We start from the raw sequence: 144,179 nt of genomic DNA on the forward strand, positions 1-144,179 counted from the left end.
GAATTAACATAATGCCAGTGCCTTTGGATTCCAAGTTCTGCTTCCCATATTACAGGATAATAGGATTCCATAAAATTCCTGCAAAACATATAATGCTCAGGTATCAAAAGTACGAGTGCATTACATGTATACAGTAAAAGTATGTGGGGTGTAAATGGAGGAATACTGTACTTAAATGAGGCATTAAGGAAAAACAAAGTTGTATTTTCAACAAAATACTTCATATCCAAAACAAAGATTCATTAAAAAAAAAACAGAAAGAAGGAAATGTCGAGTTTTGTACCTCCATAATTCCAGCTCTGTAATCTTGAAAAAGAACAGACACACTCTCCTAAAAGGTTAACCAAAAGATATGAGGCTGATTTTTGACTGGCAGTAACACTGAAGCAGCTCTGAGAGGAAAACACATTAAAAAAAAGGAATGTAAGTCCAGAAGATAACACAGAAATGATCGACACCCTCACATTAGCGCTTACACAAGGTTAATGTTGGGAATTTGGGGGGAGTTATAGGAATTTATGATTCAAAATGCTGCAGGACATATTAAAAGCATTTTCCAAAGCCTATAAAAATAGACATTTTTGGATATGCACTGTGATGCGCTGACATTTCTAAAAATGGTGGAAATGGCTTCCAAGACATGGCAATCTCAATATCTATTTTTGCAGCCGTTCACTGTCTTTCCTGCAGCTATGTGAGAATAAACAGTGGCGGTGTGCAGGCTAGGTGATATATTCACACTGACTACTTTGTCCCCGTCTTCTTCTAATGGATTTTTCTCTCCCTAATTCATCATCTGCAGTGCATCTAAAGGTTAAAACCATCACTTTGAAGTCAAGTAATCACGAGGCACAAGACCGTGTCAAGAATGTGCAGAAAAAAAAGAGTGATAACCAAAAACTGAGGAATCTGACCTACTTTTCTCTCACCTGTTCCATCAGCATTGAACTGCTTCTTTTTCTTTGCTTCTATTAACCACAAGATGGCAGAATGGGTTAACCTTAGAGGTGCTTCAGTCTGCAAAAAATCAAGTCTGCTGTTCATGTCCACAGAGCTGACACAGGCATATTTAGAGCATGCACCATTATACTGCATTCTCATTAAACCGGCATTCTCAGTTTTTTATTGGCACAGTATCAGAACAGTGAAAGTAGTATCAAATGCACATTTACACGCTAGCATTTATTGGGTGTTTGTGTGTTTGAGTGTGATCAGCTGGTGAATATCAACTTCAATATTTCCATTCCTGAAACAAATATGCGGCTAATTAGCTTCTTAATGTTGTAGATTGTACACCAGCCTTGCCTGCCAGTGAGATTGTGTGCAGACAGTGTTGTTTGTCAGAGCTTTGACACCAAATATTGGTGTGAGTGAACCAAAAAACTACAAGCTGCAGATTAAAAAGCTAAAGTCTGATAATTCTCCTTGGGTTCATCTCAGTTCATATTGCATGAATTCATTTTATGGGGCTTTAAAAGGCTAACTGACACTCAGTCATCATATGCTTTTATCTTTGACATGCTGCTGATTAGGTGCCATTAATCTACAAGTATTCTGCCAAAAATTAAATCCCCAATAATGTGTCTGATGCTTGAGGCAGGTTTGTAACAGTGCTTTCTTTTTCTCTAGATAATTCCACCTAAATTCTTGAGTTCCTGGCAGTCTTGGGCTTGTCATCAAAATGCATTTTTTCCAGTTGTCTTATTAAGTGCTATGTTCTCCATTTCAGATACAATTTCTTCCCCTTCAGTTTTTTGTGGTCTATTTTTTCTTGGCGTTATCAGAGAATTATTAAGACCAAATGCTGATCCTAAAGAAAAATCTGTTTCCTGCATCACCTCGTTGTGTGGTGGTTAATTCTGGTTCTTAAACTAGCCTCCTGGATTTTTAAAATTTATACATAAACAACAGGTGACTTCCTGTACATTGCATGTCTGCGTACACCAGACTGTGACAGATGGGGTAATGAGCAAGCGACCAGATGCAGTGCTCTACTCTGACAGAGGAAGTGACACTTCTAAATATGAGCTGTTTTCGCACAATAACCACATGCACTTAGTGTGCATGTATCAGTGACATGAAGTGAGATCTCAGGACAGGAATCAGTGGCGGAAATGCATTAGGCCTCTTCAAGCTTTACCGGATCTGCCGGTAGATCAGTATCAAGCTGATATCAAATAAATACAGAGCAAGTATTGCCAAAGCCAATAGCCTATGTAGGGGAGAACAGTGAGTCATGGTAAGATAAATCACTATTAATTTGAACAATTTTGAACACAAAGATAAATCACTTTCGTTTTTACTTGCCACAGTTATTAGCTAATGCAACAAATCACGCCTTTCCATCAAATATCGATACTATCGATCTATCAGCCCACCCGTAGTGCTCACAGCTAGATCAGATCACTTTAAAACGGATGTTCCCTCTTATCAAAGAGAGTCATAGAGTGTAAAAAACATATCTAAAACTACCAGTTTAGAGCCATCTGGAACCATATTTATTACAGCCTATTATATATATATTTTGATGATATGGCGTATTTTTACATTATATTATAAAACATCACAGCTATTTTAATGTGATGCAAACAACTATGGACCAGATTTTCAGAAAAGGCAAACTAGTGCGCTCAGGTGTGGTTGGTTTTATGCGATAAATACAAAAGTCGCAGCCAGTTTTTCCCAGTATCCAGTGCAAAAAATAAGGTATGCTCTTTCACTGCGAAATTAACATTAAATTGGCGTGTCGCAAACGACAGTAACTCAGTTTGCATACTCCTCCCAGAAATACATATACGACAGGGTGAGTCGCAAGGGTTTCCGAGTTCCCACCTCTTACACGTAATGCCCCCTCTCTGTTTATGCAGCCTCTTACCAGTAGAGGGCGCCAGAGGTGATGAGCCTTGGTGGGTACCTCTCCTCTCTACAGAAATTCCCCGCTCTGGTTGAAATGACATCACCGTCTCCTCCCACCAACCAGACTCCGGAGCCGCTGCATACACAGATCGTTTATTCACAAAAAGATGGTTCACTCGATCTTTGACAGGTTTTGACCTGTGGGACGCTTTTAAGCCGAAACATGTTCCGGTCATTGAAATAAAATGAATGAAAAGTATTTCATACATGTGACCCAGTTATTAGTCTTTCATCCCAGAGCGAGCCTACTTTCTGGGAAGCTCCAATTGACATTGTTTTTACCCCACGGGTTAAAGTTCACACCATTCAATAGAAACTTTGAAAATTTAGACAATTAAGCAATTTCGACTCAAAATGTAAACCGTTCTCTTCTTCAAATGTAAAGATATGTCTTCCAATCTTTCAGAAATCCTCATTTTATACAATAGTAACCAAATATTTTTGGCGTTTGAGCTTTTGGAAAAACCAAGAAATTAATAAAGAAAGTAATAAGCTCATCATTTCGGTTTAAAGGTAACTGTTGTGTACCTGATACTCCCTTTATTTTCCTCCATGTACACTGTAGTGGGAAGTGCATAGTATGCTGATTGCCCTAGCTTGTGAAGCACTGTGAGTGACATCATCTCCAGAAAAACAGCCTTTTAATGGGATTACTGATTAGATGACTTGCATTAGCTTTTCATAAATATGATGAATCTAGTGGTAATCAAACACAGCGAATATAACTGCATAGAAACAAACCAAAAGCAGACAACCACTTTGTTGCTTAATTTCATACTTTAATGACATAAACTATTGGCATATAATTTTACATTGCACTAATTATTAACCACACCTGAGATTTGTAAACTAGTGGCACAGGTATGTAGGATGGCAAAGCTGGGGTAGTGGTTGGTGATGTTCAGAAGTGGTCCAGTGGACCGGGATAAAATGCAGTACATACATTTACAGGTCTTAGGAGATCAGATGTGTGTTGACTTTGGTGCGCTATTAACTTTTCTTCCAGTGATTTACTTTCTTTGTTTTTCTGTTTAGAGTGTAACATGCTGACATTGGTTGAAGTATCAAAGGTAGAATGTTGACTTAATAAAATTAAGCCTACCTGCTAAGTATTAATTACTAATTAATTATGAAGGAAGTAGTAATGTGCGAATATTTTCACTGTTTATATGCTGGGTGCTGCTCTTTCCATCTAATTCTAAGAGTTCACTTTTCCAATGCAGTTTCAGGAAACTTGGTCAGAGTGGACCCTCCTTCTTTTATCCCACCCATCTTTGCTCTGGAGAAGCTCACCGCTCGATCCGCCCCTAAATGGTCGAAACTGCCCTCCACGTCGTGCCTTGCCATCTCATTGGTCTAGACAGACGTCAATCAGTGGATTATCCTTGTCGGGGTAGGTTGATTACGGTCTGCGGCGCTGAGCTGAGCGGTGCTGGGAGAAAACAGTGCATTTAAAACCGCCCAGGGAAGACACCGCATTTACGAGCGGAGTTTTGTTTTTTTGCTGCCTCCCTCCTCCTCGGCCCCGTTTCAGTCTGTCCGGTCCAGAATGAGTCGTTCGAGAGGAATGCAGCACCGGCTTACCTGAGCAAGTGGACACCTTTTCTTTGAAATCCATTTCCAGACACTTATTCAGCTCTGTCTCCCCCCCCCCCCCCTTTTGAAATTTAACTTTAATTGGATGTCTTGTTGTGTTACTGCTGCTGCCTTGTGTGTCTGCCTGAGTGTTTTCCTTTGCAAAGAAAAACGAGGTTATGTAGGTAGGGATTTCTCTCGGATCCATCTCCGCCCTGTTGTTTTCATGTTGTAATTGGATTTTCTATCATTTACAACAGCAAAAGCAGCACCAGAACAACAGGTTTTCTCCCTCCATCATCATCATCTCGTTCCTCTTTCCTCCTGCTGTCCCAATCGTTTATTCTTTTGCCGGGTGGTGGTGGTGCAGAAGATGGGATTACCTGCCCTGGAATTCAGCGACTGCTACCTGGACAGTCCACAGTTCAGGGAGAGACTCAAGTCTCACGAACTAGAGCTGGACAAAACCAACAAGTTCATCAAAGAGCTGATTAAAGACAGCAAGGCTCTGATCCAGGCTTTGAAAAGTAAGTGGAGGTTGGAAGGGGCGTGAGTGTGTGAGACTGATAAAATGTGTGCGAGGAGGTTGCAGTTGACAGTTATATGTGATGTCCCTAATTATTGAAATAAAGGGGAAAACAGCCAAATCGGGTTCATGTGGGCTTGATAGAATCACAAGGATTGAGAGGTGAGAAGCCCCCAGGTGTGAAAGTCTCAGTTTCATTGGATTCATGTGAAAGGCTTACACTCTGCTTTGTGTGTGTGTGTGTGTGTGTGTGTGTTTCTGATAAGGCATGCTGAGAGGCTAGGCGGGTGAATTTGACTGATCACAGTGCATAGTGTCCTCTCATGTTGTCAGCACATTTGTTCCCATTAGCTACATTGTGAGGTGTTTACAGTGAGCGAGGAGGTGTGCACTGTTTCATCTACATTGATATCTGCTACTGTTCATCTGATGGGATTTGAGGCTGTGATATGCTACAAACGTTGGCCTTTAATCTAAAAACAAAAGCCTTTATTTTACATTAAAATTTTTATTGTAGAAAGGCATAAAAATCAGAGTGGGATTGAACGGAATATGACTTTTAGGTGTGGTGGTAAAATATTTCTGTTTCTCTATAGGTCAAACTTAGATCAGCATTACAGGCCAAGTGTGTTTATGCATGCACGGAAATGGGCTCAGTGGTTCTCACACATATTTACAAGAGAAATGATGAGGAATAAGCAAACATTAATGCATGACGTGAACGAAAAAGAAGGTTGGAAAATGCATGCTAGTGTATACATTTAATGGCAAGGTTTATCTAATGTGTATTCTTCAAAAGCAAGAAGATATGAATTTGAATAATAGCAAATGTCCAACATTCAAATGTTAATCTTATCATCCTAATCAGGGCAGCTCCTATCACATAACACTGGGTGAACCATGACTACTAACCTTAAACAAAACATTAATGTGTAACTTTTATGCATAACTTTACTTCAGTGAACCACGGTTCAGCTAAGGCTAAGCATAATCCCACCTCCCTAGTAAAAGATTAAACTAATAGTTTTTTCCATGCAAAAATATGAAATCCAAGGCTTTCACTTTTGGTAGGGAGTCACGAGCACCTCAGAGGCTGTGACAGCACTTCCTGCTTCGGTAGTGTAAAGTTCATTCTTGTGCCTACACAGTTTTCATCAGCATGTGCAAAGATAAACAAGTGCCATTAAAGACTTGCTGTGTCTTTAATAGTCCTGTCAGTACTATTCAAGTCTAACTTTTTATTGCGCCTTTTAAGTCTGCATTGATGTAAAGTTCATGACGGGCAGGGCTCAAAATGACGTGCAGTAAGGAGGGAAGATTTGGTGGTCAGTATTACTGTGGTATGTTCTAGAGGCTGGTCCAAATGTCTGCACTGACCAGCATGAAATCTTATTCTGGCATAAACTTTAACAAATGAACACATTCAGAATTTGTGATGTCATGGTTCAACTATACTAAAATTCACAGTTAGCAGCTGTTTTTACTCAGTGTAGTTTGCTTGCATACAGTCTTGAGCCACCCCAGATTTCTTTATATCTTCCTAAGAAAATGGGAAATGGGTGCAGAGATTTCATTGAAACATGTGCAAAGATACATGGAAATCCAGTGTCCAAGGCAAAAACAGAGTTTTTACAATTGTAATGAGCATGACGGTCGATGTCAGGTAAGATCAACTTTAATTCTTTAACACAGCCGGAACTCTCTTAGGTAACATTTCATGTTACCTCAGTCATCTTCATGAATAGTTCTCCAAGCATCTTGAAGGACATTCAAAGCTCGTCTGTGGACGTTGGCTGAATTTTGCTCTCTTCACTGTTGAGATGATCCCACACTGAGGTGAGGGCTCTGGGGAAACCAATCTATGATTGATAGGAAAATAAATCAAAGACCACTGGTTCATAAGACACGATTTTCAGATGCTGCTCATCTGCTATAGATGTGTATATATTTAGACCTGCCGCTTCTTCTTTTGTCCTCCGCTTGTTTCCTCAATTCTTTTTAAGGACACATTAAACAACGTGCTGTGTTATGCCAGTTTCCCAGTAGCTCTTTGGGAATCCCCTTGTTGGTGCAAAAGCACTGTTTAATGCATGTTCTCTGTAATGGACATTTGTTTTTAGTCTATATCTTTTGACTTATTTCAGGTACCCTATTACGTCCTGATGTACTACGTAGAGGACCTCCTGGGCTTTCCAGTGATATCTCCTGTATTTGGGTTACCTCTTTTAGATCCAAAGAAAAAAACGTTTAATGGGAAGATTCTTTTTTCCTCGGTTCTCAGGAGGATACAGTGCTAAAATTCTTCTGTAATACTACTACTACTACTAATGATGATAATAATAATAATAAAGATAATAATTTATCAACAAAATCATGTTCAAAGTGATCGTGGGCGATCGTGGCTCAAAGAGTTGGCAGTTCGTCTTGTAACCAGAAGGTTGCCAGTTCGAGCCCCGGCTCGGACAGTCTCTGTCGTTGTGTCCTTGGGCAAGACACTTCACCTGCTGCCTACTGGTGATGGCCAGAGGGGCCGATGGCGCGATTATGGCAGCCTCGCTTCTGTCAGTCTGCCCCAGGGCAGCTGTGGCTACAACTGTAGCTTGCCTCCACCAGTGTGTGAATGGGAGAGTGAATGAATAGTGGAATTGTACAGCGCTTTGAGGGCCCCGAAAAGCGCTATATAAAATGCAATCCATTATTAATAAAGTGCTTTGAAATAAGTCACATTGCTTTTGTGTGAAAACGGCGTTAGAGCAAAGTAAGATCAAGACCTTGAAGCATTACAGAGAAAAGCCAGTGTTCTCTGCTGCTGTTATGCATGACAACAATGTGGAGACAGCCAGGACTGTTTGAGGTGTGGGGAAAGAAAAGAAAGAAAAGTAATGAGCAACAACAAACAATAAACACAGAGTAGCTTGGTTACCTGGAGCCAGAGATCCCTGCAGATAGATGGAAGGAAAGGGACAGCGGGAAGGAAAAAGCATGAACTACAAGAGAGAGAAGTAGAGCAGGGCGATATGGCCAAAAATATTTATCACGATATATATTTGAAAATTTGCGATAACGATATAACCGACGATATAATTGATGCGAGACAAAATACAACTCCACAACATTACTAGCGCAAAAAGACAACCTTCCATTTATTTTCACTTAAACAAGAAGCTGGTTTTTATGTACATTAAAGCTTTATAAAAATGTAACAGTGCAAATGCAAATTCCTTGCTGAAAGTTTAACCAAAAGGCATTTCCAGTAGAAATGGGCTGACATATCCTGAGCATAACCATGTATAATATCCACTGAAGTTAAAAAGAGGTGCTTTGCAACATTAAACTGCAGTGTGCAGTACGCATTTTTCGGACCATAAGGTGCACGGGATTATAAGGCACATTAAGCGAAACAAAGCAGTCAGATAAATCAAACTTTATTAAACTCATTCTTCTTGCTTCCTCCACTTCTGTACCATTGATTCATTAATGTTGAATTCTCTGGCAGCTGCTCTATTCCCATGTTGTTGCAGTATTAATGACTAACCTTGTATTGTGGATGGATTATCTCAGTTGTTCTCCTGACTGAAGTTTGGTCCGTTTACAGCATCCTGCCATGCGATTGCATTTGTCTCTAACCATGAAGAACCTTCACGTTAACTTTTATAAGTGGAAAAGTGTTAGTGTTCGTCCTCCAGCTTCACTGTTTATGTTATGTTAACATAGCTGTGTCGCTAGCGATCACGTAGCACTTCATTATATACCAGCTAGCCCAACTTCAGTAACCCTACAAACGTCACTGCTGTTTAGTTTCCTGTCTTCATTTATGTTGGAAGTGATAGCAGAGCTGTACGTTTGATTTTTTTCAGAAATCTCTCAGTCAGAACATATCATGCTTAGGTAACTAGCGAAACTAGCGAGCTAACTTCCACTAACTTCCTGCTAACTTCTAACTCCGTTAAATGTAATAACTTTTGTTTTCATGGATGCCTGGAAGTTAAACTTTATAGTTACACCTGGTTAAGCAGCAATGCTGATCGTTTTATTAAAGATGAAAGAATTTAGACAGTTTTTAACTCTAAGTGATGCTGCAGTGTTGTTTGACCTGAAGAATACAGAGAGTTTAGGACCCAGATTACTCCCAGATTTAAGAGCATCTTAGTCTGACAAATATGACAATAACAACGGCCACTTGCATGTTCTGCAAAAAAATGTGCTTTGTTGTGTATCTGACGGACAAACACCAAACCAGTTCCACATCACTGAAGTTGCACCATTTTTACAAACCAATTCTGGTTCATCTGTTTCACTCAACAATCGGCCATGTGCGTATGAAAACAAAGGCACTGCGCATGTGCGTTTTATTCCCATTTTATCGCGATATTTCATTTTCCTATCGTTGCCTAACATTATACCGGTATTACCGTGAACGGTATAATATGGCCCAGCCCTAGAGAGAAGACACAAAAAAACCTGCTTGATGGCGCGAGATGGGTGAGTTCAAAAGCGTCCAGTAAATCAAAAGCTTTTGGGGGTATGTTTTTGAAATTTTCATGGATATTTAGCTCCCAATCAAGTTTAGCCTATCACATCTACAAATGGCAATAAGAATTAGTTCTCAAAAGTTTCTCCGTTTCTGTTTTGTCTAATGAACTGATAAAAGTCGTCGTTTGGAGGTCAAACCTTTACCAATGTTGCTGCTGCAGCGGTATAATGACAAAGTTAACTGTAATTTCATTTGAATTTGATTGTGTGATGGGAAATTAAACTGTTGAGCATTAACAATTTTCATAATACAGGCAGTATTTGACCATTATTCTGGTTTCTAGAAATGATAGAATGTCATGCAAGAATGAATGAAACTATGACTGGCACTCCAGAACTGGATAATACCACAGAGATGAGTTAAGTACTTTGAAAGTGACTCCAAAATTTGGTTTAACCATATGTGAAATCATCTCTTTGGCTAAAGCTTAGTAGATTATTGTATTCAACAACATATTCAGTGGTGTGCCGATGCTAAGATGACCAGTAGTAATGTGTTTAACAAAATCTGTTATGATGGTACTGGAAAAAGTCTTCCAAATTCCTCTGGGGAATGAACCCCAGTTATTGAATTACGAGTTAAGAGGAACTCAGGCATGCTATGGCTGCTTTTGTGCATGACCAAATTGGAAGTTGTGTCACTTGGAGACTGAAACAGAGCTCTGTTTCCTCCTGGGAGATGTTGCTGAAGAACTGTTGATGCAGCAGGAAGATGGCATGTTTGTCCAACGTGTCTTCCATGGGGAAGATCCTCATTGCTCATTAAAGAGAGGGCCAGAGTGCACAAACAGTATATCCATTGCCCGTTTGTTGTCGTGAGCCGAGTTGAACCAGTCTCTGAAGTTGGTCATTGATAAATTGTCAAAAATTCTTGGCTACAACTTAACACCACAAAAGACATCATGATGGACCTTCTTGCTCTGTTAGGTAAATTGTTTGGATTACTTGGCCTCGCTGTTGCAGTACAGAGTGATCCTTGCAGTCAGCAAACCACAAACAGGGATGAAGCTTGAACATGCTTGTTCAAAGTAGTTTATTATTTACACTGTTCAGATAGGACAGAACCTGCAAAGGGCAGATGTTCCACTCTGCTAAATATACCTTTTTTAACAGCAAACTAGCCCAATTCTCTTTCACGACAAAGCGCTGGTCAGCTGATGTGTGGCTACGAAGACAATTCTGCTTTTGTCCAATGTGGGATCCAGAAATCAGACGGCGTGACCTGATTCACTAAGGCCGGGATGAGAGAGGGAGATGTTGTTGCGTGTTCTGTGCCATTGTAGCAGGGTGCTGGCAAATAAAGAGCAAGTCAGCAAATTTTTTGAGTTGATCTTTGTATACCTGCGCTGTGCTGCGTCATGTGCTTTTGAATCCATTGCAACAGGTCTGTAATATCTAACAGCATGTCAGAGTCCTCTTTGCAGTTACATAAGTAACTGTCTGCGCACACGCACCTCCACCTCCTCGGCTTTTCTGTAAACAGTGAGGGGGATGTGTGACTGTCCCGGGAAGCCCCTAAGGTTTAGCTGGTTACAGTTTGCTGCTGTTTGCCTGGGGTAGCCTGACAGCTTTCACTTGTGTTTTTATTATGACAGTTTTAACCTTGGGCTTACTGTAAAATATGCCTGTTCCTGTCACTTTTTTATTTTCAGTTGAGTAGAGTTCGTCATGTGATGAGACTGGTGAGTTAAACATGTGGGTCCTCTGACCCACATGTTTAACTCACCAGTCTATGTAATGTTTTTGTCAAGGTTCTGTTTCTTTTAACTTTGACAGCAGTTACAGTGAAGCAAAACTGTTTTGCCTGCTATATCCTGAAATCCCCTTTCTGCACAGTCCATTTGTACGCCACCATGCCCACGATATCCACCATGTCAAAAGGTCAATCTGACTCGCACGTTGTGAGGCCTGTAGAAAGGACTTTCTGACTTCTTGCAAACTAAAAGTGTGCTTATGACCATATCTCACTTTTGGCCAGACACAATGTTGGTGATGCTATTTTGGGTGACCAAACAGAAACTGTGGCGGTTTTATATACCTTCCTCTGCTCCAGATATACTCATGTTTAGACTTTATACCTTCTTTTCCAGCAGCATTCATATTGGAAGCCTTGTCAAGCATTTCCTGTAAGAACTGGCTTAATTCCCCCAAACATATAAACGTAGTGGGGGGATTTTACTGTATTTTCTTTTTTGCCCTAGTCAATAAACTTCCACATTAATAAAGTAGAGGTAGAGCAGAACAAAACAGCAAAGCTTAACACTGGACTGGAATGACAATGTCTTTATTTTTTCTGCATTTATTTTTTTATTATTCTTCCCAAATTGTTTTTCATTTTTACAGTCTCCAGATTTGATATGTAATTGCTCATCACATAGTCATCATATTATTTACCAAAAAACGAATGTTGCTTGCAGAGGTGCCATCGCCACTGTTGCAAATTAACAGCAGCTTCATCCTGTTTGAGGGTAACAGACTGGCTTGTGTAGCAATTACAGATGTAGACACATTCAGACCAAAGCCTGTACACATGCAAACGCACACAAACTGTGTTTTAGTATAGACTCTGACAGCCACAAACCCTCACTTGAATAAGTAGTTTTGAAGCGTGCACAAACGTGGGACGTGAGATGAACATGCGCATGAGCAGATGCCCATGTGTGCGCACACGCAGATGTTGATGCGATTGCGTGTGTTAGCCAGATGTCATTTTAGGGTCGACCTAGCTTGTTATTACTGAGGCTGTAGAAATGTTTGGCTCTCTGCTCCACCTCTAACATGACACGGCTCAATCAGCCAAGAAAATCGTAATTACCAGCTAAGCGTTCACTGGAGCTCCAAAGGAAACGAGGCAGCATGCTCAGACGCTTGCATGACAGCAACATGTGATTTTTGCAATGTTTTCAGCTAAAAGTGTGTCTCAAGATTCAGAGTTGTGACTTCTATTATCTGTTGTGATACTTGATCATTTTTTGTTTCACATCTTAAATGTGTAAATATAACTCAGTGATTTAGTTCTGGTATTAACACTATTGATTGAAAACATACTATGCAAGTGTTTTGATTTGTAATAGCCTTATCTTGGTTCTTGTGATAAGCTAAAAGGCCTAGTTGTTTTTGGAACCTGTCTAAGACACATAATGAGAAAACTGCTGTAATTATTGTAACCAGTTAAAGACAAAGGACCTGTATTGAACCTAACATGACCACCCCAACAATTCACCATTGCTTTTACCCAATACTGTTTCACAGTTATAACTGCTGTTTATGTTTCAGTTATTTAAACAATGCTTCAGCCTGTAATTATATTCCAGTTTGGAGTCTCGGAGCTCAATTGTGACAATTTTTAAACAATCTGGCCATAGTCTTTGTAGATTAGCCACTAATGTGTGTTTTGGTTTGATTTATTTATTTTTTTTGGCCCAAGCCCCACAGGTTGTTTTTCTTTCCAGGTACTATCCCAACTTTCTCTCTGTGTTAGACCTCAGTCACATAATCCTGGGGATCAGTCAACGACTCCCTGTCCACCAATGGTCACAAGTGAAATGTGTCGAGTGAGTGAGGGCTCTCGCTGGGTGAACCTGGGTGTAAGGGTGCTACACCAAAAACCTCCTGATGATTGATTTTGTTGGTAGCAGATTGTTTTAGTGGATGTCACAGATTCATCAGCAAACAATTTACTTGCCAAGCAGTACTGAAACTTGGAAAAAGTGTGCTGCTAGCCAGAAATGGAGAGTGTGTCTTCAAAATCTAACTTCTACCTTATTACAGCCACTAACACACTTGAAAAGATGAGGCTTTTACTTTGGAAGAAAATAGTCTCGGTTTCTGGTTTTCACACTTCCTACATCCACTCTACAAGCACTTGGTGACTGCTTGTAGATGAATTGCATGAATTTGTATTGTGCCCAATGCAAACTACAGGCGATCACAGCAGTCTGCTAGTGACATCACCATATACCTCTTTTTGTGAACACTTTTCTCTACAGACCAGTGATCACCAGGAGGTCAACGACTGGTCTCTAGACCTGTGTGACTGAGGCCTTCACTTGGATATGTTCTAGCCTCCCCTTGAACCCTATACTGGTTCCAGTGGTAAATGGACTGAGTCTTATATAGTACTTTTTTACTTGAGCACTCAAAACGTTTTATACAACATGCCTTATTCACCCATTCACACATCAGAGAGTTACTTGTGGTATCTTGCCGAAGGATGAAGCATGAAGAATGGAGCAGCCAATCAGCCACTGAACCACCAACCTTGCATTCAGTAGATGACCTACTCTACCTACTGATCGATAGCCATCCTGTAAGGCCACACATTATGTATGTGGTTACTGTATATAATAAGACAAATTATAACACCCACAGTTTTTTGTGAATTGAGTAGAAAGCAGCTTGCTGATGTATTATAACAGCAAGCCCCCCAACAAAAAGCTCAACGCTCTTAGAATATTTTCTGGTGACTACTCAGTGTGTATATAACTGTTTTAGTCTGATGGTTTATGAATATGATATGTTAAAATCAGACTGTCGTGCAGGCGTGGATGTGCAGAAAAGGACAGCATGACATCCATACAGATAATGTTCCTTAACCATGCATGCCAGGTTGCACATGTTGAGAATATGGACATAGTGCATTCTTTAAGTATGAGGTCTGTGTGTAATATACATGTTGTTTAGTTGGATTTACACTTTTGATGAGATGTTGCTACCAGACGGATGATAAAGATGCCAGGAGGACAAACTGTGCTCCTTTACAACCCAGAAACGAGGGACAAAGAAGTGAATCGTGTTTGATTTTCATGTGATTTTCAATCACTAAGTAACTGAGAATTTTAAAATTTTGTTGGAGTGTAAGGAAAGTTCAGGCATCTGCATAAGTTGGTGTAGCTATGGCTTTACAAGGACCCCTGTCTCTGTTGTAGTTTGGACACAAATGGCTGAATAGTAAAATTTTTGATGACCACAGTATTTTAACTGTGATTGTTATAATGTGCAGACCAGGTTTAGCCAGTAAAACAATGCCAGAGCTGGGTCTGTAGAAGAAATAGTTGATGGCTAAATTTTATTAAAGTAAATTTACTCCCTAAGAATTACAGCTACACGGACATGTTGTAGTAAACCTGTAATGCTTCCTGGCTGCAAAAATATAGTGTGTGCATATATTAAAGGCTAACTAAAATCACAAGCATATTGTTCAGGCATGTGTGCTTAGCTGCATGCTGTCTGTTACTGGTTTAAAAACAGGCTTTCCACCCATTAGGGCCATCTTGATAATGGCTTTCTTTTCAAGCATTTACTCTGACTTCAAATTGACCTTTAACTGTCATTGGCAACCTCACAAATAGGCTGCTGGCTAAGTGAATGTGTAAATGTCCCAGAGGAGAAGAAGAAGAAGAAGAAGAAGAAGCAGGAGTTCCCTGAAGCTCTGAGACCGCCTGTTAATGGCGGGAATATTATGCTTCTACTCCATGTGGCTGTTCTGTATAAAAAGCCTTTTAGCCAGCAGTCTGTGTAGTGACAGAGCCAATTCAGCTCCCACTGTGATGCTGTTGCATTTGGTGCCACACCCCTCTGGTTCTTTAACACCGGCACGCTATGTAAAATCACACACTTTGGTGCCATCGCGCTGGCTTGGTGTGTTTAAGTGTAAACATGCAATTGCGCTGTAAAGCTAGCTGTTCTTAAAGGTAAAATCTGTGAGTGGAAAAGGCTTCATTCTTCTTCTCACATTACCTTCTTTCTTTTTTCCGTAGCCACCCACTGTGTTCTTGGTTAGTAACAACAGGGGTAATGGCGGTTATTCAGTAGTTCAGCTGTCAACTATTCTGATGGATGAGGGTTATACGCACACACAAGTGCACACCACACCATAACTAATTCTCAATTATGGCACGACTGAACCTTTCTTTCTTTCTTCTTCTTTTTAACATCCAGAGCAAAAGAAGAGTTTGTGCTGGGAGGCAAATGAAAGAACCAGTACGTAAGGAGGAAAGGAGGTGGGGGGTGCGGTTGTGTTTCACACTGTTTAAAAGCTAACATGACCTTTTTTTTTTTTTCTTTCAAAAGTGTCTATAGAGGAGCCTCTGGCTTGGTGAAACAAAAGAGTAGAAAAAGAAATGTGTGAAAAAGAGTAAAAAATGGAGACAGAAAAGAGAGGCGTTTCACTCCTCTGCATATGTCGCATAAGAACAAAGATGATACAGTTACGTGTGCATGCATGCAGTTATATTCTAACTGTGCACCCTGTACATCGTGTGTGTTTCCTATTAGAGGCACATTTCTGCTTGCAGAAGATTTGTATGCATACAGTAAACGTGTGTGTGTGTGTGTGTGTGTGTTTCCACCGTAGCACAGCACAGTGGGGGCTGGGGGTCTTCCTCTATCTGTGACGTAGCATGGATGAAAAGGAAATTAGGGCACGACACAGCCCTGCTATTTTGCTATTGTTGTCTTGCATTGACGCTGGATGGAGACAGTCTGAGACACACACATGCATACACATTTGTACACACAAGAAGAAATTTAAAGGTTGTGTAAATTAAAAAAAATGTCTAGTGGGTATGATGTATGTAAGGCAAAAAGGATTTCATAATCTCTATCTTTTTGTCAGACCAGCGGTCATTGCTTCATAATTGTGAAGCAATAATTGTGGTCAGTAATTTGTGATGGATATGTTTTAATGCGCACGAAAAGATATCCATCTCACATTGTGTATTTATTGCACATTAGCATTGAACTAGCATAATGATGATTAGCATAATCATGATGAAGGAACTGACCTCCCAGTCCATTTTTTCCTTCAGTGGGCTGGTTTCAGTCATTATGCAAATGTACTGTTTATAAGATTTGGGGAAACCTGCAGTAGGGCTGGGCGATATGACCCAAAATTCATATCTCGATATTTTTTAGCTGGATGGCGATATAAGATATATCTCGATATATTTTTTTAAAGCCATAAAGTAAGAACAAGAAGAGAGTTCTTAGTCAAAGCTGTGTCCCAGATGTCACACAGGCACTTTTATTAACATAGAGCAGATGTACATAAAATTTACTCAAAAATAAATTATGAGCATTTATTAAATAATAATGCTCCATAAATAAAAGAAAACAATGTTGTTTTTGTGCATAACAAAAAGCTCACAATTGTGCAGTCAAAATGTAAACTAAAAGACGCTGAGCATAGTAACAAAGACAGATTTCACAGCTGCTCTGTTCCCTACTTGTACTGCGTGACTGACAGCCTGGAGTTTGAAATCCGCTTCGCAACCACGTCTCTTAACAGGTGCCATTTATGGTCCTTATACACAGTAGGGTAATATTACGTTGAAGCACAGTACGTATCACTCCGCGAGGCTCAGCCGTAATGCTCCGACAATCCATCAAGCGGTGCAGCTCCGTAGCTTACCAAAGTCGTACTAAAACATTTTTTGACAGATTGCTGAGCGCCGTGTTCCACATAAAATCGGTTCGCGGCCATCAAGCACAACCAGAATTCATACATAAGGCGCGCTGTCAACTTTTGAGAAAATGAAAGGATTTTAGTCCGTGCAGCCCCTCTGGGCTGCATGGCGTTAGCGTGGTTAGCTCGTTAGCGTGGTTAGCTAGCTAACACGTTGACGCCGTCCAGCCCCACGCACGGGGCGATGCGCAGTAACTCGTTAACGGAGATTTGCCGTGTCCATCTTGTCGCTTCCTGCAGGTGAAGCGATGGGGGAGGAGGGGGAGTTGTGTTCAGTGAAAGAGAGGCGAGGCCGAGTAACGTTGCGTAGAGACGGAAGTGGACGAAAGAGAGGCAAACTTGCGGCTCCACAAGTATAATTATAACGTAACATAGACTATATCGATATAAAGGATATTGTCAGATCTTATATCTCGTATAAAAATATATCGATATTTTTTAAAAACTCGATATATCGCCCAGCTCTAACCTGCAGTCAGCTGAGACTGAAGAAGTCACTTGGATGAGTGACGAAACGTTTCTCCCACTGAAAACGCTACAACCAGATGAACAGAATCAACTTTTGGAGAAGCATTCATGTTGCAGTATAATAAATATCCTCATTAAAAATCTAGTAGGGTCGTATCAGGTCATTTAAATGTAAAATGGTAAATGGCCTATATTTGTATAGTGCTTTACTAGTCCCTAAGGACCCCAAAGCGCTTTACACATCCAGTTATCCACCCATTCACACACAGGTGATGGCAGCTACATTGTAGCCACAGCCACCCTGGGGCGCACTGACAGAGGCGAGGCTGCCAAACACTGGCGCCACCGGGCCCTCTGACCACCACCAGTAGGCAACGGGTGAAGTGTCTTGCCCAAGGACACAACGACTGAGACTGTCCAAACCGGGGCTCGAACCGGCAACCTTCTGATTAGAAGGCGAACTCCCAACTCTTGAGCAACGATCGCCCCGCAATCGTGACAAAGACAAGCGATTTGAAGCAGAAATGGCTTGTTTATCTATATCAGTTTTAAATTGGCGTTACTACTGCTGCCCTGTCATCTGATTAATTGAAACTTTGACGTGGAGTATTTGGATTCAGAATCAATTAGAATCCGAATACTTGTCCAGTATTCAAGCTGGACGAAGGCTTGTAAATATTTTAGCTTATGGTTATTCAGTTACATTGCTTGGCAGCAATACAGTAACTCAACCCCTCGATGTAGTGAGTACTTGTGTGTTGTGATAATTCTGACTTTTTGTTTTTGGTTCATCTTCCACGTCCAGTATAGGCTCAATAGATGCATACAGATCAGGATGACATATTTCCTTTTGTCTCTGTGGTTGCGTCTACTCGCAAATTCACACATTTGACCATATATTAATGTAGAGGCAGTCTTCACGAGGTGTGAAGCATGCATAAAAATAAAAATGCCGTTTCTCTTTTTCGTTATCTGTTCCTTGCCCTGTTAAACCTAAAATGATTCAGTAAGAATTTATAGTCACAATGTAGAGATACAAAGAGAAGTCACTCAAGGAACTGAAAAAGGAACTGCAAAGCAACAAGTTCGTTTGTTGCTCTCATGCCATGGTTAGAAATGCACAAAACCCATCATGAATTAATTATAGTTGATCGTTCATGAAACTGTAAAGAGGAAGTGGGATTTGCACATAAATGTAAATTTAAAAAAAGCTTACAACTCTTGCACTCCTCACAACCCATACATCATTCTCTGACACGTACAGTGAGTTAATTGCAGAACCGATGCATGTGGTGAGTGTTTGCATATGCATGAAGTCATGTGTGTCAATGATAGAGGCTCCCTATCTGCTTAGCCACAAAGTTGCTGTTTTGTTTACGGGAACTACTGAAATAATTTAAAGGCATCTTGCACTACTTTAACCTAAATAAACCTAACCATTGCTGCGAAATACTGTATAAGTTCTTCTTTTTTTCTCCCTTTTTGCAACATACTTTGACTGAAATACACTTAAAACCAAGTTGTACAACCTATTGTTACTCTGCTAAATTAGTTGGTTACACTGTTTGTAATCCCCTGAAGCTCATCTTCTCTTCTTTCCAAAACCTTTTGAATTTTCTTTCTTGCACAAACAGTAAAGGTGTTCTGGTCATTTAAAAAGGGCTTGTATGAGGGGTTTTAATCACGGTGGTGGGACGGTGATGATTTAGGTTTGTTTTACAGCCACAGGACCTGGACCCTGACAATGAGTCAACCATGAACTCCTGTGTATATAAGACTGTCAGATAGCTAAAGCGTTGCCAAAACTGGACAATGATCCCAACAAAACAGCTGACAAAGAAAAGAATCAAGGTGATACATTGTCCCAAAGTCCAAATCTCAACCAGATTGAGAATATTTATTTATGCATCTCAAACTTTAAGTGATGTTTCAAAAAAAGAGTGAGACTCAACCTTTTGAGAGACTCGTGAAAGTCATAAACAGTAGCTGCTGCTGGTGTTTTATAAGCTGCTGAATCATGTGGTATGCTTTCATGGTGTACACGAAAGTACATGGTGGGTTACTGTCATGTTTTTGTTTTTACATGACATATTATCATTATGTATGTAGTATTCAGTAATTCTTGCTTTCATAAACAAAATACTTACTTGGGAAAGCAAAACTGATATTTTTTCTTTGCTATTTAAGTTTTAATATTAAAGTGCAGGAAAATATGGGGGAATAAAATGTGTAGAGCACTTACAACTTTTTGCTGACTCCTGACTATACTTTGGATCTTTACAGCTGCATGGAGGAAATGCCATTTTAACAAGTGAAAGCGATATGTTCATTAACCTTAGGACTCGTTTCTCTGTGTAAAGCAAATGAATCCAGCTGCCATTAGTGGAAAACTCACTTGCAATCCAATAAAAACCAACTTGATTAAAGAACGTTTTTGAATTTGGCTTCAGTTTCTTCATGCTTCTGCAGGTGTAGTAGCAGTCTGCCTTTTTCTCCCTTAAAGGCAGTAAGCTATCTATCAACTTTAAGAAAAATGCTGCTTAAAGGGTAAACGTGATGTGTACATTTAACCGGCTCTACATTCACGTTTTCACATTGGTGTACTCTAAAGATCATAAAACACCCGGAATCGAGCAGGAAGTGAGAAGGGAAGCTGAACTCTCAGGAATGCTCTTTTACTTTCTGTACTCGGATAACTGATTGCTGCTGTTCGGTCATAAAAGAGACAGCTGCATTTTTCACAGCTGTTTAAAAATTTACTTTTACTGCAAGAGGTTACGGGAGCAAATTGTTTAATTGCAACTATCGAAGGTGATGTTGGTGAATGGCTGTACCTGACAACCCACCTTTCTGAGTGATGTTGCACATTTAGCGAAAGGATTCATGTTGAACCAGGATTTTTATAGTCAATTTACACCCTGCAAAACTGTTAACATACCACTGGCTACAAGTCTGAAGACTTTACTGAGAATTTTAATAAAGAAACACGTTAGAAATGTCATCCGTGCGAGTGTGCTGGGTCTGGCTCTCCATAAAGTGTCACGTGTGAAGGTTAGGTTGGAAAATGTGCTTCAGTGCAGTAATTCCCAGATACTTAAGTTATGGAGTAATAGTAATGGGTATCTGCGACCCTAAAGGAATGTAACATGGTGGAATTTAGTGAGATTTATTTACCCCCAGCAAACCTCTTTAAAGTCAATTTGCAGTTTAAGGTTTTTATTTCTTAGCCTGGAGCGCTGAACCGTCATATCCAAATTCACCATGTCTGTGATAATGTCCTTTAAACTCAGCCTGCGGTGGAGAAAAGGTGTTGCTCACAGTTGATACACCTTTCAAAGAGGAACCTCAGGCCTCTGTAGCCGATGCCCAGACTTGCATATTCAGCAGGATGGTGTTTTTTTTTTTTAACCTTCTGACATATTAAGATCTGTCTGGGAACACTTGCAGAAGCAAGAAGACAGATGTGGCTTAAATGAGATAAATGCACAAATGCATCAACACACACGCCTTCTCTTGCTGACACATGTTGTTAATAAAACCGTCTATTTTGCCTTCACATCAAAGCCCTTGAAATGAGTCAGAACAAAAGGAGAGAGGAGCCTTTGTTGCATGTCACAGCTGGAGTGTGGTTGGACTCTGTCCTCTCTTTCCAGGGAACTGTGAGTCCGGAGGTTGTGAGGTTAAAGCAGGTGGTTGCCGTGTCCAGAAGTGCAGATGCTGCCTTTCATACAGGAGAGAACGCTTCCTCTTTCTCGTGTGTAATGTGGAGTCTTTTTCAGGTTAATCGAGTTTCGGTTGAAAGCCTTTTTGCAGGGAGTTTGGTATCCAGCTGCCGCCGTAATTTGAGATCAGTGGTTGTATTTTAATAGTTGCTAAAGTATTACTTACTGAACGAGGTGTAAATCCGACTGACTTTTTCATTTCGTGGCCACATCTTACTAAAACTGAGAAGTGAATCTTTTCCACAAAAATGGTTTTAATATATCACAATGCAACACAGCCTCAGAAAGCATTGTTCACCAATATGTGTCTCCTCCTCTCTGTTATTCCTGTCATTCCAGTATGAATGTGGCAAGCTGGGGCATGTGTCTGAAGCTGTAAAAAGACATCTCTACTGCAGATACTCTAAGTGATCTACAAGATGACAGAAAGCCTTGAGGGGGGCATGCCAAGATAAGATAACTGTTGAATTAGTGAAGATTGTCTTTCCAAAACTCTTTGAGGGGAGACCCTAAAACTTGTGGGATTTCTCCTCCTGAGCTCTTATTGTTTTAACCTAAATTCTATCTGTTTCACATTTCACTAGGTTTTATGCTTATGATGTATGACTGCACTTCTCCGAAAGGCTGATATTTCATTTTGGCCTATTTTTATGGAATGGCGAATTCAGAATTCAAACTCTTCAACTTTGTATCCTCAGTGACTTCCTTACTAGCGCTGAAATCACACCCTTCCTTCCCCTTGTGGCTTCTTTTACCAGAGTGAGATTTATCAGCTCTCTCTGGTCACACATTTTTGGTTTTGATAAAGAATTTAAATGTAGTGTTAAAACAGGCCGCGAGTAACTTGTGTCATGTCAACATCCAGCTTGCCACCTTTAAAAATGCTCTTAATTTCAGCTTAATCTGCTAAGAGAAGAAATGATTAATGAAAAATGAATCTAATGTTTAAGGAAGAGCGTCCAAAACAATGATTTCTTCTTTCTGCTTCCAAATCTTCTTTCTCCTGCGTTACATTTTTTTTTTTTAAGGTGAAAGTTTTTGATCATTGTATTGTAAATATATTAATCCCATCCTTCGTCATCCTCTTCTTTTTCTCATCCTCATGTCCTTCCTCATTTCCTTTCATCAGCCTGACATGGAAATGACTATTCGCCTTCTTCCTTCCTCCATCGTCTCTTACTCTGTTTCCCTCTGTGTAGTTACCCTGTTTTGTGTTGAGACATTGTGAAATGGCGTGGCGGATGAGTGAAGGAGTGTGTTTTAAATGAGGTGCAGGAGCCTTTAAGTGTCTCCATCACTCCCATTGTTTCATTTTGTACCACAACAGCAATGTCTGCTTTCTTGGCCCGGCTTTATGGTGCCATTTTTGCCAGAACCTGTGTTATTTTTATAAAAACTAGACATGAGCAAACCCCCACTGTGCTGAAGTAATCACACTGGGCATCAGTCCGATGCAAACACGGGAGACTTCTGTAATGCCATGACTACTGGCAGTCTTAAAAAACACATACTAGAATCTATAGTAGTAAAAATACATGAAAATACAGTATATAAGACAAAAACAGAGTTTGTATAGTTCTAACCTGCTTGAAAGTCAATATTTGATATGTCTACCTTTATTCTTAAACACAGCCCAACTCTCTTAGATAAGCTTTGTTGTAATTTCTTTAAGCAGCTTTCAGGAATGGTTTTCCAGGCTGCTTGAAAGACATTTAAAGCTCTTCTCTGGATATTGGCTGCCATGTTTTTTCTGTTATTTGTCAAGATGATCCCACACTGCTTTAATACTGTTGATGTGCAAGTTTTCAGCTAATAGCTCTTTGGAGATCACCTCACTGGTGCATATGTCTGTGTTCTGGCTCTCAGTCATCCAAGTTATGATATTAGTCAAAAGAGCTCAAAAAAGAAAGCAGCTTGAGTTGTTCAAGTTGGTGGAAAACAAGAAAAGTCGGTCACCTTCTTTTTCAAGCCCTTAAGACTTGTTGGTACAAAAATCCTATTTTTATGTCTGTCAAACTATGTTTACTTTGAGATTTTTCATAGATGCAGCTAAAGAAACGGAAACAATGATGCGTTTTTTCTATTTTTTTGGAGAGACTGCTATTAAGAAAGTGGAACTCATACTTTGAGTTAGGTGCCTTTTTGATGCTTGAATAGGTCAGTGTTAAGTGGCTTAAACTCAGAAAATCAGTCAAAAAAAAACAACAACTTTAAAAGGTCTCCAGAAAGCCTGAAGAACTATTGCTTAAGAATACTTAAAAGATCACAAGCCAGTTTGGCTCATTGGAAGAAAAAGTGAAGAAAACTGGGTTGGCTCAAGAATTTTGCACATTACTGTGTGTATGAAACTGTGACTGGAACATCAAATGTCTAATCACACGTATCCAGACATTTGTTTTTAAAGTAATGCTCACAGATACAGGCCACATGTGTTAGTGAGCCAACAGATTAGGTTGGACTTTTGGGGTTAGCGTCTTTGCCAGTGTTGCACTTAGTAGGTGGGAATTGAACCAGCAACCCTGTGATTAGTGGACTGTACTTTTTGGTTTTCCAACCCACCAGATTTAGCTTGAGATGAATGCAAAACAGTCCTAAAAAGGAACAGATGCGCTGAATTATTGAACACAATGCAGTGACCCGAGCTGAGGTGTGGCCTTTCTGTAACTATTGCTGTGCTGTCTTGTGAGAGTCAGCAGGCGCAGATATGAAAGCAGAAGGAAAAGGGAGATGATCAAATAAAGATTTATAGAAGTTTTGCTATATTTTATTTATGGTGAAAGAGATGGTTTGCATGTTTAGAGTCAGCATAGTTGTCCCACTGTATGATCAGAAGGAATCAGGAGAACAGCCAGACTTGATGCAAGCGTATGCAAAGTCAGTGGAAGAAGCCAAAGTTTCAGGTTTCAAGGCTGTCAGATAGACCCATCGTAGTGCAAACCAAGATACAGATGTGTTGTGTTTTTAAAAAGCCTTTTGTGTACCACATCATTGCCTAATGTTCTGTGAAACAAAAGAGTGTTTGTTTTGCATTGAAAGATGTTTTTATGACTCAGAAGAGGCCACCTGTAGTGATGAGCTTTTTTTTTTTTTTTATGTCATTTTTTTGTATTATTGTCTTGTTCCTTTGCATGTTAATCACATTCGTCTCACCCACCCTTGTAGGTTTTTCCAGTAAATCTGATACATGGTGTCTTCCTAGCACATGACGCCAGCTGACTAACAGGAAAGGATAGTGGGTTAGGTTGATGTAAAAGAAGAAGAAAAAGAATTCCATAGTCTTTGTGTGGTTGTTATTAATTAAGATGAAATGATGAAATACAGGTCAACAGAATATACTCCAAGACATGCATCCTGCACTTGTTTAGAGCGTCGTTTGTGGGTGGAAGGAAGTGTGCTACGCCTCAACTTCCAGCGCCTTTTCCCCCCCATCCAGTTAAGGCAATTTATGCATGTAATGCAACAAACCTAATATATTATCTCGCTCACTCACTTTACCTCTTAATGGTGTTTAGTATGCAGAACACCGAAGGCACACATTTTAATTTCACTTTGACTGTGTGTGTATGAGTCTACGAGACAGGAGCGCGTGCAGGGGTGGGCTGAGACTTCCCAGAGCCAACCCAAGCAAACCACAGTCCCCTGGCATGGTGAGCGAGGGTGTGCGTGTGTGCGTGCATGTCCATTAAACCGAGTGTGTGTCTGCATTCAGCTCCAGTCTGTTTTGTCCTCCAGAAATAACCTCCCACTAAGAATATTTAATCCCCAGGTTACCGCTCTTCTCCATCTCGCTCTTTATCTCACCCTCACACATTTGATATACATATTTTACACACTCGTCCACACACGTGCAAGGCTAAGTGGGCTGGGGGTCTCCTGGTGTACAGCCGGCCAAAACTCTTTGGCTTAGTGGGGGTAATCTGGTTGGTGAGTATTGCTTTACTCTGTCTGGGTGTAAAGTGGTATTGGCTTGATTTAATGTCTGGCTCTCGCTCTAGAGGAGAGTGAGATTACACTGTTTGATATTTAAATATTTTATAATATATTTATTTAAATCTTTTTTTTAAGGATTTTTTTAGAGCACTTTTGGTCTTTAACAGATTTTGTGGGGCTGATGGGACTGAGGGTCAGGATGTCAAGACTAATGCTCAAAAACTGAAGGGTTAGGGTGATGTAGGTGGAAGAGGATTGAGTATGGCAGGCTGGGATTAATGCCCATCTCAGCAGGAAATTGTAGTAAACACAGCTTTTTGGGTAGTTTGGTTGATGATGATGGCAGAAGGGTGTGGGGGAAGGGGTTGATTAAGCTGGTCGACCAACTGTATATTTCAGTATGATGGTTGACTCATGAATTTTGACTTAATGCAATGCAACATCCATTCAAGGCCGCACTTCAGGCGAATGACTCATTGGGGTTCAATATGATCTTTGCACTATTAGCTCTACTTAACCTGAAATGGAAAGCTGAAAGGCAGCTATATATATAGATATATCTCAAATAAGCATTTTAGTCTACCATATTTAATGTGCTTGTGTGCATTTTTCTAACCGCTACATCAACTGATTATTGCAATACCAAAGAATACCAGTTGTATTTAATTAGGGTTTATTTATATGCTGTCATATATAATCATTTATATCTTTAATTATGGCTGTGTGAGTGCCATTTAAAGCTCGATTTGAAAGTCTTACTCTTATTAGGTGATATGCATGCAGCAAATGGGACAGAAATTGTACTTTTTTTGCTTTTTTTGTAAATAATAGACCTTAAATTATGAGTTTCATTGATTCCCATTGTCATCTAGATATGTTAAATACCTCTGAGCATTTAGAAATATATTCTAGGAAGCAGTACATAAGCATGGGTCTTCAGCACTGTACCAACACTTATGAGTTCTGAAAGCATCTGTGCATCTTATTCCATTGGTCAAAAATTAGTGCATAACGAAAAGTTTTACTTTTTTGATATTATTATTGTTCTCTTTGACGTGCACGATCTCAGAGAATATGTCAGTTTTATATAATTTTACTGGTCTGAGAGAAAAAGTTAATATTTACCCTTACACAGATGTTATAATTTTAACAGAATGAAAATATTTTGGCGTACAAATTTAATTGCAATAGAAATATTATCGTGTCACTATCTGTGTTGACACAAAAAGCCATATGGGCTTGCCTGTCTTTCATTGTTGTGACAGAGGAGTTGCCTAATCCAATTAGACATTTATTTTGGAAGTTTGCACTGGCAAAATTCTTCTCTCTTCTAAATTTAGACCCTTGTATAACAAGACACAGTCTTTCCAAATGCGATTTGTTCTGTTGTGGCTTCATTTGAAGAGGAAAATGAGGGCAAATGCCAACTAATCTCTGACCAAAACTAAACAAATGGAATCCTGGGGGGGATACATTCTCTAAACTATAAAACAGTAAAAGGAAAAACCTTTTAAATGATGCAGCAGTTTAATATTTTTGCTTTGCTTCATGCATCTGGCAATAAATTAATCAATAAGTGAATAAATCAAGATTCAAAGCAGAGCTCTAACATTGAGAGGCATTCTGTGAAAATCAAACGCTGACCACAGGAATGCTGCGGAGGATCATATGGTGATAAAAGCAAATTTTCTGGCCCAGAACTGAAACACAAAAACCACAATAATGTAAGGCTCATTTGTCTCTCTGTGTGCTGTTGGTTACACAGAGTCCGTTTCCCATCTACTGTCAACAGACCATCACATGTAGAATTCTTTGTGTGATCAGCTAATCGGAGGTTTTCCAGTTTCTTTCAGTGGCTGTTGATCAGACTGTTAACCCTAAACTAAGCGAACAACTTGTTAAGATGCTAAATTAAGTGGAAATCGCCTCTCGGTTTGTCTGTAAACCATTCCCGCATCTTATTTGTTCTTTGTTCGCTATCATTTTCCACACTGACGCTGAAGTCTTAAGCTGGGATTTTGGCCTCCATTTAAAAATACTCTAAATTCTGTCTCTCCTCAATTAGTTTTGGTCCATTCGTTGTGGTTTCATTAAAATGTGCTTTCACCACTACATGCACCATTTATACACAGTTTAGTGAAGTTTATGTCCGTAATTAATGTTGTGGGTAGGACTAAGGCAATCTCTGTCTCTCATATTTATTGAGGTTTTGCAGACCTGTGATTGCTAACATCTGATGTTAACTTGTTGGCCATTTTGGGCAGGTGGCAATATAGGATCAAGTGAAAAAGCCAACCACGCAGGCTTGGAGACCGGTCCGTGACTATCTGACAACCATCAGTTGTGAGGGGAAAAATGAGTATTCCCCAGCTGGCTGCAAGTGGCTGCTGGAGGTTGATAGCAGAAAATGATAACTAAACCCCCCCCCAATCACACAGGCCCAGAGACTGACCAGTGAGCCCCTGGCAACCACCTGTTGCTAGGGAAAAGTATGTGATCCCCAAGCAGTTGGTAAAAAACCTTCAAGTTTCAGCTTCCTGGGAAATGACAGATAACCTGACAGTTTGTTATGTCTCCCCCCCATGCTTTACATGTGTCAGTTATAATCTGTCACCTTATAAAGATGAAGCGGACATTTGCGGGCCATGAACCTGCCACAGCGGCCTCAGAGGAAGAGCTTAAGCAGACAAGCCACTCAGCTGCACATCCCCCAGGCTGCTGTGATCCATTCTGACAGAGACAAAGCGAGAGAACCAGGGTGAAGAGGGCGAGAGAGAGGCAGTGATGGCTATGCTAACAAAAGAGTTGGAGGGCACAACATGTACTCCGTCTTTATTTCTGGTATTTGTGTAATAGGCGCTGAAGAGAAAAGCAGGCTATGCCTGTGCGTGCAGTTGGTAATAAAGAATATGTGGATGCCTTCGGGGCTGCTTTTTAGTCTTCTACTCAAAGAGTGATTTTTGAGGAAGGAAGTTGAGCTTGCATGTTTTCTGAAATACGTCAGATATACTGTTTAACTATAGCTCATCGGCAGTGTTTCCATTTCTGTATTTCTGTGTGACTTGTTTACTTTTGCAGTTTTTCCGGTTATTTCTTCCATTATTTTTATATTTTAAAGTTTACACACTTTTGCTTGATGACAGCTTAGATGGATGGATGGATGGATGGATGGATGGAGTGATCAATGAAGGGTCTAAAGTTAGCTGATTAGAGATGGCTGTTGGACGTACTATTGAGGGATTGTTTTTCCTCAGACCAAACATGGTGGATTAAACAATTTTTGAAAGCTGCAACACCTTTTTTTTTTCTTTTTTTTTTAAACGTGAGAACTGCATGCGAGCATATTAGGTTACTGGCATTTTGTGTTAAGTGTTATTTTTTTGTTGTTGTGAAGGGATCCTATTCATTGACATACCGAGTGACATTTTTTTGTGCTGTTACATAAACACTCCAATTGTTGACCTTTTCCGACCCTTAACCTATTTAATATCAATCATCATATGGATGGATTTGCTCTGTGCCTTTCTTAACCTCACAGCTTCTTGCCCAGGGCTGCAGCAGGTGTCAGGGACAGCTTGTCCGCACATGCCTGGATACACACAGCAGCATATACTCACACACACACTGAGACACACACCTCATTAACTGTCATCGCCTTGTAGCATTGGTGATGCAATATTCAGAACATTTACAAATTTGCAAGTGACTCTCTGAAAGTGCTCTTCATGATGACGCATGCTACGCGGTAAGAAATGAGAGCTTAAGGGCTTGAATATAACACTAAAATCTTGGTGATTTAATAGGATTGGCCTGATGACCTAGTAAGATCTTGACAGGAACAGACCGAATGGGAGAGCGACAGATTAATGAGAAAAGCAGAGAAGAGAGGGAAGGGAGATGACAACTTCGAGGTGCTTGGTCCGCGTGGGGTTTGGCTTTCTATAGGTCGAGGTTTTAGTGCTGGAGATGGTGGGGGTTGGTTGGGGGGTTGGGTATTGATGGGACAGACATTGAGGCCCATTCATAGAGCCAAAAGAATATTAATTTAAATGCATATTTCTCTGACTCTAGGGAGAGAGAAAGAGGGAATACAGATAAGCGAGAGAGAGAGAGAAGTTTATAAAAATGTTGCTCATATTTAAAGGTTGTGGGAAAGATCAAGGTGCAATTTCTTTTTTTTATTACTGTTTGCAGATTCTTTTTGAAGCTAGATTTCTTTGACTATCCTCTGATCCCTTGAAAATGTTCTGCTGTCAAAACACATAAAAGGCATTGAGGTATTGAAGGGGGTGCTGTATCCAATGCCATCCAATGAGATGAGTTTTGTGCTCAGAGGACAACTAGTTTAGGCCAAGTTAAAGTTCGCCCTGTGTGGCAGCCTTTCAATCAGTGTGTTTAGTGCTTCATAAAAATAAGATGACTTCTTGCTGTGGGTGTTCAATTTTGGCATAATCAGTTATTTTTGGCGAATACTGAGATCTTTGTTATTTAACTTTACGAACGTCAGAATTAAGTGAAATGTTTGGTTTCCTTAGACTTTAAAAATGTTTAAAGTGATAAATTAATGAAAGCATAGTTGGTTAAGTATGCAAGGTTATCGGGTCAGAATTATAGTTTGTCATGCATAACATTAAAATCAGCAGCATGATATTGTGTTGGTCCATCCAAAAGAGCTTTTGCGTGCAGGGCTGTAGCGAACACTGAGATCTGATGATGACTTGTGGAGCCAGCATCAGTATCTTGGGCTCCTTATCACGTTGCTCGTGCAGGATCTGAGCGCTTTAAGGAATGATGGGAAACAATTTCCTTCTTGGGGATGTTTTTGCCACTGAATGATGCTGCCATGGGGGCATGTGACCATGTTTAGATGGATGATTTCAAAATAACGTTCACTAAAATGCCAGGATGGAAACTTTTCCAACAAAACTTTGCAGTGTAAGAACATTGATTCAGTTTTTCTGGCTGGAAAACTGTCTGGATCGAGAACCTACTTCCTCTTCCTGTTCCTGTGTGGCCTTTCTTGTTCCTGACTTCCCAGACCTATGACAAAGAAAGTAGGCAAAGTGCGGGTTGAAATCTCACAGCCTGGAAAATCGTTTTGTTAAACACAGACAAAATATTCAGGGCTATATTTAGGTTTATTTTACTTAGCAGTGTTGTGTGGAACATGACTAAATCAGGAATCATAGTAATTTTCTAGAACCTAAGCTTCAGATATCATTTTTTTCTGGACAGTCACAAATGGCCAAGAAGCAGTTTATTTATAGGCTTAAGTACTTAAAAAAACAGTGAGAGGCAATAAGTTTATGAAAAATGACAGTTTATCTCAGTTGACCTTAGGGCTGCTCAATTAATCGAATTTTAATCACGATTACGATCTGGGCTTTCAACGATCATTAAAAATGACTGAGCCGATTATTAGCCCCTCCCTCATTTATCCGCGACACCTTAAAGGCCAGTCCGTGAAAATATTGTCGGGCATAAACCGGTCCGTGGCGCAAAAAAGGTTGGAGACCGCTGATTAAGAGGACCCGAGGGAAGCTCGGAAAGCTAAGCAGAAGTTATTTGGAGAGGAGAGAGTGACTGCTGTTGGTTGAAAAGAGAGGTTAAAAAAAAAAAAACTTCAGTGGTGTTGCACACTATTTTATATTATTTTTTAAAGTCATTGAAGCCGGTCAGAGCAGCACACTCCGTTTTGTGTAACTATTTTTAAATCCCTGTAGAACCTGAACCGTGTAAGCTAGCGCAATAATTTTTTTTGCATATGAAACCGGAGGAGTTGTACTTACATCTGATGCCATCAGCTTGCCCTCGGTCACGGTTTCCTTCCACATAAAGCTTTGCAAAAACTGCATAGAAAGCGCTTGCAGGAACAAAAACATAATATTCCAGAAACACGCTTTGCCGATCCGATCAGCTGTTCGTAACACTTCCCACAGTGAATCAGACGTCAGCACGAACTATCACATGTCGGCCATTTCCTCCCCGAAACCGGAAGTGACGTCATTTTCGCGGAAATGTAGTTTTTTACTTGTAGGCCTTAAAAGCCTATACTGGTCATGTTTGACTTTTCTGAATAGTTTCTGGGATGCTTAGAACTCGAATTGCACTGCTGGAAATCGTTTATTTTGATGCACCTTCTGTTTTCTTTGCAAATTTGCATCATAGGATTGTTTTTTCGTTTTTCCTGCAGTGTATATAAAAATTGGTGTATCTCCAAAATAAAACTATGAAGACACTAAAAATAAATTTCCTGTTGTTGTAAACTATTTTTTGCAACTTTTTTGTATTTAAAGTTTTGAGGGATAAACCTCTTAAATTTCTCCAAGTAGAAATATATGTAAAAAAACAAAACCGATTTTCAATTTTTTTTATAGTTTATTGCAACTTTTTTGCAATTTATGTAGTTACTATGGACATAATGCATACATATTATTAAAATATGGGCTATAACAGTTGTATAGCAACTTGAAATGCTCCCACAAATGGCATTACAACATGTAAAAAAATAATATTAGCTCTGGCGGACTTGGTTCTATGGTAGGTCTTAAAGGGTTAAATAAATATCGTCAAATAATCGAGATCTCAATTTCAGTGAAAATAATCGTGATTATCATTTTTGCCATAATCGAGCAGCCCTAGTTGACCTTACCTACTAATTGTATTTCTGGCTTTTTCCTGCATCCTGTTTACATCGTCATCCTCTCTGTGGTCGAATGCTCAGTTAGAAAGTAGTCGTAGTTTAGATCAGTCATTGCTCTGTTAACTAATGAAGTAATAATCAAAAATATAATAAATACACAAAAAGACGAAGAAACTTGACTTCCAATTGGTATTTTTTGTTATGATCGTAAGCAATAAAGTTTCTCTTGATCGAGTAATTGGCTATTTAAATGATCATTTTTTTTAGATGTCAGAGGTCCGTAGCATTGTGGTTAACACATTTGGCTTGTACACCAAAGGAGAAATGACCTCCTCAGGGGGTTGTAAGCTAGTGTACTAGTGCTGGTTCCAGCCTTGGGTAAATGGGGCCGTTGTGTCAGGAAGGTATCCATGCCAGATCAAATATGCAGTCCATCTGTTTTGGCAACCCTTTAGAGAAAAAAAAGGAACAGATAAAAGGATCTTTCTAAGTCTATTTTCCACAGCTTTGTGGGGTCTTATGATCTTTCTTACTAAGCAGTACTTATTCAAAGCTGCAAACTTACGTTTTTATGACTGCCAGCCATTCATCCATTCAACTGCTTATCCAATTTAGTGTCTGGACTGTAACCTATCCCAAGTTTGATAGAGTGCGAGACCACAGTCAGGTCACCAGTGTATCACAGGGCACAGAGAAGCAGACGACGCATGCTTGCATTCACACTTGCAGTCAATTTGGAATCAGCAGTTAACCTAACATGCAGATCTTTGGACTGTGGTAGGAACTGGATTCAAACCCAGGACCTTCAGTGAGGTGACAATGCTACCCACTGAACCATTGAGCTGCTGACCACATTTCGCATTCCAAATTCTTAGTTCACTGCCAGTTTTCACTGCATTACAGGGTATATATATATTGGAGGTAATAAAAAATAGACCAGGACTTGTCATTGTTTTATGCACTACTCTGTCAAACACAGCTTTCTTTTTTTTGTTTTTTTCCTTTGATTTTGCTTCATTTGTGAGTTTCATGCTTTTGTTTGTTTTTTTTGTTCCTCTCTTTATTCTTTCCTTCATCTGTCTCATAAGAGTTGATTGAATGAGGTCAGAGGATTTCACCCAGGCCCACTGGAGACAGCTGATTTATTTCCTGGTTGATGTCACACAGAGTCTTTGCTTAGAGCTGCTGTCCAGTGTTGTCCTCTGTTGTCTTGGACAGAAAACACTGGCAGCTTTACGAACACCTCCAATCCAGTCAGCACTGGCACTCTTGCTCGATATTGGCTGCCAATTCAAAGACAAGTATTTAGCTGTTAGTGAGTTTGGCTTCCCTTCCATACAAGGCAAGTTGCCATGCTGTATGGCATGTAAAGGAGAACTATTTAATGTCTTTAAAACTGGTATGGCAGATGTACTAGTTATAATAGCCTAAATTCTCCTCATCTAAACTTTGTTAAAACTCCATTACACTGTATGGCAGTAATGTCCTCTGACTAGATCCTCTTTTTTAAGCATATTTGAGACGATTAAAGTGTAGCTTTTGATCTAATACTAGCATAAACTGAAGGTTCAGGTCCTGTGTTAGTTAGTGTAGATGAACACTGAACATCCCATGATACATAATATATTTCGGAAAATAATTAGTAAGTGCTGGAAGGAATTATGAAGATTGTGTGAAGATAATTGGTATCTTTACACAATGGGCAATATGCAGACATTTTTCTGGCTTTTGGATGATACTAAAAAAACCTTTCCATTTATGTTTGCACGAAATCATAAAATACACAGTGGTTTAGATTGTCTTAGATCCAAGCTAGATAAGGTTTACATTAAGCAGTACTGCATAAGTAGGACTTACATAACCAGTCAAACATTAGACAATGAATATACCTCTCAGTGCTAATAGGTTAAAAAACCAGCAGTAAACAGTAATAACTTCAGTATAACTGAATTAACAAGGTGACAGTTCAGCTCTCAGGGAGAGTTGTAGGCATTGTTTTGCAGCATGTTTGTGTTTCTATCTGGAACAGAGGTCAAGTTTGTGTCGGGCGTAGTGGAGGAAGTGGACGAAGGCTATTTGGAGACTGGCACTAATCTGGTTAGTGTGGTTTCCACCCTCTCTCCTCTTTCGTATCACCGCTGCTGCCTTACTGGTCTGATCTGTAATGCGTCCAACAGGCATTCAAACTGTAGGCTGCCACTTGGATGTTGTTTAACTCAAGGGAAAAGCACTTTCAAGATGTGTTTCCTATTGTTTTGTAGTAACTGGTTGTTTTGTAGCCACAAGTTGGGACCCAGGGCAGTTGAATTGTCTTGCTTCATCACAGAGAACACTGCCTTGTGAAACTGGACGTTTTTTGAGAGAAACTTGTGTAAAAATGTGTGAAAGATGTCCTCACCATTGTTGCATAATGTGATTTATTCACAAATTCTTCAAATAATAATGAAGTGTAATTATTCTTTTCCCACTGTTTGTGTTGGAACAGTATTTAGGGTGTTTGTTACCAGCAATGACCTCTAATGGGTCAAGTCTCTCCGGCAGCTCAGCAAAACTGTACACAACAGAAGGAAAACTACTCCATCATCCTTGTTTTCTTCTGTTTCTTACCTTCTGTACGATGAGCTGCTTTCCTCTGCTCTGTCACTCTGTGTCTGTATCTATCATCGCCTGCACTCCCTGTGAGCTCTGTGCAAAGGGAAAGTCATATATTCTCTTACGTTTCCTGTTATGAAGAGTGCGCTTGGGCTTTAAGTAAGTCATGGTTGTCATATGAAGGGCTGCCGTTACTGGAGATGTCTTCAGTTTGCAACTGAGTCAAACTCCAGAACCCTAGTGACCTGAAATAAATATTATTTTGTTCCTTTTTTTAAATTAATGTCATAAAATTGTTGTATTATTATACAAAATGTCTAAATATTCTGTTTAAAGTCATAAAATCTCTCAAACGGTGCATCTGAAAATTTTCAAAGACCAAAATTTGAGCACAAGTTCAAAATTATGATGAGTACTCAATTATTTATCACAGGAAACAGGTGACCTGAGGCTGTCTTCAGACTAAAACCACTTTTTTAATGCTTGTTGCAGATGGTTTCAACATTGTGAACAGGGCTCCAGGGCAAATGATCCTGGGGACACTCGGATACTTGTGGTGTCTGTGTTCTCCACATTTCACAAGAATGTTATAAAACTGGCTGAAATCTTGGTGTTTTCCTTTAAATTACGAGGTAAGTTTTAGCCAGAGCAGGGCATTTCTGGCCCCCAGTCCTCCGCTCGGATTCCAGCTTAGATTGTCCCACATTCCTGCTGCGGATTTTTCCAGCGGCAGTCGGCGGTCTGCAGGATGATTTCACCCCGCAGATGCTCTTTTTAAAAAAGGAGAGAGGAAAACCTCCCCGGTTGTCTCTGTTCGCTGTGTCAGCAGCAGGTGTGGCAGTGCCAAAATGAGAGTTTGAAAGGGAACTACAGACAGTGTGTGAGGCAGGAAGGGGACAGAGTGGGATTGAGTGTAAAACTAAGAGAAGCTGATGGGGACTAAAAACAACAAAACAGTGAAATGTAAAAGCTAACGATGGAAAGGCATAGAGAAAAAAGTGTCAAAGAGAAAGCTGAACTGTAAGGGAGACACAAACGATGACACAAACTAAACTTTCTGCTTGTCGTCGTGGTCTGGCTTCTTTGTGCCAGTTGCTAGGATACGATAGCTATGTGGCCTGGGACAAGAGGAGGGAGAGTGTGAAAGCCTCGGTGATGTACAGTGTTTCTCTCTTGTCCAAAGCTGCACAGATAATTCATGACTGTTTGATTTACTATGAAAATAGAAATGGTGTTTGTCCCTGTCTGTCTGTTTGTTAGCAAGACTATGGACTGACTGTGGCCCAGCTGACCCAGTCTCTCACACACATGGATACGATGCTGTATTCTAAAGAGTCATTTGTGGCAAATTTGCCCGTTTGCGAACCCAGTCTGTTTCGACACTAAATAGAGAAGGGTTCTCACCCGCTGCAAAAGTGCTCGACGTGCATGACATAATTGCATCAGTCGGATCCTGATTGGCTTGACCAGCAGGCTGGAATAGGGAAGAGAGTAACAGTTCATCGGAGAAATTCACAAAAATTTGGTGGACAGATGGAGCATGAGCATTGAAATCTGGTGTGGGAAAGATTACTGTCTTTAAATGTGAGAAATGTCAAATCAAGTTTGGTGGCAGATTTATACTAAAAAAAAAAACTTAAAGAAGTCCATTTGCTTTGCTTTTCAAGCTCCTTAGATGACCATGACCTGGATGACTGAAAACCTACTCAGACAAATTTAATTTAAATGTTGTTATTTAATTATGGAATTAAGTGGGATTTATTAATCCCACTTAATTCTACTTTGATACTAGATCCCTAGTATCTAGAATTTAGGGATCTAGGTACTTTGATATACCCAGATCCCTAAATTCTGTTTATTCCACTTCCTCCCTGAGTCCTTAAACTGGCAAGAAATAGTTCACATTTCCTTCTCTTACAGCTGTTTCTCAGCTTAGTTCCCTCCTTCGTTCACTAAACCTTTGACTTTCTTCCTCTTGTGCCTATGTGTTTCCCCTGAACCTTCCTGCCCCCACTCCAACATACAACTCTCAGTTCATTCTGGCTGGGACTTTGTCATTGTTAGGGTCTTTTTTGTTCCCAGGCTTTATTTAGCCATTGTTCATCACTTTGTTGGGCTCTGACCACCATTGAGACAGTTTCTGATGAGCCAAGTACTATTGCAGTGTAACTAAAGGCCACCATAAACTTAGTGTAGACTTTATAATCTCTGTAAAATTCAGAGGATTTTTAAAAAAGTGTTTTTTTTTTTTTTTTTCCTGTTTTTCTTTCTCTTGTTCCATCTTTAAATACTTTCCATGAGATTCTTCTTTGGGATGGGCAGTTTGACACTCATTAAACAGGAATGAAGATGTTGTTGGGTGTGTACTGTGTGTGTGTGTGTGTGTGTGTGTGTGTGTGTGTGTGTGTGTGTGTGTGTGTGTGTTTTTCAATTTGAAATATGGGGAAAAATAAAAGCTAATTACAATGAACTCCTACAGTGCACACATAACACGTGTACACTCAGTCACTGCACTGACACATTCAGATGTGATGAAAGCCATCTGCTGAGACAGACAAAGTGAGTGTTTCCAGTGTGTGTGTGTGTGTGTGTGTGTGCGCGTGTGTGTGTGTGTGACAATGATGGGTCTGCTTTGTTAACCCCACTGCTGTGTCATGTGTTGGCCTGTCTTTGCTTTTATAAATGCTTCCAAATGCAGGCCAATGACAGCTCATGTAGTTTGTGCATGTTTGTGTGTGTCTGTGTGTGCACTGTCAACTCTCACATTCAAGGGGACTGAAGGGTGTTTATGTATCATGGATTTTCTGTTGACACATGCAAAATTTCACAACATTATTGTAATAACTACAAAAAAACAAAAACAAATACACAAACAATTACCCTGATCTGCTCATGTAAACAAAATGCATTTGTCACCAAAACTATAACCATGCTAGATTTTTACAATTTATGATTTTGGAGGTTTTAATAATTAAAGTTGATGAAAAATATAAATCATACCTTTTTGTATAGTCTGAAAGACAAATGTTTTTTAGAGCAAATGTAATTCATTGTTATTAAATGCAGAAAAATATTCTAGCCAGTGTTCATTTTTAGTATTGTAGCTTCGAAATGACCTTTCCCGTCTTCATTGCTCTCTTTGGTTAAACACGTGTTTAAAATAAAATTGACAGTGAATGGCTGCTGTTGGTGGCAGTTGGAGGGGGTGTGTGTGACTGACGCACTGGACCTCATGCCTGTGTGTCAGCCTGTAGTTAAACCACCAGCAGGAATATTTATACAAGTGGCAGCAATTAGTGTATGATTGAGAAATATGCAGAAAGTGTGTGTGTGTGTGTGTGTGTGCGTGTGTGTGTGTGTGTGTGTGTGTGTGTGTGTGTGTGTGTGTGTGTGTGTGTGTGTGTGTGTGTGTGTGTGAACGTGCACCTGTGGGCGTCTGTATTTGGTAGCTGAGGTTTTGATTTGCCCTGGAACTCACATCTGTAGTCCCCATGCTATAGAAGGTGAAGCAATGGGGCCAGTACATTACTGAAGCCGCATTCTTCCTCTGACAGATCCCAATAAAGTGCAAAGAATTATTCTATGTAATTTCAAAAGTTACAAGAAATATTTAAAGGTGAATAGATCTTTAAAAAATAAGCAATCATGTGAAAAAGAAAGCTTTGATAGGTCTCCATGGAGTCCTGTGATTAAAGTAAGTACATCCCATGATTCTTGCTTGCTGAACCACCTTTAGCAGCAATAACTTGAAGCAATAGTCTCTGTTTGACTTTATCAATCTCTCACGTCATGGTGGATGAATTTTGGCCCACTCTTCTTTACAATGGTGCTTTAGTTCATTGAGGTTTGGGGGTATTTGTTTAGGCGCAGCCCTCTTAAGGTTGACCACAGCATTTAAATTACTTGAGGTCTGGACTTTGACTGGCCCATTGCAGCAATTTGATTCTTTTCTTTATCAGCCTGTTGAAAGCTGATAAAGTTTGTATTGTTCTCCTGCTGTGTGACACATTTTTGGGCCGAGCTTTAGCTGTTGGACAGATGGCCTTATATTTAACTCTAGAATATTTTGGTATACAGATGAGTTCATGGTGGACTCAATGGCTTCAAGATGCCCGGGTCAGTTTCAGTCTGAGTCAAGTGATTACCAACCAGAGGACTTGAAGTTCTACAACAACAGGATAAAGGTGGTTAAGGGGTGCATGAAAGTCGGTATGAGGTGTTTGTGATGATGTGGTGTATTTGATTTGAACTAAACTGTATATTATGGCCAAAAATCTCCTCTTTGGTCTTGGTCTGTCTTCCAGAAGTCTTGCCGTTTGTCTGTCATTAACTTTAACATGCTACATGCTAATTGAGGCCTCTAGAGTCTGAGATGCAATCTCTTTTTTGTAAACTCTTTGAGCATTGCATGGTCTTACCTTGGAGCCATCCATGAAATTTTGTACAGATGTTCAGATATTCCCCCTTCAGTTTTTGGCAGCTATTGGATGGATACTAGCAATACAGCTTTTTCACGGCAGATACCGTTACAAATTATAAGAGGGGCAAATGTGTCTGTTAGAGCAGATTGTTAGACTACTTTTGACTGTAAGCATCTTAGTCATAACCTTAGCTCAGCCCAGCCATTATATGGCATTTTTCAGCCACTTTAGTGTTAATAAGAGGCCATACATTCGTATTACCAATAAACTGGTCCATGTTACACAACTTCAGGAGAAAGAATATCAACCAGACCAAGAACTGGGTGACCCCTAACAAATATTGTAAAGGTTGGTAAGGTAATTCAGTCTTAGCCTGATGAGGTGTAATAAAGTTCTTGATCTCCTGAACCATCATCAGTTTTAAAATGTACTTGTAATCATTTTTGTTTATGACAGCTAATCCACTAACCTTAGCTGTACTTTGTATTTACTTACATTTTGCATGCTGGCATTAACATTTACCTGAAGGATGACATCAAGGACCACCAGTCTGGCTCCAGACTTTTAGTTGTATTGCTGTATACAACATTCTAATAAAGGAAATGTAACCTATATGTGCATGTGTGCTTGCGTCCATGTAGACTGCATAAGTAGGCTATGCGTGTGTCTCCTGCATCTGTGAGGATGTTAGCATAAAGAGTCCAAGCTACAGCCCGGGGGTTGTTTCATGCATCTTGGCAGCAGCTTGTCGTGATGACATACTTGCTGTAAAGACAGCCAGGCTGGACTTTGGAGGGAATGATATAAAATATAACTCTAAACTGTTTTTCTCTCTTTCTCTTCATTTCTCTGCCAATCTCTGACTCTTTTTTTCGATCTCTAAGGTGACGTTATTGTCGTCGCATCCAACTCAAACGTTCTCCCATGCCATAACAAAGCTCTAAGCTCTACATTTTTTGTTCTTACACTCACATAGCGTTTTTTCACACAAAACAAATTACTATCACTTGTGCTGCAATATTTTAATCACTGAAGAGGCTGAATTTGATTCCACCTTAATTTAACCTCTGAACATCAACCGTTTCCGCACAGTCCTCAGGGAATGCATGGCAAGATATTATATGGTATGGACTTAATATTAGCAGACAGCGGTGAGCGTTTTTTCCTGTGGCCCCCCGCTGTGATGGTGGGTTGTATTACAAGCAGATGACGGATATGAAATGTGGATGCGTAACAGGATCTACACTCATGGCCAGATTTGACCTTAATCACCCATATATGCTTCAAAATGATAGTGATGAGCTGTGTTGTGCGACAATGAACGCCCTACCCAGTTAGCTTCCAATAAAGCTGGCTGAGCTGAGTGGACAGACACAACGTGACCTATGAACCTTGCTTCCCCCCCCAACCTGCACTCACCATGGTAACGCCTGAAAAACAGCCATCTCCACTTCCTTGCCTTTTTATGCTCTCACACTTTCCCTGCTTCTGTGGCCTGTTGTTGCTGTGAAACTAGTGCTTCCTCTCCACTACGCATCAGTTTGACCTTGTGTGCTGCGTCCAACAGGAAAGCCTGCCCATATACAGACGTTCCTGCTCAGCTTGATGATGTTTACTCATTGCAGGCGTCTTTTCCTTTTCATTTTTGGTTCTTGTGACATGTCTGCTTTACTAATGAGCTTTAAGGCACTGATAATGCATTTGTTGCTTTAGATCTGATTAAAGTGTCACTCAACATGACTATCACTAATAAAAGAACAAAGGCAAATTAGGAAAAATAGAGTCCCCTATACAATAGTATGCATCCTTCAGTACATGCAGTAAGACATGGCAGTATAGAGGTATAATAATTATAAGATTAATACAGTTTTGTTTTTTGACTGTTGGCATAGTTTTGTTTCTAATTGATAGATGTATTTTAAGGTGTAATTCAATAAGGAGTCAATGGGTAACAATTATATTAACTTACAAGCTAAGCAACACTGGAGAGGACTTTACATTGACTTCTATTCATTTCCTAGATGTGCTTTAGCACTAACCCTAATGACTACTTGCCAAATGACAACTGACCTAAATGTAGCCAAAACCCAATGTTAAATCTTGTCTTCAGTATAATGATTCATGTATGAGAAACTCTCTATTTGTTCACTAAAGGGGAAGCAAGGCCCAAGAGTGTGCCTTTTCAAACACATTTTTGTTTTGTTTTTTAATCTGTGATTTAGCTAAAAAATATGCACTTATATGTATTTGAAAACAGTTTTGGCATTTACTATCTAGTAGCCAGCTTAGCTTATTCTCTGGATATGAAAATGGAAGGGCACAAGTGTATGATAATGTTGGTTTCTACTGTCATTTTAATGGTATTCCCCTACAGAAGCTCAGAGATATACAGATATGCAGAGGAAGATTTAAATCTCTGAAAACTTGAGACTTTGCCGAGTGTTTTTATCACCAAGTCTTTGCTTCCAGTTTTGTTGACTTCTCTTCCTATATCAGATAGGTGTCGCCACTGAGACAGTATCCCTACATCCTATCTTTCAGGGGAATACTGCAACTGCTTCCTGCAGTTTAATGGTGAGCAATACGAATATAAGTGACTGCATCATGATGTTGTGGTTGTGCCTGGTACTCAATGTGAAATAAATTGCCAAAGTCTCATTGATGCAAGTCTAAAGACTGGTTAGTGGTCAGAAACAAACATTCTCCATTTCTGGGTTAGTTAGTGAATGTTTGTAGACAAATTGGGATCTTCCAAAATTGAAAACTATAGGTGACTGCAGAAAACTGCTAGTGACAAAAGCAATCACAAGGAGGTTTTTGGTGCAGAACCTTCTTTGCACCAATTACAAAGCCAACTAGTTGAGGCATGGACACTTTTCACCTAGTTAGAGGGGGAAAAGCAGGGCGTTGCTAACTAGTCCCTAAGACTGTGTTACTACGGCCTTTACTGTGTCAGTGTTTAAACAGAGAAAATTTGCATTAAATGGTTAGAGAATTTAATTTGACCTCCGTATCAGGCTGTGAACAGTTAATTTTCAAGTTCCTGACAAATTCCCGTCAAACAGTTGGCAGTCGGCCATTATGAAAAATGCTTTATTCATATGCACTTTTTAAAAATAGGGTTTTGAAGTTACATGTATAAATAAATTAACATAAAATAATGATGGTCCTTATTTCGTACAATATTAACCTTGATGCAACATATACACTGCCAGTAACATCATAAAAATATGTGTCCCAATGTAAACTCCCATACAGTGCCTCGTACACTACGTAGTGATTTTTACATTCCTTCCACTATAATTGAGTCCATCAGTTCCTCTCCTTGCTTGGCTGCTGGGTCATGTAAAGAATTAGATGAGGAGACTGAAATCTGTCTTTGTCTCCCAGATGAATTGTGTGTGTGTGTGTGTGTGTGTGTGTGTGTGTGTGTGTGTGTGTGTGTGTGTGTGTGTGTGTGTGTGTGTGTGTGTCCTACTTGATGAATAAAGTTTCTATTCACATGCTCATGGAACAAAGCTTCTGTAGAGTTCAAGCTACTGTTGGATATCCTGTTGACATCACACAGGCCCATTCTTTTGACTGTGTATGTGTGTGTTTGTGACACACATAGCGGCCGTTGTAGAGCTGCTGCATGGTTGTGGTTAATTACAGATTCCTTTTGTGTAGCTTACAGTGCTCTGTGTGTGTGTTTCTCTGTGTTTTTTGAGTAAGATGCAACATTTCAGCAGTATCCAAGTCACTGTCATACAAATACCTTTGTTAAAATGCAGCACTGAGAGGATTTTTCTACTTTTGCAGTGAGATTTTCCACTGTGACTCAGAGTACTGTCTTTAAAAGTGATTTTATCCAATTTTGACAAAATATTTATCACGATATATATTTGAAAATTTTCTATAACGATATAACTGACGATATAATTGACGAAAGACAAAATACTTTACAACTCCACAACTTTATTAGTGCAAAAAACCCCCCATCAATGTATTTTTACTTAAACAAGCAGCTGTTTCTTATGTGCATTTAAGCTATATAAAAATTGAACAGTGCAAATGCAAATTCCTTGCTGACAGTTTAACCAAAAGGCATTTCCAGTGGAAATTGAAAAAGAGGTTATACGCACATAATACACAGTACGTAATACACAGTACGTAATACTCAGCGAGGCTCCTGACTACGGTAGCCGTAATGCTCCGACAATCCATCGAGTGGTGCGGCTTCGTAGCTCAGCAAAGTCGTACTAAAACATTTTTTGACAGATTTTTGAGCGCTGTGTACCACATAAAATTAGTTCGGTAAGAACTGTAATAACGACGGCCCGCTTGCATGCTCTACCAAAAAAATGTGCTGTGGTGTGTCTGACGGACGAAAGCCAAACCAGTTCCACACCACTGAAGTTGCACCATTTTTACAAACCAATTCTGGTTCATCTGTTTCGTTCAATGCTCCGCCTTCGCCCTTCTCATTCTCCGTTGCCGCCATGCTTTTTTCGCCATGTACGTATGAAAACAAAGGCACTGGCGCATGCGCGTTTTATCCATATTCTATCGCGATATTTCATTTTCTTACCATTACCTAGCATTATACCGGTATTACCGTGAATGGTATGATATGGTCCAGCCGTACTTGCATATGTTCAAAAAGCCGCCTTCCCACATTTTCTTTTTACATTTGTTCATGAGTGCTCTGATTAGTGCCTGAAAGAAAAAGCTAAGTGTGTCTTAGCTTACCCCTAATTATAGAGTGGCAGTCATTCAGGAGGGGTTCAGAGTACTCCTCCAAACAAAGTTAGTTGAAGTGCTTCTGATGAGATTGCGTCTTAGGCGAGGAAGTTCAGGCATGTCCCAGCTGAGAGGAGCCCTTGGGCTACTAAATATCTGGGTTGCTTTGGCAGCACCATAATATTCCTGCAGAAGAGCTCGATTGATGGATGGGTGGAGTTTGGAGGCCATGTCTTCATCATCATGTTCATCAAACTGTTCTTGTGGAGTTCTCTTGCAGCAGGGCGTTTGTCCTATCGGTGCATGTTTGTGTGTTTCCGTTTGTGTTTCTCTTTTTCGTTGGTGTCTTAAGCTCAGAATTAAAGGAGCGAAGCATGGCAGGAATTTTGTCCTGTGAGTGTGAGAGAAAAGACGGAGAGGCAAGTGTCAACAGGGTCATCTATTTTTAGTTGTCCTTGTCTTTTGCTGTCCTTCCTGCCTGGGCACAGACATACAGGCGCGCACATACAAATACACACATACTGACGACAGGGCATCAACACATCCAACTGTGTGTTTTTATTTTAGCTTCTAATCTGATTCAGCATATTTAAAATGGTTTACATATTTTCTCGTAGAATTTTAAGATTTTTATCACATTGACAGCTGACCTATGCACTAATAACGACAATGGGACAGTGCTGTAGTGGCAAACATGCAGTTCAGTTCTGTTTGGTGGTTAAAAGCAACAAGCAGCCCAAAATTTTGAAGCACATAGTCTGCTATCGTGTTAATAGTTTTTGTATAACTTTAGTAATGTAAACCATCTACTTTTCCCTTTCCTTTTTAGTACCTAGCCAGAAATTGGACTCATGTGTACAAATGACTGACCAGTGTTATAGCTCAGCCTGTCAGCCAGTTACAACCTTTCTTTTAACCTGGAGCTTGAACATGTGTCTTACCGCATTAAATTGGATGCCATAAATGGCAAGCATCACTTCTTGCTACATCTGTAAGTAGACTTTCCCTTTTCCTAAAGCTTTCTGGACAATGTACTTGTTGTGGTGTGATTCATTTTTTTTGTTTTATAGTGATTCCTTTGTGTTGGCAGGATTTTACAGAATCTCATCAGCCAACAATGTGGTTTTGATTTGAAAACATGGTTCATATAAGCCGAGAGACCCGCATGGGGCTGACACGTGTATGTGCGCGTGCATAAATGTGTGAATATATATGTGGATTTATGTGTGTCCTGTTGTGTCATTGCTGCCAAAAATGCTGACTATCCACTGGTCCACTCCTGATGCGTATCTGTATTTATGAGCCAGAGTAAAAAGTTACCTTATCACGCTGTTTGCCAAAGTGTAGAGTGAGACTCTCCAAGGGAAAGTAGGTTAAACAGAATTTCGCACTTTGATTTTTATTTTTCCGTCACATTTTTAAGTGATTCAAGGGGGAAACAAACCTTAAACTTTCATGCAAAAGTGCTATGATGGTGTGTCTGAAAAATAATGCAATTATATCAAATTATTTTTGTCCTGTCTTAATGATGATACTTTGCTACAAATAACAAAAACAGTGTCCGTTTCAATTTTCTCTTAGAAAACCTGAAAGATCTTATCTAGGAGATAAGATTTCTCGAAGGAATTCTTCTTAAGGCTAGTAATATTACTTTTTTAAAATTTTTATTTCAATAGGACAATAACGGCTGGGAGAAAGACCGGGGAAGACATGCAGTGAATGGCCTTGGGGCCAGATTTGAACTCAGGCCTCTGCAATAGCCTTGCAGCATATGAGTTGTCTACTTTATCTAGTGTGCTACACACTGGTGTTTATAATGTATTTGTCGACGTGCTTGGGGTTTCCATGACATGAAAATGAGATTTCTAGGAGGAATAAAACTTCATGTTGTGTTCAAACCTTTAGTTCTTTTTATGTTCTGTTTATGGGCTTCCAGTTCTTCCCTGGATGGAAAGTGCTGATTTTTCTGCTGACATACTTATCAAGTGATATACTTTTTTCATGGGGTCAGGAAGGTTTGGATAGTTTTTTTTTTTTCCCTTTAAGAAAATTAAAAATCACCATTTAAGAACTGCCTTTTGTATTTATTCAGTTTATCTTGCTCCAGGTTGTCTAATGTTAGAATTTGTTCAATGCTCTGAAACATGTAAGTGTTTAAATATGCAAAATCAGAAAGGGGCACTGAGTGTGTGTGTGTTTAGTTTGTGGTTAGTTGTGATTTGTGTGCAGGAGAGCACACAGAGTGGCTGAAGCCGGAGAGGAGAAATCATCGATGGGCACGTTTCACTCACGGGGTGCTGAGAAGAACTGTCAGTGGGAATAAAGGAGGGGGAAAAAAGAAACTGTCAAAAAGGAGACCTAAGGGAGGTGGAGGCCAAAAATAAGAGAGAGGAGACGTAAGAATGAGAGAGTGTAGAGAGAGATATGGTTTTATACAGCTCAGTAGATGTGATGTCACTATTGCCAGGGCTGGATGTGATTCCCGCTGAGGCCACCCGTGCTGAAAATAAATCACCCATGCTACTACACAAAACAAATAAGTAAGTTTACTGAAATGTGTGATAGAAAGCAGGCGCCTCGGTTACCTAAGATCTGGCTCATAGATACCTGAGATCACTCAGTGCAGCCTCATTTGCCAATATGTAATGGCAGTGATTATAAAGCCTGAAAACAGCATGTTTAATCATTGAAACCTAAAAACACCCTGAAACGTTTGAGAGCTGAGACCTGCTGGCTTTCAAAACGACTGAAGAAAAGGTTATATTACTTTATGTATGCTACTTATATTAGTTAGTTATTTATGCTGTAAATTCACTGGCAATATGACATTATAGACGACATTTGGTTTTCATTGCCATTTTCTATTGGAAAAACATATTTGCTTCGCTATATACATGTTTACCTTTAAACATTGTTATATATTTAATTTTATTAAAATATGTCACATGATTTCTGTTATGTAATTGCAGCAAAATATTGAGAATTGGGGAAATACTGTGAAAGTACAGTGGGTTGTTTTGTTTTTTGGACACTGACTGGCACCGTAAAACCGCAGTTTATCCTTCAAGTTTGGAGTGTGGTCTCATTTTGGTCATACTTTAGTTATTTTGATGACACAGGGCCACTGTGACTCACTGCTCACGGACATCCTAAATGTTTTTTTGAGTCAGTCCGGAGAGAGAAAGTGGTCTGTGTGCGTTTCTCTCTGCCAGCGTGCACGTTTTTCTGGCAGCACATTTAAGCGGAGCTGCTGGGCCTGCGTTTCATTTCTGTGACTGGCAAACTGCACTGATCTACACAGAGGAGCAGTGGTATTTACTTGAACATGGCCAATTACTCTCTGTCTTTCTTCTGTCTGCGCTTGCTGTCCTTTCCCTGACTCCCATGCGCATTTTCATGAAACTCTTGATCTCTCCTCTTGCGTTTTTTTTTAATTTTCCTTCCTTGCCTGGATTTAATTATACTTTCTATCTTTATTTTACAAAATGCCACAAATACATATTTGCTTGTGTAGCTTTTGTATAAATTTTGTCCTCCTCCCTATCGTCGTGGGTTTCCCTGCTGAAGCTGACCGCGTCATGCATAAGTTTCTTTTCTTTTTTTGAATGTTAAAGTAAAAGAACACTTTATTCAGTATAAAATGATAATTATTTTAATCCATTCCTTCGGGGTCGGTGTCAGAATGGCGAGCAAGCCATTGTTGCAGGGTGCTGTTCCACAGCATGCGATTTACAAGAAAGTTATGTGAAGTCTGTTTCTTTTTTGTGTCTTCCTCTTCATCCTTCCACTATTTCATCGTGATCCTTTGAATGTTGCTGACCTAAGCCAGTCAAGCAACAGGAAATGTTGTAGTGGAGGTGACCCTGCGTTGAGTTTAAATGCAAGGGAAGCCAAGCTCGCCGTGAGTGTCTGTCTCCTAGGAGCTCTTAGCGCCTCATGTATTATTTGAAAGGCATCCAGCTGTCTAAGGCTTTTCAGTTCCTCGCCTGGCTAATGTGACTTAAGTCGAACGGAACTTTTTTTTTTTGCACTTTTCAGCACGAACACACACAAATATATGAGCTGTCAACCTCCATCACTGATGCCACAGGGGACCCACTCGTGTTGTCCGCCTTTCCACTCACTTTCAGTACCTGCATTAAAAGTATAATCAGGACAAAACAGCTATTCTCGTCCATAATCTTATCACATTATTTAGAACTAGGTTTTCTAGAGTTCAGATTAAGATTTTTCGGTACAGCTTGTTATTACATTATTACAAACTCACTTAAAGTGAGGTGGACCACCATAAAATACGACCTTAACGTTCTTATTTTTTCTGTTCTCTCAGGTCTGTCGACAGCGAAGAGGAAGTTTGCTGACTCTCTCAATGACTTTAAATTCCAGTGCATTGGAGATGCTGAGACGGATGATGAGATGTGCATAGGTGAGTGTGCGGATGTGAAATCCAATACATTCGGTGCACCAGAAGAGGAAAGCCTCTAAATAGACATCAAATGATGTTGTATCATGTCTCGTCACTAAAATAGAATAGCCAAATCAGCGTTGACTTCAAGGTCAGCTTGATTTTCATTTTAGTGCTGCTGGACAGGAAACTGATGAGTCTCAGATTAGGTATCTGCCCTGAATGTGCTATTTTTGTTAAAATATCAAAGCTTATTCTGTACTTAATAAAACTACTGGCACATTTTGAAAACGGGTGTAATTTTGATCCATCTGACTTGTGGCTTAAAATAGTTCAAAAATTGAAATGATTATCAGCAGCTGATGGACAGTCTAATAGTAACACTGTAAAACAAGGAAAAAACTGGACATTGGCTCAGATTTTGCAGCCCTTTCGGTATAATTTCATTATTTTTGATAGCTACAGTTAGTCTTCATAAATGTTGTAGTTATTTCATGAAATAAAATGTCATTACACAAAAGTTTGTGATATTGGTGTGTAAAATATGAGTTCCCAGAACTCATCCGGCTGTTTCTGCTCAAACAGCCTGCTGTGTGAGAGTCTGTGCAGTCACCACACCCTCTCTGTGTCAGTCTGCAGCTCTTTGCTGCCCTGATTCTGACCTACAACCCTGCTGTTGTTTCACTATCGCTGGCTATCTTTCCTGAACAGCTTGGTGCTCAGCTGGATTGCAGCACTGTTGCTGTTAGGCTATTCATGGCGAGACTCATGTCAAAACCCATCTTCATCTCTCTGATGCTATAATAAGTCCTCTTAGAACAATGTGGGAAAAAAACAATAGGTACTGATTTACGTCAATGTGTCAACATGAAAGAGTTTAGATTAATCGTCAAGTTTTGATTGCATAATAAGAGCCGTATTACAATTTTATACTATTTTTAAGACATCAGGATTTATTTGTAGAAAGAACTTTGTCTGCATTGTCTCAATAAGTCGGACACATTTGTTTGCGAGTATTATACGCCACCAGGGCTTTCATCTGTCATGGATTTTGGTTATAATTGTTATGGACTGAATTTGTAGCCCAGGGTGGATGGTGTTAGATTCTGTGGTCTCTCTCTGGATGTCATCTCTCCTTTCTGCAGATGATGTGGTTATGTTGGCTTCACTGAATGATGACCTCCAGCTTGTGGTTGGGAGGTTTGCAGCCAAATCTGAAGCAGCAGGGATGGGAATTAGCACCTCAAAGTCTTGAGTTGCTGCTCTAAGTGTGGGAGTTAAAGAATTTTAGGGTCTTGTTCACAAGTGAGGGGAGAAGGAAGGGGGAGATGGACACACATATTGTCAGCAGTAATCTGGATGTCGTACCTTCCTGTTGTGGAGAGAGAGATGAGCATGAAAGCAAAGCCGCCAGTTTACCAGTTGATCTACATTCCTACCTTCACCTTTGGCTGTGAGTTGTGGGTGTCAGATCACAGGTGGCAGAAATGAGCTTCCTCTGTAGGATGTCTGAGCACTCCTAGATAGAGTGAGGAGCCCAGCCATTTGGGAGGAATTTAGAGTAGAGCTGCTACTCCTCCACATCAAAAGGTGCCAGTTGAGGTGGTTTGGGCATCTGATTGGGATGCTTCCGAGGTGCTGTGTTTTGGGCTTGTCCCTGTAGCTGGAGACCTCAGAGCTGACCCAGGACACATTGGAGAGATTACATTTCCCGGCTGGCTTGGGAGTGCTTTGATGTCCCCTTGGAACAGTTAAAGTAGGTGACAGGGGAGGGAGGGCTGTGGTCTGGTTATCTGTACTTGGACTAATAATGGATGAAAGAAGCCATGTGTAGGGTGTAGTGTCAGCTGACAGTACAGATTGCACCCTGATTAATTTCTGTGTTCTGGTGATGCTAGAGTTGGTGCTAAAACACAAAATGGAAAAGGCCCTCTGTATGGTTTGTCCATTCTGGGCTTCTATAGAAGCACCTGGACGTGTACCTGCAGGCTCTGTAGATAAAGAGCTTATTCTGAGGCAATGAAAAATTGTCTCCTACACTAAAAATTCAATTCTACGCTAATTAAAACACAACTACAATTATATCACATTTCTGCCATTAGATTCCACTCAAACCTGGACGTTTAAGGCCTGCACCTACTTTTTAATAGCCAAATACAAAACCTATAATTTACAGAAACATGAAGTTTGATGTTAATGAGGATAAAATGGATAACTGTGGAATGGATTATCACAGTGCGCATACAATTTCTGCATGCCTGTGCATAAGGAACACATGTTCGGAACACATGTTCTGTAGGCACACTCTTCAATTACTTGAGGTGCGCTCAGTGTGCCTGAAGAACAAGTCTGTGTGTTCGTGTGTGTGAAGTGTTGGACAGGGTCAGAGGCAATTGAAGTGGAAACTCTGACCTGAACAATGTAGCTGTGGCTCGTTTGCCAGTGAATGGGGTAACCTTGCACCGATCCATGCTGACTGTGAAAGCACCATAGAAACAAACCCTTTAAGTTGCGGTTTCATTTCCAGTTAATTACTCTGCTATGTCATGAGTTTAGAAACATTTCGAAACCTCTAAATAAGTGGTACTGAAGCAGAAACAAAGCACCTTTAACCTCTTTACTCCCCGATAGCTGTATTCTGTTCGATGCTTTTCCCTTGCATCTTTTTTTGTCTCGCTCTTTATCAGCATTAAAAATAGCAGTGCTTTGCCTTTCTGCCTCATTTTTATTTTCAATGATCTCTTTTGTCTCTTTCTCGTTCACCCCATCTACCAACATGACTGTCCCTAGCCAAGTCACTTCAGGAGTTTGCAGCAGTTTTACAGAACCTGGAGGATGAACGGACACGAATGGTGAGTGACCTATCTAGCTATATTGTCTATATTATAGGTTATTCTTAATGAGAGTGAACGTTTGGTCTTTTATAACCACGGAAACATTAGTCCTCTCCAGAAAATGACTGGCGGCTGTGATAGAAACGGCTGGTACAAATGATACAAATATTAAAATACCTGGTGTATACTGGCGTGTCTGTAACATGGATTTTTATGGTGTGTATATCTGCCTTGTAGATCGAGAATGCCAATGATGTGTTAATTTTGCCGCTGGAGCGGTTCAGGAAAGAGCAAATCAGTGCAGCCAAGGTAAGAAGGGTGACAGTACACACAGAAATGACTTTTAACTGTACATGAGCTGTGGGTTTGTATTGATACATGTATGCTAGCATGAAGAATAAATCAATAATGGCCTTTAGTGCTCCTGGAGCTATTAAAGGATCTGTGTCAGACAGCACCTACTCAAAACATACAGATCAGAAAAACATTCAGATTTTTCTCTCTTTTTTTTGTTCTCGTTTTTATTGTTTTTTGTGCCTTTTGCTAGTTGCCAGGGACACATGCATACAGTTTCACATTAACTCGTGAATGCAATGCCTTCGATTTTGAAACTTTGCTTTACCACAATACATGCCCATTGTCTGGCCTGTTTAGCTGTTGGTAAACCGCAATATGTAATCACGGTTAGAAAATTTAAATGATTAGAGGAGGTGGATTTTGTTTATACATTGAAAAGAGGTCATTTAAGCCCATTGATAGGTGGTAGCCTGGCAGCATGATAATATCATAGTATATCATGCATAATTAAGTATATGCGGATATGAATAAGACATTATTGTTGTAAAATTAAAGCAATAGCACATTTTCATATAAGGTGCTGTACGTGCATAAAGTCTAAAAACGGGTCATTTGAGCAGTGTGATGGTGTCACAATATATCATTCAAAATGCAGCTTTTCTCACAAAATAAACACAATACAAATCCTTTACAGGTGAGTAAATACTAAAAACGTGATATTTTAGCCCATTGCTAGGCAGTTGCTTGGTAAGATCATGGCATTATAGCTGATCTAGGGTAAGAACCTTCAGCGGCCCAAGACTTTGGACTACATGTGTGTCTGATGCTCTAGGAATAATTTGCAGAAACTGTTAGAGTAGATGTATGTACAAGATTTTTAATCCAGAGAAACACTCCAGTTTACTCACCTGGTTAGCATTACTGCATAATATCTGACTTTAATACAATAATATACTATAATTATACTATATTTACCAGAGAGTGTCTCGATGCATTTTTAAAAAAATTGGCTATATAGTTTGTAGAGTTGTAGAGAGATGGTTCAGAATACAGGACAGCCTTTAAGAATTTCCAAATACACCAATGATAGAATAGAAGAAATATAAAGTACAATGCTTAAAGATTTTATTTTGATGATAAAATTTCGTGTTTGGAACTCAAACACATGAGTTTAGTTACAGTTGTTGTTACCGCTGCACAGTGACATGGAACTAATAGGTGCTTTTCATGTATGCTTGGAATAAAAGGCAGCACACTTCACACGAGGCTCAGGGTCTCCCTCTCCTTACGTGATGGGTGTATGTTAAGGTCTGAACCATTACTAAATGACCTGGATAAGAGATTAGAGGAAGACATAAATGCTGCCATAAATCACTGATTCCCTCTTACATGCAGGCTGGGCTCCCTCTAGCAGGTCTGTGTGTGATTTATTTATCTATTTTTTTAAAAGTGTGCTTAAATCTCTTCATTTGCTTCTTATTCTATAGAAGTAAAACATAAGTATACAAAGTTTTTTGATGTTATGATTGTGTTAATTTTTATTTTTTCACACTCCAGAAAAATAGAAATCCTTTAAAAAGATAAAGGATGAACACTGAACTGTACATTTTTAAATAACGCCGGCCCCTGTGCGGTAAATATACCACGCCCCAGCGTCTTTAATCTCCTTATATAGGGTCATGGTGTGCTTGCTCCATGCTGTCATTAGCCATAGGGCGGCAGGGGGTTCCCCTGATGCATTCAGTGTTTTATCAGTACATGATCTATTAAAACATGCCCATGTTGCAGGTCACTGTCTGATTTTGACATTATGGTCAGATTAAAGTGTGAAGCATAATCACTTCAGTTAAGTCACCGCGAGTGATGCACTAATCCTAGTTTAGCCCCAAAAGAACCGATAATATCTTGGCCTGGCACAGTTTCACCTTGTCCCAAAGCTACAGAGCTGGCAGCCGTCTTGCACGGGACCAGTTTGACCAAAATAGCAGCGAATGGCTAACAGATAAAAGATAAATATGTTTAAAATGTGTGTGTGTGGGGGGGGATTACACATCACAGTTTATTTAAGGAAAACTCAAGGTTCAGATTCTAATCTTATTCACAGAGGAATTCACACCAATCAGATTACTGCAGCCAGTAGGAAACATTAGACAAGAAGTCTTTACATAGAGCTTAAGTGTAAGACTAAATTAAAAAAAAAATGCTGTTTGCAATTCAAGGTCTTTTTGTATAAAAATACTTCACTCATGCAACAATGACGGATTTCTGTTAAAACGCACTGAGAACATCATCATTTCCAGAAATCCTTTTAGTTGTTGAGAATACGTTGTCAGGAATCACTTTGCTCTTGTGTTTGTTGTCAGTTATCCACTTTAAAGTCATTCCAAGTTGCTGCGAGTGACAGCAAGTGCTGCTTTTGTTAAAAAGGTGTGTTTTAATAATGCACGTCTTGTAAACAAAGGATTGTTGGTGCATTTGTTGGCTTTAGATTTGACTGGGACTTCTATGTAACTGTTGCAAAAGAACCTGATTTGATCTGTGATGAGTCAGTCTGGTGGGGTATGGTCTTGCATCAAAACATTTTCAATTACCTTATATTTCTGGGAAAAATTAAATAAATAAAAAAGGAAGACATTTTATCATACTGTGAAGACACTGCCACCTGCTGGCTGAGGGTGGAAGTAACCTAAAGTAAATGAAGTTTAACACCTTTAACTTTTTAACCCAAGCGTTAGGGAAAATAGAAACAAGTCATTTTAATGTTATAAAACCTTTCCTGATGATTTGTCTCACGCAAATGAATTCCTTTCACAAAGGAAGCCTGTCTTTTTTTTTTTTAGTTTCAAATTTTTCAAAAGGCTGTAATGAAATCTCTAATAATGAACACATGGGAGAGGGCTGCCACGACACTCGTTTCAGACATGATTTCCGCAGAGAATATGACAAATCAGAGAGGCAGACTTTAAACAGAGGCCTTGTTGTTTAGAGGGGCGTTCATCATTTCTGATGCTTTCCGCAGCTGCTGTCTGTTCCTCCTCTGGCCAAGAGCACTCAGCTTCTTGTTGCTGAAACCAGCTCGGCAGTGAGCAGAGATCATCTTACAGTACACATCGTATTATTTTAGTGCCAGTTCCAGCGTTGTTAAAGAAATGGTTAAAAGGAATAATAAAGGCAAAATGAAATCAGCAAATGCACATGCGGCTCACTGATGTTCAGAAATTTCTCTTTGACTTTTGAAATAAGTCCAAGTTATTTTTTGTTTAATGACCAAACAATTGAATATATATTGTTTTGTCTTGTATATATATCATTTAGAACAGAAGTGTCAAGTATTCACATTCAGTAAGCACTTCTCTCATACCCCAGTTTGTTGCTTCAAAAGTAAATAAGATTAACAGGCTGGTTTCTCTTTATGCGTCTTACTGTACTGCTATCTCTATCTTCCTGTTGAAGTGACACGTTTTTAAGTTTAATGATCCTAATCTGACTGGTAATTCCAACATTGCCTGTGTAACAGTTTCTTTCTGTTGCTTTCATTCCATAAACACACACCCTGAGCTCTCTGTCCCAGGCTCATCATCTATCAAAACATGTCTGTCTCTCATGTCGCTGATCTCATTTCTGATGAAACAGTCTGTTGTTTAATAACCAGCTGTGCTCCCTGGAGGAAAATATTCATTGCTTTACTCCCTAAAAAAAGGGAATTTGTTATTAGAAAGCTAAAAGAAATCTGCATTATATGAAGTTTTGCTGTGCTCCCTGTTCTCAAATCCTGACTGCAGATAACTGCTAAAATATACTACAGTACATGTGTTGGTTTATTAAAACTGGAGGAAAAACTCCCCGGTACAAGTGTTGAGACAGTTTCGTTAAACTCAGTCAAAAGATTTGTATTTTATTTTTAATTTTTCCCCCCTGTGACAGGACGCCAAGAAAAAATATGACAAAGAGACGGAGAAGTATTGTGCAGTACTGGAAAAGCACCTTAGCCTCTCAGCAAAGAAGAAAGAGGCACATCTACTTGAGGTAAGATGCCGTGTCTGAGTTTAGACCTTGCTGGTTTCTCTGAGCGAGCAGGTTTTACGTGTAACCCTTGATTATCGGTGTGTCAGTTTCCTTAATTTCCTTCTCTGTTGTAGGCGGACAACCAGGTAGATAACGTGAGGCAGCATTTCTACGAGGTTTCTTTGGAATACGTCTTCAAGGTGCAGGAAGTCCAAGAGAGGAAGATGTTTGACTTTGTGGAGCCTGTAAGATGCTACTAAAAAAAGTTCTTCTTCTTCTTTAAAGATGTTGCACACAAACTTTCTTTTTGTAGCAGTGATTTGTGTTATAGTCACACTTTAAGATAACCAAGCACATTAGCTACTCAGTGCTAACTTTTGTTGAGGTATTCCCTGTTTTCCCTTACTTCTTCTAAATTGTCAACCTCTTGCTCAGTCTTCCTGTTATGTTTTCTTTCCTCCACTCAGACACGTGCATTCATTTTTTCTGATGTACATTTTCCCCTATCCCCGTGTTGTTCATCTTTTTTAAATCTTTACCTTCATTCTGTTTTTTTTTCTTCTTCCTGTAGCTGTTGGCATTTCTTCAAGGCCTTTTCACCTACTATCACCATGGCTACGAGTTGGCAAAGGACTTTAATCACTTCAAGACCGACCTCACCATCAGCATACAGAATGTAAGATCAAGTACACACACCACACACACATACAGTAGTGTATCAATGGGGCATTATATCATTTTTTGAAGACTTTCTCTAGTCTTAACCATATTTACTACTTGTCTAACCATAATCTTAACCATGACCCAAATTGACCTTAAAATCACCTGATGAGTACTTCCTGTTATTTCTTCTATAAGGAAAACATGTCTCCACAGTGCAAACAGCAGATACTGTAACTAACCTGTTTGTTGCCACTTGGTTTTCCAAAGAAAATTGTTTCTATGTTAATGACCCCACAGCTAATTTAATTTATTACAACAGAAAGCACTTTTTTGATGAGTTAATGGCTTTATGTAGTATATAAAAGTATTTATTTAGCATTATATGGTCCAGTTAGAATAAACCTGATGAATAATGCAGGATCGCCCTTACTTGTGATGTGTGTTTTTAACCCAAAGATTCTCAACTTGCAGCTTTAAAATAGGCCTTCAAAACTTGTTCATTCTGCAACATATAAGGCTTGTTATGTACTTTCCCATCTACAAGTTGAATTTCTGAGGAAAAATCTGCACTCCTGTGTGCTTTTGTTGGCAGACGAGGAACCGTTTTGAGAGCACGCGGTCGGAGGTTGAGAGTTTGATGAGGAAGATGAAGGAGAATCCACATGAACACAAGAGTGTCAGCCAGCACACGATGGAGGGCTACCTGTATGTGCAGGAAAAGCGTAAGTAAGCCACATACAACAGTGAACGAGTGTGTGTGTGTGTGTGTAACGAGGTATAGTGTGTGGATGTTAGTGGCATCTTGTTTGGCTCACACGGTGTCAGAGCAGCAGAACAAACAAGCCATAATGAACCAATGGTTGACAAACTCAAGTCTGATCTGTTGGAGACGTGACAGCAGCTCTGTCCACGTGCGGTAGCCATGGTAACACTAAAGCACTAAAAGAGGTCTGACCAGGACTCGTCCTTTTCTTTTTCTTTTTTTTTTGGTTCTTGTTGTTTTGACCCTGTCTCCAATTCACCCATTTTCTTTTTTTCTCTTCTCCTTTCTTGTGTTTTTGTTTTTTTACCACTCTTCATCTCTATGTTTTCTATCTATCTTTAGGCTCATTTGTATCTACTTGGGTGAAGTACTACTGTACATACTACCGTGAGTCCAAGAAAGTCACCATGGTCCTGTTTGACCCTAAGTCTGGAGGTAAAACGGTGAGTAGCCTGTGCTGTTAAAATATACAGATAAAATCACAAGTTCACTAACAAAATCCAGGTTTGGACTTGTATGGGAGAAAAAAAAAGTACACATTCAGGTTCACTTCACAAGCGCCCTCATATACAGGCGCTCATGCAGGCATTCATGCAAATGTGCTTCGTCCCAGTGTGGATAAGCACAACTTGGTGTGTGTTTTTATTTAGTTATTTTTTTATTATTCCCCATGCCCGTACCACTGTTTTCAGCAATCAGCTCAAAAAGCTGTGCGTTTTCATTCGGTCGCACAGTCACAGAGCGAGATACTGGTTTTACGAGCAAGTGCTAACGACTTCTTCCACGTCACCCTTAATAGGTGAGAGTGCAGTGTGGGTGAATAATGTTCTGAGTAAGCAGCAGTAAGCAGAAAATGTTGTCTCCAGCTGTTTTCTCAGAGACCTATCTCTGATCGCCCTCCACCTACAAACCGATTAAGCCAGAGCTGATATGAGTCCGAAGTGCAGCTCAGTTCTGAGAAAGTTGCCACAGTTTCATTTTGAGTAACTGAAGGAAACTTGGAAACATTAAAAGTCACAGAAAACCCTTTGGCTTTAACACAAAGCTCTGAAATCCAAAATAGCAAATAAATAGTAGGTGGACTGCACTGAAAGAAAAAAAAAAGCACTCACTAATGACATCAAACCTGGCCCATCTGCGCTTTGCTTTAGAGTATGGCAATAAAACCTGTACTTTGAATTGGTATGACACCAGAGTGTGTAGCCATCTGTAGATTGTGAGTTATCACACTCATCTACCCATCCATTTTCTTCCCCGTCTGTGGCCATTTTAGAATCATCAATAAAACTAAGTACTAGTTACTACTACTACTACTAAGTTAGGCTGTGGGAAGAAGCAGGAGCATCTGGAGAGAACCAGCATAGGCACACAAAGAATCCATGAAGGCCCCAGCAGGCTTGCAGATTCAAAACCAGTATACCAGTATACCTAACCCTAACAATTGTTACTACCTTTGAAAAGAAGTGATGTCACCATAGCATAAATTGTATAATATTGTTGCTACAGGTAGCAACATTGTCTGTCTGTGTTTTCTTTACTTATAAGAAAACCAAGCTTTTGAAAAGCTAACAAGCTGAGTGTCTCATGGATAATGTGTGAAATGGAAATAATATTGCTGTAATCCTTTATATTGGTTATAAAACTGCCAGATGGCACTCCCCGCACATCAGTTTATAGTGTCTATTTCTTCATATTGTTCTTTTTAAAGCACATATGATTCATTGCTCAGTTCAAACAGCAAGTCTTACTTCTAAAATGGAAGTCAAGGCAAATTTAAAATGCTAAATCTTCAGTTTTACTCCAACGTAAGATATATTTCAACCAGTGATTCATTTCTAATAATAATAACTATATGCTACATACTGGGGTTTTTTTTTTGTTTGTTTGTTTGTTTTTCTGCCCTTGCCTCTGTATAATACGCCTTATCGGACAAGCCTTGGAGCACAGAATAAACTGCTATTTAGGTCTTCTGTTTGCGACGGGCAGCCAATTAGAAAAAAGTCGGCTTAAAGAGAGGAGGAAGGGAGCTAAATGTGCTCCTTTCAGACAGGATATATTGACGACCTGCACCAAGACTCCATATGGGAAAAGTACAGAATATTTTAATCAGTGAATCTTGCAGAGCTAGTCTTAGTATGGAGCTGAAAATTACCGTCCTGGCTATTAAATTCCACTCAAACAGTATGGTTGCATTATGATGTCTTAAATGCTCTTCATGTGTTATTGATGTACTACATTGCTTCTTGCTTTTGCTGTGTCAGGGAGAGGAAGAGAGCTTTATTCTCAAGTCGTGCACCAGAAGGAAGACGGACTCGATAGAAAAGCGGTTCTGTTTCGATGTGGAGGCTGTGGACAGGTTAGTGAATATTCACCCAGCTTTCTTTTCACCGGGTTTTACTTTATGTGTCATCGATATGAAAGATTTGGTTAAATGTGGTTCAGTCCCAGCTCATAATCTCAGGATTAGCATGGGCTTTTTTTCCTTTTTTTTCTCCCTTTTTTTTTTTAAAGCAGGATGTAATTACAGCGAACCAACACATGAGGGCACTGCACAGTTGGTGTGAGCTTGAAGATTGAGGCTCTTTTTCCTGTCTGACTCAGCCCTCTGTGGCATTTCCCTTCTTAAACCGCCTCCACTGTTCCTGTCCACTCACACACAACTTCAGCTATCCTCTATCACACCCTGCCTATCTGTTAACCATCCATCTTTAGGCTTAACTCAGGTCCTTTAGGAACACAAAGCAGTCTCACTCTTAAGCGGGACAGATTGCTGTGGTACAGTAACTCATGCTCCGTGAAGCAGGTTTATTTTAGAGAGCCAGCTCTAAAACATAAATCTTCAAATTGATCAAAACAGTCTGATCACTGCATACACAGACTCGTTCCTGCAGGATCCTGATGGGGGGGAAATGTAGCAAATTATCAAGAGCAATAGAGACGGCATAAATCATTTGTTTGGCATTATAGACAAGTTTTTTTTTTTTTTTAACAGAGCTTTTAACACAAGGAGGGGGCGTTTATAACACAAAGGGAAGAGTGGCTACACTGACAGAGTTACAGACTGCGTCAGTGCTTATTCATTCTTCTTCCGTCACAGTGACTCGGAATAAGAGGAGGGAACGGTGATCATCTCTGTGATGAGTTTCCCATGCAAACACAGAATTTAAAGCAGCACAAAATAAAAACAAAGGCCAGTAAAATTGCACACAAAACGAAAAGTATGAAGAAGACGGTAATAGGAGCAATACATTACATATTCTCTATGCAAAATACAAAATCATGGAATTAACAGAGCCGGCTTTGTTATCAAGGATTTTTACGATTTTCAGGCTTTATAACCTCCGAAGAGCTGGTCTCAGTTTAAATCATGAGTACGTGCGCATCACACGTTGCCTGTGTGGATGATTTTTCGCTGCTTAGCCTAATGAATTCTTGTTAGATGCTGAATTTTCATGCTGTATTCGTCATCTTTTTGTTATCCTTTTAAGGGGAAAAATCTGATCGGAGCTGCTGATCATGTGATTTACTGGAACACAGTAGTATAGTCATAGCTCTGGCACCCATAAATGAATATGTTTTGCTATAAAAAGAACAAGATTGGCATTTATCTAAGAATGGGCACATCTATTAAGTAGTTTTTAGTTAGAACATATAACTACTTAGTTGAAAACCTTCATAAGAATTTCTTTAGTTGATAAACTTTTTATTTAAATACAATGATTTTATTACAGTTGTGGTTCGATTTATAGTACATTGCACCAGTTATCGACATGTTTGTCTTTGTGTGTATTTGTTGAGTATTATTATTTGATGATCTAACACCTAATGTTTGCAACTCACCTGTATGTTTGATAAGCTTATGTGCCTTTCCTGTTATTGCTTGTGTGCGAAGGCCGGGAGTGATCACCATGCAGGCTCTGTCGGAAGAAGACCGTAGATTGTGGATGGAGGCCATGGATGGGAGAGAACCGGTAGGTTGCCATGGTTACCAGTTTGTTCTCATGTGACACAGACAAACAGGAGAGTGAGGCCGAGACAGAAAAGGGGATGGGATGAGAGCTAAACAAACCACGAGGTGTAATTGGAAAACTGTTGGCTCAAATTCTGCGTCTTTTCCTCAGCACATGCTGTCCACGTCTGGTCACATTTAGAGAGACACAACATAAGTCTGAGAGGGATAATTTGGTCTTTATGCTCCACAACAATCAACACATCAGCTTTCTGCCAACCAACTTCCTCAGCACTTGGTTTATACCTCCTCGGTGTACAGCATTTTTGCTCTTTGGCTGGAAGTCTATTTTAACGCTCTTATTCAGATGTGTTCTTGTTCCAACACCTCTCTCATGTCTGCATTCAAGTGTGCAAAGGTAATCCACATTCAGGAGCTCACCACAAGTTGGAACACGCGGTTGCAGAGTTCAGGGGAACGGTCATAAAATAAAAAAATGCTGGCGATCTTGTTCTCTGGCTCCTACTTCTCGTCATTACAAGCTTGCCACAGATCATGACTGTGAAATACCAGCAGCAGACAAAAGGATGGATCTGAGCATTAGAGTCATAGCTACTGTATTTTCTATATAATGTGACTTTTGATAGAAATAATAAGTGGATATTCCCTAAAGAACCCTGACTATATGCTTGCATAACTAGATTTATCTATATTTATATTTATATTATAGCATGTGAAACATTGGTAATGTACTTACGTTTGCTTCCCTAATTAAGCATAACTGTGAAGTGTTCTGTTCTTTATTTCTGCAGGTGTACAACCTCAATAAAGATAACCAGAGTGAAGGCAGTAAGTGTCTTTAATTTATTTGGATTGAGTTGATTATCGTTGCCATCTTCAATTAATATATAAGACCTAATAATACTTGTGCCTAAAAAAGTGCCAACAAACTTTTAGGTTGGAACACTGTGTTTTTAGTGATGTTAAAACAAATCGGTAGTTGGCTCAGATTCATTCTTGTCGCTTCCCGCTCCATCAGTGGCCCAGCTGGATGTCATTGGGTTCAACGTGATGAAAAAATTCATCTATGCGGTGGAAACGCGAGGTACAGTGTCAACCCACGTTATTTCCTTTGTTTTTTTTTTTAAATGCTCTGTAAATCTTTTTGCTTCTTTGCTGTGATACACTGTATTTTTTTATCCAATAAACTTTATCGTCTGCTGTATCCAAATCATTGACAATAGTTTCAATAAATATCAGAAGATAATACTGTTTGTGGACTGTTTGTTTACAGTCTTCTCGTGAATATTTTTACTGCATTCAGTGTTGCAGTCACCGTAAAGCTCTCAATGCTGCCATGCGTTTTTAAGGGTTTATCTCAGTAGAACTGAAGTTTTTCTCAGTTCATTTGATACTAAATAGAATTTTTAGGAATATTATTTCTCTCTCTTTTTTTTTTAAATATTTGCACCAAAATCATTGCAAATAATCTAAAAAAATAAATGAATATTTTTTATAATGCAGAACATTGGTTTGCATGAATTGAAATTCTGTTCAGGAGTTATGAGTGCGATTTAAACCTTCCTGATGTGTCTGGACATCGCTCCCTACAGATCTACAATATCAATACCTCTTTTTATCTGTTGCACTAAGAGCACCCATTTCTGGTCACTCTGTACCTTTTCATTGCTTTGTCAGGTGGTTTTGTATTTAGCTTATATATGAAGGTAACCTTGGATTTCTTAGCTGGGACAGGTTTGCAATGGGACAGATAAAGATTAAACACATTAAATTTATATGAGTTTCATGCTGATGCCAAAAAAGTGCATCAAAGCACAACAATGTGGTGCCTTTTTTTCTGTTCATGCCTTATTTGGCACGATTTTAAGTTGGTGAGAGGAAGACACATCGTAGTACATTAATAACACTTTAACACATACAGAAGAGCATCTAAAGCATTTATCAAAGTAGAGGAACTAAAGTTTCGCTGGTAAAAATCCCCTTGCTGAAATCTCCACGTGCTTGCTTGAGGGAGAATTTTGTAGTATCATAAAGTCCTGATCTTATCATATCAGTTACAGATGATCTCTTGTCTCCTCCTTCAGGTATCGATGAACAGGGCTTATACAGAATCGCTGGCGTCAACTCCAAAATACAAAAACTACTGAGCTTGGCTATGGGTAAACACTGAAGCACATGAATAAAAAGCACATGTTTAAATTGTATCAAAACAGTAACTAAAATATCTTTTTAAAAAATTGATCTCTTTTGTTTCTTTCTTTTTCTCTTCATATTTTTGTCCATCAGATCCAAAGACGTGTGCTGACGTAGAGCTGGAAAGCCCAGAGTGGGAGATTAAAACAATAACTAGTGCTATCAAGCACTATCTCAGGTTTGTGCGAAAACTCTTACATAAATGCAAACTCACAGTGATTTCATTTGTTCTTCTACTAAGAATTATTGGCAAAAAATAATTCTTCCAGTGTTCACCGAGCATGAGTGCATTTTAACCTCCGTGACCGTGATGAATGAATTAAATGTGCTTTTTGTGTCTTGGAATTATTCCTCTTATTCTAAATTATAGCACTTTTCTGCACTTATCACATAATAACTTGTTAAAAAGACCTCTGGCCTGAATATATTTTGCTTGATTTTGCTGTCATTTCTATCATTTGTGGTCTGTTTTTCTTTATTTTATATATGTTATTTACTCAGAGTTAATGCTGTGTCAAAACTGCCCGATATTCTGGTCATTATATTGCACGTTATAGTTAAATTACTTCCTCTGGTGCGGTGCAACAATAAGAGAAGGATTGTGATTGTGGGAAGCCAGAGATGAGCAGCTGAAATGGAAAGAAAATGTAAGGAAGGAATGAGAGTAGCAGAGGTGTTCATGCTGTGCTCAATCTGCTGTAGCTAAATGAATCTATGCTGTTCACAACACAAATCCACAGGCATACAAAGATTCGTATTCATTCGGTTGCCCGCAAGCACTTCGCCGGTACATAAACAGACAGATTTATAGAAACACCTGCTGTCAATTCTCTCGTACATACACCCATTTACACCATCAAGACCTCAAGTCAGGCCTCATTGAAGACCAGCAGGTGCCATTATTCACATCAGGCAGTAGGAGAAAGCTCATGTCAAGCTGGTGTGTAGAGAGAAAATATCAGAAGGTGAAGAAAATAGAAAAAGATAAATTGAAGAAAAAATGTCCCAACTAAACACCTAGGAATTATTTTGGTCTAAGCTACTAGATAGCAGTCTCCACTATCATAAAAAGAAGGAGTATCTTTTGTAAGAATAGTCTTTCCTTCCTCAAGTAGAGTTCCAGACTTCTAGAATGACTGCCAAGGCAGATTAGAGCTGTTCTGGCTGCACATGGTGGTCCAATACCATACTAAGACACTTCATCCTGGTGTTTCCTTTAATTTCTCTCCAAACTGTAGTGAGATGAGTGCTCGTACAGAACTCTTCAGATTTATTGGTTTTTCCAGAGAAGCCAATCCTAAGCTCTTGTTCCATTTTCCTTGCTGATAATCTTCTCCTGACATCTTATGTTTCCAGAATGCTACCTGCACCTCTCATGACATACCAGTACCAGAGGAGCTTTATAAAAGCTGCCAGTGAGTAGTTTCCTTTTGCCTCCTGATATCTCGTTTTCTTCACAAAATGTCTGTTCAAGCTGTTTAAGTTGTTTAAAGCCAACCTTGATATTAAATAGTGCAGACTTCTCTTCAAGGCTACCTTGGATAAAAATCGACTAGACAATGCTTAAATAGCTTTTGTTTGTTTTTAAATTAAGCTAATCCTGTTGATTCATTTCAGTTTATAAATGGTTGATTGGAGTTGGTGAAATTTTGCATTATGTTGGTTCTGAGAATAAAAAGTCTTGCACAAACACAAAAACAAACAATGACACTGTGTTGGGGGAATGACCCAGATTCGGATCCTGCTCCATGCCAACTTTTCAACAGGCTAAAACTCACAGCTGTGCCAATGTGAAAGCTGCCTCTAACTATGTAAAAGAGAAATGAAAATTCAGATTCAGAGAGTCAGATTTTACAGGAGACTCAAAAATCCAGGAAGTATTCCTCCTGGGTGTTAAACACTGATTATCTACATCAGGATTCCCTAGAAGGTGAGACCTGCAGCTTCTTATTTGAACTTGTTAAATTGCAGCGTGGCTGTTATCTCACAGTTAGAGAGTCTTACAAATAAGTGTTTTCTAACTGAATGTTGTGCACACGGTTTGTTGGCTTTGCTGCCGATGGTGCGTCTGCTGTGATGGGCTGATTGGAGCAGCAGCCACACTCCGCTGTCCATTGTGGCGCAATGCACATTGCAGAACACGTTGCAGAGCCGAGAATTATGAAACAGAGTTTCATAAATACTCTGAAACTCTGCTTTTAATGTCAGTACATTAACATGGTGCCTCCTTTCCTGTATGCAGATTTCCAGATGTGGTAAAAGAGGGCCATGTCCTGTAGACCACGCTTCCCAGGGAGGCAGAAAAAATTAGACCACTGTCTTTAGAATAGTTAAATAGCATAGCTGGGCAAATGGTTATTTGTATCGCTGGATATGATCAGCTGTGTTTAAAGAGGAAAATAGGCTAAACGTCCTAAATTTGGTTAGTTGAAATTCATAATTATTCTATTATCACATTGACAGCAGTAATAACAGTTCACCAGGCCTCAGAGTATCTAGAACTACTCTGGTTTCTGAATTACTATCATAGAGATGTTCTATTTCCACAAATCCTTTGCTGGTAGAATATTTAATATGCTCCCATATGTTTATAAGTAGTTCAAAGTTTATGGTTGCTGTTTATTTTCCCTTCTTCTTTAGTAGAATTAGGAGAGTGACAATATATTCACTGAAAAACTCTCTTTATTCTCTAAATAAGGTGTTTTATGGTGTTCCTGTCTTGTTAGACGGTTTTTAATTAAACAGTTTATATACATACATAGCGGGGAACTGGTAACTCTGTATTATTATAAGAAGCCTGGAGAGCTTATCAGAAACGGACAGCCAATTAAAGGTTTACTGTTTTGAATTTCAGTGGATCACATAGCAGCTGCAAAATGCTCCTTTTTGGTAACTGCACCTGATGGGTGTGGTTTGAGTCAGGAAACATATTTTATTAAAAGAAAAAAACCCTCAGCTGCCTGGAAGATTGCCTGAACTCTCCAACAGCCATGGCAATCATTTCAGTGTATTAGATTCTTGTCATGAGGCTGCTAGGCTACAAAATAAACTTTTGCAAGCACCAACTGATTTAGAACATGAAATGGAGACTTTGCATGAACCCCTCCTTTGCTAAATCTGTTCATTTGGATTTCCTTGTTTTTCTGTTTAACCATAGTTTAGCTTGCTTGGGTCGATTAACCATGGTTATCCATGTAGCTGCTTCCTATTTTTTAATGAATATTCGACACAGACAAAGTAGATTAGTACAATTCTAGTGTTGGAGGATGCTTTAGTGATTTGTTTTCTTTGTTTGGCAGTAGCTAATCGTATAGGATGCCAAGCTGACATAGGAAGGAAGTCCAGGAAACGACTGTCTGTTTCTGGCCACGGTACCAAGACAGGCTCTGCAGTGAATCCAATGAAGATTGTTTTTTATGAGTGTATTAAGAGAAAGGAAAAGAGGATGGCAGATAAGTCTACCAAGATAGCTCGGTTGAAAACAAGGCGGACCACCCATGTGATAATGGATGCGATTATGGTTTTTTAGTAATCATTAAAAAATACTTGTGTTTGTGAAGTTGCTGTATAAGTTTACAGTTGTGTGCCTAACCTGACCTCTTTTCCGCGACACTCATTAGTTTGGTTGACGTCATAAATTTCTTTCAGAATGCATATGTGCAAGAAGGCGCCTCTGTCTGTGTGACTTAGCTTTCGAATTTTTTTCCAAGGTGGAATTCTGCCGAAGCAGCAGGGTGTTTTTTAAAGACAGCGTCCTCATTTGAACTCTCTCTTTTAGGTCCTCCCTTTTTTTCTCTCCTCTCTTTTACATGTATTCACCAACTCCGCCCACAAGATCTGATATTGCATCGTGCTCTTCCTCCTTCTCAAATTTCACGAGAGACAGAATAGAAAAGAAAGTATAAAGTGTATGAAGAAAATGCTCTGACTCTGTCCATCTTGTGTCTAATATTTATGTACATCACCAGAATTCCTTCCAATTGGGCTTTATTTCTCACTCCTACTAGGAGGAGTGATATTTTGTAAGGCATCTACAAAGATCTACCAAACGTTATTCACTTGCATTACTTAATGCAGTCCATAAGAAAGACCTGAGATGAGCCTCATCTCCGTAACACGTAAATCAAAGTCTTATTTTTTTAAGAAGCCAATTTAACAAGTACTGTTTCTTCCTGTTTAGCAAGTACTAATTGACATTAATCTTCTAAAGCACGATTATGCATGATAGACGGAGTTGTTTGCCGCCTTTTCTACAAAAGTGTCAGATAATCTTAAAGCTGAATAGGCAAATTTCTGGAAAATAATAGGTCAGGAAATAGCCTGATCTGTAGATTATAAACACATTATACTATGTTTGCAATATTTTTCTTCTATCCCTACATTTTCTATGATTTAATCCTTATTTTGGTACATTATGCGTGCCAGGAATACATTAAACTTTAATTAAACATTAAAGTTGCGGGTCATGGAAGATGGTTTAAAAATCATCCTTCAGTTGTGACATCAGCAAACCACTTCATCAGTCACAGATGTACCAGATTTTTCTTAATTTATTTTTTTAATCACTATATCTAGTGAGATATTTCTCTATATTTAATCACTTACTCCTGTGTGAGTTCAGACATATTGGCCTGTTCACTCATTTTAAATGACTGACTCATCTGGCATCCTGGCTGAACAGCATTGTGTCCAGTGAACACCATAGCAGGATTAATGATTAGCCAGTCACCACCAGCATGGGCAAGACACACAGGCTGTTTATAAAGACATTCTGCAGACTAAACTGTTACATTGCTGCTAGCGGTGCATACACACTAGTAACTAGAGCAGTGTGTCTTTGTGGATATTTAGGGCAGATGAAGAGGTAAAACAGAAGAAAAGCTGGTAGTAGCAATATTTCTAAATCCCCAGTCTTGCTTCCAGTTTTAATGCTAGAGCTTAAAGTCTTTTCAAAATGTCAGTTAAATGTTTGAAACAACCGAATGACGATTGAAAACAAATGTTTGTGCCATTTGACATATTAACAATGGATTTGTTTTGGCTGCTGTACATAATCATCTTGATCCGTCGATGTAAGTAACTGCTTCCCTACGGTCTTAAAAGCACCCAAAACTCAACTTGCATCACATTAGCAGCTTCCTCAATAATGAGAAAACAGGTTATTGGTGAATCAAGTGTAATTTCCTTGTTTATCTCTCTCCTGGGATGCGGTTGATGTTGGCTGGATTCCTACTCTTATTAAATTCAGAAAGCGTTTGATGGTGTTCTAAATCTACTCCGAATAAAATTAAAGGTCTTCAGTACTGTAAAACCGAATGTGTATTCGTACTGTGCTGTGACTACACATGTCTGGGCTGAGGTTTAAAGAAAAACAAAGTTTTGTTTTTTTGTCCTTTTGTGCATGTGTGTAAAGCCGTGGACACCATAATAAGGAATGCTGATTTTTATTTTTTATTTTTTTTGTCTATATGTGTGTCTGCTGGAGCCCAGCCCAGTTATGTAAGAAAATAATAAAAATTATGGTTGCCTGTGTATAAGATGCTCTGTCAGTTGTGGGAGCGTTGCCTGGCACTGACAGCTGGGGCCTGAAGGTTGATATAGTGTGAGTCTGCTGTCATCTCTTTATTGACTAGCCCCGCAGGCTTGAGTTATTATAGTTATTCATCAGCAACAGGCTGTTCTGCCCTGCTTGCCATGGAGCTTTTCCACTTTGTAACAGTATTAAACACACAGTGCCAATAAATACCCACATGCATCCTCAGCTCTGTCTCTGCATCTTGTGGAGATAAACGTTTTAATATGCGCTTCATAACTAGTTTGGCAATGGTACACAGAAACCCTGATTCCCTCTGAATATTTATCACCTACCTAACCTTGTTTATGACACTCAAGCCCATTGCATCAGTTGGTTTCCTAAATCAGCTGGACTATTTTTTTTTCTCACAAAAATGGCACAAACATGAGTTTATGGTGCGTTTTCATAGAACTGCAGGTTGATACTCATAGTGATTATATAGAATGCCAAGATGGCATATGTGGGTCTGATTTTTAATTATTGTTGGAAAACAATGTGTTTACCAAAGAATATAAGCAGCTGCAGACTGTGTTAGGATGATAGTTGGTTGTAGCGACAGGAAAAAGGATGTGAAATATCTGTGTGACATCTAAGAACTCCACCGAGTCTGGATGTTATTCAGACTTTTATTTTATTGAAATCTTGGGTATACTTGTTTAATTTCTGTGGCGTGTATTGGAATGACTGCTTTTTAGTGTCTACAACAAAAATAAAAAAGGCATCACGACTGCCTTGCATGGTTGCAAAATTACCTGTTTGATGGCTTTGTATGTGCTTGTTTGTGTCAATAAAGATATAATAATCAGCGACACACTTGAATCTCTCAAGTCTTAATATGTGTCTCTATCCAGAGATGGACAATCCAGAGGCTAGAGTAACAGAGGTCCACGCGCTAGTGCACCGGCTACCAGAGAAGAACAGACAGATGCTGGAGCTGCTGGTGAAGCACCTGGCCAAGTAAGTGGAAAAATTGCACACATGGGACAAGAGGTGTAACTGCATTATACGCTGTTCATTTCTAAAGCAGTTTAACACTGTGTAGTGTTATTAGCATTAGCGACTCCATTTAAATTGCTATAATGCTTCTTTGCTTAATTGCTGTCCAAAAGAATTAATGCTCAGCGTAATCTGTTGACCACATGCGCTAATGCTGTGTGTACTGAAAATAGAAACCCATCCGCTAACCACTAGGCGAAATCTATTTCTGGACTTGGGCCTTTAAAAAGAAAGACAAGCTAGTGGCCGGATGCAGGTATTTCTGTCAGTACCAAGAAGAGTTAATCAGACCTTATTCTCAGTGTCTAGTTTACAATTGGATTAAAAGTGGTTAAAAGGTTAAGAAATTGCACATATATTTTTTTATGTAATGTAATTTTAAACTTTACTTGTTTCTGATGCCAATCCCGACTTTCCCAGCAAGATTAGCGCTCGACTTTAAGTTCACCCACCTAGTAAAACCCCTTGTCACAATTTAGACTTTTGCTTCAATGCTTTAGATGCTGCTGTACTGTACACATGCAGTGGTGCTTTGTATTGTACAGGTGAGAGAAATTGTGAATAAAACCCATTGTCTTTCTGCAGGTCACATTCTGCAAGTTGCTGTAACACATAAGCAGAGATAGCATGATACCGCTAGCTTAAGTCTACTTATTTCTCCAAAGCACCCAACTTGCTTTGTGTTTTCAGTGTAAACCCGCATCTAAGCCCCCATGGCTTTATCTGGCTTTTCTTCAACAGCAACAGCATGATACAATCTGTGGTAATGAGGACATAAGCCGCATTTAAACCACATGTAGGTGAACGCATTTGCAGAGAGTTCCGAGGACACGTTACCTGGGTTTAGTGGATTACAGCTGCCAATAGCTATTATCATCACAGGCTTATAGGTAGAGGCTGGATCACACTGTAGCTCAGCTCTCTGTGTCATTTTGTTCATGTATGATTTAAGATTTATTGCATTGTTCAGTGTATACAATGAGGTTTGTAATGGTTGAGATTTAATGAGAGCGTAAGTGTAAGCCAAATGTATTATTATGTCACAATCAGGTTTAACATATTCTCCCTCATTATGATTTTCCTGCTTTAATGCCATTTTTTTGGACTGCTTAGGCAATGTGCCGATCTATCTTGACTGAGCTCTTACATTTTATATGAGTTTCTTATTTTTTTTAATTTTTTTGTAACCTGTGTTGTTTGGCAGCTTTTGAAATCAGGATTGTGCTCTGAATGCAGTGAAAACACATTTGCTTTTCCTGTAAGCTCTATAAAGTCTCTGCAGGCTCCTCCTGTTCATTTGTTTCTTTTGTCTGTTTGTTTATTCATATATGTTAGTGTTACTTCTGTTATTATACACAGGAGAAAAAAAATAGGAGTTGCTTCTCCTGAAAATGGGTAAAATAAGTGAGGCTGTATATTTAGGTAATAATTATGTGAGTGATGCGTCATGTGAGACTTTGTTAATGTAAGAAAAAAAACTGTCAGGAACTGTAGCTTCAAATCGTGTCAAGTTCCACGTTTCTAATTTGGATTTACTGTGTCGCCCTTTTCTTTGCGTAACCTTAATAGTGTGGCCAGTCACCATCAACAAAACCTCATGACCATTGCCAATCTGGGTGTAGTCTTTGGACCAACTCTGCTCCGCCCACAGGAGGAGACTGTTGCAGCCATCATGGACATTAAATTCCAGAACATTGTTGTGGAGATCCTCATAGAGCACCATGAGAGGGTAAGATGATGCATAACCTTAATGAGTAGCATAACTGCAGAGAGATTAAATGCACCCGTTACACAGACATTGTGTATTTATACAGACACATAGACAAACACACACAGCTCAAGTTGGCACTCCTCAGTCTTTTGACTTTCCCAGACTACTGCTGTATCTACTGGAATGTGTGAAAATATAGTAAAAGAAAGCAAAAATCTTTAACACGCTTGTCTCACCATAATGAAGAAGCATGTACAGTGTCACAGGCGATTAACACAGCCTGCAATAACAAACTAAAAAGCATATTTGAAAACTAATAGACTTATGTAATCGGTTCGAGGAAGGCGGAGGTAAAAAAAAAAATTACTGCCTGTGTTTATTTTTATCACGTCATGGGGATTTTACTTTCCTGACTGTACTTAAAGTGGAAGGATATTTCAGTAATGCCATGATCACTGCCACAAATCTCAGACTAGACCCAGCAATGTCCCCTGTTGTTAAATCTCTACATGTGTAATTACTCTCATTTAAAAGACGTTTCACACGCAGCTGCAAGCAGCTTTGTTGCAGTGTTCTGTAATTGCAATGGTTGAAGCTCTGCTGCAAAATAAAAAAAATCCAGGAACTAATATTCAGTGTAATGCTTCTGCTCACAAATGAATTAATGTCTGTCCTCAACGTAATGGGCAAGGGCGGTGAATTATTGTTTGCTTTTATATCACTGGAATCAACTTTAAATTTGCCAAAGCACTATTTACATATTTATGCACTGTGCTGTTTCTTAGTTTGTATTTAATTCTGATTGTCTTGTTTGTGCAGATATTCAGAGACATGCCGAATTCTTCTTTGTCCAACACGCAGCTGAAAACGCCCAGGAGGAGGAGCACAGACAGCAAAACTCCTTCCTGCAGCGAAAGGCCACTCACGCTTTTCCACACCCCGACACATTCCCACAAGGGTAAGCTGAAGGACATGACCTCATGCAAATGATTTATTTATTTATTTTAGGATTTCTTTATTTAATTTTTGGTTTTTTTAAAAGCATCTTTTTGTTTGCATTAAAACATAGACAACACAGGTATACCAAACAAACCGAACAACAAACAGAACAATTCCTAATCCTAATTCCTTCAGCCACCTATTAAAGGGAGGAAGTTTGTCAGACATGCAGGATTGCAGCGGAATTTTCCTTGCTAACAGCTTTGATAAGTAAACCTCATAATGATCTTTCGTACTCTTGAATAAAGCACCCAAAATAATGCTGTAAGGGGGGGCTCCCTATTAAAAGCCTTGGTGAAAAACAAAAAAAGTGACCCCTAAAGGTCAGTAATCTGTTACATTAAATAAGAATGCAAGGTTTTTACCTCTCAGCTGTAAAAGGCTGTTGGAGTATTTTCGTCACACCGCCAGGTGAGCGGAAGAACGGGTGGCTTTGACACCAGAGTTTGTGAATATGATAACCCAGGAACGATTCAACGTAGGATTTTCAAACTAATACCATAAGTGCATCTACTAAAAATCTCAGATGAGAGTGGTTGCCAGTTTTTCTAAATAGTTCAAACCATTTTTATGAAATGAGAAAGCCCCAAGGAATACATCACTCACACATTTACTCTTACAGGTGAGAAAAGGAACAGTGTTGGCAACGCCACAGCTGCTGACCTGCAACACTCGGTGTCCTCGTCTGCTAACTGTAACAGCAGCAGCAGCAGTAGCAGCAGCAGCAGCCAAGGTCGAACCCCGAGACACAGCCTGACAAGCAATGATGGCGAGCAGGACAGCCGGCAGAACCGGCCCACATCACTGTGAGTAGGACAGCATTACGAAATAAGGTTAACCCAAGTAGTTTCTAACAGATGCACCAGCATAAATATGTGCACTCGATTTAAACATTAAAATGGCACAGTGGTGTGGTGGTTTGCACTGTCACCTCACAGCAAGAGTGTCCTTGATTCGAATGCACTGGAGAGCTGGGACGTTTCTGTGTGGAGTGTGCATCTTTCATAAGGGACTCTGGCTCAATCCCACAGTCCAAAAGCATGCTTCTCAGGCTAACTGATGATTCTAAATCGGCAGTAGATGTGAGCGACCTGGGTGTACGCAGCCTCTCGCCCTGTGACAGCTGTGATGGACTTGTTTTGTTCACTGAAAGCATCTATGAGTTGGTGATTTACATAAAATTAACAAGAATTTTAAGAAGAAAATTAAGGTAGTAAAGATAACTTAGCAGTCTAATGGTTTTTTAAAGGGTATTTTGAACATATTAATATATGAGGTACAGCAGATAAAGCTCTGTGCACAAATATGAAAACATTTAACTTCAAATATACATACAAACTAAAAAATATATACACTATGTGAACTGTTTTCAATCACACTGATGAAACACTGTGCTACATATTTGTATATCAGTATACATCTCCATGTATGGTTGACAGGAGCTTAGTGAAGTATACTTTTGACTGGCTGGTTAAATCCCAAAGGATTCTGGTGAAGTTCTGCAGCTGTCTGCTTCTCCTGAATGAATAAAATTTAAAAATAGCTGCTGCATAATCTAGCCAAGCAGGTTTTGATACAATGAAAAAGCATAAATGGTACTTGATATTTGTCATGCTGTGCAAAAGCTGAGTTTTTTTCTTTCTTTCATGATCTGTTGCAAAGCAGCATGACAAACGTGGCAAACGTACATCCAGTCATAAACCCCTTTCTTCACTGATGAGAGGGTGACATGCAGCAGATGACATGTCCCACGTGGAGTCGATGCACCTTAAATCCAACTTCTAAAAGATTGTGACTTTGGTTTTTTTCAGTGCACTTTTAGTTTAAAACTCAATGTATGGCATTAAAAAGTTGGTATGGTAATAAGTGTCTCAGATTTACCTCTCACAGTGTGTTCGCTTGTCAGATTATCTTGTCTGATTGTCAGTTTAAGAACTGAAACCAGCTGAGATAAAAATATTATCAGAGGGCTGACTGAACCTGTCTCCTGCTGAAAATAACCATGTTTTTATGTAAACGTTAAATCTGGAACTCACAGAGACAAAGGTTGGCCAGGCATATGGTCTGACACACAAATGTACAGGAACACAAACAATATCTTCTGTCTGTCATCCTGATATTATTTTATGGTGTTTGTTGTTAACATACACCTAGTTATAAAGACTGCAGGCCCAGTCTGTCACCAATAATTGTTTCTCCTTCTCTTCCACTGATACTGCCACTCATTCTCCTTTATTATCTCCCACGGCTTGGAATTCATTTTTTAATTTTCTCAACAGCATGCTACTGTTCCACCCAGCCTTTGTTTATCAACTTTGTTATTTGTGTGAGTTCTGTGTCAATTTTGCATCTTCAATCTGAACTTTGATTAATGTTAGAAATGAACGGCGATCAGTACTGTAAGGTTTCCTTCATCAAACAACAAAAATACTTTTGGCTGCTGATTACTTGAGTATGGCTGTGGACTGTAACAGAACAGAAACATACCTCCTGCCCTTGTTGATGATGTTGTTCCTGGGATTCACTGGAGCCACTTGCCTAGCTTGGGAGTCACTGTACCTAGTGCTTCTATTACCACTGGGACCACTTGTTAAGTCAAATTGTTGAATGTTGTCATTGTGTTTCTTAAATTTGTAAAGTCTCAGTTCAAGCACCACCTCTCCAGCCACTCTGTGCTGGGGGAGGTTTTATTGTAGATACATCTTATCTGAAAGATCTGTTTCTTTTGTTGTAAGCTTCCTGCTTTTATGACCCTTTTGGTGAGCAGGAGGTCACACAAACGCACCCCCATGACCCACACACACACACACACACACACACACACACACACACACACACACGAGTTCTTGCATACACACACACACACACACACACACACACACACGAGTTCTTGCACACACATACACACACACACACACACACACACACACACACACACACACACACACACACACACACACACACATATAGTGCCTTGTCTTAGAACCATTGGGGGGGTTTACGGTGGGAGGTGCTTGTGCTGTGATGTGTATTGTAACTGTCATGTCAATAAAAAGGCTACGAGGGGAGCTGCTCTTTGAAGGATTTGGGCTAGAGACAGGTGAGGAGCATTGCTCCACTGCCTGGTTCTGACCAAAGCTCTCCCTCGTTAGCGAGTAAAAGACCGGTTGAAGATGTTCTGTCTTGTTTTCGTTCTTTATGAGGAATAAGTCTCTAAACTAGCGGGGCCTGTGGAAACATAGACTCAACACCCTCCACATCTTCTCTGACCCCTTGGTACTTCTGCAGCTTCCTTCTTCTTGATGTTGCTGTCATTCAGAACTGTTACATCTATCACTACGGCCGTCTTCCTCTGTTTGTCTACCACCACTATGTCTGGTTGGATAGCCATCACCGTTTTGTCTCTCTTTATCTGGACGTCCCACAGGATCGTATCTCGGTCATTTTTCACCACCCTTGGGGGCGTCTTCCATTTTGACCTCAGGACTTCCAGGCCATACTCGCCACAGATGTTTCTGTACACTATGCCGGCCACTTGGTTATGGAGTTCCATGTATGCCCTGCCAGCTAACATCTTACACCTTGCTGTTATGTGCTGGATTGTCTCAGGGCCATCTTTACACAGCCTGCACCTGAGGTCTTGCCTGATGTGATAGACCCCAGCCCAGCGCTTATTCCTGTGCTGCCATGATTACTGCCTCTGTGCTGTCTTTCAGTCCAGCTTTGTCCAGCCACTGGTAGGACTTCTGGAGGTCAGCCACTTCCTCGGTCTGCTGGTGGTACAGATAGGGGTCTATCCTTCCATGATGGATCCTCCTTATCCTCTTCTTTCTTGGGTTTCTGCTGCCTGAGGTATTCACTGAGTATGCGGTCGGTTGGAGCCATCCTTATGATGTATTTGAAGTATTTTCCTGTTTCTTATGGTATGCTTATATTTGGCTTAAATGCTATCTTTACTAATCACAATAGATCAATCAGTAAAAAAACAAAATAAATTAAAAAAAAATCATCTTTATATCTTTAATACTAATATTATTGAAAGCATTTTTTTTTTCAAACGAAAGCCAATGGCTGTATATAGACAGTATACTCTATATTGTGTGTACAACATAAAACAAAAGATGTATGCCCGTATGCTGTAGTGATACAATTGAAATTTAATGGGCTCCACGCAACTGCTGCTCTGCTTGATGGAGAGAAAGCTAACGGATAAAAAAATGTTTATGCATACAAAAAGTCACAACTTACATTTTTCATCGTTTAATAATTTGAGTGATTTGTGCACACAATTCATAGAAAACACATACTTTATATTCCAGGTGTAATAATAAATGTATTTGGGATATTTTTTTTTTTTTTTAAACTGAGCCCAGGGTCCACATTAGGATGTCTAGAGAAGTGTTATTCGTGATATGTGAAATGAGGGGAGAAATAAGAATGCACAGCAGGAACAGGTGCTTTAAGAGATGCTCTGAAGAATACAGAGAACAGCCGACAGAGAAAAGGGCTTTTTTGGAAACTCTTTGCTTTATGAGTCACAAGGAAGAAGCATTTAATGACTGTAGTGAACAATTATGTTTTTTCCTTTTATCCCCTTATACTTGTGCTTGGGCAGAACCGTATGTTTGATGTAATTGTTTTTTATACTTTATGTCCCTTTCTGTTTGCACTGTATGTCTCCAAGCATGTTAAAGGTAAATTCGAACTTGCTTAATTTACTTTGCTTTATTTACTTCTGCTTTTTGGTGTATATGCCAAAGGTTACTGCAGGGTCCTTGGTTTGAGGTTTGGGTGTCACTTGCTGTCTCCCTGCTTTCATGCCTGCCCATCCTCTGAAAATAAGGCCTTTAAAATTCCTACAATCGAGAAAGAAAAGAAAAAAATGACCAGCATGGAATCAAAACTCTACCAGCTCAGTGTGAACAGACACACATTAGAGGATTTTCGATTTAGCTGTTGAGGGATTTTCAGCCAGAGTGAATACACTACACCTTGGGGAAAAGAGTCATTCCTAAGCTGCTGGACTGGACTAGCAAAGATAGATATGTGTAACTGACTCTGATCCCAGCTCGGATCATCATTTCATATTCTCCCAGAGCCACATCACAAATTGGCAGGAAAAACCAGCCTCAGCGACCTCATCATATGCGCAGAGCTACAGAGCAACCGGTTGACATCGTTAGCTCTGTCTGTTCTCCTATTCCCTACTACTATTTGTCAGGTGCTTTTTACAAACCTGCAAACCTTTGACTACGTCTAGAGGCAAACCTAAAAGAGATGTCAGTCTGCAATGCACTGGGGTCTGAGTTGGGTCAAATCTACGAGGTCGACGGTGGCCTGGACCTGATGTTCTAAGGTGAAAATGTAAATGCCAAAAACCTCCTGCTCTGCTCTGCTCTTGTCTCTTTGTGAAAGTCAGTGAATTGTTTTGTATTTATCGTGCTGTTTTTTTTATTTTTAATGAAAAGAAAGCAAAGCAAGAAAATAATTGTTTAGTGGAGATTGATTAGTATAGAGAGAGTGACTGAAAAAAACACTCTCACGTGCCATCAATGAGAGGAAGAAGAAAAACATCCATTAAGGATTTGTAGACAGGCTGTCATCAAGATACTCCCTCCTAACAGCATAACACCCTTTTACACACATGCATTACCAGATTACATGTGTCTGCTTTGGCTGCTTTTATTGATAAACAGCTTGTTTATATAAATATTTTTTCTCCTTCCTGCTCTCAGGATATTACAGATATTACACTGATTACTTCAGAGCTCTAATAAGGGATAAATTCATGCCACCATCAGTAAAAATGGACATGTAGTATAAGTAAAAACCAGCCTCTCACTTTTCTCTGCACTACTTTAACCTTGCGTACAGGTAATGCTGGGCTCTGTGACAAAAGAAGTAAGTAAAATTTATGATTCTCATTACTAAAATGTTCTCAGAGCTTTTTGCACCCTTGTGTTTTGAGTCCAGACTCAACATTTGCAGGCAATTCTGGGGTCAATCTGATTTATTTCTTAAACTATAAATTCTTGTTTAAGGCTGTAAACTGTATTTGTCGCTCTCACATCTGCAGAGGCAAACACTACATGGTGGTGTTGTGACTCAGCAGCATGAAGTCCACTTTAAAAACAAAAGAAAAAAAATCAGGCAGCTGATTCCATGAGTACAGGTCATATTCGTTGCAAAATAAACACGACATTCACCATGAAATATTCAGATTATTTATAATTGCATTGTTAATTCTCAAAATGTATTCTTGCATAGTTTTACTGACATAGAAGTTGGTCCCCTCTTGCCGTGTCTATCACAGTGATCTGTGATTAGTGACAGTTAAAGGGTGCTGTCCACACTGATTGATTTTTTTTTTTTTAATGTTGATTGATCTCTGAGTGGAGAATAAAGTAGAAAAGGATGGATCAGTTACTGTGACTCTGCTGATCCTGATAAAGCCACGGTGATAATATCAAAGTGCCTTTTTGAGCTTATTTAAACCAAATGATCTCACTTCCTGTCCTGTTACTAGTTTATTTACCAGAGTTCAGAGTTAACATCAAGTTGAAGTAGTTTGACTTTCTAATAATTTATTTTCTAAAGTAAATTTAGAAGTTAGAAGTTGCAAGATTGATCTTCCAACTCGTACTTCTCTCACTCTGGAGTTGCCAAATACTGATGGTGTAAGAAGAGCTCCAAAATAATTATGGAGGGGGTGAAACTGTTTCTAGATGTTTCTAAGGTCAACAAAGATATATGTATCACTTATCATCTTTGTTTATGTGTGTTTGTCTTGTTCTGTGTGCACTGAGTTACTGATCTAAAAGCTATTTTACTGATGCTTTTATTGTAGTGTCCCAAAAACATCCATCCATCCTCAGCTCATTCAGTTTCCCTGGACAGGTTGCCAGTCTGTCACAGGGTCCCTGAAACAAAACATCACAAAACTAACTTTTAAATATAGCTACGTCACCATAGCAACCATATGTTACATCATCAAAAAAAGGGAAAGGCTGTTATAATATAGAATAGAGCCGACTATGAATCTGTTGACGCTGTGCAGAGAGGGAGATAAGAGGAAAAAATAATAATCCTCTGACTCACCAATGTGATGTTATATAAAATGAATGAGGGGATTGATCTGACACTGGAAGAAAAAGAGTACAGTCTGCTTTTGCTAGGCAGGTGCAGATTGTTAAAATAAAATAATAAAGAAGCCATATCTTTACAGTAGCCCATTTATTAGAGTTTCTCTCTTTTTACCATTTTTAGTGGAAGGATATATAGAATTTTTCACCTCACTGTTCATTCAAATTACTTCTTCTGTTTGGTATGGTAAAAAAAAATCTTCACAGAATTTAAAATTACCTCTCAAAGTATTTCACAAATAGAAAATTCTACTCAGATTTCCTGTACTTTCTGGCTACCTTTTGAATCCACTATAACATATCAAATGCTACTATTTTGGCACTGTTGGCTATAATATGTCCTTTTAACTCCATTCTTCTAATAAATTGTCACTGATTATGGGGGCAAATTGAGTATTTTAACCTTCCTGCCTTCTTGGGACCTTTTTGTGCCACTGCTATGTGTTAAATGGCTGCCATTTCCACTGTGTTCAGTGGAATATAACCAAACTTGCCACAGGATAGTTTTTACCTGTCAATGTTAATATTCCAGTGTGAATTCCTTAAATCAGCCTAAAATGGCTGAGCAGCAGAAATCCCCACACCCATCACCCTGGGGACCATTTTCTGCCCATTGACTTCCATTATAAACGCTATTTTTCAACCCCAAATTATCATCATATGATTTTATTTTTTCTTCTTTTCTTGGATGTCAATGAAGACTCAGGGCCTTGAAGTTTTAATTTTTAAATTGCAAAAAAAATGCAAAAAAAATAATGGCAGGTCAAAATGTATGTTGGTGCCAATCTTTGGTCCATCTAAAGGCCTACTTATAATGACAATCACATATTACTTCAACTGGTTTTTTGTGGAAATATTTAGTTTCGTTTTTTGGTTTTTGGGGCTTATAACACAGGGCGCTCATGTAATAACACTGGGATTTGAAGGGTTAAAACAACGAAAATATAATTAAAACTTTACATGAATATTTCAGGGAGGAGTAGTTTTACAAGGTTGGCTAATTTAAAGTGGAATAAAATATGGATATATGGTCTTTTTATGGCGTGGCTGAGAATGGTCCCTAGGGTGATGGGTGTGAGTTTTTTAAAGGATGGCAGGAGGGTTAAAGGCCAGTTAAATGTGTTCACTTGTTGGATTCCTGGTGATTGAAGCAATCAGAAGTAGCTCAAGAATCAGTTTGAAATCTTTTTAATTAAACAATTGAGGCAAATTGCTTGTGCTATTAAGAATAAGTATAAGAATAAGAAGACCTGCAAATAAGACTCCCAGGAAAAATTCAGTTTAGAAATAGGTGTATAAATATACGACTTTTTTTTTAGTATTTAGCTTTTATGAGTAATACAAGTAAGAAGAAGCAAAGGCTTCCAAAAGAAAGCCCAAAATAAACGTCGACGTAGGGGATGATGCACAGCAGCATGGCTGTGTTTTCAGTGCTGTGAATGCACAACAGTGGGTGTTCTGGTTCTTTGTGATTCTGCTGGCTTAATTTACATGCCAGTTTTCTGTGATGCATTTACGTTTTAATCTCTGAAACAATCTGGTGTTGCCTTTTATGTAATCTTTGTGTGTTAAAAGTGACAGTTCATCTGCATCCTGCATCATTGGATTAGAAAGACTGAATGAAAAATCTTTTGGGGAAGTCCAGTGTTGGTCAAGTTACTTTATTATTATTATTTCTCTAAGAAAGTTATCCCATTACTTTTCTGAGGTAAATAGTTACTTTATTACTTAGTGACTTTTTAAAAACATAACATAAACTTATTACACTGTTCCTCTGTCTCTCTTGCTGCATTGAGCATGTTTATGACAAAAGAATTTCCCTCGGGATAAATAAAAAAACAAAGTTCTAAAAAACAAAAAAAAGTTCTTCTTCTTATTATTATTAAATACACGACATGAATGTGTTATAAATCAATAGACCTTTCAGCCCAATTCTATTTTTTTCTGCATTATCCATCATATAAAATTGAATCAAATGAGAAAGTCTCTTTTTAAAGCTTGTTTTAGTTTGAATCTTTTAACTTTATGCACTTCGCATCAGGCAAAAATTAAATTATACGCAACAGTCTTTGACTTGAAGGAATTTGTTTAACATTTTAACCTATTCTCTGCATATTTCAGCATATGAACTAAAACAATGTTTTGTGTTTACACTCAAATAGATGCAAGTACTTGCAAAGATTCAGCGGCACTAAGTACAGTCGTTCTTAAATCTATTTTTACCTGTTTAGCAGGAGTGGGGCATGTGGAGGTTTGCCTAGTGCCACAGCAGTCATGTCAGTGGGGGGATCCGGGGGTTTCTCTGTGAATTTCACATTCCCATGGCAGCGTTCTAGGTGCTTGCTCAGATTTGAAGTTAAATTTTTCGCTGTAGAAAAAGTTTTTTCCCCCACGCAGAGTGTACAGCAGACGCGAATGTTTTTGTCACTTTTTTACAGAATCGAACTCAAAGTAAAGTCAGTACTTCGAGCTTTAAACGCTGCATGGTCGTACTCTCCTTCACAATCCATATTATTCATTGTTGATCTACACACGTCTGTTGTTGCTACGGACGCTGCACGCTTGTTCGTCATTATCATGAGACACTCCCACAAACATCACAAACAAAATCACGGTTTAGTAATGCGGTAACGTAGCGTGCTTATGGGAAAGTAACAGTAATCTAATTACTTTTTTGCCATAGTAATCCCTTACTTTACTAATAAAGTAATCAGATTACAGTAACACATTACTTTTAACACGCTACTGCCCATCTCTGGTGAAGACATGGATCTTGCTGAGAAAGTTGAAATACATTTAACATCACCACGTTGACCAAAACTGCATCTATGACTATTCTCTTACAAAGAGTATCACTACAACTGATTCTTGGATCAGTCCTTTATAGTTATTGATTTTTTTTTTATCCCCACCTAATTAAAGTCTTGTTGATTTTTTTTTTTTTTTTTTTTTTTTTTGTTACATGTAAGGATAAATATAAGGATATCGTGTTTACCCTCCTACGTCTTTGCATTTAACCCATCCTAATTATTAGGGGCAGTGGGAATCAACTATGCAGCACCCAGGAGACAACTACAAATGCACACCAATTCCTTGGTCAAGGGCAGCATGAGTGGAAAATTAAACCTGTGCAACCACAGGGAGAACATCCACACTCTGACCTCTACCCACTGTGTTTACAGACCGCAAGATTCAACTGGGACTGTGTTAGGACTTCACCAAGGGAAAATTCAAACAGCCTCCATATTAGCCTCCATTATTCTTGTTGTTTTAGTTGAACACGAAGCACATTACACTTTTACAGAAGTTGGTATGGTTTGGCTTCTGGATTCACTATTTTAGCTAAGCGAGATTGGAGGGCTACTTTGCTGACTTGTCATTTATTCCTCATGTGGTGGAAAACTCTCATGTAGAACTGTGGACATCATTGTCTCTCAATTTATAATGTACAAATTCATTCCACAATGTATTTTCCCAAGTCCAGAAACACTTCTGTATGTAATAAAATGCACTGATAACAACTGATTGATTCACTTTGTCTTCTTTTCTTGTGTGTGTGTTTCCAGGCTGAACCCGAAGCCTCGCGCCAGCATACCAACAAGGTACATTTAAAACTGCTTTAAAGTCACACTTGCCACTTGTCACACCTAATTTCCAGTACTTTAGGGTATCAACATGAGGTGTTATTTATCCTGTTTTTATCTAATTCTATCAACATGTCATTCTCTGTAAATTTGTCCTTCAGTGCAACGTCTTCCAGTCCCACTTCTCCACGTTCGCCCTCCTGGCCGATGTTCTCAGCCCCTTCCAGTCCACAGCCAATATCTTCCGCCTCCAGTGACTCCTCCCCTGTCAGGTTAGTGCACAGTATTTATGAAATGACATGATGCTGACTTGCCAGCAATAAGAATGAAACTGCAAACTGTGCTCATTCTAAGAAACCTTAAACTGCAAAAGTCTAGGACGGCATGAAAGTAAAAAAGATGGAACTTTTGAAAGATGAAAGCAGTTGTCATCAATTATTATTCAGGAAAAATATATTTATACAAAATTGTAATATTTGCCCAACTAGTTAAAAAACCTTATCTGAAAGCTTATGGATCTCCATTATTGTAGTTAATTTGATCAACACACTTCCAGCCAGCAGAGCTCAAGAGGCATTGGTGTAGTGGATGTGACTGACCTCTCCTCTTCCCCATGAAACGAGAGAGCTTAAGAGCTAACTCGTCCCTCGGGGTATTACCGCAGTATCTCAAATCAAGGACACGTCAAGCAGCAGTCATTCTAATATGAGCCTCTCTATTGAAACGGCAATAAAAATACGCCTTAATTTGATGCAGTTATTCATCTGAACCTTGGTAGATATATAGTGTCTGTCACTACAGTTCATTTCAGTGCTTAACATTTTAAGCCTTAAGTGTCCTGGTGCTGTTTTAGAAGCTGATAACAGCTAGTATTCTTTTCAAGTGCTTTGCACCCTCAAAATATCAGGTCTTTAAAGCTGTGACCTCTAAATGACTCAGTAGGAGACGGTAGACAGATATAACAGTAAATTATATCTGAATGAAAAGGTAAAGTTTACAAGGCAGAAAGAAATGACAAGCTAGAACTTTAAAGAGATACAACACCATGGAATATTACAGTGTCGACATAAAACCATGTCCAGAGTGTCAAATAATTAAGTAAACATATGCAAACACATCCTCATGTGCAGTTAACACTGACGTACAGCTTATTTTTAAAGACTAATTCAGAGTCATGTCACACAATAAGCAGGTAATGAGTGTATTATTTACCAAACAGAAACGCTGTGGTGGGTTCATTCCTGTCCAGTTCCATATCAAAGACCTGGTTCAGGTTTGAACATGTACAGATAATTTTTTTTGTCATTCCTGATATAGAACAAAAAGCTTCATTATCTTTATCTTCAGATCCTCCACACAAGCAAAAGGATAGGGTTGTTCTCACAAGCACTGGGTGCTCCCCCTCAGCAGATTTCTGGACATAGGCCTGTTTCCACAGAGGATCAACTGTAGGGCTGTTAATCCTCTGCTAAGTGTAGCTTTGCATGATGTACAGTCATGCACTAATATTTTATACCTACTCTAAAATCAGGAAAAGGAAAAAGTCCATGTGTGAATTTAACCATCTGATACTTAATAAACAGAGCATATAAAGTGACCAACCTGCCATTTGTGTTAAATTGAGGTACTACTTTGGTGTCTGATTACTGGCTCAGTGTAACTCTCTTCTTATTTCCAGTTTCACGGGCAGAAAAGCTCGAGCTCTATACGCCTGCAAGGCAGAGCACGACTCTGAGCTGTCCTTCATCGCTGGGACCATCTTTGAGAATGGTGAGTCACAATCTGGACTTGCCAGCAGAAAGGAAAAAGGAAAGAATGTGGGTTGGCGTATAGAAACTATTTGTTGTCAAAACAAAAATCCAGACTTGGGAATTTGCTTGGCCTTGGTGCTGAGGCTTTCAAAAAATCCTCGACGTTTATCCAAATAGTCAGCCGTCCAAAAATTATATATGATAGACTTATAGCACCACTTTCCCTTGACTAGAACTTCTGGAACTTCTTCTTTATGATATGAAGTGAATATGAAGGAGCATAGAGGAATGTACACTGCTAATTCCAGAGACTGGATCCACAGAACATTTGTTTAACATATTTTATCTGGCACCTGGCAATAAAATGTGCTGAGACTTTAGAATCTGGCAAACAGACAAGCTGCTAAAGCAATACACTGGACTGAATATGTAACAAACAGCAAAGACATGCATACTATATATATGAAAGTTACCCAGAGACATACAAACCATGATAAAGGGAAATGCTAAACATTTTCCCCTTTCTTTACTTTCCTATTTACCCACCTTACCAAAGGAAAATAATGGTTGGACACTGCTGCGTAACTAAAATTATTGTCACTGTGTGCAATGATCTAGTGTTCTCGTTTCCTTTGAAATGGGTCCTTTGAAGATGGACACCAGGTCTGTGAGCACTCGATGTCAATTTCTGTCTTCAAAGCACTTTGTGTGTCAAGTGGGCAGTAAGCTAGAGTTGGTTTGCTGTCAGTTTTTGATTGAATGCAGTCGTCAGTTTACTGATAAAACAATGAACTTGAACTGCTTACATTTATAGTTTAGCAAGAACTTCATTAATTTGAAAGGAAATTCTGAAATTTTCCTCAGAAACGATGATATAGTTTCTGTAGAAATGGCAACTTACAGCCAAATGATGTAGAAAACGTTGCTTTTATAAGAAAATATAGGCAGAATAAAACTAGTCTAGTCCCCCATTTCAAAGAGACACAGTGTAGATAAATTATTACCTTCACTTAAAAAAAAAAAAAGATTCTTCACCCTCAGTAACCATGAAGCAATAATTTTACGTAAAATCCAACAGAAGTATATAAAAAAGGTTTATTCATTCAAATAATTCATTATTAAGGCAAAAGTGCTCAGTATAAACTTAATATACAGTGGGGCAAAAAAGTATTTAGTCAGCCACCGATTGTGCAAGTTCCCCCACTTAAAATGATGACAGAGGTCAGTAATTTGCACCAGAGGTACACTTCAACTGTGAGAGACAGAATGTGAAAAAAAAATTCATGAATTCACATGGTAGGATTTGTAAAGAATTTATTTGTAAATCAGGGTGGAAAATAAGTATTTGGTCACCTCAAACAAGGAAAAGCTCTGGCTCTCACAGACCTGTAACGTCTTCTGTAAGAAGCTTTTCTGTCCCCCACTCGTTACCTGTATGAATGGCACCTGTTTGAACTCATCATCTGTATAAAAGACACCTGTCCACAGCCTCAAACAGTCAGACTCCAAACTCCGCCATGGCCAAGACCAAAGAGCTTTCGAAGGACACCAGGAAAAGTATTGTAGACCTGCACCAGACTGGGAAGAGTGAATCTACAATAGGCAAGCAGCTTGGTGTGAAAAAATCAACTGTGGGAGCAATCATCAGAAAATGGAAGACATACAAGACCACTGATAATCTCCCTCGATCTGGGGCTCCACGCAAGATCTCATCCCGTGGGGTCAAAATGATCATGAGAACGGTGAGCAAAGATCCCAGAACCACACGGGGGGACCTGGTGAATGACCTGCAGAGAGCTGGGACCAAAGTAACAAAGGTCACCATCAGTAACACACTACAACGGCAGGGAATCAAATCCCGCAGTGCCAGACGTGTTCCGCTGCTGAAGCCAGTGCATGTCCAGGCCCGTCTGAAGTTTGCCAGAGAGCACATGGATGATACAGCAGAGGATTGGGAGAATGTCATGTGGTCAGATGAAACCAAAGTAGAACTTTTTGGTATAAACTCAACTCGTCGTGTTTGGAGGAAGAAGAATACTGAGTTGCATCCCAAGAACACCATACCTACTGTGAAGCATGGGGGTGGAAACATCATGCTATGGGGCTGTTTTTCTGCCACGGGGACAGGACGACTGATCCGTGTTAAGGACAGAATGAATGGGGCCATGTATCGTGAGATTTTGAGCCAAAACCTCCTTCCATCAGTGAGAACTTTGAAGATGAAACGAGGCTGGGTCTTCCAACATGACAATGATCCAAAACACACCGCCCGGGCAACAAAGGAGTGGCTCCGTAAGAAGCATTTGAAAGTCCTGGAGTGGCCTAGCCAGTCTCCAGACCTCAACCCCATAGAAAATCTGTGGCGGGAGTTGAAAGTCCGTGTTGCTCGGCGACAGCCCCAAAACATCACTGCTCTCGAGAAGATCTGCATGGAGGAATGGGCCAAAATACCAGCTACTGTGTGTGCAAACCTGGTAAAGACCTATAGTAAACGTTTGACCTCTGTTATTGCCAACAAAGGTTATGTTACAAAGTATTGAGTTGTATTTTTGTTATTGACCAAATACTTATTTTCCACCCTGATTTACCAATAAATTCTTTACAAATCCTACCATGTGGATTCATGGATTTTTTTTTTCACATTCTGTCTCTCACAGTTGAAGTGTACCTCTGGTGCAAATTACTGACCTCTGTCATCATTTTAGGTGGGGGAACTTGCACAATCGGTGGCTGACTAAATACTTTTTTGCCCCACTGTATACCACTGGAGTAATTTTCATTTAACTAGACACTGATAAATTTAACATTTTACATTTGTATGTATGTAATAAAATTACGTGGAAAATTTAGAAGTAATTAAATGAGTTAAAGTTGGAATTTTGAGCATGAATATTCTTGCAATCAAAATAGTTGATGCAGCTACTTGTAAACAGTCGCCGAATATAAAAAAATTCAATGCAATCACTGGGTAACTACTGATTTTTCCCAACTGGAATGAAGACTGCAATCCATTTTTTATTCTACTGTGAATGAGCCATTAGGACTCTGATTATATAATCTCAGTTTCTTTGTGCAGATCTGGGCTTCATTACCCGAGATCAGCCAAATTTAAGAACAATAACTATACTGGGTCTTCTGCTTTGCTGGCTATTATAATTATAGTTGGCCTGAGTAAAGTTTTCTTGTAGACATATACTCCATGTTGGTGGGATGTAGTTTCAAACCCAAACCAAAATAGAATTAACTGCATAAAGACTATTTAGGCTTATGTAATGCAGACTCATGTTATCCGAGGCCTTTTGGTCATAATGTGTCCTTGGGGACATCCAATCCTTAACGTGGTATCTCAGCAATGCAGTCTGCTCACAGCTGGCGAAGGATGAAGCATCCCAGCTGTCCACACGGAGCTCATAATACAACCTCATAGTGCTTTCTTGACATTTACAAGAATAAAGCAACGGTATAATATTCATACTACAGGTTTGCTGAATTTAACATTCCCCCCCTACATAAATAGTAAGAATCAAATACGTGCAAAGGCTTACATGGTTTTATTTTTCTGTCTTTGATGTAAATGTGGTGCGCAGCTTGGTGCAAATTAGATTCCTGGTGTGGACAAATCTGGTGAACACACAATCTAACCCTGTAGCAATGTTGCACTTTCGTATTTATAGGATGTTTAACCACCACAGCACCCCAAACTAATCTAATCATGTTTCCAATTTAAAACTGCACTGCACTTTTACCAAGCTGTTGGAACAAACCATCAAAAGTGGTATGTTTGAGTTAACAATTTCATTCCTGCATGAATGATTTCACAAGAATGAACTTACATGTTCATGTACAGAAAAGACTTTCCTGTTGCAGGACGCGTGCCTGACGTTTCGGGCTCATACTGTGTTTCATGCTCACAAGTAAACAACAGCCAATCTGTGATGCCAGAGATATCCTCTCCAAAGTATTTAGACATTAAACACTCGATGGGGAACATGTGGAAGTGTTAACCATCATCTTAAGCCTGCTTCTCCACCCTCTCACCCTCAGTATGCATAGTGTCTTCACATTTTTATGAACATTTCAGTTCTATGTCAATGCATTTCAACAATATCCATGTTTTCCCCCTTCTGTCTAGTTCATACTTCCAGGGAGCCTGGCTGGTTGGAAGGGACTCTTGATGGGCGAACAGGACTGATACCAGAGAACTATGTTGAGTTTGTATAATTTAACGGCATACATGAACTGGAAGATTGTGGATGGGAGTAGACCAAACTGGATTTTAATGAACTATATTTAACTTCAGAAAACTAAACAGATTGAGGATACAGGCTCAATCACTTCTATTGTACTGGACGGGACCAATGCAGATAAGGTGACTTTTTGTTTTGATCAGACTGGAAACTGAAACTGGACCAAGCAGAACCATATCCAATAGATATGACACAAAAACAAAGCATACCGAAGTGGGGAGAGAACCCTGAATTGCACTGGGGAATGAAAACATATATAAAAAGACGAGACTGCTTTTATTTGATTAGCGTGCGTGGCTTTTAGTCTTGGTGAAGACTATATGGGAACAAACCCAAATTTGTGTGTGTGTGAGCGAAAGAGAGAGAGAACAGTGGGAGGAAGTTAGACAAACTTGTATAAATGATTTGATATTTTTCAGCTGCAGTGTGTGTGAGTTCTTTGCTTTTATATTTTGAACTGCACTGTCCCTCACTCCAACCACCTTTTCCACACACTCCTTTTTTTTGGTTAGGTATAAATAGGCAACTGTTTCTGCAGAGATGTTGACAGGACGTATTAACTTTGGACTTCACCTATTGTAGAATTGATTAGTAATGCCAAATGGGACAGTTAAGCTTTAAAAGTTGACTTAAATGATTGGGTTTGGCTTTATGGCTGTAAATGTGTGAGCACTGCAGAAGTGCAGTTATTGCCTGGGACAAGACTCAACCTGGCTAATGTTTCAGAGCTCCAGTTAAGCATCAGGAGCCCCCGGGCAGGTCGGCACAGGATGAGTTTTCTTTGGAACTAGTTCACTCAAAGGTCAGCTATGGGTTTCTCTTTATTTATAATTTTTCCCCTGCAGAGCCCTCGCATAAAATGCGAAAAATTTCAAATAATCCCCACAAGCCCATCAGCAATTTAAAATGCAACAAAGGCAGAACAGCTGATTCCTGTCAGTTAAAACAAGCCCAGCTGTGAGGCATCACCATTTCAGTCCATTCAGGAAGATTGAATGAACTTGGGAAAAACATGTTTATTTATAATATTTTCTTTTAGTTTTAGCCATTATGCAGATTTAGTTACTTGGTTATCTTGGATGCTTAAATCTTGACAGCACGGTGCGACTGAAAAATTGAAATAATTTTGAAAGTCAAGGTATCACACAGTCTTTATTGTTCCATGCCCTTTATACCTCATCACTTTACTTAATATTTCAAAAAAATGTAAAGTTAAGCATCCCTCAAGAGTTGAACATTCATAGTTTCTTCTTTACGCCTAATTTTTCCTGTGTAGGAAACAAGATTACATGATTATCTAATTTAACCATGGCTGACCTAGTTGAGTTATTCTTTGATCAAAAATTTACTGCCCAGCCTGTAATTTGTAAATACATTCAGTTCAGATACTTGAAGGGGGAAAAGGTGATAGATTTTTCAGAATTGTTTTTACTTGTGTATAAAAGCTGGTCAGCTTTGTGGCTTGCTCATTCCTTGAACCACTTGTTAAGAAAATTATTTTTCCCCATTTTATCCTGTATCCAGTTTATAAATTCAACAGAAAAATCAAATGGGAGAGTAAAAAAAGCTTAAATGTGAAATAAGACTACTTTATTCAAATCTAAATTTTTTATTTATGAGATTACTTAAAGGCTAAATCCTGCACGGCATTCTTTTTGGGGTGTTTTCTTGACTTTGTAAATAAATACACAGTATTTGATAAGGTATACTTTTTTCATTATGAAATTTTATATTTTGTATTTTTAGCATACTAATTTAATTCCTTAATTCCATCTTTGTTGCCCTGATTTTTTGTATCATTTAAATCCTGCAGCCTTAAATATTCTTTTGAATGTTTTTGTGAAAAATGTGCAGAATTAAAGACAAATCTTGAACAGCTGTAGCTTGAAGTTTTCTTTCTAGTTTCCAATCCTGATTCCGATTTTTGTCTTCTGGTTTATTATTAATAATGTGTAATTATTCATCCTGTAATCCCTACTTTATATTTAAAAAAAATTGTGCATAAAAACAGCTATTATTGTTTTATCCTTTTTATTCGTTTTTATTTTTAATTTATTTTTGTTTTAATACGGTTTATTTTCAGTTAGTTTCCAGAGTGGAGTCGTACGTTTAAGTTGAGTTTTAAAAAAAAAAAAAAGAAAAAGTTTAAATGTTAGATTTAGGCTTTTAACTTATTACTGTATAGAGAGCATACAGAGGCAAGAATTGAGAAAATCAGCATAGGTATAGCAATAAAAGCGCTAAAAAAGTATAAAAACTAAAGATATTTCTGCAATATTTTTATTTTAGGTTTTTAAAATTAACAGAATAGATTTGTTTTAGTTGACTAGAACAACTTTGATGCACTACACTAGAATTTGAGTGGATTGGCTCATAGGTAAGCAGAACTATTCTCTCTTGCTAAACAGCACTTTGACACAAGGTTAGGCCATCAGTCAGCTGCACTGGACTTCATATTAAGTCATGTTTTTACAGTTTGGATTCCTTTTAAGTAAACGTTTACTGATGTTTATTTAAATTTAGAATCTACTTGTGGTGAGTCATAACTTGCAGCTAAGATGACATGAAAATGTAAGCTTTAAGTTTCAAGCACTCGTGACTGCAGGCTAATTCATTAGCACTTATTAGTTAATTTATAAATGCATTTACATGCTTTCTTTCTCATAAAAGACAAAGAGACTGATACCAGTACATTATGTGTGGGGCTAGCATCAGGAGGCAAATAGCTTACATATAGTTTAGCTTAGCATAACAGCTATATGACACAGGAAGGATACAGCTGGCCTCTTTTCATATTTAAGAACATAATACAACCCAGTCCATACATAAAAATCAGATTTCTTGCACACATGCTCTAAATGTTCACTATATTGCCAAAAGTACTCACTCACCCATCAAAATTATTGAACTCAGGTGTTCCAATATCTTCCATGGCCACAGGTGTACAAAATCCAGCCGGTATGCAGACTGATCTGGAAACATTTCTGAAAAAAATGGGTCGCTCTGAGGAGCTCAGTGAATTCCAGCGTGGTACTGTGAAGGGATGCCACCTGTGGATTATGGTGTGAGGGCATTTGTCAGGATTGGCCCCTTAGTTCCAGTGAAAGGGACTCTTAACGCTTCAGGAACCAAGACATTTTGAACAACTTCATGTTCTCCACTTTGTGGGAACAGTTTGGGGATTAGGGTCACCCCTTCCTGTTCCAACACAGCTGCACACAAGCAAAGTCCATAAAGACGTGGATGAGCAAATTTGGTGTGGAAGAACCTGACTGGCCTGCACAGAGTCCTGACCTCAACCTGACAGAACACCTTGGGGATGAATTAGTGCAGAGACTGTGAGTCAGGACTTCTCGGGACTTGAAGATGTTATTGCTGCAAAGCTTGAGCCAACATCATATTAAACTGTGAGGATTAAAAAAGTCACTCTAGGTCAGAGTTGTGTGAAAGCAGATGAGCAAAAACTTTTGGGAATATAGTTTACTTGTATGTTTGGGCTTGTTTCTTTTTTTTCTACAAAGAGGTCTGTGCACCTTGTTAGAGCTACGCCATGAAGAATTAAGGTAAATTTAGAAGACAAAAGGGGATCCAGCCTGGAACTAGCAAGGTGTGTCTAATGAAATTACCAGTGTTTGTGCTTTTGGACATGCCATATATTAAAAACATGTAATAATAATAACAATAATAGTTAAAATAACAATAGTAAATAACTATTTCACAATTTAAAGAATAGTAGTGCAAGTTTATATTAATTTCTACAGTTACTTTATACAACTATGCAAGTTTAAACCTCTCCACTAATATTAGGCACAGAAGCCACACTTCATATTCAGGGAATTTTATTGTGAAAGGAAGGAATGGGACGACTTCATTCTGCACATTCATAGAACACAATACACTACACATAAATGTGTGTGTGCGCGTTTAATTTAATTAGTTACATAACTTTAAAAAGGAAAAATGTGAAATGAGCAAAATAAAAATAAAATATAACTGTTTCTTTAATTTTGAAAAAGAAAACTCATAAAAATGAACTAATAGCTAAAATATTATTTTTAGTAGTTCTGTAAAAGTCAGGCTAAACATTTTTAACATTATGTAGGTCTGATAATTTAATGGTATACAAATTAGCAAGATAAAGTGTGGCCTCAACACAAAGTCTGTTTCCATGTTTGTGTCTTACATGATCAGGAATTGAGCAACCATAATTGGCACATCGTCCCCCTGAAGGGTCTTATCCATCTATCACATTTTAAGGCTAGTCATGTTGCCAAGCAACCACCATCCAATTGACTAAAATAAACCCTTTGCAATGTTTATGCACCTGGAACAGCTTATAAAAGCATTGTATAATTTTATTTTCATGGCAGAAATATCTAACTCATAACCTCAAACTTTCATTATGCGTGATATATTACTATGCCATCGGCTTGGCTAGCAACCACTTAACAGACTAAAATCTCAGACTTAACAAAATCATGGGCATGTACTGGTAACGTAAAAATGTCAGATAATAATGGTTCAATAAATTTAATCTAACACATAAAAGGAATCCGTGGCAGTGAAAGGACGTATGCATGTTTTCACGCGTATGTTTATCAAATCATGTTTCCAGTACATGATTCCAGATTGGGCAGTGAGACCTGTTTTGATATATCAAAATGAAGCTTATTTTCCTTAACTCTGTTCCAAGTCAAAAAAATGAAATCCATGTAGCTGAGTGTTGAAAAACAGGAGACTTTATTGTGTAAGATGCTTTTAACTAAAGAGCAATCAGTTCTTCCAAATTTCCACTCTCGATGTCAAACCCAATGTCAGAGAACGACACGTAACTTAATTCAACATTTAATCAAATAGGTGAAACTATTGACACCGACTACAGGAAGGGTGTAATACAGAAGTAATACAAACTACTGTTTTTTTAATGGTTTGTATTTTTTTTTAAACATTGGATTACATTTACATAACTGAAATACGAAGAAAACAGACTTTAGTGAAAGCTATAGCCATATATACCAGTGAAACATGATCTGCCCTTAATCTTTAAAGATAACATTTGCATGTATTTTATACAAAATAGATTATATCAAACAATATCAGGGTAGTGCAATTCTGTCAGGCTCTGGTAAATTTTACTTTCATATGGAGAGTCAACATTTAAAATTTTCTTTTTAAAGTGACCAGTAAATCCTCACAGAACAATACATGGGGTCCAAAGCCACGACCTTTACAAAAGACATCTTTAAAATAAAACAAGAAGTACTAGAAGTTGGATAGTAAGTGCTACTCAAAATGTAACTTGAATACTTCTTTTGTTAATTGTTGTTTTCTCCTCTGCTTTGGTCACTCTTATATAAATCTCCACCAGTCTTTCTCTGTCCCACTCCCTCATTTCCTTATCTTCAAAAACACAGTGAGCTTTCATGTAGACTTTTTCATGGACTCGTAGAATTTACATTTACTTCACAAGACAAACATGTTCAACACTTCCTTATGGATTTAACACATCTACCTTTATCAAACACAAACCAACAAACAGAAAAATATTTACTTTCTTGACTCATTCAATGTACAAAAATGACTGAGCAAAATTAGTCATATCAAAGAGGATCAAGCCGATGTAATCAAAATCACAGAAAATATCATTTTTACAATAGATCAATCTCTAAAAGCATCGATATATGTTAAGGGTTTATCTATTTCCTGATGTGAAATCTTATTTCTATGGCTCTCTGGCTCCCTTTCGCAAGGCCTTTAATCGAGCATGAAGGTGAAATGCAAAAATGTTCTGTAGTCTTAGATGATGTTTACATTGCACTAGATATGCTAGCATTGCTATATGCGCCTATAGCCATTCAGAAATAAGCATCAATATGGTTACATCTACATGTTAAAGCTGGTTTTCTGAAGCACCACCACCTTGGAACAACTGTAATACCATCTCCAAGTTATCCAACCAAATAGTTTAGTCAAATTTTCTCTAGAATAATCAACACACAGTGATGCGAGCAGCAACAAGCCCGTGTTTTTTTACAGCACAAGGACACGCAGCACAGTTAGAAGGTGGAGCTGAAAGCCTGCACTGTCAATGAAACAACCCTGAAGCGAGTGACCACCCCTAAAAGAAAAAAAAGAAGAAGAAAAGATGGCTCTTATTCAGCAGTGGCTTGTATGCTTCCAGTGCCCACTGTGCTGTTAGCCGTAACTAACATACAAATGACCAGTCTCTATGGCAACCTGCTTACCTGGTCTCTGCTAATTGGCATTCAGAGTTATGTGCAGCAGAGGGGTGAGTACTGTTCAGAGTAAACAGCTGAAAACCTGTACAGTTGAAATTTAGGCAGAGAGGCCTGACAGTCATAAGACACATACGGAGGAAAGTAACTGTACTCTACAGGAGGTGGTGAAGGGCATTTTGTTTTAACACTTCCGGCAGAAGCCAGCATACAACTGCACTGCATTTTGCTTTGGCCATCACACAAGCTGGTATGGATTTTCACATTACAAATGTATTTTGAAAATTCAAAAATACAATTTTTTTGTTGATCACAAAAAGGTTTATCGTACAATTGGCTAAATGATAACAATCAGTACTTTAAGCTGGTGTAGGTGTGACACTGAACAATCCTTTTTTTTTGTAATTATTTTTGTAAATAAATGAGCACCCTGAAGCAAAGTTACAACAACCACTTAATGTCAGATCAGAAGTACTCTGTCACATCTCCAGAAAAGAAAAAACCCAAAACAAAATGGGTTTTTCCATTACATTAGGAACAAGTAGAGCGCATCCATGTGAAGTAATCACTCACTTCCTGAGGTTGGATTCACAAATCAATAGACCAACGTTTTGAGCTTTAGAGGGGAAATATTTTTAAAACATAGGTTTCATCAATTATGGGTATCCATTTCACGTCCAGTATACAAAATAAATATTTTATTTTAAACAAATATATTTTTGTATTTTCACAATGTTGGCACAGCAGCTCCATATAATAAGTCCTGATTTTGCAAGTACATTCAGCTAATGGTAATTAAAGGGAAATATTAAATCAAAATGGTATCTTGAGGGAAATCATCAATGTTATGCCTTCATTTCCTATCATGAGTGCTATGTTGCTACCATTTTTGAGCCAGTTAAACCTTTTACTTTGAAAAATGAAAAAATGACAACAATCCTAATGGTAGTACCTTTTGGGGTCTGACATATTGAAGCAGGCCCTTTGATACTTCGGATGGCTTTTTCAAATGCATTTTCGTTATAAAACACTTTTTTCCCCAAATGCAATTAAAGCATAAAAAACTTTTTAAAGATAGAAATCCTAAAATTTAAGTCAGTCTGCTCCCAAGTAGTACAAAACATTAAATGTGTCTTTAATTTTAATTTTAGCAGTACCCATTTAGATCAAAGCTGGCTGAAGCTTAAGCAAGAAAAAAAAGCTATTTGTAGGTGCATTCATTGTATACGCTGGGTAAACTTTTAACAGAATTTAATACTGACTGGGAGAGGCAGCAAATTTATCTAATATACTTCACATGGATAATAAAATATCAAAAAAAATTGTTTTGGGACTTTTTTTTTTTTTTTGCAAAGTGATAAAACTAAACATTTAACATTACTTATCTGTACCATAGGCTGTGTTCCTACATGCAGAACAGGAGATAAGAACAAAAGGGAGAGTTTTCCACATTAAGAACACTGAAACGGCAGCTTGGAAATAGAAAACAGAAATTACAACGCGGAAATAGAGAAACAGACAAATCATGTGGAAAGATGTCGACATCAACTTCTAATGCAAAAAAACCTACAGCTTACAGTGGATGGCTATGAAGAGCGTAAAAACTAAAAGGCACTGGTTTTCCCTCAGGTACATCCTGTGTAAACATTTGGCTGAGTGAGTGTGTGCGTGTGTGTCTCTTGCTTCTGTATGTGACTTGAATTGTGTGCCTGCATAAAATAAATAGAGAATATGTCTCTAGCTGATTTCTTTTCTCAGTGGTCTTGTGTAGAATTGTGATTTGAATAATTTCTGAAGTGATAAGTAATTCACAGCAGGAGGGACACTAGGCTTGAACTGCTAATCCTTTCAAGTTGCAAAGTATACAAGGTGTAATGTTCTTGGAGGAAAAGGTGTTTGTACTCTATATGTTAGCTTCTCTGTGAAAACTGCAGTAAAATACTAGAGGCTTGAATTAATATGAGGCACATAGCCATTGTAAGAAAGCATTAAAAATACAAGCACAGGGCTATGGGTGTAGAGTAGGTGAGGGAGGACTGAAAAAAAAAATTGCCCAAAATGCATCCACCCCAAGAGACATTCATAGTCCAACTAAGAGGAAGGGCTATAGGTCGGTTATAGGATACTATGGCAGGACTAGGACTGGGATGGGGGCTTGAGGCCACAGGTATTGTGCTCCAAGATTAGGCTGAATGGCTGAGCCCCGAAGGGGCGTGGCAGAATTTCTAGAGGAGGCCCAGGAAAAACTGAGAAACTGAATCATAGCGATGAGGGAGGCAGGATATGTAAGCTAGGGGCCCCTGGAGAGGTATATGTGCAGGGCAGGATTTAAGGCATTGATTCACAATTTAAGGCAGTCATTTCTGATGAAACAGCAGAGCTTTGACGTTTCCATCTTTGAATTTTGGTATCTGGTTGGAAATGATCTCTGCCAGCATCTCCGGAAATTCCACACTGAGGGTTTTATTCACAAAGGTGTAGAAACAGATCTGGAGAAGACCCTCGACCATCTGGTTAAGACACAAAGAGGTTAGTAAGAGTTGTTTACTCACTTTACTTAAAAGGATTTCCCTTAAAGTGGAGTAGGTTCTAAATGCAAGATCTTTACGTCTGCAACAAGTTTTTACAGAGAGGCAGAAGGGGAGAGTGCTAAAAACTAACTTGATTGAAACTTAATGCACTACACAGAATATGAGTGTATTCTTTAGGTGGAAAAGACCTGGCTGGTATTAAAAAAAACAAAGAAAGCCAATCTATGGGATAAATATCAAGAAAATGCTATATGAAACAAAGTAGCCTAAAAACACTTAAACGTGTGTGTGTGTGTGTGTGTGTGTGTGTGTTTCACTTGCCTCCTGCATGGAGTCAAGTAGCTTAGTTAACTGGTAGAAGCGTTGCCAGTTCTGACTAGGGTTCTCCTCCCTCTTGACGATGGCTTTTCCCAGCTCCTTGATATAGGTCATCCTGATCTCATCAAAAACTGCTTGACTCTTCAGGCCATCTTTTGGTACTGCACACACACAGAGACAGAGACAACACAGAGCGATATATCAGTATCATTTAAAAAAAAAAATTAAAAATACGATTTTTTCCCATGTTCACTTGGAGCTGGTAAGCTTCAAGGACACTGTTGCTCTGTTAGGCTAGTGGTTAACATAGGAAGGGGTTCTGAAGGTATAAATTAAAAAAAAAAAACACACACATAAAAGTAAGACAAAGCTTTTATCAAAGAATTTGTCCTTATCAGGTCTGTGTCTGCTGTTCGTGTGGCAAAAAGAGTTAGGTGAGAAGTTTGCATTCAGACACAAATGATCAACACTCTTCTGGATCAGAGAAGACTGACAGAGTATATTTCTCATTTCATCAGGTGCCAAATGTTTTCAGTTGCTTAAAGGGCTGAACTACAGGCAGGCTTTGCTACTATGAAGCCATGCTTTTTAACAGCTGATGTTTAAGATTGTCTTGCTCAAATATGCCAGCCTTGCCTGTAAAAGAGGTTATCTGGATACCCTGAAGCCTGTATACACCTCTCAGTATTGATAGTGCCTGAGGGTCTAATGCACCCCCCCCCCATACCAGAGATGCAGGTTGGGAACTGAGTTCTGATGACAAACAGGATGGTCTCCAATTTTCCAAAAAGAACTTCAAACCACAGAACAGTTTCCACTTTTCCTCAGTCCAGTTTAAATAAACTTTAGTCCAGAGAAGATGACAGCGTTTCTGGATCATGATCACACACATCGCTTCCTCTTTGCATGATGGAGCGTTAACCTGCATTTGCGGATGGCTGTATTGACAGACAGTGATTTCTGGAAGTGTTCCTGTGCCCATGCGGTGATTTCCATGACATAATTTAGCTGCTTTTTAATGCAGTGCTGCCTGAGGGGCCAAAGATCAGAGGCATTCAATATTGATTTTTGGCCTTGTCCCTTGCACATGTACTGTAGATGATGAGATTATTTGAGATATCCTACAGTCTTCGCAATTTTACATTGCGGAACTTTTTCCTAAAATTATTCCACAATTTGTAGACAAAGTTTTTAGCAGACTGGTGAACATCTACTTTTCTTTACTTCTGAGAAACTCTGCCTGGTACTAAGCTGTTGTAGCTGTTGCTGCCAACAAATTCAAAATGACCTTATTTTATTTTTTGGTAAAGAAATGTATGTTTTCTGTGTACTGTTATGAATGAAATATAGATTTATGAGATTTGAAAATAATTGCAGTTTGCTTAAAATGTTCCAAAGTTTTGGAATTTGGGTTAAAAGTAGTACCAGCTGCAGTGCAAGGTGTCACTTTTGCTTTTTAAATCAGGACATTTGAATACCCTTCAAAATGATTCTCTGCGTTCAAATGATATATTAAAGAGGACACACTGAGGACTTTCGCTGTGCCGGTCACTGCTGAAAAGCAAAAACTTCAAACTTGAAAAGCAATACAGTTGTATCAGCACATTGTGGACTCTTGTCAGTCTGGTGTCAGGCAGTGAGCCGCACAGTTTAGCAGTGACTTGCAGTGATTGTGCTAGGCAACAATGGCACTGCAAACTCATTAAACAACTTGTGTTTTCTTATTCTATGACCTATAAATTCTTTATTGAGTTATTTATGTTTTGTGGTGCTTTCATGCTGCTGAGCATTCTCTATTCTCTATATTTAACTAAATATGACAGTATATCAAATAGTCTTATAAGTGACTTGAAATTCCATATAATGTGTGCGAGAATGGATAAAAGCAGCTCAAACCAAAGTTGTCCCATCTAATAGTATTTCCATCCCTGAGGGAAACGGATGGAAATCGCTCTAAGGTACAAAAATGCAGCCGGTGCACAGTATGGAAATGTAATTTCCTCCTGCATAACAAGCTAATTGCTTCTGAAGTGCATCCTCTTCTTCGCCATTCTCTGAGAATAATGCTCTCCATCACAGACAAGAAAATTTGAAATAAGTGGGAAAGGTCTGATTTAGTGATACTGTTTCCTTGTGTAGCATGTAGGGTTACGTTACTGATTGGTAACCCACAGCTTTCATTATTTGACCTCTTCAAACATTAAATAAAGAGAGGCCTGATGAACACTGCCTATTTGAGTCTGTCCTTTAACAGCCTTTACTAATTTATACACAGCAAATAAAATGCAGTTGGAATAAATTTACAATTTGTAAAAATGTCTTCTGAATCCAATTTTAGCTAAACTAAATTGTTAAAAAAGAAAATTAGTTGTTTTTTTTTTTTTAATAATGTGCTTTCACTGGACACTCGTACATAAAAGAAGATTAAACAGCAGTAATAAAAAAGCTAACTGTTTTTATTCAGTGAGATAAGAAACACAAAAGTTATACTAATTCAACTCTCAGTGGAGCCTCTAGTATGGAAATTAAATGACTCTCTACCAAGGTACGATCTGTGAAAGGACTGCACTTTCACAGAGCAGTAACATTTAACAGAAGGCATCTAAAAGAAAATATCACATTGTTACATCGCAGATTGATGTTCTTTTGACATTCTTCACCAAACTTGCATATTTTGATAGTAACAGTAACACCCGGTCTTTTCTGTGGCATTTTGAATTCATGTGTCCTTCTAAAAAGAAATGGCTCCATGTTCGATCGCTGAATTTCAGAACTGAAGAAGACCCCTGAAATAAAACACTTAAGATACACTTTAAACCAAACAATGAAGTTAAAGAAAATGCAAGACAAGTGCTTGAAATGGTTTAGGGTACATAACACCCTGTGAACGTAAAGTGACATAAAGGTCCAGCGAGCACTGACAGACACACATAATAATGCATCTACAGAACAAAACATCTACTGTGCTTTTGTCAGCAGACTGGGTTTAAATTATTGCAGACAGGAATGTTACTGTTCTGCCGTTATGCCTCTGACAGTGTAGACACTTGCGGCATGCTTACCATTTGCTGCTGTCAGCAGTGATTTTAAACAGGATCTTTGAACTGCAGTATTAAAACATACAACCACCGGCCACTTCATTAGGTACACAAGTTGATCTGCTTGTAATGCAAATATCTAACCAGCCAATCATACAGCAGCAACCCAATGTATTTACATATATAGATGACCTGCTGAAGGTTCAAACTGAGCATCAGAATCGGGGAGAAAAAAGGTGATGCAAGTGCACACGGGCTGATCTGAATATTTCAGAAACCGGTGATCTGCTAGGATGTTTCTGTTATAGGGTTTACAGAGAGTGATCAAAAAAAGGAGAAAATATTTAGTGAGTGACAGTTCCCTTGGCAAAAATTCCTTGGTGATGCCACAGGTCAGAGGAGAATGACCAGATTGCGCCCATAGGAAGACAAAAGTAACTCAATTAGCCCTCATTACAGGCAAAGTGTGCAGATGAGCATCTCTGAATGGACAACACATCAAACCTTGGAAGCAGATGAGCTACAGCAGTAGAAGACTACACAAAGTGCCACTCCTGCTGGCTAAGAAAAGGATACTGAGGCTGCAATTTGCATGGGCAATAGAAGATTGGAAAAGTACTGCCTGGTCTGATGAGCCTCGATTTCTGATGTGATATTTCAAAATTTAGTGTAAACAACAAGTCAGCATGGATACACCCTATCTTGTATCAGTGGTAGAAGTTAGAGGATATTTTCTTGGCCCAATTGGCAACTTAGTACCAACTGGTCATTATTTAAACACCACAGCATACCCGAGTATTGTTGCTGACCATGCCAATCCCTTAATGACCATATTATGATCAATCCTGATAGCTCCTTCCAGCAGGACAACATGCCATGTCACAAATATCAGATTTTCTCAAATGGGTTTCTTGAATTAGACAGTGAGTTCACTGTACTCAAATAGCCTTAACAGTCACCAATCTCAAGCCAAAAGAGCACCTTTGGGATGCAGTGGGACAGGAGGTTTGCCTCATGGATGTGCAGCTGACAAATCTAAAGCAACTGCGTGATGCTATCATGCCAATATGGACCAAAACCTCTGAGGAATGTTTCCAGCACCCTGTTGAATCTTTGCCACAAAGGCGATGCATTACTGATAAGTAATGAAATTTGTGGCCTTTAGCAGCAGCAATCAAAATCCTCTGCGCATTTATCAAGAGGAACATGACCAGAACAGCCCTACTGTGACAAATTGCAAGGAAATGGAAAAAAGCTGCAGCTGTATAACACAGTAGATACAATAAAAAGTGATTTTTCCAGTCCAGCAGAGAGACTTTTGAAAAACACTGCTGTCATTTTTCTAAGTGAATTGTGTTCCATTACCTGTACTGAGCAGTAACAGCACCTTCATGCACAGGTACTCTTCGTAGGACACCTGCAGTCTGACAAACTCATTACAGATCTTCAGCATCTGCTCGCACTGGTCAGTCATGAAGGGCAGCTTCATGCGATCTCTGTGAGAGGAGAGGAAATGTAGAGCAGGTGAAGACAAGAAACAGAAGAAAACAGAATTAAAAGAGACACACAGGTTAGAGTTGGAGCTGTTTCACTCATGCTGTTATTCAATTCCCAATAAATAGCCCTGGCAGGGATGTGTTACATCCTTGCAGGAGAAATACAGACTCTAAAATCAGTCATGATGGATTTTCACACCTCACTTCCACTAACACACAGCCCACATTACTTTTTTCTTAGAAAATCAATACAGCACATTCTCCTGATACACAGCCTTGGGCTGAGCGCTGTCTACTCTTTCTGACCAACTGCAGTGCCATCGGCAATGACTCCTTCACATTTCATATCTATTTTTTACTCCTCTCTGGAGTTTTTGGACGCGACATCTTGCAAACAGCTCAGGGCTTTCTTTCTAACCATTTTCAATAAAAAGGTTGAGCTGTTTGCAAGATGTCGATGTTTTTAGCACTGTTTACAAATGTAGAACAACTGGATGGGTCTTTCAGAAATCCCAGCAGGTATTTAAATAGCTTAATAGTTCAGTTCTATTTACCTGAATTTGCTTTCTACTGTAAGAAAGAAAACCCCAACAATCATATGATCCCCTATGAGCAAGCAATAGTGGGAGGGAAGAGCTCCCTATTAATGGGAAGAGACCAGACTCAGGGAGGGGTAGTCACTTGCTGTTACAAATAAATGGCAAATGGCAACAAAAAAAAAAATGAGGCTATGTAATCAACATACTGCAGACTAACCTGAGCCCTGCCTCTGTGGCATAGAAAATTATTTACAGTATAGTTCATAATGCAGTTGTTCCTGTATTTTTTTGAATTACTTGAGTAGTGTAACTCTTGAAGTGTTTACAGACTATTATTACAGATATTTGATTCCTTATACTTTATTTTTTTCTAGCCTCCCTAGTCATTGTCTCTTGTATATGATTTCCTATTTAGTTACTTCCTGTTTTATTTTATTAGTCCCCATGTGCTTTGATATTAGTTTTGTTGCCTTTTATGTCTCCGTTTATCCGTTTATGTCTTAATTAGTTTCAGCCGTGTCTTGTTACCCTGGCGTTTCCACTCTCCCTGATTAACTCCTGTGTATATTAAAAACCTAAGTTTGTATTTGTTCCTTGTTGAGTCATACTGTGTTCCTGGGTGTGCTATCTGCGGGATTAATGGTTTTAAATATTTATTATTATTTTTATTTTCCCCCCTTTTTCGGCATTGCCTTAATCAAGGTTTTTTGTGTTTATGAAGTTTGCCTCAGAAAAAGTGCATTTGGACCAGGAACCTGCGAAACGTGGCAATAACAGCTGATGTTCTGGCCTAGCTTATTTATTCATGGGGCCTTTTTGTTGCTTCTGAAAATTAGGTGAGAAGGTCAGTCCTGGGCTCATGTCTGCTTCTTAAGAAGATTAACATACAAACTGGATGAAGTGTTAAGCAGCCTACACAGCTTGGCGATCAGCAAAAACTAGCGAACACCCTTTCCCACGTCCCTCATAATAAAACACAGAACTGGAGTTTAGATTTCAGCAAAAACTATAACCATATTCTCATTGTTAGACAGCAAATTCTCATTTACATGTGACTTTATCCCTCAGCCTTCTGACCTGATTTCTATACTGAGTCACAAAGCTGAGTCACAGATAAATGGTTAACTTTGTAAGTCAAATGATGAAGTGAGACTAACACCGTAAAATGAGCAAATGGAAAAACAAAACTGCTCAAATATTAGAACAGCTGTGATTGTTACCCACTTGTTGATGACAAGATCAGGGGCGAAACAAAGCATGCTGCCATTACACTGCTCGTATGACCTCCAGCCAAGACTGAAAGACATGAGAAAGAGCCAGGAGCACTGCAGCAGAGTCATCTGGTCATCAAGGTGCAGATTGCGGAAGCCTAAGGACGTAAAAAGACTGTTAGAACAACTAAAACCAGATAAACAGAAGTTCATAAAACAACCACAATAACAATTTCAAAGATGCAACACCAAAAAGAGACACCAAATACTGTCTGTGATTTTTTCTCTCTCTAGGACTGACGGTCTTCAAAACAAAGCAAGCTATGAGGTTATTACAAATGTGCTAATATGTAAGCACTGGGGGTGCAACAATACACAAAATTCACGGTTCGGTTCGATATTTTTTCGATACAAAAAAAAATGTTCATGCCTTTTTAATTTGTCATTTATTAAATTTTCACGGCACATTCCGCACCACATCTCTGTGCGTTCATCATTTGTTTGAAGCCAGCTCACCTCCTGCAACTACTTTTCCGAGAATACGCGCTTCTTTTGTGGTTCGGACTCCTTCTGACATTTCTTTGGAGGTGGAGGAACATCACAGTAATTGCTTAAAGGAGCTTCTTCGACATCTTTAAGACTTCTAAACAAATGTCTGTCCTCCTCCTGAAAATCTTATGTATGCAAACACGCGTTGCAACTTCTTATCTTGTGCCCGTTTTTTATTTTGACAGCGAATGCGCACCTGCGGACCACTTATGTGCAGCCCTGGTTATTTCGCTCGTCATATTGCAGCCACAGAAATTATTTTGTCCATGAAACCATAAAGCTGCACTTTCTTTTTGCCTTATAGTCTGATTTGTCATAACTTTTCCGTTTTGTGGTAAGCTTTTCTTTGGCTGTCACTTCTTCACCCTGACCTGTCTTATTTGGCTCAGCAGAACTAAAATATTGTGGCGAGCTCAGACGAGGAGGAGACGGAGGTGTCGTTTGGTCTTGCTTCCCGTGAGCTAGCCAAGGAGCACAGCCGTTTATTGACATCTGCAGAAGACGTCACCCGTCACTATGGAAACATAAACAAAACATAACTGTACAAACAGAACCCCGAACAGCCCTGACCCGCTACATAGCGCCCACCTAAGGGGTCAGTCGTCCCCGACGACCCCATTACCCCACACAAAGTCCTGCAAATGCCCAGGTGCCTTCTTTTGGCGCACCGGGGAAAAGTCACTCGGGTCAGAACATGGGGTGCCACCATCATCCCACTTCTGACACCAATGTGGCGAGCTCAGACAAGGAGGAGACGGAGGTATCGTTTGGTCTTGCTTCCCGTGAGCTAGCCAGGGAGCACAGCCGTTTATTGACATCTGCATAAGAACACTGCCGTTAGCTAACTGCTCAGCGCAGCAACAGCACAGCAACAACAACAACAACAACAACAGCAACACCACACAGGGCGCCCTCTGACCCCGGAAAGACACACCGTCGCAGCGAGAGGGCGTCACCCGTCACTATGGCAACAGAAACAAAACATAACTGTACAAACAGAATCCCGAACAGCCCTGACCTGCTGCTTTTACACACGCACTCACATAACGCTCAGCGATTCTCTGCGCGATCAACCTCTCATATGTTTAAGCTTGCTGCTGAGATTTCACTTGTCATGTTTGCATAGTAAGCTAACGATTGATAAGACGATGTCAGAGGAATTGGTGCGCAAATTATCATCACTCACAGATCAGTGCTGTCGCTCTCTATACACAGTTCGTGTGATTGCAAAGTGAAAGCAAAAAACAAGCAAATTCAAACGAGATTTCAATATGTCACATATTGACAGTGGCTCACCGATGCCAATGACATAATTACCCAGCTACATTTCCGAAAGAATGCAAAAGCATTGACATATATTTTTCCTTCCTACGATAGGCCGATGGGCAGGGCAGAGATAGATTTTGGTAGCCCGACTGGAAAAATCGCTAGCCCCAGGACATCGGGCAGGCGATTTTGCGAGCCCTGTATCTGATTGAGGAATCACTCATCTTTGGAAAAGAGAGTTTATTACAGAGAAATGGCTCTTTCCAAAATAAAAGCTATACTATACGCTTCTTCTGGGCTATATTCTCAGCAGCATATTAAACATATCAGGTCCCCATAAGGAGAATCATGTGCTAACGGCTGTCTAAATGACTCGGTAAAGTTTGTAGCATGCATGCTTGTTGTTTTTGTCTGCTTCCACTTGTTTTTGCACTAGGATGATGTCGGTGTAAATGTGCAGTCATATTTGTTGTGTTCCCACTAGTGCTGTCAGCGTAAATCTTGTTGAAATGACGTTAACGCCACAACATGGCAAATCTCCGTTGGATTGCCCGTGCATGGGGCTGGACGGCCAACACGTTAATGAGCTAACTGCGCTAACACACTAGCTCCCACTAGGGCTGGGCGATATGACCCAAAATTCATATCTCGATATTTTTTAGCTGGATGGCGATATAAGATATATATCTCGATTTTTTTTTTAAGCCATAAAGTAAGAACAAAAAGAGAGTTCTTAGTCAAAGCTGTGTCCCAGATGTCACACAGGCACTTTTATTAACATACAGCACAGATGTACATGAAAAATTACTCAAAATTAAATTATGAGCATTCATTAAATAATCATGCTCCATAAATAAAAGAAAACAAGGTTGTTTTTGTGCTAAACGAAGAGCTCACAATTGTGCAGTCAAAATATAAACTAAAAGACGCTGAGCGTAATAACAAAGACAGATTTTACAGCTGCTCTGTTCCCAAGTTTTGCTGTGTGACTGACAGCCTGGAGTTTGAAATCCGCTTCATAACCACGTCTCTTACAGGTGCCATTTATGGTCCTTATACACACACAGTACGGTAATATTACGTTGATGCACAGTACGTATCACTCCGCGAAGCTCCTCGGTAGCCGTAATGCGCCGACAATCTATCAAGCGGTGCAGCTCCGTAGCTGACCAAAGTCGTACTCAAACATTTTGACAGATTGCTGAGCGCCGTGTACCACATAAAATCGGTTCGCGGCCATCAAGCACAACCAGAATTCATACATAAGGCGCGCTATCAACTTTTGAGAGAATGAAAGGATTTTAGGGTTAGCGCTGTTAGCTCGTTAGCGCGGTTAGCTCGTTAGCATGTTTAGCTCGTTAGCACGTTGACGCCGTCCAGCCCCACGCATGGGGCGATGCGCAGTAACTCGTTAACGGAGATTTGCCGTGTCCGTCTTGTCGCTGCCTGCACGTGAAGCGATGGGGGAGGAGGGGGAGTTGTCTTCAGTGAAGGCGAGGCGGAGTAACGTTGCGTAGAGACAAAAGTGGACGAAAGAGAGGCAAACTTGCGGCTCCACAACTATAATTATAACGTAACATAGACTATATCGATATAAAGGATATTGTCACATCTTATATCTCGTATAAAAATATATCGATATGTTTTAAAAACTCGATATATCGCCCAGCTCTAGCTCCCACCCATGTAATTGAGCATTGCATGGCACATCCAACATACTGTTTTACTTTAGTCCATGACACGCTTACCTTCAGGGTCATATGTCACATGAAAACCAAAATAGTTCCAAACGCCAGATCTGAATGACGGTGGGGGAGGTTCAATTTGCCATGTTGCAAGGAGAGCTTAACTTCTGTCTGCTAGCTTGCCTGCGCTCAGTGAATCTGCATTCGACTACTCCGCCTAGGCTGAACTGTCGAGCGCAGATCCACTGAGCGCTCAACACAGACAGCATCGTCAGAAGGAAAGTTGATAAAATAAATTAAAAATTTATTTTGTATTGTTCATACATATGCGTACCAAACCGAAAGCACTGTATCGAACGGTTCAATATCGATACCAGTATCGTTGCACCCCTAGTAAGCACATATGATTGCATATGTTTCAGGTGATAGTCATTAGTTGTGCATACTTTTAAAACAGCAGTGCAGAATATTTTCATGTTTTCATTTCAGAGAATACAGACATTAAAGACAAGTGGAAGTAATTGCTCAATTCTTTTATTAAAACTACCACAAAAGAGCTAAGAAATACTAGAAATGGACCATACAGTTAACTGGATATTTAAATTGAGTTGCTGTTCAGTTGTTTCTGCTCTCAAAACAATAAAAGTTGAACTGCACATTAAGTCCTTTCATTTTCTGTTTCCTTGAAATATGGCTCAGCTATGTGAGACCCCTCCTCCTCCTTTTAGTGCTTCTCCTCTCGATCGACTTGCCAGTTCTGGACATCACATACATAAGATTTAAAACCAGATTTTCTCCTCATTTTTCCCCTTGTCATATAAAAAGAAATTACAAAAACATAAGCCAATGTTATGGTTTTCTGGCAGGTTTCTCAGGAGCAGAAATACTGATTAGCAGGTCATGTGCTTTCTGTTTCCATGAGTTGAAACTAGCACGAGTGGTTGGAGTTTCAAATTCATTTTGTTTCCATTTTTGTTTTGGTGGAATGGAAACGGCGTAGGAATAAAACCCAGCAATTATTGTTTTTTCTTGACATTTAAACCATGAATTTAAGTTATATTGACAACAATAAAATTTTAGTATATCCATTTATGTGCTGAATCCTATGTTTTGGTGTAGTGTCTTGCTCCACTTAGAGCAAAAGAGTCCCCAAACATGGCAAAGAAAGTTTTTTCCAATTCTCATTTTCCATGCATTTCAACATTCACAAATAAATAGTATAAAGATACATTCTATATGTGTGGATCTGAGATTATATCATGGACTGGTAGTTTTCTGTCAAATCTATAGTTACAAGCACATTTCCCTTGTTAATATACAAATTATTGTGTATAAGCTGCATTTTAGCAGTGGCATATTTCCCTTTGGTATCAAGGGGTGCACACGTGTGTTCAGTACCACTGCAATGCACAAACTACATGTGCTGCTCTTGAGCTCTTGTGACAAGCTTCAAAAACAATGCAGTGATCCCCAAAATTTAAGAGTTAATGAGTTATTAACATCGGTCATGACCTTATACCTTGGAAGTGCTAGGCTTCTAAAAACTCTGGCCATGAGATACAATTACTCCTCCATCTGTAATTATGGATTCAGCCATTAAAAAGGTGACATGACATTGGTAACTAAACAACTGTTTAAAAAAAAAAAAAGGAACGAGGAAAAAGGAATAAAAAAAAATCAAAAATTTACCTTTTGTGCAGTCTGAAGTGAGATGCATCAAACACTTCCTTATTGGTCACCCTACCATTAAGATGACACCCAGCTGGCTACTGAACTGAGCCACAACTGCACTTTCGCTCGTTATTTGCTTTTTATGACAACACTCAGACAAATAAAGGCTGTGGTCTTAACCAGAAGAGCACTACAGAAGTATGTACTACTGAAACACTCGCAAACTACTCACCAGGTAGTAGTGAAACTGAGAAGTGCAATACAAACCATAATAAGAGAACATGTGCCTTCAAAGTAAAAGTACTGCCTTTTGTGCTATTAGCAATCTACTTGCGACAATGTTTTCGGTATAGTGGCATATGCTTCTTTGTGACCAATTTCATGCTAACCATTGCTGGAAACTCGTCCCCCACTTTTTAAAATAACAACTGGAGGTAGCCACATTGTTGTTGGTCAGTCTATAGGCCTATATGACTAAGGCCTAAGTGGGGACGTACGACTGAGGCAACTTCCTTAACTGGCATCATGTGTTAAAAGAAATAGACAAGTGAAAGTGGATGTAGTTGTTTTTCATCATCGACTTGAGACCCATTAGTTCAATTTTCTAGATGGATTTACCACCAGTGATGGAGTTTGTTTGAGCAAGTCTGTGCATATAAAATAAACCAAAGGGAATCCATGGTAAAGAGCTTTTCTGTTACCTGGTAGTGACTTGGCCCACTTGACTGCAGAGACAACCTGCTGTCCCCCTAGCCTGTTGAGAGTAGACATGAGCCGTGATGAAGTATCTGGCAGTGTGCTGTCATAGCCCGAGTAGATGATCTCTGGTTCTATGGCCTTCAGTATGGACAGCATGGTCGGCACGAGTTGGGGCATGCTCCTGGGTACGACTGGAACAGGCATGTTGCTAATGGTGGGCTCTGATGCCCCAGCCCGGTGCACTTTCATCTTGATCAGCTTTTTGTTTTTCCTTGCTGTGAGGTGAGACATAGCAATAAAAGAGAGGTACAGAAAAAAAAATCAGAAGATGCTTCAATAAAATAAATTGTTCACAAGCATTGTGTTTTCTACAAATGTTTTGTGCAAGGTGCAATCAAAACAATTCAGCAATTCTATGCATAAAAAGCATAAACTCTACCTCATTTTACCTCATTTCAGGCTGACTGGCTAATTTTGACCTTTCAAGTTCCATCTCCTTTCTAGGCACTGCTATTGTTTTTAGATCGCTTTCTGAAAATCCTTCACTGTGCAGCTCAAAGATCAGTTATGACTCCAAGAACAAATGGGTTTTTTTCTTGGAAGAGTGTGCAGTGTCCAAGACTGAACATCAGTTCAAGAGCCAAAAATATTGAGCTCAAATGGTCTCTGCTGTGGTACATGCCCTTTGTGTGCTCAGCTGCAATATGTAATAGGTAGTATTTTTGCCACATAAACACAATTTTTGCCACACCTGCAGTTCTTCTGCAGATGTCCTCACAACTAAAAAATAATGCAAGATAAAGGCTCGTGATTTTGACGAATTGGAGACCCAATGGGTATTGCAGACATACTTCTAGGAACAACAGCATCTCTGGAAGAGATCCAGACATGCACAAGGAGCAAACCCTGGACTGAAGGGTTGCTTCTCCATGGGCTGGGCAATGGAACTAAAATGAAAACTAAAATGAAAACATATACAGTCACTGAAACTAGAACTATAAAAACAATTGAAATAAACTGATCTGACCAAATTCTCTGGCTCTAGAAACACACAGAATACAAAAAAGTTACTTTGTGACATAAAGACAGGCTATTATGTCCTGAAGTGAATAATCAACTCAAAATTAGCTTTCACTGTTTTACTGCACAGTGTAATTAACCTAGAAAAATCAACACTGTAATGCATCCATGTACTGTATAAACACTTCTATATTCCCAGTTAACGTTAATAAGTTATTTAAGTTACACGCTTGCTTCACCCCACCTTACAACATGGATGAAGAAATTTCACTTTGAGTTTTAACAAACCAGTTAAAGATCAGGAGAGTGCCACATGCTGGTCTCTGCCCAGCAAATAGTTACAAAATCACAAAAAGAATTCCATTTATGACGACATATGACTTAACAGTGGATTTTTCTTGTTGTTTTTTTTGTTTTGCAGCTTCTCTCCATCAGTGTGACATCAGTGAAACAACAGATATGGCAAATTGCTGTGTTTTTTGCCCACAACTGTACATTATCTAAGCCTCATTTGAACATTTCCTGCTACTAAATGTACAAAACGTCAGACTTTGAGAGGTTACCATGAAAAAACATGTTTTTCCTACTCTACCTTTTTTAATTTCCTCTCTTGGTGTTTCTATGGCAACTAAGAGCCTTTCTGCTGGGAGTCTGTCTGCTGATGCACTGACTTCCATCAAATCCCTCTCTCTGTCTTTGTTCCTCTCACTCTCTGTGAACCTACCTTCACCCTGTGACCAAAACTGCACTTTTAACATGTAATCTCACTCAACGCTGATTCATACAAACTAGTAACAGCAATTTCATTCCCCTTAGGGAGCATCAAGCAGAAACAGCACAACAAGCAGGTTCTTGGTTATAAAGCTGTTGTTTTGGTTACAACCTGTTGCTTCCCAAAAATGTGAAAGATCATCAGGTAATAGAAGTTTTGGAGGCTTGGACTTAGGAGTGAATTAAGCAGTGATCAGTGTGAACCATATAGAACAATAAAGGCCATATTAGCCATCAGGCCATATTTAATCTATTCTTGTTTTTTTCCTTTGTTCTTCCTTTATTTTTATACTAAACTACTAATCTCATCTGTAATCTAAAATGTTCTTTACATAGTCAGTAATCTGTCATTTAGCTCAATTTTAAAGCTAAAATAAAAGAATGATAGTTTACCTATTTCGGGGGGAAATTTCTGTGCCATTGGATTCATAAAGTGTGCGTGTGTGTGTGTGTGTGTGGGGGGGGGGGGGGGGGGAGGATATGTGTGTATTCACATCGTTTATGTTAATGAGAGTGTGGGGAGTGAGTTGGAGGGTGGGGTGGGCTGCTTTTAACCATGTAAAGCACTTTGTGCTACATTTTTTTTGTATGAAAAGTGCTTTATAAATAAAGATTGGTGCTCAGGAACTTTTACTCGTGCACCATAGAGAGCATCCTGGCAGGAAACATCTTAACCTGGTTCGGGAACAGCACCATGCAGGACAGACGAGCTCTACAGAGGGTTGTGCGGTCAGCTGAGCGCACCATCCGCTCCGAGCTCCCTGACCTGCACTCAATCTACAGCAGGCGGTGCTGGACCAAGGCCAGGAAGATCGTGAAGGACCTCAGCCATCCCAACAACAGACTGTTCTCTCTGTTGAGGTCAGGAAAGCGATTCCGCTCCCTGAAGACCAACACAGAGAGACTGAGGAGGAGCTTCTTCCCGCAGGCGATACGGTCTCTCAATCACACCACCACACAGTACTGACCCACACATATGGTTCTTACACACACACTGGACTTTCTGGACTTTGGTTTTGCACAACACTGGTCACTATATTCTTCATTTCCGGTTAATACTTGTACAGCTGCTGTTATTGTGTATATATTTATTTATATTTAGATTTCTTCATACATTCTTATATAGTTCTATATTGTGTATTGTGTATTTTGTTGTACAGTTATTTTATTTTCAACTTTAATTTATATATTTATCTTTATCTTATTCTTCCCAGTTAAATTTACCCTTCATTCTAATTTGTGTTGTACAGTTATTTCATTTTTAACCTTAATTTATATTTTATTCCTTCCTAGTTAAATTTACCCTTTTTAATTTTTCATATTTATTTCCTATCTTATTCATAGCCTTTCCTTTTTTGTTTTCTTTAGGTCACGAGCAGTTGTCCAAGCATTTCACTACATATCGTACTGTGTATGACTGTGTACGTGACAAATAAAATTTGAATTTGAATTTGATTGATTGATTGATTGATTGATAACAAATTTAAAGTGAAATAAACTACTGTGCAAAAGTTTCAAGCCACTCCAATTTATTTATATCTTGCTAAAAAAATGGGAAATAAGTGCAGCAATTTATTGAAATGTGTGCAAACCTAACTGGAAAACCTGGATTTAAGGCAAAAATAGAGCCAATATATGGTTTAACCACCTTTACTTTTCACCACAGCTTTCTTGTAATTAAAGTACTCTACTAAAGTTATTTGGATACTGACTGCTTTTTTTCCCCTTTCTACCAGGATGATCACACACTGGTTCAATAATGTTGAGGTATGGTGTCATGGTCCTGGGTCGTTGACCCAGCGTTTTGTGTTTATTCTGATTTTGTATTAGTTTAGGGTTGAACCTGAAGTTTGGTGTATATTCAGCCCTACCTGTGTCTGTCCTTGGTGCTCTGTTCATGTCCCCGTGTTGTGTTGTAAATCAGTCTGTGTGTTTCCTGCTTTACTTTGAAGGCTCGTGTCCTAGAGTTCCTGTTTTGTTCTGAAAGTCTGTGTCTGTTGTCATTGTGTTCAGCTTGTCTCCTCCGGTCCTCATGTGTATTAGGTTCAGCTGTTCTTCCCTCCTGTGTGTGATTACCTGATTACCTTGTGTGTGTGTATATTTAGTGGGTGTCGGTCTGTGTTCGTTGTCGGCTCGTCTGCGTTCTATGGTGTTCCGTTCCTGTCTCTGCCCCGCACCCCTTTTGTATGGTCTCAGGTTCGTCATTTAGTTCTCCCAGTTTAGGTTTCTTCAGTTGTTTTGTCATGCCTCACTGCCTGTTTTTGCCACTCCACCACTTGTAAATAAACATCACTCGAATCATCAGTCACTGCCGCATTTTGGGTCCTCCTTTTCCTCCAACACCACACGGCTCACCCCGCCAGCCGTGACATATGGTCTCCTTAGACCAATCCATGAGTGTTTGTGTTTTTCATTTTTTATACGCTTTTATTGTACTGGCAGTGTGCTTGGGATCGTTGCTGCACTAAAAAATTTAGCTGTTGCTAATGAGATGCTTTCCAAATGTATTGCATGGCTAATCAAAATCTGACGCTACTTCTCTGTGTTTACAATTCAATCAATTTTGACAACACTGGCTGAAATGCAGCCCCAAACCATGACAGATCCTCCACTACATTTTACAGATGGCTGTATATGCTCACTGTTGGACCTCTCGTCTGACCTCCTCCATGCATACTGATGATAATTTGAACCAGAATTTTATTCAAATTAGTATCATTCAGTCGATAAGACGTATTGTCAAAGATTTTCTGTTCAGTTCTTGTGTAATTTGGCCTCCGTTTACCTCATTTTCTATGATTTCCATTCCTTATGAATGATTTCATGGCAACCACTCTTTCACTGAGACCACACTGCTAGAATGCGCCTTTCTTATTTGTTGTTACAGCTCTGTATCACTGGCTTCCTTTTACTAAGTAATGTGATTGTTTGTTTTTGCAATCAGAGTTATATGTGCAAGCTCCTTATCCTGATTGGTGTTTCCACTTGGCTCATATTCACTAGATCATCTGGGATTTGGACCAGAGACCTCTTGCAAGAATTATACTGCCTAGACCAGAGTTTCTTTAAATGAACCACTGCAAGTAGAACATGGACATCCAAGGAGAAAGTGTGACACTAAGTGAAATTAATACTTGAAGGGAAAATGAGGTTACTGGTACAATTAATTTCATTAAATGAACCAATTTGGATCAGTTTTTATTAATGATTGATTACAAATTGTGTGGGACATGAACTTTTTTCAGCTTCTGAAGTTGGGGCTTCCCGAAAAACTTTAAGAACCACTTCCCTAAACTAAAGCTGCTCGCACTGAATCACAGCTGCCTCGAATGACAAATTGGCTGCACTTTGAAGCAGCTGTAGGGATTACTGCTGCAGTTTGGCTGTGGCGCTGGTCTAGTCATGGTGGAAGCCAAGATGAAAGAAGAGCAGTCAATATTATAGGCTGAACATAAGCCAAGTGGAAGCACCAATCAGCAACAAGCCCTTGCACATACAGATGAGAGTCCAAGAAAAGAGTAATTCACACTTTAAGAGAAGAACTGCAACATCCACCTTTGTGTGAATGATCCAATCAAAGCCTGCTGGAAATATAACCAGCACAGGTACTTTACTTTACTTCACAATATTGCACATAAGACAAGATAAAGATGCCCAGTTTTTCATTAAAGCATTGAACGTTGGCTGGACTCATTTAAAGATGGGTCTGATCATTTACCTTCCAAGTTCATTCCAGCTTGAAGACATTTTCTGAAGCGGCAGGCTGGACAGTTCTTCCTGCGGATCTTATCAATGATGCAGTCATTTCTCCCTGCACACAGGTAGTTGTGCTGGCCTGTAAATAGAAGAAGGAGAAGAAGGAGGGGGGAAAGAAGACATTAGCTAGCAAAGAATGTTTGAGAAGGATTAGCACGAGCAATATCTATGACCACACTAATCACCTGTTGTACAGTAAGCCTAACAGGCTTGTGGGATCCCTTTGGTGTTAACAGCTTCACTTCCACAACTATGCACTTAGACTAGACAGCAAAATCCACGCCATTGGTCTTTGAGAGTAACGCACAGTCCATATCATTAACATTCCTATTATGGAGCATGCACCAGATTCTAAAACAGGTCCACATTTGATTATAGAGCATGGATACTTTTGATTTCTTAATAATCCTTTGTTACACAAGAAGGAACAATTGATTTGTGACCACAATGAGGAAGTCATGTGGAGTCAATCACCACCTAAACTACTTTTTTTTTTTTTTTTTTTGGGTGGGGGGGGAGGTATTTGCAAGCAATAGTTTGTTGTTAAAGAATTATGAATGCATATATAATTCTATATTTTACAGATGTGCACAGCTAGTCCCTGGTTGCACTGAAACTTCTTACTTGTTTAATGTTTGTAAATTCATTGAAGACATACTAAATGCTTTCATATTGTGGCAGTATGGCTTACGACAGTGCAACTTTGATCCTCATTGCAAGTGTACAGCAGAAGGACAAACATGCCTGAGGATGAATTTGGCATTTCGTACATTAACATTGTCTCTTGAACACTTTCAAGATCACAATCTGCAGCATTTTGTCAATATAATTGTCAGGTCTGTATTTTTTAGCTGTGAAAGGCCTCACTAAATCATTGGGCTGTTGCTCAATATTTTATGGGCTATGCTTGAAGATCTATTTTATGTCTCAGTTATGTAGTCTTGATGCAACAGCGTTTTTGTTCCAGTGCATGTAACACTTATACGACAGGACCTGGAAGCATCACATTAATCACTTTCCTTCTAGGAACAGATATGCTTTTTATTTTTGTGATGACTATTCAGTAGATAACCTATGCTGTGGAATTGGTCATAGTTTAAAGTTTCACTGTGACACTTCTTTGAAATCAAAATGGGATGATTAACTAGAAGTGTCTTTGATTTTCCCCATATGAGTAACTAACCTAACCAAGAATTTTATATGAAGTGTTGGTGGTGTTTACTCTGAAAAACAGACCATGGGCAGTTATTTAGAAAAGTTGCAACTAATTGACATCTGCCAGAGCAAAGGATTCACAATTTTTTTACCACTTCCTTCAGTTACCAGTCACTGTCAACTGAAAGTCAGCACATTTCTACATTTCATTTCCACTGGCTTTACATAGAAGTCTGCTTTTCTCACAGTTGGAATTGTGTCATTGTCTGAAATAAGACTGCTTATACATAGGACACACTATAAAATGCACAAATCACAAATTAGAAGAGTTAAAAAATATATCAGGAATGCAGGCTACTTTTTCGACTTTGTGTTTACTCACTGGATTTGTGCTGCAAAGCACCAAGCGTCAGACTATAGTCTGCTCCAGCTCTGCAACACAAAAACATCCCTCCTCTATCATTTGTGGTGTTCTTGTGAAAAATTGTTTGATAAGTTCATCCAATCTTATCAATCGAATATGTCCGTTCTATGCAATTGAATTTCTACATTGTAGCTTACTATGGTGGGGAACGGTGAAAAGCCTACTTATTAGTCACTCGTGTTATAATAGCATTACTCATCATGGTGTAATGGCTGTTCTACACATTATAACGAGTGGCAAAAGCAGAGGATTCAATAAATAGTCTTTTCATGTTACTGAAACTCATTATAATAGAGGATACAACAAACTCTCCAGAAACCATTCATTTATTTTTTTATAGAGACCCGCTGAAAACCTTCTGCATGATTGCAGAAAAACTCATTGACTGTATACAAAGTCACCAGCGTCAGTATTCCCCCTAGGGTGGAGGATGAACACTGATCTCCTAATCTACCCTGATCTTTAAAATGTAATGTTTTTGATGCTTTTTGACCTAAAGGGCAGTGTGTGACAACTTAAATTTCGTGGGCACTTAAAAAGGAAAGGAACACTATATAAATATGAAGAGAAGCACTATATAAAAAGAATCATATTATTCAATTGACAACATAAAAAAAAAAATAGTACGTGCCTTTGTATACAGCAAAGCTTATCCAGTGCTGTTTTCTTGCACATTTGACACATGTTTCAGGTCATAAAACAAATTTGAATATTAGATAAAGACAAGCAAAGTAAGTATAAAGTAAGTAAGTATAAAATGGTGCTTTTAAATGATGATCTAAGCCTCCCTGTCCCTTTGTGAATAACTAATTGCCCCCTAAACTTAATAACTGGTTGTGCCACCGTTGGCATCAAGAGCTCCAATCAAGTGTTCAACTGTCATTGAGCCTTTTACATTACTGTGGAGGAATTTTGGCCCACTCTTCTTTGTGGAATTGTTTTAATTCAGCCACACTGGAGGGTTTTCAAGCATGAATGACCTGTTTTAAGTTAATGCCAAATCATCTCAATCTGATTGAAATCCAGAGCCTTAACTAGGCTTAATGAAGCTCTGCTAACTCTGATATTCCCTCTCTATTTACAAGTAACTTCTTTACAACAGTAGCATCCTGCTGGTCCACCAGTGGGCAGCTCATACTGTGAAGAATGAGCAGCAGGAAGGGTTTGGTTTGCATTAACAAGGAATGAACATGGCTGAAAATGATCGGTAAACAGTAAAATATGTTCACAGATATGGTTGTACAAACAGGGATGCATACAGAAGCTACAGTGATCTAGGCAGAAGCTGAAAAAGAACTGAAGCTTAAACAGAGTCATTTTCCCCTGCCTGCCAGCACATACACAGAGAAAATTAGCACAAAAAGCAGGGATCAGCGCTGCTATATTGCATATTACAGGTGGCGAAACTAATCCAGATGTCCACATAGAAATCATGATAAACGCGCTACGAAACCCAGTAATAATCATAATATTCCACAATAAAAATTGGTGGTGTGATGACAAGATTGGAGCTGCATGTTGCAGCCGTCGCTGATATCACAGAGAGTCATTGCAAACAATGGCGTAAACAGCCATCTGTAGTGTCAAAAGTGCCAACTGAATCCCACTGGTATTCTCCCTCCCTTATCCTGCCCTAATCTGCTAACAAGGGTCTGGCACGACCCATCAGCAGTGGATGGTGAAGCCCGTAGCTGAGTTTGTAACCAATACTGGCATACAGGGTTAGTGGTTGGCACTGTGAAGTCACAGTCAGGAGGTCCTGAGCTTAAACGTGACCAGTGGAAGGGAATCCACTTTTTGATTCTGTAAAGGTAAACCACCAAATGTTTAGTATTTCATAATTCGCTTTATAATTAACAGAAGGAAAAATGTAACTACAGGGGTGGCAGAGGTTTCATTTCTCATGACAGATCTCAGGAAGTAATGTGGGTTAAGTGCTGAAAAAACAGACCTAACTGGAGACAGCATGTGATTGCGTTTAGATCTATCATCGTAGAGGAAGATAAGATGAGGGGCATTCCAGACAGAAAATGAAGAGTGCAAAAATCATTCACAGGCAATTTATGCTGATTTAAATGACCAAATCAGTACATTTGCATGCATTAACAGATAGCTGGCGGAACAGGCTATGCATGTTTCTAGACAGATTGATCAGTGCTGAAAAAGTACAGGGGACATTGGCAAATCATGAATGCTAAAATTTCCATCATCATCATCATCATCAAAATAATAATCATTATTATTACTATCATTATTACTATTATTAAAAGTGTATTTATTTACCATCTGTGTTTTGTCGTGCTCTCCATCCTTCCCCATAGAGACAATGACCAGAGAAGGAAGAGGGGGAGAGAAAAACAAAAATGACAGGTATGACTTTCTCATTATTACTGTAGGCAGTGAAATTGCACTTCATATCGAATGCTTGGCAGTTACACCAGCACTGCATAACAAATACCGACATGCTGGATAACCGTTAATCATGATCTTAGTATACCACAGAAGTAAATATCGTAGATATCAGGATATAATTCAGGGCATACCAAGGGTTCTTGTTTCCAGTTTCAGTCTATCTGTATCAGTTTGTCTGATACTTTTTTCCTTTTCTATGTTGGAGACTGTGAAATGTTTCTATAATAAATTCCATTAAAAACCGGCCCAGTTAATCCTTAACTGCTGCAGAAGTCAAATAATCCATCTACACCGTGTCCCCAAATATTCAGAGTAATGATTTCCCTAAAGCAAGTCTGATCGCGAGGTATTCTTTCACCAGCAACGCATAGAAATGAAAGAAAAGGACAGGGCTATGTTAACTGATACCTGAAATTAAGTGAGTCATTTCTGTGCATATTCAGTAAGTTTGGGCAATGATAAATTGAAGTTGATGTCTTAGGGTTAGGGTTAGTCGCTAATAATGACTTAAAATACACCTCAGAAAACCCTATCTAAGCAACCTGTAACACATCTGCAGAGGCAGCTTGTAGAAAGAAAGGGAATGGAAAGAGAGCAGAAGAGAAGCTCAGGGATGAATGCATGACAGTAAAAGCATTTAATGCAAAATACGGTTTGTCAAATGCATTCTTGCCCGTCCCTCCAAAGCATTCTGACACACAAACCATTTAGAGATAAATATGCACATTGAAGTACATATGTAGCTAACCTTTTCTTACTTGTTTGTGCACATATTAAATAGGTCTATGTAACCACTGTGATTCAACAAAAATATAATCAAATAAAATCAAATACCTTGCCTGTACCCCATTAGAAGATACGCTCACTAGACATTTCATTAGGTACACCTGCTCAACTGCTTGTTAACACAGATATGTACACAGAAAGCTGCATGGCAGCAACTGGCTGGTCTGAGTATTCTGAGCTGAGATTTTCCCACAGAACCATCTCTGGGGGCTACAGAAAATGGTCCAATAAAGAGAAAACATCTAATGAGTGGCAAGTGTCTAGAATGCCCTGGCATTCTCTGGGTATTTTTTCCAGAGGTCAGAGGAATGGCCACCGTGCTTTGAGCTGCTAGGAAACCAACAATAACTTGTTCCAATCAAGATATGGTGAAGAGTATCTCCGAACGCACAGCATGTCAAACTCTGATGCAGATGAACTACAGCAGCAGAAGAACCCACAAGGTCCCACTCCTGCCAGCTAAGAATGGGAAACTAAAGCTACAAATTCACATGGACTCAACAAAATTGGACAACTGAAAACATTTGAAAACAACAGGGTCAGAATTTAGTGTAAACAACATGAAAGCATGGATCCCTTCTGTCTTGTATAAAAGCGGTCAGGCTGGTGGTGGTGTTGCAACAGTGTGGGGGATACTTTCTTGGCACATTTTTGGTCCCTTCACACCAACTGAGCATTGCTTAAACGCCTCAGCCTCACAAAGCTTGAATAATCCCAAGCACATTGGCCTGTGGTGGAACCGGAGAGTCTTATCAGCCAACAAATCTGCAGCGATTGTGTGATGCTAACAGGTCATGTACTGAAATCTCTGAGGAATGGTTCCAGCACCTTTCTGAATCGATGCCATGAACAATTAGGGCAAAGGGGGTCTAAACCAGTATGGTAAGGTGTACCTAATAAATTGGCTAGAGAGCGTGGCCACTTTATTGGAAAGCTGGAAAAGAAAATGGAAAGATGATATTTCTGGATTACGGCCTTTCCTCTGCACGCTTTTGTTTTGTTGGTAATCAAAACCAGTTGTAAGCAGTCCCTGCTTTGGGGCATAACAAACAAGAAGGGGAATAAAAGAGGTGGAGAAATACAACTAATGTACTAAACCCACAAACAATTGAAGAAATAAGATCTCACCCTGCACTCTACTATTCAACTGTGACCCTGAACTTGGAGAAATCATTAAATTTTCTTCTTCAGGACAGAGCAGAGATGTGCAGAAGCATCAAGAGCTGTAGTGTAACGGGAGAAAACTTGTAATAAATACTAGCAATTTAGTGCATATGTATATAAGCATATGTAATTTAAACATCCATAGTACCATCATTCAAAGTAAAACTGAATTTCCAGCATTAATGAGGAGTGTGCCGTGTCTGAGTGATTGAGGCAGTGGGTGCAGATTGCGGGAGACCAACCTTCAACGGCTCTCTTGAAGAAAACCTTGCAGCTGCCACATGTTACAACCCCGTAATGGCATCCAGAGGCCTCATCTGAGCACACCAAACAGATCTTATGAGTCTGCCCGCTGGTCTTGGATTGGGCAGGTACCACAGAGCTGCTGATCTCTCCTTCTCTGGGTGATGAACTGTAATATGTAGAGAGAGGAAAGAGGGGGAAAACATGTGTCAAGAATGCTGATTTGCAGCATGGAAATGTCATGTGTAGGGTGACTCATTCACACCACCTTTGAATGAGCCCAAATTTAGTCATGCAATTTTCTGTAAACGGATCCCAAATATACACAGTATTACAGAGACAGAACAAAGAACCGACTCAAATCTTAGGGTGATAAAAAAAAAATGCATCCCTCATCGGAATTCAAACCCTCATAGTGTTTGCAGTGTTTTCCCCAGGTTGACACAACGCAATGATGAGCCAGATGTCTTTTCATTAATGAATGCTTAAAGTGAAAAACAAATCAACTCTAAGCCAAATCCAATGAAGCCTATCACTAACAGCTTCTCTGTGCTGTATCTAGGCTCTAAATCTCAGTCCAATCTTCTAAGTGTGTTACGATACAAAGTAAAGAATTTTATACTTCTTGTGTAATCACACACAGTCATACACGTTGTTATTTCCAACTGAGAGATTTACATACATGAAGTGCACTGTGAGGCTTAACTAGTCACTAAGACCAACTTGACAGCTGCACTGCAAGTTAAGTGGCAGGATGCAAACCAAGAATACATTACGTCTGCTGTGTTCGACTGACACTGCCGTGTAATCCATCACAGGAATTTGACCGCATTAAAGGACTTAAATCTTTCCCCTGTTGTTTGTTTTGGTAGCACACTAGTTGGAATGTATATGGGGATTATGTAATAGGATTAGCTTGCTAAGCCTGACAATGACTTTGCGTTAGGTCCACAGATATCTTGGCTCCAGTGCTGATACAACATCACTTCTCAACTAAGGCTTCAAGTGTTTTGCTGTCCATTTTCTCCACATGTTCAATCAGAACTGGAAAGTACAGTGGATTACATTAACTGGAACTCTGAATCCACCTCACAGATCAGCAGCACTGCTATCTAAAAAAGCATGACCCAAATTCACAGGGCCTAGTTTCTGATGGTCACTGGAAAGACGACACTTGCTTATGTAAATTGGACCGCAACCAAGGGGAGTAGCGTTGATGGATCTTGGAAGACACCTTAAGCTAAGATGTCTATTCATATCTATGGTGAGCTAGTCAAGATGACTCCAACGCAGCCAAGTTCGAATGGTATCTGGATTCGGAATGCAGTCCCAGCTAAACTTCTGATCCCCATCTGAGCAAAGTATGCAATCACAAAACACAGAATACTTTTTCCACAAGTACTGTTCCATTGCACCACAAAAATAAATGCACCTCTGTTAAATATGCATACCTCAATTTCAGACCTAGTTTTCTGCATCACTATAACCTCAGAGGCTAAGTATGGTTCATCAAACCCACAAATTGAAACTATTAGGAGTTTCAGCTGGAAGTACAGTAATCTGCTTCAATAGTCTAATCAAATTTGGCACATATAGGTTACGTGCAGACAATGTATATACAAAACAGTCCTTTTCCCCTTATTGTTCAGTTGATCCTGTACATAGTCCATATATTAGGACACACCAGTGATCCTGATGCAAGATGGGATTACTTATAAGGATTTTTATAACAACTGAATGACTGCTAATTTTAATTACATGATATGTCAGTTAAAAGGCTATTGTCATTACATAGCCAAAATATGCTAGTGTGTGTGCTACATTTGGATCCTTCCTTAACACAAGGGATCTGGCAGAGTTTTACACAAATATACTGATGGGCGATTATTTTTCATTTCTGCTACAGTCGTGTTTTCAAAGGGCTCGATGCGGTCCTTTCACAGGACTTTTTAAATGAGTTGTTTTAACAATGAGGATCATACCAAAAACAAACATCTATGCTATTTGTTCATCATCAACCTGGCAAACAACTCCACTTGTGGTGTCACAGCTTTTCAAATCTGAAGTCATTAGGTAAATCATTTCCAGCATGAGCAACTGAGCCATAATCGTAAGGAAACAAACACAGAATACCTCATTATGACAGGTATTGCATAATATTGTAAATTAAGTCTATAAAATTTGCTTTTGCAAATGTGGAATTTCCCCAACACGCCCATTTGGGATGCTACAATGAAAATTCAAGCAGACCTTAAAAGAGTTAAAAGCCCAAGCATTTCAGTGGACATAAAACCCTTTATTTCTTTTTTTTTCCCGAGAGGTTTGAATATGAGTGTGAATGGTTTGTCTGTCTCTCTGTGTTAGCCCTGAAGCAGACTAGCAACCTGTCCAGGGTGTACCCTGCCTCTCATCCTATGGTCGTTGCTTCTAAGGATAAACGGAAGAGTATAGACTGATGGAAATCAAATCAACTTTCAATGTGTTTAAACTTTATTTGCCACACTGGAACTCTGTGAATGTTGGCAAATGCTCCTGCTATGTGCTCATCTTTCTGGTGCTCTCATTACTCGTCTACTTAAAGGAGCAACTGACGAAACTGTGGACACTTATTATGGGGCAGAGCTTGAGCTGTAAATATCTGGACTTCTAGGAGACCACAAAAAAGTGGCCAGTGAAGTGGGAGACCACCTGTGACCAATCATCCGATTTAAACAAATGTAAACACAGAAGTTTAGAAAGACTGACAAATGCAGGCACCTCATCCTCTGCAGCTGAAGTGGAGGCAATGTGTCTGTTTAGATTTTCAGCCATCTAGCTCACAATTGTAGTTGATCTTATTAAAACTGAAGAAGTCTCTTGCACTGGCAAATAATACAGCTAGCTTTCATGTTCCCTGTTTGTCATGAAAATGTGACAAAATATCAACTGCTTGGGAAGAAGAGGGCAGTAGACATATGGACACATTTTGTATTTGATATCACTGAAAAGAAGATGCTTTGAAAACCATATGGAGCAACCCTCATGACCAACTTTTACACTTTTTATTTTGGGTCAACTGAATAAATCTCATATTGAGTCTACTATAATGTTATAATATTTAATCAACTTAAGCTAGATTAAAAATAAAAGAATTTAGATGCCAAAATTATGGCTAAGACTAAAACAAAATATCCTGTCAAAATTAACACAACTGCAATGTAGAGTAGCTATATGTTTAAAAAAATTATCTTATCACTTCTTTTATTCTCATTTTTAATGTTTAAAAGTTCAGTAAACAACAACAACAAAATGTCACATGCTACAAATTTCTGTTCTGGTCTGTTACGGCATGACTCAACTGCTGGTAATGTAAAATGACCACAGGGTGGTGTTTGGATTAAAGATTTATAACCCCCCACCCCTACTTGCGAGCCATTTCATATGCTCCTCCCACTGCTGAGACATCATGTGTGGCTCTGAGCCATGTAGCACAGAGTCAAGCCTCATTAGGAATGCATACTGGGCTAGAACACAGCAGACGTGCACACAGTCGATCGTTCTCTGATGCACACACTCACACGGGCAACAGGGTTTGTATGTACTGACAAACAAGCCAACTCTGCACAGTGATTAAGACACAAAGTGCCAAATGTACACATGCAGAAAAGAGAAGTGTATTAACCCACCTACATACGCATTAACCAATACTTTCCAGTGGGGGGGTTTGAGGAAAAGGCACGAATAAACACAAAAAGCAGGTTGCAGTTCATGGCCCTTTGCTGCTCTTTCATCACCCAAACTGCCTTTGGAACGTGTGTGTGTGTGTGTATTTGTGATTTACTGCACGGACTTTGCTGCATCAGTCTAGAACCTGGTCTTAAAAGGCAAATGAAGGAAAGTAAAGGCTGGGCCATGATGACAGTGACTTCCCACACCCTTTTACTTCTACCTACAAACATCGCTTTCGCTGCGTGCGTTTGTGTTTGAACACATGCTAAGAAAGAGTATGTGTCTAAAAATAGCATATGGTGTTCATTGTAAACTACATTCCATTAAAATGGATCCTGATTTATAACTAATTGCAGTAACGTGTTGTTTAATGGACACCAGTAAAAATTATGTGATATAGCAGTAGAAGACATAGAGCAGCATGGACAACAGTCTTAAATAAATAAATTGCCCGTAGCAACCATGGAGAGACTGCGTGAACTGAGCTGACCTGATCTGTCACTGGGGAATCATATAGCAGTAACTACAGTGGGAACTGATATACAGTAAGCCTAGTTTTTCCATTCAGATCAAAGCTTTTTTAGGCTAATGTGTGGGAGCAGAAAGTATGAGGTGCCCATGGGAGGGATGTAGAAAATAAGAGCATTCACAGTGTTGGATCCTGACGCATACCGAAAGTGACTGTAGCTGCTCCATTTGATAAAACGTCAACATTTTTATGTGGAATTTTTAACTGACAAGCAAAAAATAAAAAGCTGTTTGGACACTGATTTATGATTTTAACTGAGATTTGCAGGTTTATTTTAGATATATTTGATTGTAAATATGTAATTTTTATGAATGATATTTGCAAAACAAAACAAAACAACAAATGCTGCAAATAATTCTTGACACATAGCACAAGTTTCAAATTTGAAATCTGTTGTGTAACAAAAGCCCTGGGTTTTGAAAAGAAAGGAAGTCTGACAGTTTCATATAAGATGGCACAGGAAAAGTAGCCTGCGTCCCTGCTCTAGCAAATATTAGTCAGTGTAGTAAAATATAAAAACAATAAGTCTGTTCTCCATTTTTTAAGCCATTGTGTAATTTTACCGTTTTACTGTACTCTTCCTTTGTTGCCTCTTGCTACTCTCACTTCCTCACTCTCTTCACATCCGTCTCTCTCTTCCTCTCTCTTCCTTTCTCACTGCTCACCCCCCTCACTCTACCTCATTTCCCAAGTTATATAATATTCGCATTACGGCCGCTGGGGCGGACGCCCTCCAACCCCACCCCAGCCCGGCCTCTCAGCCAATCCAGATTCACTACTTGCAGGGAGTATGGAGGAGGTCAGGCGAGTCATGGGATTATCCAACTCACCTACCCGGGAACGGGAATACATGGCGTACGTGTGTGTGTGTTTTCAGTTTGTGTTGCTAATAGGAACCTGTGTGGGTTTGTTGATCTGGTCTTCAAATTACTTAAGCAGAGCCTTTGGTTGCCAGAGAGGAGCGGGGTTATAAAGCTACCCTTGTTTCAAAAATTGTCATGTGATTGTGTCATGGCTCCCTCTTTTTGTCTCCCTTCTTCCTCTTGCTAAACAACACTCACCCACCAACTCTGCCATCCTCGCATGTGAATGTCTAAATCTCCTACGCACGGCTGTCATTTCAATCATCATTTCATAGCATCAGTCACTTCTTCCCCAACCTAAAACTTGAACATTTGTTCGCGACTATCCTCACAAAGTATTTTCAAAGTGTCTTCGAAGCAAACATCAAACAGATGTGAGACTCAATAGAAAAAAATGAAAGCATGACGGTTTCTTCAAATGTTGCATTTATACCTCCCTGAAAAAGTCTTTGTGCCATGCAGCCTGTAAGAAGGAAAGTGTACGGCACTCAAATCTGTTGCTGGCATCCCTTCTCACCTTCATGCAAGGAGTGCTGAACTATAGTCCGCTCAATTTGGTAATACTAGAAAATGCGTAAATATCAAGCGTAAATTATGTCTCAACTACTATGACATGAACATAACTTCAAAAAAACCTACTCAACAAATTGTCCACCAGCTCTTTTTGAGGATGGTTTTAAAATGAAGTTCAAAAAGATAGGAAGATAAGTGAAAGCACAAATAAGTACCTCAGCCTAACAGTTTGACTTCCTCTCACACGTAGCAACAGTTTGTGCCATGCTATTGCTACTGCGTCTTCTCCTTCTCCTTCCCTCAATGCTGCTATTCTCAAATATACACCAGACACAGATGCCCACAAAGAATTATTAGCAAAGTGGACACAAAGACATCTCATTAGCACTCATTTCCACTGTGGCAGGCAGTGAACTGGGGAATTTTTAGAACTAAATGAGTTACTTCAATCTGTTCTGTCGCCTCTTTTCATCAGGAATTAGTGGAATTTATTCCTTCAACTTGCACTGTGTAGTCAGGGTTGCTCAGTGGTGAAGTAAACACAATGCAAAGCGCTGCACAGCAATCATCTTAATGTTATGATTAAGCATAACATTACATTAGGAAGTAGTTCTTTTACAAGAACAAGAATTACAAGAGAAGATAATTAAAGCAGTGAATGACCTGATTCAGAGCTGCTGCAAAATAGTTTAGCTTTAAAGGTTTTTCTCTCTCAGTAGCTTCGTGTTTTGGATTTTCTAAGGCTTTGGGGATTTATGATATGCTGTTGTGTTGTGAAAACAAATAACTAGACTATTTAAAAACTGTTTATAGGGAATATTCAACATTATACCTACACTTTATTAGGAAGACCTGTCCAGCTGCCCCGATGCCTGTTCAGCCAATCACATGGCAGCAATCTATTGCATTCATGCATGTAGTAACGGTCAGGATGACCTAAAGTTCAAAACAAGTTTCGCAATGAGGATTAAAGGTGATTTCAGTGGCATGGTTGTTGATGCCAGATGGGCTAGTCTGAGTATTTAAGAAACTGCCGAATCTGCTGGGATTTTCCCACACAGCTATCTCTAGAGTTTACTGAGAATGGTCCATCTAAGATAAAATATTCAGTGGGCGGCAGTTTATTGGGGCAAAAATGTCCTGTTGATGCCAGAGGAGAATAGCTAGACTGACTTGAGCTGATAGGAATGCAATAGTTATTTAAATAACCACTTTTTGCAACCAAGGTGTGCAGAAGAGCATCTCTGAAAGCTTCATCAAACCTTGAAGCAGATGGGCTAGAGCAGCAGAAAGCCACAAAAGTACCATTCCAGTCAGGTAAGAACAAGGAACTGAGTCTATAATTCACAGAGGCTTAACAAAATTGAACGACAAAGATTAGAAAAATGTTGCCTGGCCTGATGAGTCTCAGTTTCTGCTGCCACATTTTGTTTGTTTGAATTGCGAGGTGAGAAATTGGCTTAAAAATATGAAAGCATGGATCCTTCCTGCCTTGTATTACTAGCTGAGACTGCTGCTAGTGGTGTAATGGTATGGGGGGACGTTTTCTTGGCACACTTTGGGTCCCTTAGTACCAACTGAGCATTGTTTACACCACCACACCGCAGCCTGACCACGTGTGTCCCTTTACGACCACAGTGTACCCATCTTACAATGGCTACAGGATAATGCACCATGTCACAAATCTCAAATAATCTTAAACTGGTTTCTTGATGACAATGAGTTCACTGCACTCAAAAGACCTTCGTAGTCACTAGATCCCAATCTAGCAGTGCACCTTTGGGATGTGGTAGAACAGGAAATTCACATCATGAATGTGCACCTGACAAGTCTGCAGCAACTGTGTGATACTATCATGTCAATATGGGTCTGTCCAGCACTTTGTTGAAGCAATGCCACGAAGAATTAAAGCAGTTCTGAGCATGAACGAGGAACCCACTAACAATGTGTAACTAATATAAAGACCTGTGAGTGTATAATGACATTAGCAGCTTACATGCTTTAATATTTTAGGGGAAAAAGATATAAACAACAACCAAAAATAAAAAACAAAAACAAAGAAGAGATGGGGTGGGTAGGGTAGAGTAGGACAGTTGGTTGTAGAAGGGATAATACTTATTTAAGTATTAAAGGGCTAATAATATTTAACAACTTGTTTATTTGGGCGACCGGGGCGCTGGGGGTTGGGAAGCGCATTTGTAACCTTGTAACCGGAAGGTCACCGGTTTGATCCCCGGGCCCTCTGTCCTGGTCATTGTGTCCTTGGGCAAGACACTTTACCCTACCGCCTACTGGTGTTGACCAGAGGGGCCGATGGCGCGATATGGCAGCCTTGCTTCTGTCAGTCTGCCCCAGGGAAGCTGTGGCTACAACTGTAGCTTTCCTCCACCAGTGTGTGAATGTGAGAGTGAATGAATAGTGGCATTGTAAAGCGCTTTGGGTGCCTTGAAAAGCGCTATATAAATCCAATCCATTATTATTAACATATTTAGATTAATTGAGTTGATTTTGAGACACTGTAGGCCAGTATTCCATTTGTAATGTGAACTCTTATAAGGGCATTTCTTTCCTTGTTTCTGCTAATCCCCCATCGCAGCAATTAATCCCTGCTATTCTTTTCACCATTTCTCTTGTACCGATACTTTATCATTTACAGTAATGATGTTGAGCATGTCATTACTAAGATCCAGACAGACAGACAGATGGCAGAGAACGTGCAGCATCACCAAAACTACCCTGCAGGAGTCTCGTCTCTGTGCCCCACTTCAGTTACACAGTCAGCAAAGACAAGCGCATGTGCGTAGGCAGACGAAGCCAGGAAGGAACAAATCAAAGCTACAGTAAGAGTCAAACTGCAAAGTGTGTTAACAGTAAGGCCCTTCTCCACTTTGATGTACAAGATAATCTGCAGAACAGAGGAGAGCAGTTAACCAAGAGACAAAACTTCTACTGTTTCTCTCTGAGAAGGGCATGGTTTAGGCTAGATGAGGTCACGTGCTAAATCCCTGGAGAGAAGTTATGCTGTATTGGAATGTGGAGCTTTACAGGAAATTGGGCCACATGGTGTCGACCACAGGGAGCAAAATGAAGGGCAATGGCACAATCTTGCAAGTTTATTCCAGTGTGAGATACAGATGATCTACTTTTTCAGACCAGTAGCATGTTACATTTTTATAAGTATATACAGTGTATAATAAAATACAGTGTGCCATTTGAATACAACAGGCAGCTTTTAATAGATGAATACAATAAAGCCCAGGAGCAGCTAAACAATTACATTTAAAAACGAAAAGTTAATCATTTGCTATTTAACATATACAACTGTGAAAGAATGGAATATTTCAAGTACAACCACTCACGTGTCACCTTTTTTTCCTACAACCCTGTTCTACTTTAGTACATTTCAAAATATTATACACTTCTTTACAAAGCAGTCTAAATTGATTCTGCAAAACACCTTAAAAAGAACTTGTCATCACTGATTAAAAACCACAAATAGTCAGTTTGTTGCTAATTTGTTATTTAAAGGAGACAAAAATGTCAAAATTTAAATAAAACAGATTTTCTAGTCATCACATCTAAAATCGTCTCGCTTTTACCGATACCACAAAGCCAAACACTGTGCTCTAAAACCTCACAGTGGAACAAATGCTCAACATTTTTTTCCATCACATCTTTGACCAAAAGCTGATTAATAAAATAAAGAAGATGACAGGATAATTCTAACACCAGTGCAATAAATCCTGTGTGCTGCGCAGCCTTATCACAATACAAGCGTGTGTGTGTGTGTGTGTGTGCAGAGAACCTCCAATTGCTCCCTGCAGATTCGATTTACCGCTGACACATTGTGTGTCTTAAATCAGATAGATGGCCAAGGCCTCAGGGTGCACAGCATTTCCCCTTGTCCTCTTATGTAATTAGCCTTCATTTAGGATTTTAATGCTTCGGCCTCAGAAGAAAGTCTCCTCTCTCCTTTCATGCACTTTTTCCTCTTTCTCTCTCACAACAGCATTTTGACAGGAAAGACACTTTTCCTCTCAGCAACTCATGACTAATTACCATAAATGTCATCATTACCACTATTTTTAACATTATGTCAGAAATATTGTACTGCTGACTAAAAAGTACTGAAAGGGTGACAGAAAGTATTTCCTTATCATGCTGCTTTTCGTTTTACAACATATGCAATGTTAAGCAAGAAGCAGTTACCTAACAGAATATTTATGCTAAATAAATATTTATCATGGCATAAACATGTAAAGGACTGTACAGAGACGTGAACATCCAACTGTTTAAGAGAACTGGAAAAAATGATAATGCTGGGATAAGAAGCCCAAAACGTGCTTTCTCAGTATATAACATTGCTTTTTTATTATGAAGAAAGAATCAGTGAAGTAAGCAGGAGATTAAAACATATTCCAAGATGACAACGCCAGGATTCATCAGACTCACACTGAGAAAGAGTGGTTCAGGGAGCATGAGACATCATTTTCTTTCTGTCTTTGTTTGCCCAATATGTTATTAAAAAAAACACAATACTAAACAGAGACAAAGAACTGGAAAGAAACAAGAAAGGAAACAAAAGAAAAAGAAAAAAATACAGATTAGTATATTTCATATTTCATTAAGGTTAGTATGTGTGTGTGTTGCATGTCGAAGAACTTGCAATTTTGTGGCTACGCGAGGCTTTATTCAATAAAATAATAATAAAAGAAGAAGAGATAAAGGCAAACATAAATGAATGAATGGAAAAGATGCCTCTGCAGTGTAGTAGTTCACACATTTGCTTGTCAAGTAAAAGATTGCTGATTTGGTTTCAGCCAGAGAAACAAAACCCCTGGCATCTGGTGTAGAAATCTCCCAGATCATCTATGCAGAACTATCTGCTGCAGTGACCCCTTGTTACAAGGAAGTAACTGAAAGTAACCTTCTTCATGTGTAATTATAGTACAGAACATGTAAATAATAATAAGGAAATGTACTGGAGCTGGAAAACTACATGGCAAAGCTTAGAGCTTTGGACACCGGGGATAGATCAGGACAAAACTTTTCAGAAGCACACTCATGGTGATTCAGGAGGGGTGTCAATACTGGCCAGGTCACAAGTGTTTTCTTTACTTCACACATGGCCTGGCAACCACAGAGTCCAGACCTTAACCCACTGTGAATCTCTAGGATGTGATGGAGAAGGCTTTATGCAGCAGTCTGACTCTCCCATCATCAATACAAGATTTCAAAGACAAATGAATTCCACTCTGCAACACTGCGTAAGAATAGAAGCAACCATAACCTTAGCATCAAAAGTAAAAGTGGCCCAATGAAATACTAGACTGTGAGACTTATTTTTGTAAATGCAGGAGAAGCTGAAACGCCGGTATCACCTCAGTGTCTGTCCTGACACGCCGCATGAAAAAAGGTTAATGTTTCTGAAGTCATAGACAGAGATGGCAGTAAGAATACTGACTGACTCGTCTTTGATTTCTATATCATTACCTGCTAACAAGCAAAAAGTGCTGAGAGTGACAATTTAAAGGAAGCACGGCAGGGAAAGTGATCATTTTCCCTGACGTTTATCTTGGCTGAGATTATTTAGGTTCACCAGCCTGTTGGTTAACTTTATTATCATTTAGATCAATTTCTGAGGTCTGAGGGGGAAAAAAAGGAAACATGCATGCAGTCTTACTAGAGGCCAGGCCAGAGAAAATGTCTCCAGCTACATTGGAAGCATTAGCAGAGAAGAGTGATGATGGCTTTGGCTGACTAATAGAGGGTTACATTTACATACGCCCACCCCTGTCTGCAAAAAGATTAATGAAGTTGGTAGATGCAAATTGAAATCTGTCGATGTACAGTGAGAAAACTATGGGAGCACAGAAGCAGGGCAGTAAGAGTTTGCTTGCACGGGGGGGGGGGGGGGGAGACAACGACACGGGAACTGGTTTCAGGAACCGACACTAAATAAAAAGAACCCAATGCAATCACTCTGTCAAACTAGTTTCCTCTGACAAAGAGCTTTGACAAAGTGTTTATTGCACCATGAAATGATAATCAGTCATCAACAGTACAGAAGAAAAAAAAAGAAGAATTATAATTAAAATTTTTTGCTATTCTGATACAGAGCCTAGAACTCTCTTAAAAGCTAATAAGGGGTTTATGATTTACCCACATGATTTCTTTCTAACACTGAAACGTATCCCGCATTATCAGCAGACCACTGGAAAGTGGAAGGCTGATGTGATCTGATACACATCAGATGACAGTTTATTCCTTAATTCAAAATAATTCTGCTGGAAAATACAGTTAGAAGATTAAGTGATAAGTCTACTTAAGAACCTGTCAGTCAGTCTGCTTTGGTCTGCAGCCTGCAACTGCAGAGTGGAAAACTTGTTTTCATGTAGTTGTGCTTCCTTTCTGTTTGCTTTACAGTTAAAAAGAAACAGCAGTTCTACAAAGTCTAAAATGATTACTTTAAACAGTACATTAAGTTGCGTAGAGCGCCACTGGACTGTTAGTAAGCAAGCACACATATAGCTCATAGCTTCATCATAAATGTTTAACTCTTGAGCATTATGTGCAAGATTTGCAAAGGGAAAAAAATAATTATTGTAAAAAAGTAGGAGGTTTGTTTCATCAGTCGTACTCAGGAGACCCTTATTAAATAACATGTTGATTTTACAGACAAGCTAAAATTTTCCCCCCAGTTCTCAAAAGTATTGACATTACATGTCACAAGTTACTGCCTGTCATGTTTACTCATGAATTTATCAGTCTTTTTATCTGTAGTAAACTAATTTCAAGCTGACACTAATATAGGTTAGGACAATCTAACCCGCTTAAACCTAAGAAGAGGAGAAACAAAACAACGGAGCAAAATATCTTTTAAGAAAAGTCGCTAATGGAGGCCAGAAATGTGGTTGAAAATCAGGTGGTGTCACGCTTAATAAAAACAAAAATAAAACACCACACAACTGCGGTTTACATAACCTGTTCTGGCCAAAAACACCGGCAAGTTATTCCGCTCTAGCCCAAGGCGCACTGCAAACAGTACAGTCTGGAGCGTAATGACCAACTTCAATTAAATATTTACCGTCTATTAGAAAACTGAAACAGCATCTGTTTAGCTGTCAAAGTGCAGCAATGGTTTTCTTAGCCTGTACCAAACTCATTGAAAGCTAATACATTATGACGACAACAACAGAGCTCAAAACAAAGAGACAGAGACAGCCAATAAACAAAACAAATCAAACACGTAACCAAGCAAATGCACACACAAGCTTGGAAGAGCCTTAATAAAAGCTTGTGAAAGCCCTAAAAATAATAGATTTTTATGGGTTGCGAGTTTGATGCGAGACTCCTGTGGTCCTTGCTGGCGCAGCTTTACTCTCCTGCTGTGTTTCTGTGGGCAGCATCAAAGGTGCAAAAGCAGACTTTTACCTCAAGTCCATGAGGGACAGTGCTACTTTTCTTTGGATATCCTGATTCCAATTCACTCAAGGTTATCATCCTCCTCCTCTCTATCTCTTACACACATGCACACACTCACACCAGACACACCCATGCATGCTCAAACACACCCATGGGATTAAACAGGCTGATCGTTAACCCACTAAAGTGCGCTTAAAAAGCCCCTTAACCAACCTGCTCAGCCGAAAGGGAAAGCGAAAAAAAAAAAAAAAAGCAGAGAAAACATGAAGAGAAAACTGACTTGCTTATATAAGATATATATATATATATATATATATATATTTTTTTTTTTTTTTTTTTTTAAAGTGGGAGATCATTCCATTGCAAGAATTGTTTCACAGATTTCACAACTCAGATGGCCTTATTTGAAGACAGATAAGTAAGTTGTGAAAGAAGGAAACAGAAAAGCAGGATGAGGATGAGCCGATTTCTTGAAAAGTGATGAAATGAAAAGAAACCACTGTAAAACCTCCTGGAAGAAGTTAGATGTGTAGATTCCGATTTGCGCTCGGACTACTGAAGGCCCCACCCTTCGGACACTGCCCTCCCTACCCCACATTTCGGTTTCCTCTGAGAAAAGCAAGTGGAATATGAGCCCCTGAGCTGATTTTGGGCCCAGGGTGAGGGAGGAAAGAAACGTCCATGTGTCAGATTTCGCTCAAGCAAACTCATTGACTTGATGAAGCGGAGCAGATAAGATAAGAGAGAAGACCTTAGAGAAGGTGTGTCTGATAACCCTTCTTCTCTTGCTATCAACAATTTCCAGTATGTAAGAGGGTAATTGGTAACAGTTATGAGAAAAAAACACTGAAAAAAAACAATAGGTTTGATATTAGATTTCCAGTAGTTGGCGTCAGCTTGAAAAACAATCTATTTTTTGGAATTATTAACATTAATGAACCCATATGCTTTCTAGTTGTTTAGAAACACACACAGGGAACAGATAGCTTAAACAATAATATAAAAAAGGAAATGTCAACCACAAGTAAACAAAAAATCTCCCCAAATTGTCTCCTTCCGGATCCCATCTGCAGCATTGATTTAATACAAGTAAACAGAACCATTAATGGCAAAAAGTAGCATTTTTCACTGCGGGTCAACCGTAATTGAGCAAACACAGTAAAGCATAGACTTCACTAACAAATGCATTAGAGGTAAGCTGGAAGCACACGTGTGTTTTAACTGAATACACATACAAACTTACCTAATTTCCATTTTCCCCAGGTCCTCCTGCCTGTTGAAATCACTGTTTATCTGACCATACCCATCCTGTCGTCTTTTCATTTCAGTGCATAGTAAACATATGTCAAAAGTCTTGCAAGGATCTTTTAAAGACAGAACCCCCCATTGCTTATTTTACCCCATGTTTAAACTGACTACCACTGAGTTTTATCAGCTTTGTTTCATTTAACAAGTGGGTTGAAATGTTTTGCAAACCACACTCTGTGCTTATTTTCTGATGTCAGGTGAAATCAGTGTATGCTGGTGTATAGTGAGTAAGACTGCTTTTGCAGTGCAGTGGGTATACCTTTGAAATACATCACAATACAGTAACACAGGAGTCTAAAGCACAAATAACCAATGGAGGATAAACTCAATAATAAATGCATACAAACTCTAAGCTTGACTTACAGTTGAATATTTTAGTATTTACAGAATTAATTTGGTGGAGATTCACTTCAATTCTCCAGTCCCAGAAATCTTTCAAAGCTGTGGACAGATAGGACCACTGAACATCACCAAAACCAAAAGCCATACTTTGAGTATAAGGAATTTACTGTAATTTAACCATGATGAGGTGTTTGGTCTTTACTTAAGAATTTAAATGTTATGCATCAGTCATTATATTACATTCTTGTCTCTTGGCATTTCCATCTGAAATAATGCACAGTCAAACTAGAAAGATACAAAATTCAGTGTCTTATTATGCAGCGAAGTAAGTCACCAGATGGTATATACAAAAAACTGAAAATAAAAATAAAACCAGCTCTAGCTCAGTTGCCTACATTCTTTAAATGCTGTGTACATGTTAACTTATCAATATAATAATAATAATACAGCAAATGAAAATATAAAAGAGCCCATTTTGATGTTTGGACTTTCTGCTCAGTCGAGACCTTTTTTAATTCTTGGTGAATTTTCTGTGTTGAAACAAGAAGGCCTGTACATTTTCAGTGGAATAGCTTTACTATCTGTGTGCCTGAACACAAGCTGGCCTGTGACTCAGGCATGAAAAAGCTCCAGTGTTATGAGTCTGGCCAAATTATTTTTTAATGTCAGTGACGCAGTAGCTCATCTGGCTCATGATCCACCACAGCTCACAGCTCACAGGTTATAGAATTGGACACAAAGAAAAATCTAACTTTCAGTGTCATTGATAGGCTGTACTGCACAAACTAATGAGAATTGAAATCCACTGAGAAGTCAAGGAGGCCCTCAAACAGTCATATCCTGCACAAATGTTGTGATGTTGCTCAACACCAAACAAAAGTGTTTGAGTTCAGGAGTATTGTGGCACAGTGAGTAGTAAGCACAGCCAGAAAAAGCACAAAAACTGCCTGTAAGATGACAAACCTTGTCCTTGGGCATATTTTGGAAATACTGAAAATCCATTAGGTGAGGATTGTGTTTGCACGTTTCACTAAACCCTGACCAATACTCTAAGGGAAGTAGCAGTTATTGTGAATTGTGGACAGAGCAGGAAGGATGACAGACACCTTCCCATTGCATGAGCTCATTGGTCCTGCAACCGGATGAGCTAAAAACATGCCCGATTTGACAGGAGGGACTGATAAGCTTGGACTAATTTTCAACTTCCACTGTTAGCAATGACTCATAATTCAGTGTAGACACTTTATAATCATACAGACCTCCAGATGACATTATTCTGTAGCCATCTATTTCATTAAGATAGGCACACTGTCACAATTTGTGTGCTGTAGACGAGGCAGAGTGTTATCCAGCAGTGCTTTGTGATGCAGCTGCAGATCTGCTACATCATATAATCCTGCCTTCATTTGCACTCTAAACAAGTCCCCATTCATAATATGGACATATGACCGATTGCAGCAGGACAAAAAATTCCCCTTAGCATTAAGAAAACTGTCTACTGTCTACTCTGGATGGCATGATGCTCACTTCAACTCAAAATGCATCCTATTTCAGAGTTATTTAAAAAAAACAAAAAAACAAAAACTTGAACCTGAAGTTCAGCTCCATAGCAACAGCAGTGAAAGAACAGCATGACTAAGTGCACTGAAGCCGCCTCACTCGTACTGTTGTGATTTTTAGGGCTAGGCTGCAGACATCCAGCAATCGTAAGCAAGACGATCTTTTACTAATAATTCTTGTCTCGTGTCCACGAACTTGTGACCATATCTCTCAGATTACATTTTTTAAATCTCTGGCACCTGACTGCAGGATTTCTTTGGGGGGTGGGGGGGCTAGCAGCAAGCATGTGGAAGATCACCAGAAATAATCTAAAATTATGCAGAAAATTATTAGCGGATTATGTGGCACAGATAAAACATGAATGCAAAAAAAATTATCTTGAACTATAACATCCATTACAATAAATGTCTAAAAAAAAAATTTTTTCTCTTTTTTTTTAACTGCCAAGATAAATTAAACACATTTTCTCTGTAATAGGCAATAATAATGTTATTGACTAAAATCATGCAGATGAGAGATGAGCTGTAGTGGTAAAGCTAATGTATTCTGACAAACACCATTTATCGTTTTTGTGCAAGAGGGGGTGGACTCAGAGTAAAGAGTGATGAATCAGTGGTGAGAGAGCACAGACACAGAGAAAGGAGAGAGTACAGCGAAGAGCAGATTGAGGAAAATGGATAGAGCGTCAGCTGTAATTAATGGCTGAAAGGCTGATAGACCATGCAGTGAGGAGGGAAATGTGCAGGAGAGAGAAGAGCAGACATTATGACGAGGCCTCAGACTGTCGCTGTACAAGCTGAATTTATTTAATGTACAAAAGCAGCAGCGAGCACACAGCAGCTGAGCAATGACCAGCATTAAACATGCAAGACATTAAATGGCAAAATCCAAACTCATGAAAGTGAAACAGGCCTGAGGGGTGAATAATGTTCACATTTTTTTTGTAACAGAAAAGCACTTTGTGTCAAGTTACAGACATCAAATTGCATTCTTACTTAAGTACAGGTTCACAGTTCTTAATTTATTACATCATATTCACTTGGGCAAGTGGTGGTCTAATGTGAGTGTGTGCGTGAGTGCACAGAATGCACTTACTGCAAAGTGACAGGGAAATGGAAGACATTTTTGCACTGGCTTCATATTTCAGACCCAAAAGATCTCCATCTTGTATTATATTTACTGCATATGCATACGTGCATTTATTCCAAGTGTAATTATGCATTATTATGTCAAAGCATAATGGCGCTAATGGCTGACTTAGATCAACAACAACAAAAATCAATATCAATTCTGGATTTAATAATGACTAATGATACAGTTAATCATTAGACAGTGTGAATTTTGTCCTGTCTCCCTCCCATTAACCCCAACCAGTCACAGCAGAGGGCTTCCTCCCTCCCTCCCTCCCTCCCTCCCTGCCTCAGACTCTGCAGGAAGTTTCGTAACATTAAAAAGGAGCTTTTCCTTCCCACCATCAACATGCTCATAAGGCGTTGTGATTGTCTGGGCTTTCACCAATATTGTAGGGTCTTTACAATATAAAGCGCCTTGAGGTGATGGTGATGGTTTATTCATTTTAGGACCAGTGGCAATCAGCACTGCTGGCTCATGAAAGTGTCAACTTTTTGGGACTGCTCACCTGAGAATTTGCCCCTTAAGTCGAGCTTGCTTGCAGGAATATAGGAAGAAATAGTCTACATTATTTGAGAAATGGGAAGCTCATCAGGAATTCCAGCCCTCGTCTACCATTTCAGAAGAATAACAAGGTTAGAAAAGCTCCCAATGAACATGAAAGTACAATACACAAACAAAGCTGAGGCCTGTTGGGCAGCTTTCATCTACAAAGAAAACACAAAGTGTTGAAAGTAGGTTAGAAGCAGAACAGTAGTCCAGAGAAAGTTACAGTAGCTTAAAGCAAACTGAAATGAGGTGAGATATAATATAAAAAAAGGGGAAGTTCAAGTGTCCCAGAGTGTGAGAAAAAAGAAGGGCTAAGATGAGGAAAGAGTGAGAAAGAGGAAAGTGAGAAAAGCCACGGGAGAGAAAGCTGCAGTCAGATATAGAGGCAGAGTTTGGCCCAGCTGGATTATGGCCCATTTACAGTAGAGCTAGACTCCTCCCCTTCTTCATTGCCCAGCTCCCATGTTGATGACAGTTAAAGGAGGAACAGAGTAGAATTAAGGAGACCTGTATTTACAGGCAGAAAGAAAAGGAGGAAAAGAACATGGGTCTGGTGGACCCGCTAGAGTTTTGGCTTTCCAAATTAACACTATCAAACAATTTTATGTTAAATTACTCAACAGATGTTTACTTCATCCCAATTACAAGACATATGAACAGCAAACATGGTTAATTTTTTCCCTTTACCTTTGTTAGATCACATTTATGAATTAATGTGCTTCTCGTTTTTCTTTTATATAAAATGTTATAAATAAATCAGTTATAATCAAGTGGAGTGAGTGGAAAGACACAACACATTTACACGTGAAAAAAAAATTAATTGTTTAATTTTTCTTTTGAAAAAAACTGAACACGGGTCTCACAGACCCGAACACCATACAAGGGTTAAACCAGACATCATTACATTATTACATCTCTTACTAACGTGTCTTTTTATAGAGGCTGGATAGGAAAGTTGTGGCAGTTTTACCCACAGCGAGAGAAGATCTTCCATCACAATGTACCTCTACTACAATGTGAAATAACTGTACTATTAAATTGCTAAATAGGCATTATGCATCAAAATTCATGAGAGTTTATCATCCATAGTTGACTAGCACTGGATGGATGATGCATGTAATGCATAAAGGAAAAATCCACTTGCATATAATAATGGTATTCTGTGGTGCACTTCAAAGCATGCATAAGAAGGTTGCACCAAACTAACAATTCAATGCAACTGTCTGCTGCAAAAAAGTGGTTACATAAAACTACTGGCTGGTTTCCAAGTGTTAGCAAAAGAACACAAAGAACCAGATATAAGGGGGGGGTTGAATTTGCCCAAGAACAAATTCAAACATATCGAAAGTACTAGCAAGTAAGGCAGAATGATCTTGCACCGAATGCAAGAAACAAGAGCATTCTGTCAGTCTGTTTCAGCCAGGACAGAAAAACGCATGTTTCACTTCGCATCTGAATGAGTGCATACCTCCAGATATAGTTGCCACAGCATTTTGCTTTCTCTTACAAGAGATGACACAAGATTAAATGAAAGTTAAGACCAAAAGTTCTTTAAATTAATTCAGAACCAGAATCAAAGTGTACCTTTGCGGTCCTCATCAGCATGCGGTGTACAAATGCAAAAGCATTCAAGTCAAGTAAACCTGTACTTGTTCGTTCTTGTCATACAACTACTCTACAATTGGATGGGGATAAAGAAAAGTAAGACATTTTATCAAGATCTGTCACATAACATTACATGAAACAAACATGTAGCTTTGAGTCTACATAACTGAGAGGATAACTGCCATTCTAGATTATTCAAACTCCAGCTTTGGTAGAATGAGGTCCTTTAATGTTAACAGCTATGGGCTAAGCAGGCAACCTGCACCAGTCCAGCTGCTGGGTAACTGAAATATGCAGGATTTTCCAAACCCAAGCAGTCCATACTGGGATACTTTTCTCAAAATGCCTGCGACAAATCTCAGAGTTGATGCACTGCTGTTATGTTATGATGGAATAACCTGAATCACTGTGCCTGAGAAACCAAGGCCACTATTCTAAATTTAGAGCTGATGACTGATCTATAGAGAAGAGTGATGACCGCAGTAATATATGATTCTTCCTGCTACAGTGGCCTAGCACCACTTCAAAGCAGCAAGGAATTTATTTACTTTCACTCAAACCATTGGCAGAACAGCCTCTACTTTGCCAGTAAAAACAGAAAATGTAACTTTTATAATAAATAAAAAGGAATTGAATAATGGAAACATATTAGCAATGAAATTAGGCTAGTGTTGGAGCCCAATTCAGTAGGTATCTGACCCAAAAATCTAATTTTTAGTTGTGTCCTATTTAGGAAATATAGTATAACTTTCTCATACAAGCCCACAGTCTTCTCAGTTTAACACAGAGAGTGAAGGTAATTGATCCACACCTTACTGTTGCAGTAAATGTCAAGTAGGTGATTTATTGCTGGCGATCTATTAACCTGCTCAGTATGTCTGAAAGTGTGAGAAATGGATAAAGTAGTCTTTGCTACTTCATTCCCTCCTGCAGAGAATCAAACTCTTGTTTTCAAGGGTGCCTTGGTGTGCGGTGACCACCGTTTTCCTTTACCTTTGAAATTACTGCCACAGTACTGAAGGCGCGTAATCTGCTTAATGATTTCTACTGTCGACTGAGTGCAGTGGAGGATTTGAAATCAAACGTCGGGGCCGAGCAGGGACAGAAAATGAAGGCAACGGCATAGAAAGAAACTTAAAGTGTAAAAGGAAACCTTTATAAAAGAAGACAGTCAAAGTAGGCGACATCAAAGAAGAGAGAGAGAGAGTCAGACGGAAAGGAACAAGGGTATGATGTGTGGGCTAGAGCTGGTTACACAGCCTTAATGTTTGTTAATTACTCTGTTTTTAAAAAGCACAGTACAAAAAAGCTTGATCTGTCTTGAGGGTATATGGAGGTTGTGGCAAGTAGACTCTTGTGCAGCAGACTTGCTCTTATATAGCGCTTTTCTACTCCTGAGCACTCAAACCACTTTATAAAACATGCTTCATTCACCCATATTTCCACAAGCACTTCTATGCTTCTGTCTAACATTCACACAAGGTCACACGCATGCAGACAGACACATTCACATCTCATTGGCATGCACTGGAGCATGCCAGGGATTGAACCACCAACCTCCCAATAAGTGGATAACCTGTTCTACCACCTGAACTACTGCCACCCAACAGAGGTATGCATCATGCAAAAAATATAGAAATAAAAAAAACTTAGAACAGAGGTGAAATGTTTTGAATTCAATCTTTGGATTCAGCGGTCATTTTGAATTTTGAATTGCAACTTAAGTGTACAGTGTTTAACACATTTATTATACCACCACCCAAGGTTCATGACACAGGAACCCTAAAACCTCAACAGTATTGGTAATTACCAGTTATCATTTTTTATGCTTCTTTAATGGTTAATCCACCAATATGCTAAAATTGTTTAACCAAAATGATATTTGTAAGAAAAAATATAATGTTGTTATCAATTAATTTGATTGAAAGCAGGGAAAAAAAAAAGGTAAGGCACATTATTATTATTATCATTATTATTATTATCAATAATATTTTGAGTAGAGACATCAAATTACAGTTATTATAGTTATTTACTATAATAACATTATTACTATGTTTAGTGTTTTCTTGTTTTTATGACAGGTGGTCTAATAAATGCGTTAAGCACTGTATGTAAAATGTTGAAAGAGCCACTTAAGGTCTAGTAAGACTACAAATGACAACATGACACATGACTGACAAATAAGACTACAAAGCACTGTTACTTAGGCCACAATCACTAAAATGTCCAGAGGGTAAGTTGAAGTTCTAGGGGGTGATCTAATATTGTAATTTACAATAAAAATGCCAGCAAACAGAGTCTTCCATTAGCTCTGCCAATTGTGGTTTTCACAACAACCTAAAATACTGAAAACCCTCCAGTGTGCTATAAAAAGCGACTTGTGTTGGGGCTTTCCCTTTTAACTGACAATCTATGCCAACTTTGATTCCGTTTAGATAAGTTCTGCTCTGATACACAAAAGTACCAGCATTATTAAGCTCTTCACTCAGTTAAGAGCCTGCAGGAGTTTAAGCTTTGGCGCACAGCTTTGACATCCATCATTCACCCCGAGGTTTGCTCTCGTCCTGATAACATCAGCCTCTGGCATTCCAACTGTATCAACCCTCCTAACAACTACTATCACAGGCACAACAGGTGCAAAATAAAACGTCCTTTTTCACATCACTAAATTTGGCACAACTTTCAGTGAACTACAAGCAGCAAACCTGAAAGAGAAAATTCCTGCAAATGCATATGCAGTAAGACCAGAGACACACACAAAAAACAGAAGAAGCACTTCTGGGCTTTCAGTCACTACAGCTCATTAGTAAATACCAAAACTGCTAAACTGCTCTTAGAAGTGTTCAGTCTTACTGGTGGCACATTGAGATTAAGGCACAGCAATGCTTTCAGCTAACTGTAAACTCAGATTGCCAACATGCAATAAAGGCCTCAGTCTCACATGCCCGGCAATTGGTCAGTGATGCCCTGTCAACACCCCAGCAGAGCAAATTGCAAGAAGGTTTTTTCGTACAGCATTGTGCACCTC

At 39.2% G+C, this 144,179-nt stretch overlaps 2 protein-coding genes across 9 annotated transcripts in view; one reads left to right on the forward strand and one right to left on the reverse strand.

Moving 5' to 3' along the window:
- The first annotated feature begins 4,288 nt into the window (after nt 1-4,288).
- LOC309715936 (rho GTPase-activating protein 26-like) lies at nt 4,289-90,527 on the forward strand. Of its 4 annotated transcripts, none has more exons than XM_082549439.1 (25): nt 4,289-4,309; nt 4,752-5,018; nt 47,844-47,939; nt 50,709-50,770; nt 50,990-51,061; nt 54,974-55,075; nt 55,189-55,299; nt 55,626-55,730; nt 56,310-56,439; nt 56,823-56,923; nt 58,742-58,836; nt 60,373-60,451; nt 61,242-61,278; nt 61,469-61,534; nt 62,535-62,609; nt 62,737-62,821; nt 64,000-64,058; nt 69,070-69,175; nt 70,784-70,943; nt 71,745-71,883; nt 72,547-72,730; nt 82,633-82,668; nt 82,812-82,922; nt 84,329-84,420; nt 88,534-90,527. In XM_082549439.1, the coding sequence occupies exons 2-25, from the start codon at nt 4,865-4,867 to the stop codon at nt 88,620-88,622; spliced, it is 2,346 nt and encodes a 781-aa protein (XP_082405565.1). In that variant the 5' UTR covers nt 4,289-4,309; nt 4,752-4,864; the 3' UTR covers nt 88,623-90,527. The 4 variants fall into 4 exon arrangements, with proteins under 4 accessions (XP_082405565.1, XP_082405566.1, XP_082405567.1 ...); XM_082549440.1 differs by lacking the exon at nt 4,289-4,309 and adding an exon at nt 4,316-4,676; XM_082549441.1 differs by lacking the exon at nt 4,289-4,309 and adding an exon at nt 4,316-4,504.
- A 2,842-nt stretch (nt 90,528-93,369) lies between these two features.
- LOC309716267 (glucocorticoid receptor-like) overlaps nt 93,370-144,179 on the reverse strand; it is a 66,508-nt gene continuing 15,698 nt past the window's right edge. For 4 of the 5 annotated variants that reach the window (XM_082549982.1, XM_082549984.1, XM_082549980.1 and 1 more), the window contains exons 3-10: nt 121,618-121,787; nt 119,297-119,323; nt 115,397-115,513; nt 109,890-110,162; nt 104,031-104,175; nt 102,137-102,267; nt 97,737-97,894; nt 93,370-97,394 (exon numbers count right to left, since the gene is read on the reverse strand). In XM_082549982.1, the coding sequence (XP_082406108.1) occupies nt 97,242-97,394; nt 97,737-97,894; nt 102,137-102,267; nt 104,031-104,175; nt 109,890-110,162; nt 115,397-115,513; nt 119,297-119,323; nt 121,618-121,787 (1,174 nt within the window). In that variant the 3' untranslated portion in view covers nt 93,370-97,241. The remainder of the gene's footprint in view (nt 97,395-97,736; nt 97,895-102,136; nt 102,268-104,030; nt 104,176-109,889; nt 110,163-115,396; nt 115,514-119,296; nt 119,324-121,617; nt 121,788-144,179) is intronic. The other variant, XM_082549981.1, reaches the window with a different exon arrangement.

The sequence above is a fragment of the Aulonocara stuartgranti genome, assembly GCF_965226115.1.
Source record: "Aulonocara stuartgranti genome assembly, chromosome: 10".
NCBI lineage: Eukaryota > Metazoa > Chordata > Actinopteri > Cichliformes > Cichlidae > Aulonocara > Aulonocara stuartgranti.

Coding starts and splice junctions, on each gene's coding strand:
- LOC309715936 (XM_082549440.1), top strand. CDS start 4,598: ATGTCTTGTTGTGTTACTGCTGCTGCCTTGTGTGTCTGCCTGAGTGTT. Junction 61,279..61,468: donor AGATAACCAGAGTGAAGGCA/GTAAGTGTCTTT, acceptor CCGCTCCATCAG/TGGCCCAGCTGGATGTCATT. Junction 71,884..72,546: donor CCCGACACATTCCCACAAGG/GTAAGCTGAAGG, acceptor TTACTCTTACAG/GTGAGAAAAGGAACAGTGTT.